At 34.8% G+C, this 144,179-nt stretch overlaps 10 protein-coding genes and 3 long non-coding RNA genes across 16 annotated transcripts; 5 read left to right on the top strand and 8 right to left on the bottom strand.

The window, feature by feature from the left end:
- Window positions 1-15,269: 15,269 nt before the first annotated feature.
- LOC143909688 (uncharacterized) lies at window positions 15,270-17,700 on the top strand. Its single transcript, XR_013260366.1, has 3 exons — window positions 15,270-15,490; window positions 15,570-15,705; window positions 15,780-17,700. It is a non-coding gene; the product is annotated as an uncharacterized LOC143909688 (long non-coding RNA).
- LOC143909687 (uncharacterized) lies at window positions 17,064-17,711 on the top strand. The gene is made up of 2 exons (XR_013260365.1): window positions 17,064-17,343; window positions 17,425-17,711. It is a non-coding gene; the product is annotated as an uncharacterized LOC143909687 (long non-coding RNA).
- Window positions 17,712-19,059: 1,348 nt separating this feature from the next.
- LOC143909216 (uncharacterized) lies at window positions 19,060-27,530 on the bottom strand. The gene is made up of 6 exons (XM_077427118.1): window positions 27,379-27,530; window positions 26,587-26,794; window positions 26,376-26,514; window positions 25,036-26,269; window positions 22,025-22,209; window positions 19,060-21,955 (listed from the first exon to the last, which is right to left on the bottom strand). The coding sequence occupies exons 1-6, from the start codon at window positions 27,463-27,465 to the stop codon at window positions 19,060-19,062; spliced, it is 4,749 nt and encodes a 1,582-aa protein (XP_077283244.1). The 5' UTR covers window positions 27,466-27,530.
- Window positions 27,531-28,851: 1,321 nt separating this feature from the next.
- Window positions 28,852-33,270, bottom strand: LOC143909215 (uncharacterized). Its single transcript, XM_077427117.1, has 4 exons — window positions 32,968-33,270; window positions 31,458-31,649; window positions 31,092-31,376; window positions 28,852-31,020 (listed from the first exon to the last, which is right to left on the bottom strand). The coding sequence occupies exons 1-4, from the start codon at window positions 33,268-33,270 to the stop codon at window positions 29,206-29,208; spliced, it is 2,595 nt and encodes an 864-aa protein (XP_077283243.1). The 3' UTR covers window positions 28,852-29,205.
- Window positions 33,271-34,706: 1,436 nt separating this feature from the next.
- Window positions 34,707-37,374, bottom strand: LOC143909214 (uncharacterized). Its single transcript, XM_077427116.1, has 5 exons — window positions 37,369-37,374; window positions 36,667-36,858; window positions 36,295-36,585; window positions 34,967-36,224; window positions 34,707-34,785 (listed from the first exon to the last, which is right to left on the bottom strand). The coding sequence occupies exons 1-4, from the start codon at window positions 37,372-37,374 to the stop codon at window positions 34,995-34,997; spliced, it is 1,719 nt and encodes a 572-aa protein (XP_077283242.1). The 3' UTR covers window positions 34,707-34,785; window positions 34,967-34,994.
- Window positions 37,375-40,157: 2,783 nt separating this feature from the next.
- LOC143909213 (uncharacterized) lies at window positions 40,158-42,301 on the bottom strand. Its single transcript, XM_077427115.1, has 3 exons — window positions 42,213-42,301; window positions 41,712-42,048; window positions 40,158-41,640 (listed from the first exon to the last, which is right to left on the bottom strand). Exons 1-3 carry the CDS (start codon window positions 42,299-42,301, stop codon window positions 40,642-40,644), a joined length of 1,425 nt encoding a protein of 474 aa, XP_077283241.1. The 3' UTR covers window positions 40,158-40,641.
- Window positions 42,174-46,166, bottom strand: LOC143909284 (uncharacterized). The gene is made up of 3 exons (XM_077427199.1): window positions 45,972-46,166; window positions 45,600-45,890; window positions 42,174-45,528 (listed from the first exon to the last, which is right to left on the bottom strand). The coding sequence occupies exons 1-3, from the start codon at window positions 46,077-46,079 to the stop codon at window positions 44,020-44,022; spliced, it is 1,908 nt and encodes a 635-aa protein (XP_077283325.1). The 5' UTR covers window positions 46,080-46,166; the 3' UTR covers window positions 42,174-44,019.
- A 2,482-nt stretch (window positions 46,167-48,648) lies between these two features.
- Window positions 48,649-50,590, bottom strand: LOC143909556 (uncharacterized). The gene is made up of 3 exons (XM_077427598.1): window positions 50,402-50,590; window positions 50,030-50,320; window positions 48,649-49,958 (listed from the first exon to the last, which is right to left on the bottom strand). Exons 1-3 carry the CDS (start codon window positions 50,507-50,509, stop codon window positions 49,242-49,244), a joined length of 1,116 nt encoding a protein of 371 aa, XP_077283724.1. The 5' UTR covers window positions 50,510-50,590; the 3' UTR covers window positions 48,649-49,241.
- A 13,651-nt stretch (window positions 50,591-64,241) lies between these two features.
- LOC143909286 (uncharacterized) lies at window positions 64,242-90,010 on the top strand. 4 transcript variants are annotated; one of them, XM_077427202.1, is made up of 13 exons: window positions 64,242-64,523; window positions 78,040-78,077; window positions 85,792-85,930; window positions 86,579-86,716; window positions 86,806-86,943; window positions 87,192-87,326; window positions 87,403-87,540; window positions 87,610-87,747; window positions 87,837-87,974; window positions 88,852-88,986; window positions 89,064-89,201; window positions 89,278-89,409; window positions 89,532-90,010. In XM_077427202.1, the coding sequence occupies exons 1-13, from the start codon at window positions 64,460-64,462 to the stop codon at window positions 89,654-89,656; spliced, it is 1,596 nt and encodes a 531-aa protein (XP_077283328.1). In that variant the 5' UTR covers window positions 64,242-64,459; the 3' UTR covers window positions 89,657-90,010. The 4 variants fall into 4 exon arrangements, with proteins under 4 accessions (XP_077283328.1, XP_077283327.1, XP_077283329.1 ...); XM_077427201.1 differs by having other exon boundaries at window positions 89,278-89,421; window positions 89,532-89,910; XM_077427203.1 differs by lacking the exon at window positions 89,064-89,201 and having other exon boundaries at window positions 89,278-89,421; window positions 89,532-89,883.
- A 2,139-nt stretch (window positions 90,011-92,149) lies between these two features.
- LOC143910030 (uncharacterized) lies at window positions 92,150-141,854 on the bottom strand. Its single transcript, XM_077428368.1, has 6 exons — window positions 141,797-141,854; window positions 141,544-141,682; window positions 140,239-140,308; window positions 135,460-135,545; window positions 127,047-135,388; window positions 92,150-100,025 (listed from the first exon to the last, which is right to left on the bottom strand). Exons 5-6 carry the CDS (start codon window positions 135,290-135,292, stop codon window positions 92,150-92,152), a joined length of 16,122 nt encoding a protein of 5,373 aa, XP_077284494.1. The 5' UTR covers window positions 135,293-135,388; window positions 135,460-135,545; window positions 140,239-140,308; window positions 141,544-141,682; window positions 141,797-141,854.
- LOC143909288 (uncharacterized) lies at window positions 111,545-117,681 on the bottom strand. The gene is made up of 2 exons (XR_013260326.1): window positions 117,353-117,681; window positions 111,545-111,610 (listed from the first exon to the last, which is right to left on the bottom strand). It is a non-coding gene; the product is annotated as an uncharacterized LOC143909288 (long non-coding RNA).
- LOC143910033 (uncharacterized) lies at window positions 117,720-120,849 on the top strand. Its single transcript, XM_077428372.1, has 2 exons — window positions 117,720-117,773; window positions 119,609-120,849. The coding sequence occupies exons 1-2, from the start codon at window positions 117,720-117,722 to the stop codon at window positions 119,915-119,917; spliced, it is 363 nt and encodes a 120-aa protein (XP_077284498.1). The 3' UTR covers window positions 119,918-120,849.
- On the top strand, window positions 121,991-124,261 carry LOC143910032 (uncharacterized). Its single transcript, XM_077428371.1, has 7 exons — window positions 121,991-122,021; window positions 122,098-122,235; window positions 122,305-122,442; window positions 122,532-122,669; window positions 123,539-123,673; window positions 123,751-123,894; window positions 124,005-124,261. The coding sequence occupies exons 1-7, from the start codon at window positions 121,991-121,993 to the stop codon at window positions 124,127-124,129; spliced, it is 849 nt and encodes a 282-aa protein (XP_077284497.1). The 3' UTR covers window positions 124,130-124,261.
- Window positions 141,855-144,179: the final 2,325 nt, after the last annotated feature.

Below are 144,179 nucleotides of genomic sequence, written 5' to 3'. Positions count from 1 at the left end.
ACCAATAAGAATCGAGGTGTACAATTCAACTGATGCGATTTTTCTGCCCTCATAGGTCCTGTTACCAGGTCCTTGCAGAGCTGCTGAGAATACACAGCAAATATTAACATCATCGAATTGTTGGTTTATAATTATGATGATTTTCAACAAATTTTTGACGCACCGAAAACACCGAAATCTCCAGCTTCTAATTAATGTCATGAAACATTGTTTTTAAAAACAAATTATATTGTTAGTTCATCCGCTGTAGGAAGACGTTTATGCAAAACGTACACGCTGTCCCTTTCAATAGTATTTTGTACGTACAATGTTCTGTTGTCTATTAAATGCCGTTGGTGGAGAGACGGTGAAGGGGACAGCATGTACGTTTTTCCCCAAGTGGCTTTCTACAGTGGAGCTACTATTGCAGTTGGTATATTCATTCGTCAGTTGGTTTTGACTGGACTTGCTCTTCTGTAGTCGGTCGAGTTTTGGCGGTCACGTCTAATAAATAAGTGCACCCTCGAGCAACTTTAAGGCCGCGGACGTTGGTGGTTGATTTTAATCAAAATCGTCATCAACGGGTCGTTGATTAGCCGCCGAATGCAGCCGCCGGGGTGTGTTGAAGATCTTCAGGAGATGAGAATCACCACTTCGTTGTTTTTAAAAATTATGCCGTGGACGGGTTGGCAATAATCTCCCGGGCCCGGTGTTTCAGGTGGAAGCTTGGTGGTCCATCTCATTGACGAGCCTCCTTATGATCTCGACTGTTGGAACTATGAAGAGTAGGTTTGTCATCCACAACGAGTTATTTATATCTTCTATCTATTTGTTGTAGAAATACAAGAATATGTATTCGTGTTTCAATTATTGTAGTAAAATGATCATTCTTCTGCGCGCGGTGCTTCAAAAATAATTGAATTTTACATTTTAATTTTTTTGTAATAAAGATAAAAAGAATTTTATCTGTTCCAGGACTGTTTGCACAGGATGAATAGTCGCATCTTGATTCCTATTATTTTTTTATAATTTATTATTATAATAAACCTCGTGCACATTTCAAATACAATTCGTCTATTGGTATCCTTAAATAATAAGGGTTAGTGGCAAAAAAAATTAAATGTGAAAATAGTTATTTGAAATTACGTTATCTATCCATTTAACTGATAGTGTTTTTTTTTATCAAAACACGGTGCGCGCTCTTTCATATTTAAGACTATGATTCGAAATTGATTTTGGATACTTAGCAGCGATACGTCAATATCCTGTGATACTAATGAAATTGAAAAAAGTCTATATTTTTCCTTAGTTATGTAGATTTATTATATACATAATTATACGGTCGAGGTACAAGAAAACACGCAGGCAGGTTCCAGGTCTTTATTGCTGCTCGTCCGGTGGAGGTCAGGATCCGAATGCCACCGTTCGAGAGCGCACCATACTTATAAATATTCAGCGCTCAGCGCATACACGTTATGACACGTAAACAAGTATAGTCATTGGTCAAGGAGTCGGGTGCAGCCTTTGGCCGCAACGCCCGACTCCACCATTGGTCGGCGTCACCATGACGTCACCGGTCTACGGGGCGTCTCTCTATGTAACGTTACAATATAATAATTCAATAAATATACTCTTTTTCAAAACGGGACATTTCGACGTCCCGAAGCTGTGCTTGAGGACAACGGGACACGCTTCCTAAAAACGGGGATGTATGGCCACTTTGGTTATAACTAGAAGTAGGATAGTCACAGTGCCATTGTTCGGCAAACCTTTAACAATGCATTTACAACCTTTGAACAATACACGGCCCCTTCAGGCTCCGTTGACTAGTTATAACCTGTATTGTCTACTGTGTCGACCAATGAGTAGTCCGCACTATTCGTCCAATCAGCGAGCTGCGTTCAACAGCCAGAAGGCAATTAATTGTCTTGCATCCACGCAGCGTTGTTTCTAACTTTTGTTTTAGTTTCAATCTGAAGCTTATGTACTATGATCGGTGATCACCGAAACTCTTAAGTGTCCTAGTATGGTTTTTAATAATACTGTCATCCACTAGATACTTTGTTAGTAGTGGTTTATGACTACGGAATATTATATCTGGCCTAGTTTTTTCAGGTTAGTATGTATGGGTGTATTTTTAGGACTGTTTTCGTTTTATTTGAAGATTGAAACGGTCAGTATGAAGGCTTTATTCCACAGAAATAACCCACATGATTTGTGATACCTCATTTGTCTCCACAGGCGCATATAGCGAGAATATCGCCCGTCGGAATAAAAGCTCAAGATAAGCGCAAAAGTTCGCTCGTTTGTGATTATTATTAATTTCCAGGCTTCATTTTGCGCCACAAACACTGCCCGAAATGGAATAGAAAGTAGCCTCTATTATCTACTCCCCACTTTGGGAAGCGATTTCCGAAAATCATCTCTAATTGAGTAGGTATCGGAGTTTTATATAACTTAAGGTGGTTAAGAGTACGATTGACATGTTACGTCGATCGACAACCACTGGGAGGATAATACTCTAGTGCTGGATAAATATCTACTGCTTGTTTCCAACAAAAACAGGGGTTTTAATTATTGAAGGGAGGGGTTGTTATGTTTCGTGATTCTGGAGGCACGTCTGATTATGAGGATGTTCGTTACAAATGCAGCTGAAAGGACTTCCCTAATATGTTTTTATGGGAGTGTCCTTTGTCGCAAAAGTAATTAATTCCCCAGATGATCAAAATTTTATGATCCAGGTATATTCCGTATTAACACTTTGCTGGCCGCTAATATGATTTTTTTTAGGAATTAAATTAAAATTTCATATACATCATTCATAATTAATACATGTTAACAAATTGGCGACACCTTTCAACAAAAAAAAGATGATCAATTATCTTCCTCTATTTGGCCAGAGGGTGAGTGAGCGGGAGTTTCTTCCCCTCTTCGTCGCTTGTGTTCTTGACAGTAAACAACCAAGTTTGACATCCACGTTTTATACTTGGCGAGGATTTTCACTTAATAAAAATTGTCAATTTCGTCAATCATATTTTCAGTCAAATAGTTGGTTTTGCTGACGTGCGTATCTTTAAGATTTTAAAGTTCAATATATTTGAATCAGGGTTTTAATAGATCTCTATTGATGTACAGATCAATGAAACAACAATGTCCTTATTCTGACCTGAACTTTGTACTGATTTCAACAAAAATTATTTGTTTGATTACCGCGTATTTGATGGTCGCGAAAGGTCATGCACTAGCTTTTTCTGCGTTTCCAATAATTTAATAAATATTAGTGCCAGTTAGGGTATTTTCGCGTCAACTCATTCTCGATTGCTAGTACAAATGCTCTTGATGCTTCGGTGATTTTCGTGATGGATAAATTGCTTTGTTATAAATACATACATATGTAGAATTCCTGAAAATTTGAGATATTAGCGGCTTACAGATGGATGAACATCTGGGCTTACTGTTGGAAGCTGGATTTCCAGTTTGACTGCCGTTTGAAGTTGACGATGATGGCGGTTGATGCTGTGGCAGACACGTCCATTGGTCTCGTTCACTCAGCGAATGGTTCTGGGACTGTTCCCAGAGAAGAACGGTTGGAATCAGGATGTTGATGGTCCTCATCTCAGGTCTCCGATGTTGTTGGTTGGAAAGATTTCTCTCATTTCTGACACCGATTATTTTTACTCTGTTTTATCGGGAGCAGTATTGGTGATCCAAACCGTCAAAAACAAAGATGGTTTTAGACATCGTTAATGTTACAAAGTACGGCCGACGTGGGTCTTATATCGGATTATAATCAGCTTCCAATTGGTTTTAGTAATTTTTTTATTAGAGGGGAGGAGGTGGCTTCCTTTGAATTCCGATGCATCAGGACAGTTGTAAGGACATCCCTAACAATGTGTGGTGTTTTGTATTCAAATGACAATGTTTCCTCGGGTATGATGCAATATCAGGTGTATTTCTTTATGCGTATAACAATGTTTTCGGAAATTGAAAATGTGTATTTGCCCTTGAATATTATTTGTAAGGAGCATTGATTTGATAATAGGAAGATGCGTTGATTTCTAAGGTTTATAATTTATTTATTTATAAATTTATATGCCCTCCTGTCCTTCACAGAGGTGTCTCCTTGCACCTCGCAAGAATGTTTCCACAGTCTTGGATGACCTGACGCACTCAGGAAGGGCATTGTACATGAGCACACCCCTGTGAAAATCGCCACCAGCTGTTTTATTTTCTCTTACTCTACCTACAACTAGATTGTTCTTATTTCTAGTATAATAACTATGCATATCTTATTGTATAATCCAATAATGGTAGGGGATTTCAATATATAACGACCGTTATACAATTTATATCCTTGCAAAACGATGTCTTTGAAAATCTTTACAGTAATTTACTTGAAATGTGAATTTACATAAATGCCGTGAACTGGCAGTAATACTGCACGTGAAAACGTGGTTTTGGTTAATATAATATTTTACTATACAGCATACTAATATGTGAAATTCGCATACTTAAAAAAATGTAAAATAAAATTACATATGTATGTACAATACATACACTTTGGAATGATCTACATTCACTATCATCATATATGTATATTATGTATATTAATATAATGCCGTAGTTTTTCCGTAAAATAAGGCAAAATAAAACATTTCACTAAGTCGAATGGTTAGATATAAAAAAATAGAACGTGTCTTCGTCTTAATTCTGATATTCTTCAGATTAAAACCGTCGTAGTTACTCGACGGAGTCCATAGTTTGAACATAATTTGAACTTTAATAATCATCAGCGGTTACGATCTCGGAGGTATATGTATTTAGTATGAGCTCTAGTAACAAATAAGCAAGTTGCCTACTAATGATATTGCTTTGTCTAGAAAAGTATCCTCTTTGGGGCACAACTCTTTGGCTGCCTGTTCCGAATAACTGATCAGAAGTAATTCACTCCAGCTCTTCTTAGTTTTTCCTCTAACATCAGTGGATCTTATCACCACTTTTGCCAGAGCATTTAAGAAGTAACTGAACCGATCTGAGATATCAACGCCTTTGACAGGCGACATGTTCTCATGCCGCGGCCAAATTTGCTGCAATAATCAAAAAAATTTCACCATTTAACGTGGCCCTAAGAGAAGGTAATCCGTAATTATCGGATATCCTCGCCTACAATGCAAGGTCTTCATTGATGGTAATTATGGAAGCCATCACTTGAATCTCGTGAAGTTTCTTCCCGTTTTATGAATATCTCCATGTACAATAAGCAGGGCTAAATCGGACAACATGAACACTTTCAATTCTATTATTAATATTGTCCATGTCTGACTGACACTGCTCATACTTTTGCTATATTTAATAGCTGCTATGGGCTTGATTTTCCTGGTTGGAACAAGTTCTGGCTTGTGGATCCCTTTTGTCACGCCAAAAATGGACCATCAGTGTTTGTGTATGAAACCCCTTGGCATCTGTTAGCTTAATTTTTGTCAATACCTTGGGCAATCCAATCATGCATTTTTAGTGGAAAGTTTAAACAATTGGCTTGAGTATCAATTGTCAACGTATGAGGTATTTTTGTCCTCAGAATCCCGAAAAAATAATCGAAATCGTGAATTCATCGAAACTGACTAAAATTGACAAATTTTTCAAAGCCTCTAGTGACATATTGGAATGGAGTCCTTCAGCAGTTTCATCAGAAAAATAACCTAGTTTTTCAAGCAATGCTGATGTAATCAAACCTGCAGTTACGTATAATAAAGTGAACTTAATGCAAGCTGTCGCGGAAATTCAATCGACTGATACTGACCTAGCCCTTCTTCCTCAGTCATTTCTCAAATACACCTCAAATATCCTATTTTACGTACGATTTGCGGAAAAATTCAGAGACTATTGAAAGTTTGGTATCTTATAACAATCCTGGAAATTTTCTAACTTATTGGACTAGTAACTTGTGTAGAGTTCGAAGATATAGGGAGGATTGCGGGAGAGATAATCAAAGACGATGTTGGTCCATCAATGTACGTTTATTGTACATTAAGTATACACACGTGCGCGTACGCACCTACCGGTGGCCGTCCGGCCAGTAGCTCGACTACTGTCAGTTGGCGTCACACTTCTGCCAACTCACAAACGGTGTACACTCATATGTACCACTGTTTGTACATCACTCATAATTCACTCACACATATAAAATACCACACTTGTGAATTAATCTCGTTTATATTTACTGCTATCTAAAGAATATAATCATTTGACAAAATCTGTGACTATAATATTCTACACCATCTCCTACTCGTCCCCGTAACAATACAGTGGAAAAAAATGGACAAATCAGCACATTTTTCGTGTTGCTATACAACAAAGACCACTGTTGGCCGAGGCGTACAGTAACCTAGGAATCGGCATCACTTTTACAAAGGATGTGAAGCTAAACTCGGTATGTACAAAAATAATACATATAAAAAGTGACAAAAGTCTGCTTAGATCACAATCACACTATCGATAAAGAAAACCTTAAACTTAACCGAAGAAATTCCAAATTTAAAGCAGAAAGTCTAGAATCGATGACGAATTTAATTTCGGGAAATGCGAAAGACTTCATAAATCGCAAAATTATTAGACAAAAAGAGCGGTAGTCGTTTTACTTGAAAGGATATTCAAAACATTTAAAATAAAATTTGTATGGTACTGAAGAGTATTCAGAGGTAAGTGGAGTCAGGTCGAGGTACAAGAAAACACGCAGGCAGGTCTTTATTAGCTGCTCGTCAGGTGGAGGCCAGGATCCGAATGCCACCGTTCGAGAGCGCACCATACTTACAAAGAATCAGCGCTCAGCGCATACACGTATTATCTTAGTCATTGGTCGAGGAGGCTGGCGCAGCCATTGGCCGCAACGCCCGACTCCACCATTGGTCGGAGTCATCATGACGTCACCGGTCTAAGGGCGTCTCTCGTAATAACTTTGCACAACTCCCTTCTTAAGAGAGATAGTCCCGATCGACCCATTAATTATACAAGTTAAAGTTATAGTAAAACAAAATTATAAACAATTACAGTCAATATTCGACGGCCTTATACCTTGCGAGTCTATCAAGGTGCACCACCATTAATCGGTTTGAGCCGTCGAATTCTCTGTGTATACGATACACTACATCACTCAGTTTGGTGTCTATGGTGTACGGTCCTTCCCACAGCGATTGCAGCTTTGGTGAAAGCCCTGGAGTCTTGGCAGGGTTGTACAGCCAGACTCGGTCAGCTGTTTCGTACGCCGGTTCGGATCTGCGGACATCGTATCGCGTCTTCATACGGCTATTCTGCATCCGGAGGTGGGCTCTGGCGAACCGATGTACCTTGGCCATGTCTTCGGTCAACTTCGCGGTATATCGGTGTGGATCCTGAGGTTCGCTGTCTGGTGGAGGGCCCCCATATAATAGGTCCGCCGGCATGCGCAGTTCTCGTCCGTACATCATGGCTGCTGGTGATGCTCGTGTTGGGCCGCTCTATAGGCCATGAGGATGTGCGGAACCAGCGTGTCCCAGTCGTCCTGCTCCTCGTTGACGAACTTCGTCAAGTGCGCCCGCATGGTTCGATTGATTCGCTCGACCATTCCATCGGTCGGTACGGTGTTGTTCTCATTTGTGGACGCCCAGCCGGTCCAGTGCCTGACGGAACAACTGACTCGAAGTTTCGTCCCTGGTCAGAGTGCAGCTCGTTCGGGACGCCTAGCCGCGTGAACACTTGTTCTACTAGGGCGTCTGCTACGGTCTCTGCCTCCTGGTTCGGTAGTGGAATCGCTTCCGGCCACTTTGTGAAGTAGTCCATAGCCACCAGTATGTAACGGTTTTCTCGTTCGGTGGCCGGGAGTGGACCCAGAATGTCGACTTCCATTCGTTGTAGTGGCGTCCCCGAAAGGTACGGTTAAAGTGCTCCGCGATTTCTTCGGTGTGGTCCGTTGTGGACCCCTCATTGTGCGCATCGTTCGCACCACTGGGCTAAGTCGATTCGACACGTCGGCCAGTAATATTTTTGGCGCACGTTTCGGTACGTTTTGTTGATACCAAAGTGGCCCCCTCCCCCGTGGGTGCGTTGTGCATCTCCCACATGATTTCGGGTATCTTTCGTCCTTTATTTGGTCCTTAATTTCGATAATTTTTAACGATATTTTCGTCCCTTAATTTGGTCGATTCAGCTCTACGTGTCCACGTCATTTTACACCCGTCGACGTCCCTGTATAGAATCGACGTGATATATCTGTCAATTTAAAAATTAACATGGTTAATCCGAATCACTAGAATCGTTGATTCTGAGATGACGATAACCTCGCCCTTACAAATCAGTTCTAAGTGGGCCACGTCCGCGTCGACGTCCCTCGACAGGATCGACGAGATCTATTATATCTTGTCCCTTATTTCCTAACAATTTCACCAACTCGATTTGTATTGTTGGATTAAGATAATTTACTGATCCAGATGGCATATTTATTACGTCATCAAGATTCGCAATCAATTGAACTTGGAATAAAAAATTTCCATCCAAAAGTTTATCTAACATTAATGTTAGCCATATCTACAGACGCTCCAAAACCATTTTCCAAAACGAAGCTTCATATCGGATTTGTTTTTCATTTTTACAATTAATGGTTAAATTTTGAGTATTAATATTTGGGCCACTTGTCGAGCATGGGCCACACCGTGCGACTTGCGAACGACTTGGTTTTGGGCGACAGTTGCATGGGGCATGCCTAATGTGACCATTAATTTTTGTCCTCAAAACGTGACACCTATCGATTTTTACGTAATAGTATGTGTATTCAAGAAAACGTGTATTTTTTCATAGTTTTTATCGATCTATATATATATATATGTATAAATGAATGTGTGTCTCGAATAGGCTGCTAAACAACTGAACCAATTACTGTGAAAAAATTAAACGGGAAAAACCGGAATCAGTGTCATTGCAACGCAATTATTTTCATATGTGTTCGTTACCTGTGTTTTTCCGACAAATGGGAACGGGAATTGCATGCGTTATTATGGCATTGCAACGCATGCCGGGGTTCAGCTATTTATTAATAAAAAGAACAGGAATGTTGATAAAGAAAATAAAAGAACGGGAATGAATAATATAAATATAATAAAATTATGTTTTATATTTTTCTGGTGAACAAATTTTCTCAAGTATTAAGGTCTGTTCATACCTATCCAGCACGACCCGTATCCTGCAGGTGTCCTGCAAGTGCGGATAGTATTCTTTGGTACATTATATGGTCGTATTCATACTCCTTTCGCGCATGCGCATTTACACATTCATGCGCGTCCATATAGAATGTTGGGGACAACGGGACAGGCTACTTAAAAACGGGACGGGACGTATGGTCACTTTAGGCATGCCACACCCGTCTTTGTCGCTCACTTATTACATTTTTTCTGGTCGCTCAACTAGTCGGCCGATACACAGTGAGCGACAAAAAAAGTTGCATTTGTATTTCTCTATAAAATTCCATTTTACTTCAGCGATATTTTCAGTACAAAGTTTTATTAAACTATGATAAAGATCATGAGGATATTGAAACAGGACAAACTGATTTTTTTTACTGTGTTTATTGAAATGTATAAAATTGGTGTAAACGTGTTGACCGCATTTTGGTCGTGTTTCATTTGTTATGAAGCAATTTTCAACCTGCTGTTGTATTAATAAACATTAAGAAATATGTAATTATCATATAAACCTTAATGTTTTGTCACTCCACCTTTATTTTTATAAATGCCCCAATTATTCTAGGCATGGAATTATATAAATTTTTTATTAATTTTGGCTTGATTTCTTTCTCCCAAACATTGATTATATTCAGTGGTGTAGTGCTAAATAAAAAAGTACCAGGTCGTTGGTTAATTTTTAGCAACACCCCCCCTGCCCACTATTTTCGTTACTTAAAAAGATGTATCTTAATATTGGAAATTCAAATATTTATAACGATCGGACAGGAAGATTTTTTCATTATCAACATCTCTATCTATGATGTGCAGGTTTAGTTTGTCAGTCTGTTTCCTGGCTAAATGAGGGACTTCATGCCCAAATCTCGTTTATATTTGGTTATCTGAAACATTTAGATGGTATTTACTACATAAATAATATCAGAGACAGCAAAATCGTTACAAATAACTTACAGAGCGAGCTCGATGGCAATGTGCAGAATCGTCCTGAACAATTGGTTCAGCAACGAATTCTGAAAAGCCTTCAATAGTGGGTAAGGCATGTTCCCGTATCGTGTTTTTGTACTGAATGGCATTCATAGAAGTCTAAAGCTCCTATACCGTATATGTATAAGATACAGGGAATGCTTCACGTTCGGTGAAACGCAACTTTCGTGAAAACATTCTCCACTTCTAGGGCGAACTGTGGTCTTCCCATCTGATTCAGTTAGATTGAACTTGGATTCATCTGAGAACACCACCTTGTACCAGTCCTCTGATGTACAATTCTTCTTGTCCATGACCCATTCCAACAGCTTTTTTTTTTAATTGTTAGTGACTCACGGGTATCATCGCTCTAAAGCGTAATTTATTCAGCTTCCTTTGGATCTTACGGATATGTACTGCTGTGGATGTTGAAGCGTAGACCTCCCCGATTTTGGAAGCAGAAATAATTCAGTCAATTTTGACTCCCTTCAGGATCCTCGAGCTTTTGTGATTTGTCCTGTTTCGTTAAATGTTTTTAATAAACTTAACACAAGTCTCATTGAACCCCACTCAACGAGCAATATCCAGAAACGCAATTCCCTCATTCATGATATTCAAAATCACAGTTTTTACCTCGGCCGACTTATGGTTCGAAGACGACATATTTTTACACGGTACTGAGTGGTGCTTTCAATCCCGGAAGGTTACTTTAGCACCGCGATTGCGGTGCTGGGAATTTCCAGTCCCGGGATCCCGGTGCTAGCACCGGGATTTCAAATGTATAAGAATAAAAAGTTCAATTGCATGTTTTCATATTTCAAAAACGTTCAATTGCACTTTGCAAACTCCCGATGTTTCACGCAAAAAATACTCCCATATTGGCGTACTAATTTTGTGAGTTTGGCTACATTCTTTAAATTTTCGGTTCGCAACCATAAATTTCTAAGATTAAATAAAACACATCCGAAAATGTAATTAAATAAAGTAAAAAACATCGCTTTGTTTCAGTGATTTGTTTTTTTCAAATTGTTTGTACCGTCTAGTAATTATTCATCGAAACAATCCACCTAATATAAAAAAAAACTTCAATTACATTTACTTTTTGTAAAAAATTCGGATGTGACCAACCTACAACTTTATCTATGTATTTGAGGAATGTAAGAAGGATAAAAACCAAAATTCGATAATCGAACATATGTACATACATAGACATTCACACATACCGGCTATGAGCATTTTCAATACAAATTGAACACGAATGTAGGAAAACTTAGATAATACAAAAGTTCTACTTCCGGCTTACGAATTCCGACCAAAACCTTTTCAATTCTATGTTAGTACAAAGCGAATAGAATCCCAGTTCGAGGGTTATCTGTTAACGGATTAACTAAGTGCTTGCTCTTACTTCCAGGATTATATCTGGACTCTAAGTGCATTTAGGCTAAACAATGACCGTTATTAGTCCTTTCTCAGAATCGGTACGGGGAGACCCAATGTCGTGGGAATACATATCCGAATACGTGACTATAAACCAGGTAAACAGATTAGACGTCCTGAGAGATCTACCCTTTATAAGTCGGTACGTAGGCGATATCATGTCATTCTGGACTAAGCAGTGACAGTGCGTGTATCTCCTTAATCATCAATAAACGCGGTGAATTGACTTTGGCCTTTTACTAGGATCCTCCGCCCACCCCTACGCAACAATAGTTAAAAAGAAGGTTGGGATAGTTTATTATTTACGCCAGGTAGAGAGGTTTGAGGGAAGTCTAAATGCAGCTTTTTTTTGTCGCTCACTAGTTACGTAGTGTGGCCTTACCTGATAAAAAATCAGTAATATTTTTTTAACTGATTATTTTCACTCGTGGCAGCTGATTAACCACCATTTCGCACAACGAATGAATTTCCATCATAGTGCATTAATGCTGTGCCTTTCCTAAAATTACACAATTCATTTACAAACAAGTCATTTAAAAAATTTTACATTAATGCTTTACGCAAACATTAATTTTTCAGTTATTCTCTGATATGAAACAAAAGATCGTTTTAATTGCTAGATTTATAGCATTCCATATATACAAAATATAAAAAAAAATAAAAATTCAAAATACAAAACTGTTACTAAAAATTCCCTATATTTTTTTGTTGCCGACTTTTTGATAAATCTTTTTCCAAATTTGACACAGGGATTCAATAATTGGAAACGTTACCAATTCACGAAAACAGCATCTCACATGTGAAGTGTTATCAGTAGTGGGTAGATAAAGAGAGTTTACGTTGGCAAAATATTCTCATTTGGAAAGGAAGGCTCGGAAACTTCTGAAATATACATATATTTCTTTAATCAATTAATTTGTTTGTTTGTTAATTAATTAATTGATTAATTTTTAACTCCGCCAGTGGGGTTGGGTAACCATGTTAACCACTTCACTGCCGGTCCCAAGCCCGGATAAAGGAGGAGGGGAAACCTATTTTAAAAATTTTTTCTAGGGGCGCCTTTAGAGGAAAATTGCCCGTGGGTGCCCCACGGGTGTGTAAGGCCGGCACTGGTTAGACAGCATCAACACTCTGGATGATTGGAAAGTGGTTATATAATTTTAATAAATTTATTGCGAAATTAGTTGTTAGTTATATAATTATTGCTAAATTTACTAAATTATTAATATGTGTGCGTTTTTTCAGCTATGTTACTCCGACGAATCTTCCATTCAAATTATTCGGTGGGTGAGAGGTATGTATAATGACTAGAGGTCGGAATCTGATGGGGCCGGAAACGTGCCGCCTATTGTTCAATTGTTGTAAATGCTTTGTATAAAAGGTTCGGCAAACCTTTAACAATGCATTTACAATTTTTGAACCACTAAACAGCCCCTTCGGATTCCGGCCTCTAATAATGACTAGAGGTAGAACCGGAAGCGTGCCGTTCTTTGTTTGTTTGTCGTGCATTGTTCATTTTTATGATGAACCAAGCTTTTCCTCCCGTATTAATGTGCGCGCGCAGAATACGGCAGGAAAAGCCTGTTCCTGTTGTATCCTGCTCGTGTTCCTGTTGTATCCTGCTCGCGCAAATTAAGTGTGTTTGTACGTGAGTATGTACCGTTTACCATGCACCCTTTTTTTTTGATCTTTCGACTTTAGATCTTTCGATTTTCGATCTTTGCCTTCCGATATTTGTGTTTTCTGCAATTTAACATTCTGGCTCGTCACGTAGACCCGTACAATGAGTGACCCATTGTACCCAATGAGTACAATGAGTGACCCAGTCATCCGTGTATCTTCGGTTTTTCCAATGTCATTCAAATTATCTTAAAGAATATATATTTTTGCGTTATTTAATAAGCGAATATTATCTCTTTAGCCTTTAAACATTGGTTCCTTTTGAGTGCAAGCAATGCATGGCGGATTTGCTGTTTTTATTTTAGTAGGAGACGATGGTTTTAATATCGGATGAGTGGTTGTTAATTTTAATGCGGTTTTTCATTATCTTTTTAAACATTAAATATAAATATGGCTCCTAAAAAACGGCCCTCTTCTGTTACTAGTGAACCACAACCAAAAACTAGGAAGAAAGAAACGGATGAGCAAAGAACTCTACGCTTACAAAAACGACGGTCAAAATATTGTAACGTATACTAAACAGAGCCGCCGAGTAATTGCGATCGGATTAGACCGGGTAGCGTCCTGAGAGACCGTGTGACCGGGGTAAGTGGTTTTAAGGATTAGCGACAAGCTAAGTGCATGAAACAATGGTTGCACTTCTCATACCGTGGGAATACATATCCGAATACGTGACTATACAGTAGCTAAACAGATTAGACGTCCTGAGAGATCTATCCCTTATAAGGCGATACTTAGGCGATATCATGTCATTCTGGACTGAACACTGGCAATACGTGTATCTCCTTAATCATCAATAAATGCTGTGAAACGACTGTTGGCCTTTTACTTGGATCCTCCACCCACCCCTACGCAACAATATCAAGAACTTAAAAAGAACTGAATCAGAAGAATAACGCACTCGGCGTTTGACAGAAAGAAAATCAAAATATGCAGTCAAAGACGACGGAATCAGATGGACGAAGAGCTGTGAACGATTACAAATTCAACGTTTGAAAAATGCAGAGCTCAGAATGGCTAAATCAGACGAACAGCGAACAAAAAACCGATTATCTACGTTTGAAAATAGAATGATGGAATCAGACTAATAGCGAAAAAAAAGACTAGAAAATCTACGTTTGAAAAAATATCCGAACTAGACAGGGTTTCACGGTTTGAAATTGAGAATGAAGATGATATAGTCTCGCGTAGACATGCACGTAATATTTGGCAATCGACAGACTTAATAATTGGGTATCATATGAAAGAATAGGGTTCACTTCGACCCATTAGAAAATTAGGAGTGTGGTTTTAACTATGGGAAGAATGGACGTCGTTTGCTAATATTGCGATGCAAAAAGATGGGCTTTAGAAAACGAGTCTGCAGAAAACGAAATTGCAAAGGGTCTCTGAAACGAATCGTTCCTACAACGCTCTTCAATGTCCAATTGTTTTTTTTGTCACGGAGAAGATGGCTACCACTCAAGCAATCAACTTATGTTTTACACAAACAAGAAAGTCTCTGCAATGAAATTTTACGCCTATAGAATAATGGTCAGAGACTCTACATACATCTAATCAAATTTTAGAATGTCGGCGGCTTTTTAATCTTCTATTTTCAACAGTCGGTTGTTTTTTTGTGCGGTTTTTCCACTGTCATTGAGATTATCTTGAAGAAAATACATTTTTCGGTTATCAATCAATTCTTATTGATTGCTTCCTTTGAATTTTGGTAGTAGTATTCCATTTGAGTGCAAAATATGCATGGCAGATTTGAGTAGATTGTCGAATTATATTATCGATGATTTTATTTTTAATTTCAAAATGTGTTTTATCCTATGAGAGGACAAATATCGGATGAGTAGTTATTTTCATTATTATTGTTAACAATATATTGTAAAAACATGTTTTTCTGTGGTATAATGGCACATCCGTGTAAGCAATCAGCAAGCTGGGTTGAGATATTCTTATCTATCGTGATAAAACTGATGAACGACAGTGCTCCAAATCATTCGCTGCTATTCTTTCCAATTGGTAAGTCTAACTTTATAATGCTCGGCACTTACAGTTATATTGTCTAATATTCAATGTTGTTTTTCAGGAGAAATCTAAGAGAAGATCGGAAACAAGATGTTCGTAGTGAAGCCAAAGTTTGATTTTGCTGCAAAACGGGTGGAGTATTTGTATGAGGCCATGCAACAAGATAAGAAATGCGACACCAGTTTTGCCGTTCGAGGCCGAATGTAATCTTGATTCAAATATAAAATTATTTAAAATCCAAATTGTTTCGTCAGTTTAAATTATCATTTTTCATAATTGCAGCTTCCCCGCGCACTTGGTCGTCTTAATGGCGTGCAGCGAACTCTTTGTAAAAAAGGTCTAGTGGAGGGGATCTTTTCAGATTTTGACTACGAAATCATAGAAGCAATCCTGAAGTATTGTTACACTGGAGAAATAAGTGAGAGTTCATGAACATCAAAAGTAATCAATTATTTTGGTCTTCAAATGTAATAATGTGAAATATGATTTTAGGTATGGATTTGAAAAGGCAATGGATTTGACTCTGGAAAATTTCGAGACGGTGAGTGTTGATTATATAAAAAAATATGTCACTTAAATATTTTTCAATTCCACTTCTGTTTCAGCTGCACAAAACTTTTTCACAAAAGATTTTCTCAATCTGCCGGTCTCCAATGTGATCGAAATCTTGAAATGGGACGATTTGTTAGTGCGTTCCGAAGAAAGCGTTTTCAATGCTGTGAAATTGTGGGTAAATCATGATAATGCGAACCGTAAAATAGAATTGGCACAGCTGATGAGATCCGTGAGGTTATCTTTACTCTCGTTGGAGGTATTTGAAATTAACCGTTTACCCGCGGCCGTCTTCTATGGAAGCTTTGCGCGACAAGTCTGTAGCGCGGCTGTCTTCCATAGAATTTCTGAACTTTGCACGGGATTTTGAGCCTTATATGCGCCTATTTCAACTGTTTTAAGGTTCAAAATTGGTTGGATATATTACTGAGAGTCGAAAGCCATCTATTCAATTTGCTGAAAATTCATATATACCAGTCAAAATTAGTTTTTTTTGTGGAACCATACTGAAGCCTCGTTTATGTGACGTCACGTCTGTTGAACAATGGCGACGATACGTCTCAATTGTATGAAGAATGATTATTTGACAATTCAGCCAAAACTACGAGATATATAAGATGTATTTTATTGTTTAAAATAATACTTTATGTTAATTAACATATCTGGTTACTTGAGTAAATATTAAAATCTGTATTTAAGGTCGAAAACTCGATTGCCAAATTCGCGAAAATGTACCGCCGCGTATAGAGCTTGTTCGCTATATTTATTGCCGCGGGCAAAGGTTAATGTTACGGTTTAGTGATAAAAATCATTCGAATAATGTGCTATATTTTTAGTTTATTGTCGACGAAGTAATGACGTTCTGTCATTCGTGTGCAGAATGTATGACCACTATTAGACAGGAAATTAAAAACAAAAATGCCAGATCTTTCATCCCAAGAGCGAGCCCTCATAGAAAAATAGAAGGAAAAAAATGGCACTGATTGGGGGATTCGATGTTGATGTGCGTTTTTTGTATTACAAGTATAATATTTTGATTGGATTTTAATGTAATTGTTTTATTGCATAACGTGTTTTCAGATGGCAAGCACCATCGATATATTTGATGGACTAGAGAAAAGTTGGACCCTATCTAAAAAGATCATCGGCGGCAAGAATTCTTCTAATGAATCAGTGACTTCAGTAACGTTTTCCGGTGTTGCGAAGTACCTGCTTAGAGAAATCGGAATATAACCATTTTATTTGTTTTCAGGTGGAATACATTGATTTGAAAAGCGGTCAGAAACATCCATTGGAGCCGCTAAATCAAGCTCGTTATTTCTCAGCAGTAGCACTTAGTCGTAATTTCACCATTGATTTAGAGCTTCGCATTCAATGGGAAACTCTGTCGCTGGTGGACATGACTATCAAACTTCCACGTATTTAGACAGTGCGGAGAATTACGATCCGAATGCAAATATTTGGACGGCATTCACCAAACTACCGAAACCTGTATACGGAATTGGTCTGTTTCCAATATAAAGTACTTGGCATGGGTGAATTAATTTATAGGTCTTAAATGTCAATTAATAGTTTTGATTTTCAGGTGGAGGTGATGAAAATAATGTTTTCAGTGATGTTTGGGAATACGACGAGACAATCAAATCTTGGAAAGCTTCGACAAGTCTTAGTAGACGAAGAGCTTATGCGGTTGCACTGGTCATCCCATATGATTCGATTATTTGATCGACTTCAGATTTTTGTATTATTTTAAAATAAATTTTGTATGAAATAATCATTAAATGTATTTAAAGTATACTTTTTGTAATATTTCAATTTTAATGTACATATCTAAATGTTTGAATAAATATAAATAATGTGCAACAACTTCTCAAAATACATGTGTTTCATTTTTCTGTGAATATTTAATGTTTATTTACATAAATAAATAATATTTTTATTCTAATTAATATGAGGGTGGCCAAAGTTAAAAACATGCTTATGTATAAATATATTTTATATAAAAAATTAATTCAATCCAGAAAAGTTACATATATTTCATTTCTTATAATTTTTCTAGTTTTAATTATACGGCTTTAAATTCCTTATATTAATTCGAAATTGGCTTTCAATAGTTTTCAATAATAAAAAATAAATTTAGTATATTTAAATTTATTTTTATTATTTAAATAATACTTTTCTATTAATCCGTTATTTTCCATTATTCATTTAGTGATAGTCACTGAATAATATTAATCAACGACTCAAACTTTTCTTAATTATAATTTTTATTTAAAAATGAAGATCAATTCCAAAGAAACAGCGTGAATCAATAACTGGCCTAAACGTAAGTGAAAAGGTTTTTCAAATATTTTTACACGCCTTCCTTGTATACAGTAACGTGCAGAGAAATAGCATCACTTTTAATTGTTCGATAAAATGACCAGACAATAGTCACGAATATTTATAGGCCATTATAAAGCAAAGGGAATAAAAACAACACCCTGGGGCAAATTATGAGTAAGAAAAACTGTTGAAAATGTATGGTTTGAAGAGATTTCGGACGACATACTAAAAAAAGTCGTATTGTCCGTGCGGGCAGGTATGAATCCCGTCATAAAAGCTAGACGATTGTCTAGTAATTATTATATTACTATTTATTGTTGTCATGTCCATTGCCTATGTATTTTAATTCATAGAAAATATATACTGTAATATTATTTTAGCTAGAGACATTTGAAATACATATAAGAAAAGTGCCCTATCGTGCATGTTTTTTTAAAATTCGTATCTCGCCTTAATTTAAAAATATAAATAATCTTTTTTAATCGTAAAACATGTTAAATAGTTGAAATCAAATAATAAAACCAAAAAACTCGTGTATAGCTTCATGTAATTAAAAAAAATCGAAAACATCGAACAATTGAAAGTGATGCGATTTCTCTGCATGTTACTGTACATACATATATCTATGTAAAAAATAAAATAAAATTACAATCAGTATACCAAATATACTAAAGTGAGGTTATATATGTATGTACCAAATTATTAATTGTAGATCAAATATAGGTATATTTAAAATAATTTCAATAGATAAAAATACGTATAATATAGGACAGCACCACATGATAAATTGAGAACAAAATGGATAATTGCATACATATTATACTATAATATAAACACAGCCTTAAAAATAAAATACAAATAATTTAAAAATAGTAAATGCACGTGTGATCACTCGTCACTGCGTATCCGCATTTAGTGTACTGGAATCAAATAGTTTTCCAAATCTAAGACTAACATTCGGAACTGACAATCGGTCATCAGAATTCGAACCATTTTTCACAGACGAGAGATCACTATCGGCATTGAAAAGACAATTAGATCCATTATTAGTGAAGCTATTCCTTGCGTTTGAGCTCATAGAAGATTTGAAATGCACAGGAGTCGATGTTCGGTGCTGGGTCTTATCTTTACCACCAGATTTGGCCACTCGGTCGCTTAAAGTTGGATAGTTTTCTTTATTCGATTCCTTTCCCCTTATTTGTTGAACTTTAAAAACTTCGGCGTTCAAAAGACTGTCTAGCTTTTTATACAAAGACAAATTCGAAATATTTTCAACGATTTTCTTTCCGATAGGCAATTCATCCGAAAGGTTTAAATCATCCTGTAATGTAGCAAGTCCTCGAGTATTATCCGTGCCATCAACCGTTTTTCCTAATAGTTCTAACTTGTCAAAGAAAATCTGCGAGGAAGAATTACTAGAAGATAAAGTTTGAGCCTGTTGCGTCCTCTTCTTCTTCTTCTTCCGGGTGGTTAATTCCCAATCAAGTCCAAAGCTTTGGATCAGTTTTTCCAATTCGGGAGTCAGCGAGTGTGAAGAGATATCACATTTTGGGTTTGATACTTCATTAAAGGAAGATCGCATTTTTTGCAAAAGTAGTGATTTATTTGATACTATTGCTTCCGATATACTAGAATTAGAATTGTCCGAGCTGTAACCAGATTTAAGGCTTTTTTTCAACGAATCGTCCGATGATGAAGAACTCTCCTTACTATTCGACAGAAACTGCCCTAATTTAGTTTCATTACGGCGAATGAAGTCTTTGAAAGAGATAAAGGAATTGAAATTGGCTTCGACTTGAACGCTATCTTCCAATTTAGGAATCGATAAATCTGGCAGATGATCCAGTGTGATTTCTCTCCCGGCAAGTTTGGCCGATACTAGATACGATGGATTTACACTTCGAAAGTGTGAACTGGAGTTTCTTGCAGTGGCAGGTGTGTCTACTTCCATTATGGTGGACAATTCGCGAGGAGTAACATCAAATATATCCCTATTTCTATTCACAACCAGAGCTTTTCGGAACTCGTTCGAGTTAAAATCTCTATCTTGTGAGCTGGAATGTAATTCACCTTCAATCGAGCCATCAATCCGGGTCATTCTGTCAGCGTTATTATTCGGCTTTGGAATGTCAGCAAGCAGAGGTACAAAAGCTACACCTGTAAGTGCTGTTTTATTACATCGAGGAGCAGCGGTAGACTCTTCGCTCGAACTACTGGCGTTTGAAGATACAATTGAATGCTTCTCCCGTCTAACCTGGTCCAATTTCTGCGATAAGTCCAATATTCTTCTGGCACATTCATCGCTGAGTTGATTTAATTCCGCGTTTTCACTTTCTGAACGATCTGCTTCGGCTTCACTCTTTTCGTGGTGTAAGACGACCAACATATCTTTGTCATCCGAACTATCGGTTGAATTTTGATCACACTTTGCATTAACTTCTCTTTTTTTTTTGACTTCATGTTGAATGGGAATGCTGCGAATTCTGTTCGTGTCGATTTTATCCTCGGCAACTGAGAACGAAGAACGATCGTCAATACTTTCTCGAGACGAAGTTTCAACGGCGTCTTCAAGTATACGTTTGTTTTTATTTTTTTTATCAACAACAGCCTCCTTCATATCTGTTTTTAGCAAATTTGAAGGCTTGTCGTCTAATTTTGAGATGGTTTTACTGTGCGTTTCTGATTCGTGTGGAGACAAAATGGATTCTTCCGTTTCGAAGTCTTCTAACAGAGCATAATTTTCTTGTATGAACTTTTTTAAACGTTCAATTTTATCAACATCCCTAGTAAGTGCTTCTTTATTTGCAGGCATGTTGATGATTGTACTGTTCGGAGTGTGAATGTTGCTCAAGTCAATATTTAATTTTTTCACTTCACTTTCCGACATGTCTAACAATTTCATAACATAGTTTCTGAGCCTCGGATCAATTTCAACTTTTGAATGCAAGTCTTTTGAATTGTTAACAAGATCTACTTGAATGCCCTTACTGACACAAGTCAAGCTCTCGGCTGGTTTACGTGAGTGGCTGATCTCCTCTAAAGTGTTTGAATGTGATGTGATTTGAACGTAGTCGTTAAAATCCAAGTCTGTGTTTACTGCTATGTCTTTAGTAATGAATTCACAAGTGTGTAAATCGTTCGAAGTATTCATTTGACTGTCTTTAGCAATTGGAAATCCTCTACTGAACATTTTATCAAATCTTTCTGGAGGACTCATATATGTAGTCGATTCAGACGAATCGCAGTTCACCTTTTCGACGGTAACTTTCCTACTGGATACCATTTTTGATGTTTTAATGGAAACTTCGCTGGACAAGTCGGATCGTTCTACAGTTTGAATCCCCTCATTTTTAGTTTTGGAAGTTTTTATTACGTTTGAAGTTTCCCTCTTGGCGTTTTTAACTTCAATCACAATTTGTAAACCTTCAAATGATACTGTATTAGTCACAGAAGATGCATTATCACCATTAATCAATGAACGCTTATTGGCCGATGAAAGCTTTGCTTTCTTCGAACATTTTTTAGTAGTTTTATTGCGAGTTTCTTCGTCTTCCGTTGAGTTTGAATGTTTATTTACCAATTCTGTAGTTGATTTGGTAATAATCCTGTCCTCATCGTTGGCCGCTACATCTTTTTTATGATTTTGATTGGCTGTGGTGTTGAGTTTTTGAAAGACTATGGATTGCACACTGCTTTCACTTCCTTTCGAAGACACGTCGGTCTTGTTTTTGGAATTTAAACTCTTCGATACATCCCACATAGCCACATTCACAGCCGTGTCATTCTGATCACTGCAAAGTAATACATATATAATAAATTAAATATAAACATTTTTTATAACAGGCAAATATTACAAATACCTTAAAATCAAATTTGAAGCACTGATAGAATTACTTCTCATGCATATGTTTTCGCTACCGTTATTTGTAGCCGAGACTTTTTCATTAGTGTGAAATTCATTAAACATGTGTTTCACAGTCATGTCCATGAAATTTTGATGCTTTATTTCATCGCGAGTTCTAGTAGTATTTTTGAAAATTTTATCCTGAAAATAATTATCATTATATACATACATACATACATATTTTATTTTATTTTATTTTAAAAAATCAATACCACAGAGACTTGACAGGTTGCCCCAAAGCGTCAATGTGATTTTAATACAAATAATAAAAATCATAAAAATTACAAAAAAAACATCATAAAAAAAATAATAAAAATCATAAATAAAAAAAAACATAAGAAAATAATAAAAATCATAAATAAAAAAAAAACATCATAAAAAAATAATAAAAATCAAGTAAAAAATATGTACACAAAATAAAAACAAAGAAATAAGATTGAAAAATTTATATCGTGCTATTTAGGATGTGTTCCACCAACTCAACATAACTGGCATCGAATAGGTCCAAGTAATGTGCCAGTAAGTTAAGGAGTCGAACAGCTCTCGAGAGGGGGGAGTTCATGAGCACGTTTGATTTAGCCCTAATTGGCAAAAATATATCATGTTTTCTTAAAACTCTACGATTTTCCGGGGCCCAGAATTTTAGTTTCTCCAGGATAGTGGGATTGTGAATCTCTCCTCTAAGTAATTTTACGAAATGTTTCCCAAGAAATAAATCTCTTCTCTTTGCCAGGGAGTTGAAACCCAAAGATCCCAAGACAAAGGCACTAGGGAACAGATATGGATAAAATCCAAATGTCTTCAGATATAAAAATCTAAGGAATTTCCTTTGGACTCGTTCCAACATTAGAGAGTAACGAAGTTGATAGGGAGACCATATAATGGAGCCAAACTCGAGCACACTGCGAACTAATGTACAATATAAGAGACGAATGGCAGTGAGCCCTAGTTCGGATGAATTACGGATTACGAATCCAAGGATTTTTGTTGCCCTATCACAGATATTCTCAATGTGAATGTTGAAACTCCAACTATTTTCGAAGACTATTCCCAGATCAGATATAAATAATTCTCTCTGAAGAAGAGAATCATGAAATTTATACGGATATTTAATAGGAGAACGAGAACGAGAGTAAGAAATGACCCGACACTTTAGGATATTGAAGGGAAGTTTATTAACATTAGCCCATTCATAAATAGAATTCAAATCCTCTTGCAAATAAAGAGCGTCAGGTAAATCAATTATTCTCTTATAGATTTTTAAGTCATCCGCATATAATAAAAATTTAGAATGGTGAATAGAAGATTGAATATCGTTGATAAAAATTAGGAATAATAAAGGGCCAAGATTTGATCCTTGGGGAATCCCAGTAGTGGCAACATACTCATAAGAAAAGCAACTCCCAAACTTAACGAATTGACGTCGATCCTGTAAATAAGAAATAAAAAGACCAACAAGATTATGTGCCATTGTAGATAAGATATTGTAACATGGGAACATGAGAGAGAGTATCCACTGTTTAACCGTTTGCCCGCGGCCGTCTTCTATGGAAGCTTTGGGCGACAAGTCTGTAGCGCGGCTGTCTTCCATAGAATTTCTGAACTTTGCACGGGATTTTGAGCCTTATATGCGCCTATTTCAACTGTTTTAAGGTTCAAAATTGGTTGGATATATTACTGAGAGTCGAAAGCCATCTATTCAATTTGCTGAAAATTCATATATACCAGTCAAAATTAGTTTTTTTTGTGGAACCATACTGAAGCCTCGTTTATGTGACGTCACGTCTGTTGAACAATGGCGACGATACGTCTCAATTGTATGAAGAATGATTATTTGCCAATTAAGCCAAAACTACGAGATATATTATGTATTTTATTGTTTTAAATAATACTTTATGTGCTAATTAACATATCTGGTTACTTGAGTAAATATTAAAATCTGTATTTAAGGTCGAAAACTCGATTGCCAAATTCGCGAAAAAGGTGCCACCGCGTACAGGGCTTGTTCGCTATATTTATTGCCGCGGGAAAAGGGTTAAGTGCATTCGTGGGTGAACAAAAGAGACCCCGGATTAAGCCAACGGGACTAAGCAAGTGCCCGAACAAAGGATACGCCGGAGTTCTCCCAGAACAGGCGTTCGGAGAGAACTGAACCGGAGTTCTCCCAAAATAGACTCACCACGGTAGACAATATATACATAAATGGATCGGGGAAGCTGTGGTGTGTAGCTTGTCCTTTATAAGAATGGCTCCTATTCCAAGAGCTATTCGACTTCTTAATGAAATCGTTGCTGCCGAGACTGAATGTGATATTTTTCACCTTAGTGAGCGTAAATTGTCGGAAATTACTCTAACCCATTTATCTGGTAGTCTGCGCTCATCATTGTTTTCATGATTGATTGTGATTTATGAGTGAAATTTTGATTAACTCTCTTCCATCTGGGCCTTACAGGGATGTTTTGTATTTGTAGTTGTTTCTTACATATTTATTGAAACTGGCTGTAGGTGCAAGGCATTCCTTATGCTATATTTTTTTTTATTTGATATTTTTACTTTATCTGTTATTATTAAATGCTATTTTTTATGTTTATGTATGGATGTATTTATGTTTATGTTCAAATGTATTTTTTTATGTATAATTGATGAGTATATTATTTTCGTTATGTATTAATTTATGTTAATTGTTATTTTGTTTTTTTGTGTTATATTTTTTGACCATTGTGGCGCCTTAGGAATTCCTGTTATGCCACAATGGTCTGTTTAGAATAAAATAAATAATAAATATAAATAATAATATTCAACCCATTGAATAAGGAGGTACACACGGTAGATCAGATTATTCTGAAATGAGTGGTATTTATTATCGTGCGGACCTCCCGGATCGTTGAATAAATGCTGTGAAGCGACTTTGGCCTTTCATTTGCATCCCGAACCCACCCCTACGCAACAATATGATAAAAATATTACCGGAAACGCCTTTCCAATGAGTCTCTCCTCCTTAGTTAAAACGTCGAGTTCTTCAAGCAAATTTTTATAGTCATCTTTGGCTCTGACTCTTTCCAACGCCACTGCTCCTCGATTTTTACTCTTGTCATTCATTCTCGCGGCGTGAATTGCGGCTGCAATTGCTTCTTCTTCTTCCGCTTCTCTTCTAGCATTTTCATATGCATTGTGGATTTCTCTCGGTAGCCTTTTAACCAGATACTTATCATTTATGAACAATTTTTTCGAAAATTTATTAACCTGATCATAGCTATTTATTGATCTCTCACTATGACGTGGAAGTGATGTGAATTCCTTATTAGACACGCTTGATTTCAATTTCAGATTTGACGGTTTACCGAGTCTAATATTTCTTGAGGGGATTTTCTCCACATTTAAGGTGGACGGCTTTCGCTTTATATTATGTTTAATCATATCGGTGGTTTTGCTCGTCTTACTGGATCTCAACGTAGAATCTTCCTTACAATCGGGACGTTTTTTACGCTCAACGTGTCCAGCACTGTCTACGAGACTGTCTTTCCTTGAATACTCGACATCAATTTCTCCGATTTTATCATTACTATCACGGGAATCATCTTCGAAACACATGTTTCTACTCTTCAAATAGTCCGATACAATAGTCAAAGGAATGTATTTTGTACTTTCATTAGTATCATCACGTCTGGAAGCATATTCGGATGATTGCTTTTCTTGATTAGCGGTGATTATTCTGGAAGAAACCTTTTCCGTCGATTCAGATGCATTTTTAGTATGTTTATCGTTATGATTATTATTAAACAAATGTTCCACATTTGTTGCAATGCTTTTAAAATGAGGCCGACAGTCACACAGAGCTTTCTGAATGGCAAGTTCTTCGTGGGATTTAGTTTTTGACTCGCTTTCAGGTGATATGAGAGTAGTTTCAATCTCCGAATGTTTATTAGATGTTTCACTTGGATTGTTCTTCATCGCAAGGGAACTGAACTCTCCGGATATTGTTACCCGTTTTTTATTCAATGCGGTATTACTATCGCCCGAATCAGCACCAGGAATGGATAGTGGAAATCGATTGTTGGAATTGATTTCTAAATGGTGTTGAAAATTACTACAGCAATTGTCGGCACCTTCAGATTCTTCATAGAATTGATTGATTTTTTCGTTGGACGATTTCTTCCTAATGTTTGTGTTTCCGGTAGAAATCGTCGGAGATCTGCTCTTCCTTGAAAATGTACATATAAGATTATCAATTTTTAAAAATAAAGCTACTACATACATTATTATCAACTACTGTTGTTTTTTATTTATGGTTTTAAACAAATTTGTACCGAGGTGATTCCCATCGTTTGTATTCTAGTTTTTTTCTTTCGTCTCCTTGTATTCTTCTATTCTTACGCATGATATCGAAAGCAGATTTACCCCTCTCAAGAGCTTTGTTCATGTTGCGTTCTTTTTGTTGCAACCATTCTATAAAATTAACAATTTGATACATTTGATGTAATAAAAGACAGCGAAATCAGTATAGAAATGATGGATTACCCCTCTTTTGATTTTCTTGCATCAATACGGCCGATTTATTAGTGCCTATAGTCAGGTAACGGTTTTCGTTTTCCCTTTTTAAGGTTTGTATAGTATTTTTATTAAAATTTTCAAATTCCATTTGCTTGCTATCAGAAATCAGTTTGTTCTGTTCGTCTTTCCATTTGAGTCTCAAGTTTTTCGCAATCTCTTTGGATTGCTCTCGAACCTAAATCAGTAACGGAGTTGAAATTGTGATGTATTTAATTGATCAGTAATTCATTCAGCTTTTGATCAGTAAAAGTAACTAAATTATCAGTAAATATTTCGAAAATATCATCGAGTATTCTAAATGATCAGTTGTTAAACTAAATAATCAGATATTAAAACAAAACGGTCGATAACTATAAGATGAGAAAAATAAAATTTGACAAAAATAAATACCGACCCTGACAACCTTATCTTAAATGAATAGGGCCAACCCTAAATCAACCTAACCCTTAAATAAATAAATGTTGGCTAATTTACTGATCGTATATTATATTCTACTATTCTACAGATCATTTAGAATAAGTTACTGATCAAGAATTTTTTTTTCATTTTTTTACTGACCGCTTTTGGAATTATAAACTGACAATATAAATCGGCAACAAATAATTTGTTGCCGTTGAAATTTGTTTTTAAACAAAATCTGATTTTTTCACACATATAAATATTTACTATAAACACATATTTTCTATTCATTTATGTATGTATGTATTTTTTTCCATATAAAAAGTATACAAGCAATGGAATTCTAGATATTATAGTGACCTGTCTAAGTCGCAGAAGTCGACGATCCCGTTCTGACAGGACACCGAAGGAGCCCCCAATGGCGCCTCCGCCCCCACTCATACTCATTTTTAAGACTTTTAAATTTGACACTTGCTTTATCTTTGTTTTGACGGTTTCGAGGTGAATGTTTTTTTCCTAGCGAGGTGGTGGCGGGTTTGGCCGTAACGCGTATATTTCTGACTTAATGCACATTCTTAGTTGAAGAGTAGATAATTTGTGATTTACCTTCGAGTACCGATACCAAAAAAATCACACTAGACGCGGGGTCTACCTCACGGGACCGAAATTGAAAAGCCCGAAACGCAAAGATCAAAAATCGAAAGATCTTATGTCGAAAGATAAAAAAAGGGTGCATGGTAAACGGTACTATGTGTATATATGTAATATATATGAGTGGCATGCGGTGAAATTATCTCTCTTTTTGTCATACAGCCTTGTTTAATGTGCGCGCGCAGAATACGGGAGGAAAAGCCTGTTCCTCTTGTTCCTGTATCTTGTATCCTGCTCACACAAATTAAGTGAGGATGTACGACGGGGGGAGAGAGACTTACCACACGCCACTGATATGTATACTAACCGTTGGTAAACGTAATACTACCGCATGAACATTTTCGACTTTTTAGCTTATAAACGAACGTTTTCGATCATACACGAACATTTTCGACTTTTTAACATTTGGTGCGGTGACAAAATAATGAAATTCTCCTTTATGAAATACTAGCTGTATTACCCGGCTTCGCTCAGTATTTATAATATAAACCGCTTAAACATAACTAATCTAATAGTAAACATTTTATTAAAAAAAAAAAAAATTAAAAAAAATCTTATTTTTTTTGCCTTCTAGGGCTTCTCCCTAGGCGCCCCCCTTTGCCTTCTAGTGCTTCGCCCTCGGTGCCCCCCTGAGCCTTTGCCTTCTAGGGCTTCGCCCCTCTGCGCCCCCCTTAGCTATTGCCGTTAAGGGTTTCGCCCCTTTGCGCCCCCCTTAGCTAATGCCTTTTAGGGCTGCGCCGCCTTCGAGGCCCCATGCGGCTGAGCCCCATAAGGCTGCGCCCCCTTCAGGGCGCAGGGGTGCGCAGTATAATATAATTTCTTATAAAATATTTCAATATTTACATTATATTTCAATACTTATAATATAATTTCATTATTAGAAAAGATTATATTGAAATTATATTATAAAGAAACATAAAAAATGCCGACGAAAAAGGTGCCGGGACGCCATTCCGGTTTTGTTGTTATCTTCTTTATCATTATTTTTGGAGATAATATTCAGAACCGCATTTCACATTTTTTGCTCTATTACCATGATAAAATCATCAATACTTCAGAAATCAGGAAGAGGAAATAAAGAAACAAATAAGTGTTATTTGGTGGGGGTATGAATGTAAAAAATGAAAAACAAAAAACGAGGAATAAAATATTTAATATATATATATATATTTTTTTTTTTTTAAATTACAACTTAAATACTTATATAAAATAAGATTTGCAATATAATGCATTTTACATTTTCCAAATATTTTCATATGTTTTTAAATTTAGAATGTTCATATGTTTCAAGATGTAAAATTTATTACAGAATGTCTTCAAATAATTTTCCCATAATAAAAATGAAAATGTCCCACAACACTTTTTAGCAAAATTTGGTTTTTTTCCACTATTAGAATTAATATGCCTAGCAAGGGAAGTTTTAGTAGAAAACGAATTTAAACAAATATCACATTAGTATGGGTTTACCCTCATGTGAAATCTCTTATATACATACATTGAGATTGAACTTTTGTCATTGAATGATTTTAAACATATTTAGCATTTTAATGGTTTTACTGCACTGTGAATTTTAATATGTTTCTCAAGGTAGTGTTTACTGGAAAACGATTTCAGACAAATGCCACATTCGTAACGTTTTTCCCCAGTGTGGCATTTCAGATGTACAATGAAATATCTTTTGGTAGTGAATGATTTTAAACATATTTCGCATTTGAATGGTTTTACTCTACGGTGAATTTTAATGTGAATAGCAAGGGCATATTTAGCACTAAACCAATTTAAACAAATATCACATTGGAACCGTTTTTCCCTCGTGTGAATTTTCTTATGTGCCGTGAGACGACTTTTGACATTGAATGATTTTAAACATATTTCGCATTTGAATTCTTTTACTCTACTGTGAATTTTAATATGCATAGCAAGGGAATATTTATTATGAAACCAATTTAAACAAATATCACATTGGAACCGTTTTTCCCTTGTGTGAATTCTATTATGTACCGTGAGACGACTTTTGACATTGAATGATTTTAAACATATTTCGCATTTGAATGGTCTAACTGTACTATGATTTATAATATGTTTATCAAGGGATTGTTTACCACAAAACGATTTCAGACAAATGCCACATTTGTAACGTTTTCTCCTTGTGTGGCATTTCAGATGTATCAACAAGTAACGTCTGGTAGCGAATGATTTTAAACATATTTCGCATTCATATGGTTTTAGTCCACTGTGAAAATAGATATGTTCCTTAAGACTATATTTGCTAACAAATGTTTTTAAACATATATCACAAGTGTAGGGTTTTATCCCGGTGTGACTTTTTAAATGTCCTGCATGGACATATTTACTAGTAAATGATTTCAAACAAATGTCACATTTGTAACGCTTATCCTCAATGTGAGATTTCAAATGTTGTACAAGTGTAGCTTTCATAGTATATGATTTTAAACAGATTTCGCATTCATATGGTTTTAGTCCACTGTGAGAATTGCCATGTTCTAGAAGCTTATTTTTAGTAGGAAATGTTTTTAAACATATATCACAAGTGTAGGGTTGTATCCCGGTGTGAATTTTTAAATGTGCTGCAAGGACCGATTTACTAATATATGATTTCAAACAAATGTAACACTCGTAACGCTTATCATCAGTGTGAGATTTCGAATGTTCTACAAGGCTACTTTTCGCAGCATATGATTTTAAACAGATTTTGCATTCATATGGTCTTAGCCCACTGTGAGAATTGCCATGTTCTAGAAGCTTATTTCTGGAAGGAAATGTTTTTAAACATATATCACAAGTGTTGGGTTTTATCCCAGTGTGATTTTTTAAATGTCTTTCAAGATAAAATTGACTAGAAAATGATTTTAAACAAATGTCACACTCGTAACGCTTATCTTCAGTGTGATATTTCGAATGTTGTACAAGGCTATGTTTCATATTATATGATTTTAAACAGATTTTGCATTCATATGGTCTTGCCCTTCTGTGAGAATTACCATGTTCTATAAGTTTATTTTTGGTAGTAAATGTTTTTAAACATATATAACAAGTGTAGGGTTTTATCCCAGTGTGAATTTTTAAATGTCCTGCAAGAACAAATTTACTAGTAAATGATTTTAAACAAACGTCACACTCATAACGCTTATGATCACAGTTAATTTTTAGATGTCTGTTATAACTAGATATAGAATTAAATAATTTGGAACAAAGGCGACATTTGTAAAATGTGGATTCATTTATGAGAGGTCTCGACTTGTAAGATTTTATATTACATAAAGCATTCGTCGAAGGAAGTTTTTCACATGAAACATCGTTGTTACTCGAACAAATTTCTTTACCATGCACCTGTAAAATGAAATAATTTAATACATTTTAACACGTACTAAATATTTTCACAATATTAAAACACACCATACCAGTGAATCCGCATTTTCTATTAAGTCCCCTTTTTTTGAAGCATTTGATTTCCATTTACTAGCCTCATTGATTACAGAGGAATTACAAACGTTTGGTAACGAATCAATATCAATCTCATTTTCCCATATCAAGTCATCCAGAATAACTTCTTCATTCTTCATACATTTGGCTAACTTCCGTGTTTTGTCATTATGAATGCAAATGCTTTTAAATTTGATTAATATTTCGAGTTTGATTTCACACGAACGACATATGAAATTTGGTAAATTGTCATCTTTTCGAACCTGTAAAATTATGCATTATAATAATAAAATAATGTAATGTGGAGGAAGATTGAGTAATAGGTTGAAGTACGTATGACAGACTTGCAGCTGACAGCAGTCCAAAATTCGCTGAGCCAGTGGATGAAGACTGTCATGGATGGAGACGGAAGATTCAACTGGAGTAGAACAGAGACAAAGTCTACATTCCATAATATCCCCCCAATGTTTTGAACGTTGAACTGATATGATAAATTCGAACAGCACTGAACTGTCAGATATGTCTCCAAATATGGTCTAAATTAAAAAAATATATAGCCATGCCCTCTTATTGTAAAATTTTACTGATAATGTCACAATCACAGGGTTCGGTGATTACTAGTCCAATGTGAACCGGTCATAGCATAACCGGTCTCTCTAGATCGGTCACACTAAAACTGGTAACACCCTAAAATCGGTCACGAGAAAACTGCACACCTAAAAATTAAAATTGGTCGTATGATAACTGGTCACACAAAAAAGTGTAGGAATCTCGTCATCGTCATCGTCATCGAAACATTCGAGAATATTCCACAACAACAAACCACATTCCTTGCAGAACTCACACGTAAACAACCCGTGCACTTCTTGGAATCAATCGCCAAATCCAACTCGAGCGGAACGAAACCCAGACGACGCACACCTGCAGTCATTATATTAAACTCAAGCGGAACGCCCCTACCAGTCGAGCGGAACCAAAACGGTCGAAACACGCCGCCACCATTAAACTACATCGAGCGGAACGGCGCCAATCGTTCCAGAAAATTCTACCCCTCGACAAAAACAAATTCCTCGCTTACGCATCAACAAACCACCACCATGGGTCAGGTGATTCCAGAAACACTATAAAAGGAGGTACAACCCAAACAACGCCAGTCGACCCACAGCAGTAAGCGTCGACACACAACAGCAGACCAGTCGACATACAGCTCCTGACCAGCCACCACTACACTACGCGGACTTGGAAGATCAACCAGCCGGACGAGCCAGCAACACACTGCCGTATCCAGAGACCTTCCGAACATAGCCGAACAACGAGCCAGCAACACACTACCGCATCCAGAGACCTTCTGAACATAGCTGAATGCCGAGCCAGCGACACTACCATATCCAGAGACCGCTGAACGACATACTTTTGCCCACAAATATACCTTTGTACAACCATAGGCAAACAATAAAACTTTATAAAACTAGCACAACAGTGTTTCGTTAGGCTGGGATACGGTCAACACTTACCTACCCCGCCTACAAAAGTTATTCGCAAATACTTTTTATTTACGAAATTTTTATTATTATCAACTAGACATATGTTCGAGCCAAAAGCCCTCGCGGCCGTTGGTTGTGGTCTTTAGGAGATCGCGGGCATCTCATCAGAGTCAGCTCATCTGACGCTCTCTAGCCTCTAGACTCTAGAGAAGGTTGGCAATTGCTTTTGCGTTCATTTCACTTTGACAAGTTCGAATGTCAAATCACAGTTTAATCTTAAGGGCGCGAACACACAGCGAGGGATGCGGTATGTTGTAAATGGGATATTTTTAAACATACAAAAAAAACATGTTAGATTGCGGTCGTATACGCGGTATCGTGCGGTATATCTGTAAGGACGCCAGAGGGCTCTCAATCGAGAGCCAACTGATGTCGGTTTGTGAGATAGCTCGTGATAAGCGTGGGCGGTGCTGGTTTCCTCACTTGTGCTCAGGTGCCTTCCTTCGTCGTCGGTGGTCTGGTCTCTGCTGATGATGGCTGCTCTCCTCTGTCCCTTTCTCTTTCGTAGTGTGCGTGGGATGCGTGATGTGGAAAAAGGGCGGGAGATTATATAACAATGAAAACAGGTCGTAAGTCTGATCACAATGATTATATTTTCACGTTGAATGTACATAGAGCAAACAGGGGGAAAGAGGGGGGGGGGGAGTCAACAAAGAAACCACGCGTGATTTTGAGGCTAGCCACGCGTAGCTGAGTTGTCTGCCTTTGGTACGAAGACAGACCAGGCTTCCTCTGGTGCACACCGGACGGATACTGGAGCTGGTCTCCAAGTATCGTCAAACATCACCAGCCTCTAGCTGGTGATTTCGGTGGCGAGGAGCTAACCACGGTAACACACCCAATGTTTACGCGAAGACCGTTATCGAAAGACTACTGTGTGTGCTAGCCGAGGGAAGCCAGCACCAAAAAACATCGGCCAAATCGTGGGTCGTAAGGCCACGAAAGCCGACCATCAGACAAGTAGTCTGAACAATATCCATGGGATCGTCTATTCATTGGAGCGGTCTCGTTGAAATTCTATAGAATTGTTTATACTAACTTGACGGTGATATATACTAATTCGACCTTTCGGACGGAGCTTGACAGTAGTCAAATGGGACGTTGCCAGAGATTAATTCTGCATGTTTGTATAAGAGCGATGATTATGCCATCGTAAGACTTGGCTATTGTTGTGAAATATGTATATGATATCACTGGCTTTGATTCGGAATAACGTTTGATTTAAATGTTGACAAAAAAAAAAAAAACCTGTAAGAACATCGATGACAATAGTGGCTAATATATTATAATTGTATGATATATGTACTTTCAAATAAATTCTAAAATATTTACCTAAATCTAAATTACAAGGACAAAAAAAAAAAAAACCTTTTATACACAGTAAATACAATGATTTATTATGTTTTCAACACATTATACATACACATATTCTTGAATATATATTATAATATATAGATGACATATAGAAAATGTTATACAATGTAACAAAGATAAACAAATAATGTCACCGACGATTTATTTATGTAGATGAGATGTAACAAGTTCATAATAAAATGACGAATTCACTTTTAGATACCGTCCATATTAAAGATGATTATTCATAATGTTTCTTAGATCTGTCCGTAACGCGATATATTTAATAACGACAAGGATTTCTTTAATACATAATTTAATACAAATGATCGGTATTAGTATGTCTGTTTGTGACTTTCCATGGCAAAGTCAACATTTAAATGAAACGTTATTCCGAATCAAAGCCAGTGATATCATATACATATTTCACAACAATACCCAAGTCTTACGATGACATAATCATCGCTGTTGTACAAACATGCAGAATTAATCTCTGGCAACGTCCCATTTGACTATTCCAGAAGAAAGAATTCATCACTCCGAAGGTGAGAAATGAGCTTCTTTGTACATATAATTACTATTGTAACAAGTGAACATAAATAAAGAATTCTCTTACTAACACAATCAGTGTTAGTGTTTTCATAGACCGAGATACTTTGATACACGGTACATTCTCGTGGTACGGTTTTTTTTTACGTGGAACGAAAGTTGGTATTGAAATGATTTTGAATAAAATCACATCTTTACGGTTTTCTCAATGTGAGATATCATATGTCTACAGATGTTGTACCGGTGAGCAAATTATTTAAAACACACATTGCATTTGTGGGGTTTTTTTCCACAATGAGAATTAATATGCCTAGCAAGGGAAGGTTTAGTGGTAAACGAGTTTAAACAAATATCACATTAGTATGGGTTTACCCTCATGTGAAATCTCTTATGTACCTTGAGATAACTTTTGTGATTGAATGATTTTAAACATATTTAGCATTTTAATAGTTTTACTGCACTGTGAATTTTAATATGTTTCTCAAGGTGGTGTTTACTAGAAAACGATTTCAGACAAATGCCACATTCGTAACAATTTTCCCCAGTGTGGCATTTCATATGTACCATGAAATAACTTTTGGTAGCGAATGATTTTAAACATGTTTCGCATTTGAATGGTTTTACTCTACGGTGAATTTTAATATGAATAGCAAGGGCATATTTAGCACTAAACCAATTTAAACAAATATCACATTGGAACCGTTTTTCCCTCGTGTGAATTCTCTTATGTACCGTGAGACGACTTTTGACATTGAATGATTCTAAACATATTTCGCATTTGAATGGTCTTACTCCACTGTGATTTATAATATGTTTATCAAGGGATTGTTTACCACGAAACGATTTCAGACAAATGCCACATTCGTAACGTTTTCCCCTAGTGTGGCATTTCATATGTTTCAACAAATAACGTCTGGTAGCGAATGATTTTAAACATATTTCGCATTCATGTGGTTTAAGTACACTGTGAGAATTGATATGTTCCGTAAGACTATATTTGCTAACAAATGTTTTCAAACATATATCACAAGTGTAGGGTTTTATCCCGGTGTGATTTTTTAAATGTCTTGCAAGGATCGATTTACTAGTATATGGTTTCAAACAAATGTCACACTCGTAACGCTTATTCTGAGTGTGAGATTTCAAATGTTGTACAAGTTTAGCTTTCATGGTATATGATTTTAAACAGATTTCGCATTTATATGGTCTTAGTCCACTGTGAGAATTGCCATGTTCTAGAAGCTTATTTTTAGTAGGAAATGTTTTTAAACATATATCACAAGTGTAGGGTTTTATCCCGTTGTGAATTTTTAAATGTACTGCAAGGATGGATTTACTAATATATGATTTCAAACAAATGTAACACTCGTAACGCTTATCATCAGTGTGAGATTTCGAATGTTCTACAAGGCTACTTTTCGCAGCATATGATTTTAAACAAATTTTGCATTCATATGGTCTTAGCCCACTGTGAGAATTGCCATGTTGTAAAAGCTTATTTCTGAAAGGAAATGTTTTTAAACATATATCACAAGTGTAGGGTTTTATGAGAGGTCTCGACTTGCATTCCGTATTGTTAGATTTTATATTATATAAAGTATTCGTCAAAGGAAGTTTTTCGAGTGAAATATCGTTGTTACTCGAACAAATTTCTTTACCATGCACCTGAAAATGAAATAATTTAATACATTTTAACACGTACTAAATATTTTCACAATATTAAAACACACCATACCAGTGAATCCGCATTTTCTATTAAGTCTCCTTTTTTTGAAGCATTTGATTTCCATTTACTAGCCTCATTGATTACAGAGGAATTACAAACGTTTGGTAACGAATCAATATCAATCTCATTTTCCCATATCAAGTCATCCAGAATAACTTCTTCCGATTTGATGACCATACATTTGGCTAACTTCCGCGTTTTGTCATTACGAATGCAAATGCTTTTAAATTTAATTAATATTTCGAGTTTGCTTTCACACGAACGACATACGAAATTTGGCAAATTGTCATCTTTTCGAACCTGTAAAATTATGCATTATAATAATAAAATAATGTAATGTGGAGGAAGATTGAGTAATAGGTTGAAGTACGTATGACAGACTTGCAGCTGACAGCAGTCCAAAATTCGCTGAGCCAGTGGATGAAGACTGTCATGGATGGAGACGGAAGACTCAATTGGAGTAGAACAGAGACAAAGTCTACATTCCATAATAGCCCCCCAATGTTTTGAACGTCGAACTGATATGATAAATTCGAACAGCACTGAACTGTCAGATATGTCTCCAAATATGGTCTAAATTAAAAAATATATATAGCCATGCCCTCTTATTGTAAAATTTTGGTTCGGTGATTACTAGTCAAATGTGAACCGGTCACAGGACAATCGATCACGAGTGACCGGTTGTCCTGTGACCGGCTCACATTTGACTAGTAACAACCGAACCCACCGTGCGTGTGAGTCGAAATGTGAGTGTGTATGTTTTGGACGTTCGAGTTCGCTCCTCGCGGCGTCCCCCGTGTTTTTTCCCGCGACGAAGGGACCCGGTCAAGTCGGCTACGAGTCGGCTAAGTGGACGCCAAGCTTACGTAAACTCTGCCTTTTTGCAAGGAACGATCGCGACCGTCCCCGGTATAGAAAAATGCACTGAAAAATATGATGCACTGAAAAATATTCTACCTACATATGCTTTACACCACTTAATTTTTCATTTCAACAAAAAATAATTGTCAGATTGTAGGAATCCCAATCCCCAATCGGATAATAACATTAATATAAAACAGCGTAAACATCACGCGAGCAAACCGCCATCTTCATCCTTAAAATCAACCTCCAGACACCCTTACCAGAAACGTAAACAACGCGTGTCCGACACGTGAATCAACCTTGCGTTGTATGCACACACACATTGGCCTCGCGCTGAACACGTGAACCCCAGATGGAACACGCACAAATACCCTGCGCGAGATCACGTGCACCCCATAAGGAACACGTGCACACCACAAGCGGATATCAACTTCCGTTAGACGAACACGTGCACATGCAGGTGTTCGAACATCTGCCAGGAAATCGCATCCAGCCAAACGCATATAAAAGGAAGTCCAACTCAGTTAACTTCAGTTTAATTGGATTTGGCGTGATGCACGTGACCATTAGCTCAATTTAGACCCATATTCAGGCTATTTGGGGTGATCGGTTCGAGTCGCGACAAAGTCGTCTCGTCGAAAAATTAATTTATCGATTTTTGCGAGCAGCCGCAGCCCGCACTACAAACATCACCGAGAGTCCGATCCCATATAACACGTTAGATAGATAGGTTAAGGGAGTGTCACTACCCTATAAACTATCGATAAAACGCAGCCACAAAGAAGTTAACTTCAGTCAAACTTCAGCATCCGACCTGCCACCACCTACTACGCTAACATGGAGGATCAACCATCGACCCTGCCTACGACACAGCTGAATTCAGAGACCTCTCAAGACACCAGTGGGGTGCGATGAAATTCTCTCTTTATTTGTCGTACAGCCTAACGTAATGTGCGCGAGCAGGATATCAGGGGAACAGCCTTTATATCCTGTTCGTGCACATGTTGGACTTTACGACAAAAAGAGAAAGGATTTCACCGCACGCCACTGCTATACACATATGTATAAGCTAAGCTGCGTATAAAGTTACAAGGTCAGGCGTGTTGCCGCTTGAGTACGAAAATATTGCAGAAACGAGATCTTACTTTAGAGTTTAGACGAAGCCACTATGGTAACATAATAAATGGGCAAATGGATAGGAAGACCCTTCTAAATTGTCTATTAATTTTATAAATTTTATGCAAAATTCACTTATTTTGTTATTTTATCATCTATTCGCATATTTTACGAATATGCTTATTATAAAGTATTAACTTTGCGGGTCGAAATAAATATTTTTTTCGTCAACCACTGCTTCATAATGTCTCTTTTGGAATTTGAAGTCGGCGCTGGGTCAAGAATCTTATTGTGATAAGACGCATTATCTATCACCACAATAGAATTCGGTTCCAAATTTGGAATCAATTTCACGGTTAGCCATTTCATAAAATTGTCGAAGTTCATGTCGTGGTGATAGTCTCCGGTTCTTTGGTGAGCCTTATACATGGATGATAAGGGCATTTAGAATAAAGCCTCGTTCTGTACCGGCTTTATGTAGGTTTCATCGGTATACACGATTGGTTTACCTTCTGCTCTAAATCGAGCTATCGACCTTAAAAATGTGACCTTTTTATAAACAACGAACAATTTCCTGTTATTGAACATTTTTTTCAAAAGCTTATGAAGAGTAGTGCGCTTGCCTGTAAACTCTATGCATTTTTTTTTTAATTTTTCTAATATTTGAGAAAGCGTTGACAAAATTTTTTCGGTCACATGAAAGATGTGGATGAAATGATGTCTTCCTCAAAACCATCTACATAGGATTTTCTCTAAATTTTTTTTCTGTTGGAGAAGATAGACATATGTTATCTTTGATAATTTTTCTTAAAGAAGATTTGGAAACTTTTAGGGTTTCCGCAGCTATATCATGGACAGGAATCGTCGAAGAATGTTTGTGTAATGGCACTCCACATGTAAACATTTAATATTAATTGTTTTGCTTGGCTATTGAACGCAGCCAAACTGAAGATCTGTGTGCATATGAGCACACATACTGAACCAATTTTTCTTTCTCGGCGAACGAACTCTACCTGGGAAAAAAGCCCCGAGTCTACCCCTGTCAAAAATTAAGTTAGTTGCTTCTGTTTTGTTGTTATCTTCTATATCATTATTTTTGGAGATAATATTCAGAACCGAATTTCACATTTTTTGCTCTATTACCATTATAAAATCACCAATACCTCCAGAAATTAGGAAGAGGAAATAAAGAAACAAAAAAGTATTATTTGGGGTATGAATGTAAAAAATGAGAAACGAAAAATAAAATATTTAATATTATTTTTTTTTAATGTACAACTTAAATCTTCTTCTTCTAATGCCGAATCCGAATTCGGACTTAGGCGACTACCATGGACAGACATCGTTTATGGTCCGTGCGAATTCTTCCCTATCATGGGCAAGTCGAAATAACTTTTCGAGACCAAGTCCCATTCATAACCCGATGTTCTGGAGCCAAGAGAGCTTCTTTCTCCCAAGCCACCGTTTTCCTTCTATTTTCCCTTCAATGATTGTTTGTAGAAGGCGATATTTGGGGCCGCGAATAATGTGGCCAAAATATTCCATCTTACGGCGCTTCACCGTGTCGAGAAGCTCTCTCTTTTATGAAGAAGCTGGAGGACTGTTTTGTTTCTTACATGCTCCACAACTTCAATATTTACTAACTTTTTTTTCTTCATAGTTTTGGACCATTGTGGCATTACAGGAAGAACCTAATGCGCTACAATGGCCTACATTTGATTATGAAAAACAGAAAAAAAAAATACATAAAACAAAAAGCAAAAATGTAAAAGCAGAAAACATGATAAAATGAAAAAATTAAAAAAAAAAACAGAAAACAAAAAAAAAATAATACATAAGAAAAAGAATAAATGTACAAAGGTGTAAGAATCAAAAATAAAATACAAATATCACATTCTTAGTTTCATATTGAACAAAAGAGAAATAGTACATAAAATGTACATTAAGAGAAAGAAAAGGAAAAGTAAAATAAAATGAAACAAAATATAAATAAAAATAAAATCACAGCGAGTCCCAAATGGAATACTTATATATATTTACAACTTAAATACTTATATAAACAAGATTTGCAATATAAAGCATTTTACATTTTCCAAATATTGTCATGTTTTTAAATTTAAAATAAAAATATGTCTTAAGATGTAAAATTTATTACAAATAATTTTCCCGTAATAAGAATTAAAATGTCCCACAATAATTTTTTACATTTTAAATACAAGATTTGTTTGACTTTTTTTCGATGTGAAACAAAAGATGATATTGAAATGATTTTGAAAAAAATCACATTTTTACGGTTTTCTCAATGTGAGATATCATATGTCTACTTTGAATGATTTTAAACATTTTAATGGTTTTTATGCACTGTGAATTTAAAATTCACAGTGCATTAAACCATTTTAATGGTTTTAATGCACTGTGAATTTTAATATGTTTCACAAGGCAGTCTTTACTAGATAACGATTTCAGACAAATGCCACATTCGTAACGTTTTTCCCCAGTCTGGCATTTCAGATGTACCATGAAATAACTTTTGGTAGCGAATGATTTTAAACATATTTCGCATTTGAATGGTCTTACTTCACTGTGATTTATAATATGTTTATCAAGGGATTGTTTACTACAAAACGATTTCAGACAAATGCCACATTCGTAACGTTTTTCCCCAGTGTGGCATTTCAGATGTATCAACAAATAACGTCTGGTAGTGAATGATTTTAAACATATTTCGCATTCATGTGGTTTTAGTCCACTGTGAGAAATGGTATGTTCCGTAAGACTATATTTGCTAACAAATGTTTTTAAACATATATAACAAGCGTAGGGTTTTATCCCGGTGTGATTATTTAAATGTCTTGTAAGGGCCGATTTACTAGTATATGATTTAAAACAAATGTCACACTCATAACGCTTATCCTCAGTGTGAGATTTCAAATGTTGTACAAGTTTAGCTTTCATGTTATATGATTTTAAACAGATTTCGCATTCATATGGTTTTAGTCCACTGTGAGAATTGCTATGTTCCGTAAGCCTACAGTTGTTAACAAATGTTTTTAAACATATATCACAAGTGTAGGGTTTTATCCCAGTGTGATTTTTTAAATGTTCTGCAAGAACAAATTTACTAGTAAATGATTTCAAACTAATGTCACACTCGTCACGCTTATGATCACAGTCAATTTTTAGATGTCTGTTATAACTAGATATAGAATTAAATAATTTCGAACAAGGGCGACATTTGTAAAATGTGGATTCATTTATGAAAGGTCTCGACTTGCATTCCGTATTGTAAGATTTTATATTATATAAAGTATTCGTCGACGGAAGCTTTTCAAATGAAATATCGTTATTACTCGAACAAATTTCGTTACCATGCACCTGTAAAATGAAATAATTTAATATATTTTAACACGTACTAAATATTTTCACAATATTAAAACACGCCATACCAGTGAATCTGCATTTTCTATTAAGTCGCCTTGTTTTGAAGCATTTGATTTCCATTTACTAGCCTCATTGATTGCTGAGGAATTACAAACGTTTGGTAACGAATCAATATCAATCTCATTTTCCCATATCAAGTCATCCAGAATAACTAATTTTTTTTCATTTCCCCGGGGATTCGGAGTAGCCGGGGGCGCTGGTCCCAGGGGGTCGGAGGCGCCGGGGGCGTCGGGAGGGCTGGGAGCGAAGGCCTCGGTGCGTCGGAGGCGCTGGGGGCGAAGGCCCCGGGGCGTCGAGGGCGCTAGGGGCGAAGGCCCCGGGGTGCCGAAGGCATCGGGGGCGCTGGTTGCAAAGGCGTCAGGGCGTCGGCGATGCACAAAACGTAATTCGTAGTTCGTAATTTCTAATTCGTGCATCAATTTCTTTTCGAAACCAGTCGTTTCTATTTCTTTAACTTTATTTTTATTCGTTTAAATTCCTTTTCGAAACCATCCGTTGAAATCAACGGGCACAACACTAGTTTATGATATTGACAGAAGGGAGGATTCAGCGATTCAACAATTTCCTTGCAAATTTTAGATTTGGAACTTAACATGTATTTAATGTTCGAATAATGTTGAGTTGTATAAATGAGTTTCAACACAAAAAATGATTAAGGAGAAATTACATGTCTGCCGAATTTTAAAGTTTAATATTAAAAACTACATGGTATTATTAGGAAACTTATGCGTTTTCAATGGAGTTACATGTTATTTTTCGATATATACATATGTACAGCGATATTCAGTGCCATAGTGAGGCTATAGAAAATGAGCGAGTGAGAAGAACCCGGATCCGTCGGTTTTTGAAAACCCGGGTTTTCAGAAACCCTAGTGTGAACGTGTATGTACGTTTAATTATCAAATTTTGTTTTGTGACCTTATATTCCTCAAATACACAAAGTCATGGGTTGGTCACATCCGAATTTTTTTCAATGTGAAACGAAACAGGTATTTAAATGATTTTGAATAAAATCACATTTTTACAGTTCTCTCAATATGAGATTTTATATGTCTAAGGATGTAGTGCTGGTGATCAAATGATTTTAAACAAATGTCACATTTTATTTATTTATTTTACATAGATATATACCAGGAAGGCTTGACAAGAAGACCCCAATGCGCCTGCCAAGACAATTAATTACAAATAATGCAGCATTTTTATTACATAAATCACTGTATTCCGAAAAGCTGAATTAATTAACTACTCCACTGAGACATGTATAGATTTAGACTTGTACATACATACATTTTTAGAAATTGTTCATACAATAAATACAGAAGATTTGTGACAGCAGGTAAGATGATTTTTGAGGAACCGTTTCAATAATGATCAGATAAAATTGAAAACACTCTGGTAAGAAACGATCGACATGGACTCACAAATATTCTAAATCTAACCCGGGATCGAACCATAGATATAGAATAACCTAGATAAGCCATTACGAACACTTTTGGTCGGAGATGTTGTCGCCACCAACTGAGAGGTGCGGGGGGTTTAACTAGCGGGGAAGTGGTGAAATAAAAGGTCGACGCAGCGATCGTCAGTGGTCAGCAACCAGTTTATGTCCATACATATGTACATGCACTGAAGTTTTATTTTATTTATAACTTTATTTTATTGGACACTCCGCGTGACAGTAAACCAAACTAATAAAGCCATATTAAGAAAAAAATATTTAGCTTTACACCCTATATTAAACTACAAATGTATGTTACTATAATAAAACCATAATTAACTATTACAATATTTAAACATTAGTAACTTCCACAAGGATCAATTTTAAAGCTGACACTTTAATATTTAGTTCATTGTTTGTAGTTTTAAACTTAATGTCGATTTCTGAATTTCCTTCAGTGCCAACAAGATATACGTGTGCATTTAGAGACATCTGTGGCAGAGGTTGTCGACCGCTGTTCAATCACTGCATACAACACTACATACATCGCGCCGATATTTCATTATATGTTAAAATACTACTATAATTGAAGACATTATATATTTATTCTTACTTATGATATGTGATGCCATCCGCCTTTTTATGTTTTCTTGAGTAATTGTAACACAATTTCACTGAATACGTTGGCATTTTCGAAAAACGTCAATCGACCTTCCGACTTGGAAGCTAACTAGCTACCGAGAGAGAGTATGCATGCATCAAAAGGGTGATCGGCTTAGAGCGTCAGGGCGTATCTATGTATTCTATATCTATGGATCGAACCCAATAATCTCTTGGTGCTAAACATAAAAGCAACCAATGAGCCATACTGCTGGCTAATCCTTTTCAATGGCTAATTTGTACGATTTTTCGTCACTGTGAGATTTCATGTGACTTGAAAGATGAGATCGGTGTTTAAACGACTGCAAACATGTTTCGCATTTGAATGGTTTTTCCCTATTGTGATTTTTTACATGCTTCAGCATATAGTATTTAGACGTAAAAGACTTTAAACACACAATGCATTTGTTGGGTTTTTTCCCACTATGAGAAGTAATATGTATAGCAAGGGCAGATTTAGTGATGAACGATTTTAAACAGATATCACATTGGTAGTGTTTTTCCTCCGTGTGTAATTTCATATGACTCGGCAGATACGATCGATTAGCGAACGATTTTAAACACACATTGCATTTGTGGCGTTTTATCCCACTATGAGAATCAATATGTATAGCAAGGGCAGCTTTAGTAATGAACGATTTTAAACAAATGTCACATCGGTACGGTTTTTCCCTCGTGTGAAATCTCTTATGTATCAAAATCTGTGAACGACTTCTGAACGATTTCAAGCATACGCCGCATTTGAATGGTTTTACCCCACTGTGAATTTTAACATGTTCCCGAAGGGAACGATTAGTAGCAAACGATTTCAGACAGATGCCACATTCGTGATGTTTTTCCCCAGTGTGGCATTTCAGATGCACCGTGAGATAACCTTTGGAATTGAATGATTTCAAACATATTTCGCATTCGTGTGGTTTTATCCCAGTGTGAGAATTAATATGTTCTACAAGGTTGAGTTTAGTAAGATATGATTTTGAACAAATATCACATTGGTAAGGTCTTTCCCTTACGGTGTGAGATTTCGAATGTAGTACAAAGCTGCGTTTCCTAGAATATGATTTTAAACAGATTTTGCATTCATATGGTTTTACGCCACTGTGAGAATTGGTGTGTTCTATGAGCATATATTTGCTGACAAATGTTTTTAAACATACATCACAAGTGTAGGGTTTTATCCCGGTGTGACTTTTTAAATGTCTTGCATGGACATATTTACTAGTAAATGATTTCAAACAAATGTCACACTCGTAACGCTTATTCTCAGTGTGACATTTTGAATGTTGTACAAGGCTACGTTTCATAGTATATGATCTTAAACAGATTTCGCATTCGTATGGTCTTAGTCCACTGTGAGAATTGCCATGTTCTATAAGCTTATTTTTGGTAGTAAATGTTTTTGAACATACATCACAATTGTAGGGTTTTATCCCTGCGTGAATTTCTAAATGTCTTGCATGGACAAATTTATCAGTAAATGATTTCAAACAAATGTCACACTTGTACGGTTTATGCTTAAGGTGGGTTTTTCGATGGCTGTTATAACTAGATTTAGAACTAAGTGATTTTGAACAAATGCTACATTCGTATACTGTGGACTCTTTTACGAGAGGTCTTGATTTGCATTCAGAATTATAAGATTTAATATTATATAAAGTATTCGTGGACGGAAGTTCTACGAGTGAAATATCGTTGTTACTTGAACAAATTTCTCTCTCATGCACCTGTAAAATGAAATAATTTTATACATTTTAACACGTACTAAATATTTTCACAATATGAAAATACACTATACCAGTGAAGCTCCATTTTCTATTAAGTCGCCTTGTTTTGAAGCATTCGATTTCCATTTACTAGCCTCATTGATTGCAGAGGAATTACAAACATTTGGTAATGAATCATTATCAATCTCATTTTCCCACATCAAGTCTTCCAGAATAACTTCTTCCGATTTGATGACCAAACATTTGGCTAACTTCCGCGTTTCGTCATTATGAATGCAAATGCTTTTAAAGTTGTTTAACATTTCGAGTTTGCTTTCACACGAACGACATATGAAATTTGGCAAATTGTCATCATTTCGAACCTGTAAAATAATGCATTATAATAATAAAATAATGTAATGCGGAGGAAGTTTGAGTAATAGGTTGAAGTAAGTGTGACGAACTTGCAGTTGACAGCAGTCCCAAATTCGATGAACCAGTGGATGAAGACTGTGATGGATGGAGACGGAGGACTCAACTGGAGTAGAACAGAGACAAAGTCTACATTCCATAATAACCCCAAATGTTCTAAACACGGAACTGATAAAGTAAATTCGAACAACACTGAACTGTCAGATGATGTCTCAAAATTATGGTCTAAATTTAAAAAAAATTATAACCATGCCGTTGTATTGTCAAATTTTAGTAATAATGTCATATTTATTTATGATATTGGCAGAAGGGAGGAATAAGCTTTTCAACATATTAGTTTCAAATTTTAGATTTGATACTAAATATGTGTAGTACGCGGGACAGATGTGTTAACCTTACCTAACCTAATCCCAGTCTAAGAAAATACTGTTTGTGTTTGTAAGAGGATCTTTTATTAATGTCCAGTTGTTACAATAGTAATAGTATGTACGAAGAAGCAAGTTGTGCAGTTTCGGAGATTTTATTTTATTGTTACAATCAATATACACTCGTCATTACAGATCGCTCCAATGCGACGAGTGTACGATAATGGTCAGAAATACATTAATATATATATATATATATATATATATATATATATATATATATATATATATATATATATATATATATACAATCAGAATACATAGCATATAACAATTAATCATTACAGAAATAATAATCATAGAGACATATATGGATTATTTATAGATTTTTGTGTACAATTCTTATATATATGTATAATAAACACGAAATTATAGAGATGTCTATAGAGCAGTGGCGTGCGCTGAAATTCTCTCTCTTTTTGTCGTACAGTCTTACTTAATGTGCACGAGAAGGATACAAGAGGAACAGGCTGTTCCTCTTGTATCCCCCACTGCTATAGAGATATCTATATATTTCAGATTACTGTGCATAATTTTTACAAATTATACACACAGATTTTGTGACAACAAGAAATGATCTAATACCAATTTTCAGGAACCGTTTCAAAACCCCCAAACCTAACTAGCAGTTTGACGAGGACTCGAACTTTCGACCTCAGTGGTGCTAAATATATACGCTACCATTAAGCCAAACTGCTGAGATGTAAGCTGGCTGAACTCCAGATATTCACACGGGCGTCTGAACCGGGTGCGTCAGTTTAAATACTTTGTTGATTGTGCAACGCGTAGCTCGGCTGGTGAGATCACGTTCTGGAAGATTCCTACGGGGTCGAGGTCTTCAGGTCAAGTGTCGTAGTTGCATGATGACATCACGTCTGGATTTCGTTCGTTTTACGATCAAGCGATGAACTCTTTCTTCTGGAATAGTCAAAGTGGACGTTGCCCTAGAGTAGCGAAGATAATTCCAGGCGAGATTAGTTCTGCTGGGTCGTTGCCCTCGAGTAGTATAGATCGAGATTAGTTCTGCATTTTTGTACAGGAGCGATGATGATGCCATCGTAAGACTTGTGTATTGTTGTGAAATATATGAGATCACTGGTTTTGATTCGGAGTAGCACAAGTTGTGCTATATTCATACATATATACGTATGTATTTATTTCGAATAATATTGAGTTGTATAAATGAGTTTCAAGACAAAAAATAATTAAGGAAAAATGGCATGTTCGCTGAATTTTAAAGTTTAATATTAAAAACTACATGATATTATCCAGAAATTTTTGCGTTTACAATTGTACTCCTGTTGGCCATATATTATTTTGACATCGATTATTATTTTATATCAAGAATATCAACTGCTACTAGCCTATTGTAATGTCCATCTTGAGAGAGAGTATCCACTGTCTAAGTGGATTCGTCGGTGAACAATAGAGACCCCAGATTACTGCCCGAACAAAGGATACGCTGGAGTTCCCACAGACCTGAGCGAGTTCTTGCGTAAACATTAGATTCGCCCGGGTAGATCTTTTTGTGCCTAGACAATAAACACACAAACGGATCGGCGAAGCTGTGCTGTGCAACTTGTCCTTTATAATGAGGTACACACGGTAGACCAGCTATTCTGGAGTCAGCGGTGGTTCCGTGTGGACTTCCCAAATTGTTGAATAAATGCTGTGAAGTGATTTTGGCCTTTCATTTGGATCCTGAACTCACCCCTACGCAACAATACCAATGTTTCGAAAGTAGATTATCAGAATGAACATTTTTTGTTTAAAAAAATTATGATATAATGATTGAAAACGCAATTCCGTGTTAGATTGTAAGAAAATTTGGAGCCGAGTCTGCAGCTCTATTATGGAAAATGTTGATTGTTTTAGAGAAAGTTTTTTTTCTTCAAATAACATTAATATGTCAACTAAAAATTTTCATAAAGTCAACTTATTTAATGTAATTTAAGAAAAAAAGTTTTGTTTATGCTGATATTTTAAAATGATACATTTTCAAATGTTTATAAATATAATAGAGCTTTCTTTTAGATAGTATTCACTACGGACAATGAACTTCTAACTAATTTTATAAGAAAAAAATACAACTGAGGTAAAAAATATATAGAAAAATAAAAAATTGGTTTTGTCACAAATAAAAACAAGCCTAGTATAAGTATACATCGCAAAAAAATAATTTTAATTAGAAAAATGGAAGCAGACTTAGTGTGATTCAATGATTTTAAAGTGTAAAAAATTAATTCTAGTGATAATAAAATATCTCATGTGCAATATATTTGTTGAATGTTGGAATAATTTATTTAATATTGAATACATTTAATTAAAGTTGAATAATTTCTTTTTGTGCCATATATTTGTGGTAAACGGACTAGTCATATGTGAACCAGTCACAAGACAACCGGTCGCTCTAGATCGGTCACACGTGATCACCCGTCACACTAAAACTGGTCACACCCGAAAATTAGTCACTCAAAAATTCGACCAATTTTTAATTTTTGGGTGTTACCAGTTTTTTCGTGACCAATTTTCGGGTGTGTCCAGTTTTCTCGTGACCAGTTTTAGTGTGACGGGTTATCACGTGTGACTGATCTAGAGCGATCGGTTGTTCTGTGACCGGTTCACATTTGACTAGTAATCACCGAACCATATTTGTTATGAATGTACATTATTATTTTTATAAAAGTGAATATATTAAATACATAAAATTACAAAAATATTATTTCTAATGTATTAAAAATAATTTAGAATTTATTGCTATCAACAAAAATGGGCATTTAATACGAATTAACCACATCCAGACCTTATTAACTAAATTTATTTTTTATAAATTAATCTGTAAGTAGGATAATGCTTTCATATTGATTTTATTCTAATTTAAGTATGATTGAGTTTCACATGTGTCCTAAAGCTAGATTGAGAATGAAACGTTTTCAAACAGATTTCGCATTCGTGCGGTTTTATACCGTTGTGAAAATTCACATGAGCTATCAGGGTATATTTACGGGCAAACGATTTCGAGCAAATTGTGCACTGGTGCGGTTTTATTCCATTGTGAGAATTCATGTGTTCCGTGAACGAAGTTTTAGAATTAACCGACTTCGAACAAATTTCACACTTGTACAGTTTTATCCCCGTGTGAATTTTTAAATGTCTTGTATAGACAAATTTACGAGAAAATGTTTTCAAACAAAGCTCACACTTGTAACGTTTACCCTCAGTGTGAGTTTTTAGATGTTTGTTATAACTAGATTTAGAATTGAATGATTTTGAGCACGTATCACATTTGTGGGGTTTTATCTCACTATGACAATTAATATGTTCCACAAGATTGCGCTTAGAAATAAATGATTTTAAACATATGTCGCATTTGTAAGATTTTTTCCTTGTGTGAGACTTAAAATGTCTTGTGTGGGCATTTTTACAAGCAAATGATTTTGAACAAATGTTACATTTGAATAATGTGGATTCTTTTATGAGAGGTCTCGACTTGCATTCCGTATTGTAAGATTTTATATTATATAAAGTATTCATCGACGGAAGTTTTTCGAGTGAAATATCGTTGTTACTTGAACAAATTTCTTTCCCATGCACCTGTAAAATGAAATAATTTTATACATTTTAACACGTACTTAATATTTTCACAATATTAAAACACACCATACCAGTGAATCTGCATTTTCTATTAAGTCGCCTTGTTTTGAAGCATTCGATTCCCATTTACTAGCCTCATTGATTACAGAGGTGTTGCAAACATTTGGTAACGAATCAATATCATTCTCATTTTCCCACATCAAGTCATCCAGAATAACTTCTTCTGATTTGATGACCAAACATTTGGTTAACTTCCGCGTTTCGTTATTATGAATGCAAATGTTTTTAAAGTTGATTAACATTTCGAGTTTGCTTTCACACGAACGACATATGAAATTTGGCAAATTGTCATCTTTTCGAACCTGTAAAATAATGCATTATAATAATAAAATAATGTCATGTGGAGGAAGATTGAGTAATAGGTTGAAGTAAGTGTGACGGACTTGCAGTCGACAGCAGTCCCAAATTCGTTGAGCCAGTGGATGAAGACTGTCGTGGATGGAGACGGAAGACTCAACTGGAGTAGAACAGAGACAAAGTCTACATTCCATAATAACCCCAAATGTTTTAAACACGGAACTGAAAAGGTAAATTCGAACAACACTGAACTGTCAGATGATGTCTCAAAATATGGTCGAAATTAAAAAAATTATAACCATGCCGTTTTATTGTCAAATTTTAGTAATAATGTCATAATAATTTATGATATTGACCGAAAAGAGGATTCCGAGGATAAGCATTCCAAAAATTTAGTTTAAATTTAAGATTTTCATGAATCTGTAAAATAGATTTAAGACAGTTATATTATTTAGCATAAGGAAACACTACAGTCGTTGGCAATTCTAAAGTTGATGATTTAGTTTTTAAAGTTAAACAAATTATGCTCTGTTTACTATTAACTGATGGTAATATATTAATGTACCCCCAATATTTTAATCCGAATGGGCTAACTACTTTTGTGTTTCTATCATGTATTATTTTTATAATATGAAATCAAAACTTTACTAGTGAATTGTCCCCAATTTAATTTTTATCCTCCCATACTCAATCTTCCAGTATGATTTCTTCCCTTTTGACATTCAAACTCTCAGTTACATACCTTCAGTTTCTGAATTTCCCCACTTTGAATACATATGTTTCTGAAACAACTGAGAAATTTCAGATTGTTTTCGCATGAAATGCATCTGGCAAATCGTTGTCTTTTTGAACCTGCAAAATGAATTCAGATGAATTTAGATTAACAAGAATTGATGTTAATGTTGATGGGTTTATGTTAGTATGGCCGACTTGTAGCTGACAACAGGTCCAAATGCGTTGAACCAGTGAATGAGAACTGTCAGAAATGGATACAGAAGACTCTGCTGGAGTATATCGGAGACAAAGTCTACACTCCATAGAAACAGAACTGTCAAACTGTCAAAATTAGCTTACTGCCATATGCTCTTATTGTCAAGGAATGATAATATTAATTTTCAATAACTAACAAAAGTATTAATTGCTGTGAAATTTATAGTTTTATCATAAATTGATATTGGTAGTATCATAAATAAGAATGAAAGCTAAATTTCGAATTAACGAGGTTTGATTCAATAAGTTTGGTTGGTAGTTCGGTCGCTATAGAAAACCACTTCCAATGACTACGTCCACACTACCGATATCTACACCCGATATTTACGAAATTTGCCATAACCAGTTCCTAAATAGCAACCACAGGTTTCAATATGGGAACTGGAAATGGAAAATTTCGTAAATATCGGGTGTATTTACGATATTTGCGAATTTTTCCATAACTAGTTCCTAAATAGCAACTACAAGTTGCAATATGGGAACTGGATATGGAAAATTCGAGAATATCGGGTGTAGAATCGGTAGTGTGGACATAGCCAATGGGTCAATCCTTGAACGTTGAATGGGCAGATAACATTGTTTTTTTTTTGTATTTTTCAGGATCAGTGGCGTCCCAAGGCACGTGTGGGGAGTATGTAGCGCACTGGGTGTCTACATCCAGATGACACCAAATGAAAAATACATATAACTATTATTTATCTACATATATATGTATATTAAAATGAATGTCCGTGTCTCGAATAGGCTCCTAAGCCACTGAACCGATTACGATGGAACTTTCAAGATTTGTTGTATGCATGTCCGGGAAGATTAATATGAAAAAAATCGCCCAAAAACGGGAACGGAAACGGGAAAAACGGGAATGAGTCTCATTGCAACGATATAAATTCAAATGTTTTCGCGTCGCGACCAACGTGTTCGCTGCCTGCGTTTTACCGACAAATGGGAACGGGAACGAAAACGGGAACGAGAACGGGAACGGGAAAGGGAACGGGAATTGCATGCGTTATTGTGGCATTGCAACGCATGTCGGGTTCAGCTAGTTTATTTATATTTATATAATTTTAGTCAGTTAGCTAATTTAATACATACTTTATACGTTTATATTTATCTTAATTACATAACTAAGCATAGGCGCTTGGGTTCTATTTTCCAGGAAAGAGGGGTTGCTTATTGTCAATGTCTTTTGTCAACCATTGTTTTGACAAGAAGATTTAAGATTGAAGATTTATTTTTTATTATTTTTCCGACAAATTATCATTACTGTGATTTAATTTGATTATTAAGTATTAATTTGAAACTGAAACATTCACTTATCGAAACCCGTCGAGAATCGGGAACGGGAACGGGAATTGAATACGTTATTGGCATTATTGTGGTATTGCAACGCATGCCGGGTTCAGCTAGTATCTCATACAATTTCATACAAACAACATTTGGCCGCGTTGCGCAGCTGCAGTCTAAGCTGTAGAGCTGCTATTTTACAAAAAATCATTTATTTCACCATGTATGGATGTAGTTTTACGTCAAAAAAAGCAAAACACCTATACGTTTGTAATGGAGATCATTTGTCGCAGCGGCATTAGACCATTTCCAAGTGCATAAATAAATAAAGCCATAATTTTACCTACCAATGCGACGAATGCGATAATTTTTGATACGCGATTAATTTTTGACGTAATAAGTATTACGAGCTGTTTTTTATGGTTCGGTGATTAGTGGTCACAAATTACTCGTCACAAAGTCACTAAAATCTCTATAACGGAACATCTGGCAGCCGAAAAGTCCATCATACTAACGATAACTATCATAGTAACGAGAACTTGAGTGCCAAATATTGTGTATTCGCGATTTTCATGGCAAAAATTGTCTTTGTGACCACCCCAATGTGACGAATAGTCCAATTACCGTTTTTTATATAACTTTTTAATTTTTCATTTTGAATCGGAGTCGTTCAAAATTAAGTCTCTCATAAAATTCTGTATACATTGGGTATTGGTGAGTCACTCTCGTCAAAAACATGTGCCCTACACGTTCGTTAGTAATGCAACATTATTAAGTAAATTTAAATAAATGTTATTTAAATGTGAAATCTGAATTGGAATCACTCGATTTTTATTATTACATACCTCCTTTACGTTTCACTTACGATTACAATTCAGGAAAAAAGTTTGCCTCTTATCCGATCGTTTTCATACTTTGCCATATTGCTCATTTTGGTCATCAATATAAGTAAATGGATCCTCCGCCATTAGGATGGTGCAAAAATATCGTGGAAGACGCGTTTGAAATTTGAATTTATGAAAAGTGCCTGACGTATATCCAGTTTTTAGTTTTAAACATAGATGGCGGTAGTAAAATAAAATTATTGGTATTTTATTCAAAATAATAATTTTATATACAAATTATAGAAGAGATACGTTTTTTTTAAACGTGTTGTTATTATTTCTATATTATATAATAAACGTAGCAAGTTATTCAATATCCTAGAGAACCATTACACGATCATTTTGAATAATTTAATCCGTAGAGCACATTCAATTTATGAATCTCTGCAGATTTTAAATGTTTTATAAATACTATATATATAGATATTTCAGATGAGTGTCAATTTGTAATAATTAAAAAGAATTACATAAGAGAAAAGAATATTTAAATGTCGGTGCTGTTGAAATAAGATTTTAGAGCGTATTAAAAAAAACAAACGATGATGTAAATCGATCGAGCAAATATGAATAGGTAATATGTACCCGTCACAAAATAAAATGAATATGCTGTAATATTTGCACAAATAACGCTAATATTGACGGGCATGTACCAATTCAAATAGTACATATATTTACCTCTTGGAGACTGAGAATGTATATAATTAATAATACCATCTGAAATGATGGGTGACTAAACCTTTTCATCATCATCGTCGCCATGTTTAATTGTCAATCTATTTATGGATAAATTAACTTAAGTATAATTTTATTATTTAATATAAATAAAATAAATCGATTTAAATAAAAATAAATGGATAAATATAATTGTTAAATCTGTTGATGGATATTTAACCATTGATCTATGGATGGATAAAACAGGGCTTTTTTGTCATGTTATGCCGTGGAACGGCGTTCCGGCACCTTTATTCACGGTATTTTCAAAAAGCATTTAGACAATTTTATATTTTAAAAGCAATTCATCGAAACAATGTTCAGGCGTACATAATGACAATGCATATCATTATTTATTTATTTATAGTTACTTTTGGACCATTGTGGCATTACAGGAAGAACTTAATGCGCCACAATCGCCTACATTTGATAAAGAAAAACAAAAATAAAATACATAAAATAAAAAGTGAAAATGTAAAGGCAGTAAAACATGATAAAATGAAAAAATAAAAATAAAAAAAAAAACAAAAGAAAAATAATACATAAGAAAAAGAATAAATAAACAAAGGTGTAAAAATCAAATAAATAAAATCCTCAAATCCTATTCTTAGTTTCACAATGAACAAAATAAAAAAATAGTACCTAAAAATATACATAAGGAGAAAGAAAAAGGAAAAGTAAAATAAAATAAAAATAAAAAATAAAATCACAGCGGGGCCCAAATGGAAGAGAGTAGATTAAGATTTCATACATACATCACATTCAAATTAAGAAAATAATGATGAGCGCAGGTTACCTACGTTAATCTACGTTAACTTAGGTGGAAAATATCGCATTCAGGCACGCCAGCAACGATTTCATTGATAAGTCGAATAGCTCTTGGAATAGGAGCCATTCGAAAAAGAACTATGCGAGCAGGAGGTACAACCATCAAATGATGATGTCTACCACGCACATAGTTTTTAGGGACATAGAGTCCCAACTGTTCCAGCAACAACGGGCATGACGTATTACCACGCAGTAGTTGGAGAACGAAACGAATTAATGTGAAATTTCTCCGAAGTTCAAGGGAATTATACCCAAGCATGCCCAAAGGGAAAGGAGTAGGGTAGAGATATGGGTAGTATCCACACTCTTTCTTATAGAGAAAACGAAGAAATGCTTTTTCCACTTTTTCGATCATAAGAGAGTAATTTGCTTCATGTGGATTACACACAATCGCATTATACTCTAGCTTACTTCTAACAAGCGAGTTGAAGAGCAAGCGAGAAGACAAGGGGTTGGACAATCTTATATAACCCGTTAAAATAATGAAATAAAACTTTGAAAATCACTATAAACTAATATTAAACTAGTATGCACTTATGTACATATATGATGTATTTATAGCGTTATTTCACATTTAGACTTAAGACATTATACTTGACATTGGAAATGTCTAAAATGTTTTTTTATTTTTATTTTATTACAACCATTATATCATACTAATGGTTTTACCCGGCTTCGCTCGGTATTTGTAATATAAACCGCTTAAACATGACTAATCTAATAGTAAACATTTTATTAAATTTATTTGAATAGTTTTATTTTATTTAAATTTATTTGAATACTCATTTGTTTTTTTTTTATTAAATTGACTGTCACAAACAAACAAACATATATACTAAGTCTCTTTCAAAATTATATGTATACCAGAATCTGGCGCCTGCGCCCCCGGTGACTTCGTCCCCGGGGACTTCGTATCCTTTGAATCGAAAAAAATCGAATCGGCGCCTATGAATCGAAAAAAAAAATCGAATGTGTCGTCTACGAATCAACGAACGAAGGTTACATACATATATGCAAAGTCTCTTTCGAAATTATATATTAGATATACCCAATGGCGACACATATAATTAAATTATAGTTTGCACATAAGTACCAACAATTTTTCAAGCCATCTATGGACAATCAAAAATATTTTTGATAAACAGACACTTTGCGAGGAATACTTATATAGGTAGCATTTATAAGTTTCAACAAATTCGAGATGCTAATAACTGGAAGTTGCGAGAAATCGACGAAGAAGATACCGATTTATTGGATCCGTCACAAGAATTAAGCTAGAAAAATCGGAAAATTCTAATACGAAACGGCCGATCTGTGTCCAGCCAGCAGCGTATTTGGCCGGGACTTGATCCCACGACCTCTCTACTGGTATTCAATAGCTCTACAAGTGCACTACGCTGAGGTTGATAAATTTATGTTTATATTTTACGAAGCTCTTTTTAGTTTTTGATGCCCTTCGTGGTATACGAAAAGCTGCTTTAAATTATATTTGAATATAATTTTCTTTCGTAAAAAGCTCGATAACAATTGAGTTCGGCCCCTTTTACATACTTTCTTTACGTTTCACTTACGATTATTACAAACCTCCTTTACGTGTCATTTACGATTATAATTCAGGAAAAAATTTGCCTCTTATCCGATCGTTTTCATACTTTGCCATATTGCTCATTTTGGTCATCAATATATGTAAGTAAATGGATCCTCCGCCATTACGATAGAGATAAAAATATCATTTAACACATTCAGCCCGGCGCATGATTTCATACATTTGCCCATGTGGCGGCACTGTCACGCGTATCGGCACCCAATTACGCGTGACGGCATTAAATCACTTTATATAATGAGTTGTCCCTAAATCTTTAGAATTTTAGTGTTGGGGTGCTCAATGAAGTGGAACCGTAAAATTATAGACGCGTTTGAAGTTTGCAAATTTGAAATCTGGGTGACGTCTATGTAGTCTTTAGTTTTATACATAGATGGCGGTAGTAATTACTTTATCTATGTTTTTTGTATGTACGTATTGTTTTTCAAAGCCCCGAATACAAGTATTTCAAACCTTCAATCGTGGCCATAAGCTCTCTCTTGTCGAACATATGTTTTAATAAAAGTTTTTAATTTCAGGGAATAAAACGTTATTTAAGATTGCGAACGGTCCCCTGAAAACGCTTAAAAATAATGAGATTTTACGAAAGTGCAAAAATTCACTTGGCGAATGTGCTAAAGCTCACGTCGCCGGGGAAATCAAAAATAACGAGGGGGAAATGACCCTCCCCCCTGGGGAAGTATCGAAGTCGATTTATTTGCGCACTTATTTATTTATATACATCGTAGTGCTGATAATAATTAGCTCTAAAATAGAAACAACGTTCTATTTTAAGTAATTTACATATGTATAATACTTACTCATCAATGTTTTAATCTCGTTGTATCCTGTTTAGGACATATCGTAACCTTGCACGGTTCAATGAAACTATGTTTGTATATATGTATATTAGCGACATTTATTATAAGAACGCGGTTTTTGGTTGGTTCATAATTAATCAATATTCTAATAAGTAAGATTCTTTTATTTTATTAAAAAAATTTTCAACATTTTCAGCAGGAATGCAAAGGTAAAGATGGTGGGAATTGACTGTGTACTTTTTAAAGTATCTTAAAATTGTTTGTCCATCTTTAGTTTTTAATGAATTGAGAACGAATGAAATTATCCACAATTTGAATTCATTATTTTTACAATAGAGTTTCACAATTCACTTAGTGAATTGATGGTTAGGAGCTGTTCTTGGGAATTAAAATGTTGTGTAATAAGAACGCTTGCTGATACATTTGGTGCAATTGAAAAAATTAGTACTCATTAACGGATGACCCTTTTTTATTGACAGTTTTCGATCAGCGCAATGACGTCATTAGGAAATATAATGGATTCCACGATTAATTTGTCAATAAGCATGTCAAATATTTGCGTTGATGATTGGCGAAGGTCGCTCGATAGTTCTCTCGACCTATTTTTCTTAGAAGATTATTTTTCTAAACAAAAATCATGCGATAAACGTGATTTTGACTCTTTACGTTTGTTTGCTTTTATGTCAGTGGCTTTTCGTTTTTTTTTTATTGAGCTCTTTTTGAAGTATTTTCACTACTTCGTGCAATGAAATATCTTCAAGATCTGAACGGCATTTCTGTGTTTTTAAATTTAATTATGTTGATTGTCGAATTAGAGAGACATTTTGGAAATGGACTGCCAAGGAGTAAAATGTTGGGAGCCGCTTCTATAAGCATATTATCGGATCAATGGATCTTTTGTTATTATTAAATATTATTAAAAATTAGTTCTTTTAAGCAGTCAAAAAAGCTAAAAAGTCTTTAAAGCTCTCAACATGAAGACACCACCTCACAAAGCGAATAAGTATAATCGGAGAACTATTCAAATTACTTTTTTAGTAGACAGGTGGGGGGGGGGGGGTCTATGGGCCCCCTAAATTTAAAAAATAGTATATTTCTTCTTTTTCAATATCTTTTCTGTATTTTTGTTTTCTTTTAGTTATTATGTTACCGTTCTAGATATTTTTATTTTTATTTTTATATATTTTGGTATTTTCTCTTATTTCGTATTTTTTTCATGTTTAAATTTTTATTTTATCTTATTATTGTTATGAATATTTTTGGTTTTATTTTATTACTAGTTGTTTTACCCGGCTTCGCTCAGTGTTGGTAATATAAACAGCTTAAACATGGCGAATCTAATGGTAAATACTCATTTATTTTTTTATTAAATTTATTTGAATCGAAAAAAGTATAATATTCAACCAATTCAATTGTCGTCATAGAAACTTTGTTTTGTTTTCGAAGTTCCCAACCAAAGATACTTACATATATACATAATTCCATACAAAGTCTCTTTCGAAATTATATATTAGATTTAGATAAGTGTAAACCCCATGGGTTTATCGGCTTTACCGACTTCCCCATGTATTTTTAAATAAATAAATGTTTTAAATATGAAAATTATGTCAATGTACGTATATCACGCGATCATGAATTAATTCGTTGCGCCTAGAATTTAACACGCATATATTTTTTATTTTATTGAATAAACAAGAAAGCCTCATTAAGAAGGCTGGACACCAGCGCCTTGTCCATACAAACGTATTATTTTGTAATATGAAATTAAATAATAAGAAATTATTTTGTAAAATGCTATGGATATCCACCATAGGCGTGTTTCTGTGGTTTTATTTTTTTGATTAGTCATTTTTATAGGAGCTAGGAGCCGCCAAACATCTATAAAATCGCCTCTTTTTTACACCCACGAAAAGAGTTCAGGGTGCTTATTTAACGGTCGATTTAAAAAAAAAATACGCACACAGATGCATAGAAAATATCTTTCTCATACCGATGATGAAATTTTTTTAAAAATTGGTCCAGTTTCGGAGGAGAAAATTGGAGAATACGTAACCTCGATTTTGTCGATTTAAAATACGTATTATCTGGTCGAAGCGCAACTGTCGCATTCACTCAATATATATATTGATATATATTGTCACATTCACTCAATATATACATTCACTCAATATATAGGTATATCGAAGAAAGGAACGGCAACAAAATTAAGGTTTCGGGTGTACAGCCCTCTTAAGAGGCCGTAGACGTATTTTTTTCGAAAAATAAGATAAATAGGAAAATTCATTTGATCCGAAAAAGTCATTAATATAACGAAGAATCGATTATTCTATTCAACTCGTATGAATTCCCTAGATAAATATTTCTTTTAAATGAGCCAAAGAATATGTCCTTACGTTAACCCTAATAATAATGGGCGAGGGGTACCTATACTTGTGTTTCAGCCCCCCCCCCTGTGCTAGATATATTATATTATATGATATTGAACTGGTTTTCTTACTAGTATAGAATGCATATTTTAAAAATAATCACGCTAAGTGTGTAATGAAGTGATGAAGTTTTATTTGTGTCCAAATCATATTAAATATACTGTATAGTTTGTTTGCTGAGTATGACATTTTAGTGATGTATATGATCCGGGTTTTCCAAAGAATTGCTTGTTGTTTAAATGCAAATAGTATTATGTTAGAAAACGCACATACATATATATGTACATATATATGCATGTATGTAGTATATATGTACATATGTACTTAATTTTTTTGACTCATGTCTAATTAGAATGTAAATATTGATTTTTTTCGTATTCTTGCAAATAAACACTGAAAGGTTATAAAAATCGACTCAATAATGTCAGACTGCGCATTTTCGAATAATGAATATATTTTTGAATGCGAAAATTTATAGACAGTGAATATAAATCAAATAAAAATCTCACAAATTGGCACATGAAAATACTGAGAATTTATTTTCTCGGAAATTTGTACGATTATATTGCGTAAACAAACGGAGACAAACAAAGACTCGCTTTCGAAATATTATATATGTATATATGTACATATGTATATAATGAAAACCGCGTCGTTCGCGCATAACGAGTGACGCGTATAACGAAGTCCTTCTCGCAGTGATCGAGCATACATATATGTACATGCAACATCATAAAATTTGAGTGTTGAAGTAGCGGTCAATGCGTTACTGGACTTCCATATCAGTCTATATACCGGAAGGAAAAGTTCAGAGGTTAGTCTTCCATCGGTGACCAACATTTGGCTTGTGAAGCGAACATGATTGGCTTTTGAAATGGCAAAAAGCTGTAAAAACACACCAAATTTGTAACCTTTTATTATATATAGAGTATATATGTAATTTTTTGAAAGTATCAATTTAGGTTCGAAATGTTATTTTATATATTTTATTGCTATTAAGATATTTAAAACTTTTTCAAGAGTCGGATAAAAGAAAAGAAAAAAAACAACAAAGGAAGTTGAACAAAAGAATTATATAAACAAACTAGTTGAACTCGGCATACGTTGCAATGCCACAATAGCGCATGCAATTCCCGTTCCCGTTTTAAGGCGATTTTTTTTACAGAAACCATCGCGGGCTTGCACACAATAACTCATGTAAGTTTCATCGCAATCGGTTGAATGGTTGCCACAATAACGCATGCAATTCTCGTTCCCGTGATTAATTTTTAATTTAATTAAATTTTTTATTTTACATATATACCAGGAAGGCCTTACAGGTAAATCCCAATGCGCCTTCCTGGCCAATTACAAATACAAATACAGCATTTTTATTATAAGTCGTTGAATTGCGAGACACTGAAAAAACTCGCAAATTAACGAGACATCTATGAATTGTACATAAATTTTTATTGTACATCAATCAAATTTTTCAAATAGTGGTGACATAGTAGGTAGGAAGGATTTTTAGCCAATTTTTTTTCCGGGAACCGTTTCAACAATGAAATCAGAGAAAATTGGCAAACTCTGATAGGAAACGATCAACCTGGAGTCACAAATCCAGGTCTGACCAGCAGCATACTCTGAAAAATTCATTTTCATTCAGGGATAGAACCCGGCACCTTCTTGACGGTAAGCAGAAGCTTAACGTCCAAGCTATGCTGCTGGCTAGACAGAAAGACAGACAAACATTGATTTTTTACATACCTCCTTTACGTTTCACTTACGATTACAATTCAGGAAAAAGTTTGCCTCTTATCCGATCGTTTTCATACTTTGCCATGTTGCTCATTTTGGTCATCAATATAAGTAAATGGATCCTCCGCCATTACGATAGAGATAAAATATCGTTTAAGAAGCTTTTCAAGTCCGAACATTTTTAATCTCGGTGACAGTTGGTAGTCATTCATTTTATACATAGATGGCGGTAGTAAAAAAAAAATATTGGTGTTTTATTCAAAATAATAATTTTATTATATATGTATATAGACTAAATGCTTTGAAAATATAACTTTTTCAGACATTTTTTTAGATTATGGTAAGGTGACCATTTTACATGTTTTAAGGTTATGTGACAAATCAGTATATTTTTTTTCAAAAGAATTTTTACTTGAATTATTAAAAACATTTATGGACTTAAAAATTATAGATGTACATTTATGAAAATAAAAAAATCTATTTCATCCCAAGGATTCTGGCAGAACAGATAACCAAATTCCAATACTGTACTGGTAAAACCAATACGAATGGTCACCATAGATTATAGTCCAAGTGTGAATATCATGATACAGAAGTACCAAATTTGGCGATTCTGAATTAAAAACTGTAGATTTGCGTAGCGGACCGACAAACAAACAAATATTCATATAAGTAGATGAATACTGACTGTATTTCTTGTGATTGGTCAACATGCTTTTTACTGATAATAACTTTTGTTGCGTAGGGGTGGGTTTAGGATCCAAATGAAAGGCCAAAGTCGCTTCACAGCATTTATTCGACGATTCAGGAGGTCCACACGGAACCACTACTCACTCCAGAATATTTGATCCACGTGTAAAAGATTAGTTGCACAACACATGTTACACTTTATAGCTATTTAAAAAATATTAACCAATTTTTTATTGGGATATCAAATTTATAAATGTGAGAGGCTAAATTTGTGGAATCTGGAATTTGGAAATACCCTTTAATGTACATATACGATGCAATTCAATTTTTTAAGACATAATAAGAGAGTAAAAAAGCACGCGTCTTGTAATCGAGAAAAAAATGGGGTGATTCTATTTATCTCCTCTGAAAGGAAAAATTAAATTATTATAAATGCATTTTTAATCTATAATCATTTTGAATATGAGAATTTAATATCTAATTCATTTCTTTATATTTGTATGTGACCTTTTTTCATTTCGAGAAATAACTCGCAAAACATTAAATATAATACTTTGCATTTTACAATATTTAAAAATACAACTGGCTTATAATAAGTTTATTCTGCTTTTACAAGATTCTGGACATATCGAATTAAAAGCAGTGATAGCAACTTGTGAGTTAAGCCAAATTGAAATAGTGTTTTTGGAACTAAAAATTGAACTCTCGCCACTTTAAAATATAGCGGCTCATATATACATACATATATACTTTCAGCCAGCAGCGTGGCTCGGTGGTTACGTTGATACTAAGCACCGAGAGGTCACCGAGTTCAATCCGGTGAGCTGACCTCGATTGAAAAGAGTTTGTTTTGAATGTATTCTTAAATGCTGCTGGCCAGACTTGGATATTTGTGACTCCAAGTCAATCGTTTCCTATCAGAGTTATCAGAGAAGCGGTTTCTCCATTGGCAAAAACCATCCTACCTACCATGTCACTACTATTTGAACATGATTTCAAAATAAAAAAAATACTTATAACATAGATATCCTGTCAATTCTTATATATAGGATTTGTATTATGCTTTATATATGTATAATACATATATGTGTATTTTTATATGTAGTATGCTTATATATCTGGTCACAGTGACGTGTTATTCTGTAATGTCACTGTGACAAAAATATGTAAATAAATAAATAAATAAATAATACTTTTCTTGTGATTCAGATCAGACATTTTTTTTTTTATAGTAATTGTACTCGATTGTTCTTAACTACATTGAGAATGCATTCGAATTTTGTTAACACGTTTTCCAAATACAACTTACATTTATTATAATACTAGCTGAATCCGGCATGCGTTGCAATGCCAGAATAAGGCATGCAATTCCCGTTTCAAGTGATGCAGTTCAACTAACGTCTCTTCAACGCCGTGTCGTCATAAACCAACTGGTAACGTGGTTACCAACAAAAACATTTTCTTGACTACACAATGGCGCTTCAAACTTTCGCGTCGGTAAAATCGTAATTACAAATAGTATTATTGAGAGGTTTTTTCCCGATTTTTTTCACAACAATCTTCCCGGACATGCATACAACAAATCCTGAAAGTTCCATCGTATTTGTTTGAGTGGTTTAGGAGCCTATACGAGACATACAGACAAATCAACATACATTCAATTTTATATATGTACATATATAGATAAAATGTTGTTAACTTATTACGATTACGTAAAAAAGAATTAATTTCATTTTAGAAAATTGCATACTAGTCGCGAGAATTAAGCGATTGTCCAAAACCATGCTATTGGTTTTTCTCGATAGTCTGAACAAACATTGACACGATAAGAATCCTAGAGCTAATCAGTTCCAGGTAGTTGTAATGAAATATATGGATGAGCTGTGCAGTGGACGATAAAAGCACTTCGCCGAATTGAAAATTCACCGTTGTGCGGAAAGTTGACATCGATTGTGAAAAGGCTGACGATCGCTGGTTCGTAAATTGCACCGTATAAAATAGTCGCGAGCGATGTGGGCGCGAACAGTACGCGCGCCATCGCGACCAAACTTTGACGATTTTTTTCGCGCACTAAACAAACATAAAACACGACGAAAAAAATACGGTGGGGTGCACCAAAGGCTGGTTATAATTTTAGAATAGAAAAACAGTGGGATTTTTTTTGCCAAACCTACGAAAAAAAAAACCGACAATGAGAAGAATCGCCCTGTCGACGTTCCTCTTCGCAGCTTTGCTGTCGCTCGCCGAATTGAAAGGTAAATAAATAATTTAAATATTAAACACAAATACTCACGTAATGTCTAAGAATAATCTGATGTGATTGTTAAAGCAATAAAAGGCACATTTACGACTTTCACACATACATACATTCACATGCTAATAATAAATTGACACAAAAAAAGGATTGTGTCGAACATAAATGAATCGAATAAAAATATATTTATTTGAAAAATAAAGGAAACGTTGCATTTATTTAACATGCTTGTATGTCGCAGTTGTTTAAAATATGTTGTTATTGTTTTTATAAAAAAATATTAGAAATACATCAAACGATGCACAATCTAAAGAGGAACATATATATGTATATTTTTTAAATATATTTAATTTGGAACTTCAAGGCTACTGTTGTATTTTTTAAATAGTTAAAAATAATATATTTAAGAATATTTTCGATATCTCGTTTAGTGACCTATTAGATTGTTCGTGCTGAGCGGTGTCATTGTCGTATGCACGACAAAAAGAATCAACATCTTGTGAATAGGATTTGGTAAATAAATAAATGATTGTTAAGTAATACATATAATCGGAGGGGTGTTTACGACGGCATATGTGTGGAAATTTGATTGGTGTTATAATAATGTTGACTTCGAATATGTATTCTAGAATAACCGATCGAAGTTAGATAAACCGTGTGTTGTTTCAATATCGCAACCGATAAAATGAGTGTAATAATAACCAATATGGCAAATAAAAGGATTTGTGATCTAGTTTCGGTTGATCGAGTGGGCAAAAGTCGAAAAATAAAGTATAATAAGAATCTTTCTAGAGAATGTTGTAGTAGAAGTACCATGAATGTACGTTAAAATTGGTGATTCTCAATTTAAACTATAGATTTGCAAACTGACAAACAAATAATAATTTTTATATTCACCATATATGCTATTATCTATTTCCAACATTGCAAAATTATCTATAGCATTGATTAAGATGAAATACATTCTAATGTATTAATATATTTAAATGTAGTTAATTTCATCGTATAAACTCTGAATCGTTGGTAACTAATTTCATTAATATCTTACATACATATATACAATATATAATATACTAGTTGTTTTACCCGGCTTCGCTCAGTATTTGTAATATAAACAGCTTAAACATGGCGAATCTATATATCTAGTAATATCTAGTAAATATTACTAAATATATAGTAAATATTCATTTGTTTTTTTTTTTGTTAAATTTATTTGAATTGAAAAATAAAAAAAATCGAAATGTCGTCATAGAAACTTTCCATACTTACATAAATACATACAAAGTCTCTTTCGAAATTATATATTACACTAGTGGTTTTACCCGGCTTCGCTCGGTATTTGTAATATAATTTGTAAACCGCTTAAACGTGGTTAATTTAATTGTAAACATTCATTTGTTTTTTTTATTACATTTATTTGAAACGAAAAAAAATAATATTCAACCATCGTAATAGAAACTTTGATTTTTTTTTTTGAAGCTGCCAACTAAACCTTACAACCTTACAAAGTCTCTTTCGAAATTATATATTAGACATACCAGTAAAGCCTAACAGGTAAACCCCAATGCCAATTTCAAACATTGATGTACAATTTAGAATAATTTTAATAAAGCATCAAGCTGTGCATCCATCCATGGATAAATTTTGATAAACTTACATTTTCGGATCATTTTTTTATATATACATACATACATACGTAAATAAATCGTTAAATTTCGTGATACTAAAATACTCGAAATTTTCGATACATTTATTTCTCGAAAATTGATAGAAATGGGTAAAGGCTGCCAATTTGTTGGAACCGTTTCCAAGATAAAGTCAGATAAATTAGCAAACTTTGATAGGAAACGATCGACCTGGAGTTATAAACCATGGTTTGGCCAGCAGCAACCAGTTGGACTCGAACCCTTGAACACCTTGTTTGAAAGCATATGTATATGCTAAACACTAGTCCACGCTGCTGGTTTAAACTAAGGGCCGGGCCGCACCGCTCAACTCGCGAACACTTGGTTGATGGCGATCAGACCAATGCATGCAGGTAGATGAGACATGCCACATTCGTCAACTTGTTTGTTGCACACATTTTCATACATTTTTTCGTGTCGCGCAACAAGTCGGCCGACAAAGTTGCACGGTGCGGCCCGGCCCTAAGGCACTGTAGAGATATGTACGGTTTCGCCATTGATATTAATATTATATTTGCGACACGACGTAACTTTCAAGTATTAGATGTGATTTAATAAGAGAGTATACAAAATTTGGAAGCTTTGGGGAAAAAAATGGTAGTTTTGCATAGGAGTTTTGGAGAAACAGACAAACTATTTTCTTCATATAAGAGAAGACTTGGATTAACTTCTACTTACTTCCATCGTTTTGAGATATTTGTACGTATAACTCAATAAAGTTATAAAAAATGATATTGATCTTAGCAAAATTTAGTCTCTATGATTGTGTTTTTAAGGAATTAGGGCGATTAGTTATTATTTGTCAATTTTTAGCATAATATAATATAATGTTAAAAGTTTTCATTTTCGATATATAAACCCCTCTCTCCTTAACTGAAATAGAATGTCGTAGATTTGAATAGAGAGCTATTCTTAAAAGGCAATATCTAATCAAAAGTTTATTACAACGTCTAATATATGTACATTTTAATTGATACTTCCGATAACGTATGTACATATATGTATATACATATGTATTTTATTTACACAAATGAAAAAAAAAGTACACTGAAATTTATTTAAAATTCGATATCAATATTAAAACTAGGTCACGATATCAATTAGGTTCAACCTAAATTATACGAGTTATTTGATGAAAAAAAAAAAAAATTGTATCACCAATTTGAACCGAACTGCTGAATCGGCTTGGAAAATTTGTATGCGCGTGAATTCAAAAATTGTATATGTAGGTGTGAATTTAAAAATTGAACGTGTTAGGAAGATAATTTATTTGAATTTAGTTAATGATAATGTTATATTCAATGAGCGATGATATCATTAAATGTTTTCGTGTTATCGAAAACGATGTGCACGCGCACGCTCGCCAATAAATTGTTTATAAAATAAGAATAATAAATAATCTTGCCGATTTCTAAATTGTTAACAATTAGCAATTACGTTAATTTAATAGCTGTGACAGCATCCGTCACGAGTGATAAACGGTGACGTTGGAGTGTGATTGTCTATGACACGATTGACTATCGCAATGTTGTCAGCAATGAATTCCCAATTTTACATAAACTTGATAAGGGTCACTATTGAGGCATTTTTTAAAAAGTCAATTCCCTCTTTTACTAGGCTTTTCTCACTTCGCTTTCGATTTTTTCGTCTGACGAAATTTGGATTCTTATCCGATCGTTTTCAAACTTTACCATTTTGCTCGGTTTGGTCATCAATATATGTATGCGATCCGGTATGGAGTCCGCCATTACGATGATGAAAAATAATCGTAATAGACACGTTTGAAAATACTCCATTATTAAGTATATTGTTGCGTAGGGGTGGGTGGAGGATCCAAGTAAAAGGCCAAAGACGTGTCACAGCATTTATTGATGATTAAGGAGATACAAAAACTGGCAGTGCTCAGTCCAGAATGTCTTGATATCGCCGAAGTACCGCCTTATAAGGGGTAGATCTCTCAGGACATCTTCGACGTCTAATTTGTTTACTTATTGTTATGGTCACGTACTCGGATATGTATTCTCACGACATTCAGTCCCACGGTACCACGGTCACTTCTGAGAACTCGACGGGAATGCGACCGAGTGCCGCTACTACGCCATTGTTTAGCTTACTTGCACTTAGTTTGCAGATAATCCTCGAAACCAATTATAACGGTCGTATGGTGTCAGAGATGCGCCTCGGCTTAATCCGATTGCACTTAACTGGCGGCTCTTTACTAACCTCTTATTTTAGTATACGTAACAATATTCTTCTCTGTGAGATACCGTTGAGATTCCGAATTTTCTAAATTTCTCATATTAATTGGGGGGCGGGGGGGGGGGGGGGGAGACATACAGCCATATAGAGTCTAGGGGAAGACTACAATTAGTGCTAATGTATGGTTATTGGTAGGTATTTTTCGTAAATATTGATCGTCCCGTTTTTTACTAACCTCTTCTTAGTTCAGAATCGATTTTTTCGTCTGACGAAGTTTTGGTTCTTATCCGATCGTTTTCAAACTTTGCCATTTTGCTCAGTTTGGTCATCAATATAAGTGGAAATGACGTCCTCCATTACCATGGCGAAAAATAATCGTAATAGACACGTTTGAAAATACTTCATTATTAAGTACTAGTGTTGGACCCGTTGATTTCAACGGGTGGTTTCGAAAAGGAATTGAAACTCGAATAAAAATAAAGTTAAAGATATTGAATCGACTGGTTTCGGAAAGAAATTGATGCACGAATTACGAATGACAAATTACGAAGTGATTACGAATTACGAATTACATTTTGTGCATCGCCGACGCCTCCGGCACCCCGGGGCCTTCGCCCCCGGCGCTTCCGTCGCTCGGGGCCTTCGGCCCCAGCGCCGCCGGCGCCTCCGGCGGCCGCACCGCCCCCAGCGCTTTCGGCACCCCGGGGGCTTCGCCCCCAGCGCCCCCGATGCCTCCGGCACCCCGGGGGCTTCGCCCTCAGCGCCGCCGGCGCCTCCGGCGCCCCCAATGCTTTCGGCACCCCGGGGGCTTTGCCCCCAGCGCCGCCGACGCCTCCGGCGCCCCCAGCGCCCCCGATGCCTTCTGCACCCCTGGGCCTGAAAAAACTGGGAAACTGAAAAACTGAAAAAATGAAAAAACTGAAAAAATGAAAAAATGAAAAAAATGAAAAAACTGAAAAAATGAAAAAAATGAAAAAATGAAAAAAATGAAAAAACTGAAAAAATGAAAAAACTGAAAAAATTAAAAAAATGAAAAAACTGAAAAAAATGAAAAAACTGAAAAAATGAAAAAACTGAAAAAATGAAAAAATGAAAAAAATGAAAAAACTGAAAAAATGAAAAAAATTAAAAAAATGAAAAAATGAAAAAACTGAAAAAATTAAAAAAATGAAAAAACTGAAAAAATGAAAAAAATGAAAAAACTGAAAAAATGAAAAAAATGAAAACTGAAAAACTGAAAAAACTGAAAAAATGAAAAAAATGAAAAAACTGAAAAAATGAAAAAAATGAAAAAACTGAAAAAATGAAAAAAATGAAAAAACTGAAAAAATGAAAAAAATGAAAAAAACTGAAAAAATGAACAAAATGAAAAAACTGAAAAAATGAAAAAACTGAAAAAATGAAAAAACTGAAAAAATGTAAAAAATGAAAAAACTGAAAAAATGAAAAAAATGAAAAAACTGAAAAAATGAAAAAAACTGAAAAACTGAAAAAAATGAAAAAACTGAAAAAATGAAAAAAATGAAAAAACTGAAAAAATGAAAAAAATGAAGAAAAAAAAAATTTGTTCCCCATACTGGTTGATTCATCATGTTCGGCGAGAGTTAGGACACACACACACACCCACACACACACACACAGATTACCGTCTTTATATATATATATATATGATATTCTTCTCTTTGAGATACCGTTGAGATTTAGAATTTTCTAGATTTCTCATATTAATTGGGGGGCGGGGAGGGGGGGGGGGGAGACATACAGCCGTCTAGGGTCTAGGGGAAGACTATAATTAGTGCTAATGTATGGTTATTGGTAGGTATTTTTCGTAAATATTGATAGAAAAAACTAAAGACGAATTTTGCGTAAATTTGGCGTTAGCAAAGTCTGTTATTATATTATAAAAATTTATATTACTTGTTAATTCACTTTATATTGATAATATACTTGGATTTGATAATCGCTCTTGACTAAAACCTTTAATCGACGTTTACTAAAGCTCCTTTCTGTCGAAGCCACTGTCGCTTCTATAAGATTCTGGTAAATTCCATCTACCCAGTATATTTTTAAAATATCAATGTGATACATTCTCCGGGGATCTTTAAGAAGTTCATAATTGTTAAAAAATAAATTAAACCAGTTAAAAAATAAAATTCTTTTGCCAGTTGTTGAATACATTGAAATCTGGTATCAGTGATATTTTAACATGAATTTTGTATTAACTTTAAAGTTTGTGATTCGTCTTCGGCCAATTCATCTGACATCTTTTTATGTTTAGATTTAATTTTATTTTGATACGAAAGAATAATAAAGAAAAAAATCGTTCGGACAATTTCTCAGAACTCAGAAGTATTCAAAGTAAAACAAGCATAACGCTGCCTCGAATAAAATACTATGGATGTACGTATGTACATATATACAAATGGATATTTTAAAAACACATCGAATTCATCTGAAATGTTTTATTAAAAAAATAAAAATGAAATAGGCAAAGGCGCCTTTGGTGCCCCTCGCTTCGAGCGCCCTTGGCATTCGCTCATTTGCCACAGCCTCGCTACGGCACTGGTTGAGAATTATGATTGATTATCGTGTAAAGCTTCCCAACTAGGGTTGAGGCGGATGTAGTTTCGTCAATGTTGCAAATATTGTGCACATTGACGCAACGTGACACGACACACTTTTTTGTTTTCCGCCATATCACACTGTGTCGTGTCTGCAGTATTACTTAATTTAAATTGATACACAAAATTACATTTAGCATCGAAAAAAATAATTTGTGTGTACAAATTCCAGTCTTCAAAAAAAAAAAATAAGACTGCAAGTAAGGTAGTTATCAATTTTATTATCTTATATTTTTTGCCGACCTCAGAGTGAATGGCCGTAAATTGAGATGCGCTTACGACAGCTGTCAGGTCACATCGATTTAAATGCTACCAACGTAATCATTCTAATTGACAATTATTCTCTTATCTATTACCAACGTGCTAAAGTGTTGTAAATTTGAATGGAAATTTAGCCTCTTTTACATTTTATAAACTGTCACAAAATGCACGTTTTTTACGAGCTTTTTTTTACTGCATCCGTTCAGACATGCAAATTATTATTGTTCGACGGATTTCTAATCGTACTATTAAAACTAGTGCATACGATAAACAAAATTTAATAGCCTCGAATGGACCTCGAACGATACTGAAAAAATAACATGGAATATAATAGAAGTTTCGACATTAATTTGAATATCCGGTTTACCCGTAATCGTGTGTGAAGTGCGTTTTCATCAACGGTTCTCAGTAATTGCGATATCGCGTACGGTCAGGGATTTCTAATGGGCAATTTATGTTTTTTTTTTTTTTTTAGAAAATCAGGTTGGCACTTTAGGTTTCAATAATTGCTAGGTTATTTGCGTTTATTCATACATCCAATCGGTAAGCATTATTCAAGTGCATTGTGGGTGACATTATGATGACAAAATTAGAGCCAGTTATATATCGAGATATAATGGTAGGTTTATAGATACAGATCCTAATTTATATACTCATGTATTCTAACACATGCGTCATATTTTTCAAGGTATGTAGTGTATATATTTTTATTTATGATCTATTTACTGTTAAGTTAGTAACTACATACAGTGCCGGTTTTAGGGGGGGGCTGGGTCGGTCGGCGCCCGAGGGCGCCGGGCATTTTGGGGGCCACTCCATGCACCGAAGGCGCTTTAAAATTTAAAATTAGGGCGCCAAAGACCCTAAAATTTTGTAGATTAGAGTGCCAAAGGCGACACTTAAATTGATTATTTGAAATTGAAACTTATCTCCGGTCTACAATGTCACAAAATAATTTGTCACAATTTTCTAGGGGCCCGAGGGCGCCATAGGGTGTAAGGCCGACACTAACTACATACCTATAAATACATAGCAGTGGTGTGACATCTATACACAGGGCCTCTCTAAGGGTAGTTGGGGCCCGGGTACAAATCCAAAATTTGCGCCCCCCCCCCAAAAAATAAAAATAATAATAAAATAAAAAAATCACACATTGTTTTTCACCTCGCTTATCATCAGAATATATACGTATGTATGTATATATATTTTTTTTTATGGGAATATTTTAACCTTATTATTCAAAATTGAAAGCCTTTCATAGTTATATTTATATTATATCTTAAAGTAATATACATATTAGCTGATACTAATAAACTCAATAAAGACTTTTTTATTGATAATTTAATTTTACTTTCGATCCAATCTGATATTAGTTATTGAATGTGCATATGTACATACATATCAATGTGCATTACATTTCTGCCATAGATGCTTTTTTTCCACACTTTTACTCATGAAACGTAGACTTTGGAGACGTTGCAAATTTATTTCAATTTTTGTTTAACGGAAGCTGTCGATATATTTTTTATATATATTTTTGTTGGTAATTGGACTATTCGTCACATTGGGGTGGTCACAAAGACAATTCTTGCCATGAAAATCGCGAATACACAATATTTGGCACTCAAGTTCTCGTTACTATGATAGTTATCGTTAGTATGATGGACTTTTCGGCTGCCAGATGTTCCGTTTTTAGTGACTTTGTGACGAGTAATTTGTGACCAGTAATCACCGAACCATTTTTGTTGTTATGGAGCTTGGCGCCTTTTGGAGCGTTGGCGCCCGGGTGTTCTGCACCCTCAAATCACCCTTTAGAGTGGCCCTGTCTATAGAATATGGACATGGTGTTCACCCAGAGCTAGAGCCGAATATATACATATCTATCTACCAGTACCGGTTTTAGGGGGGGGCTGGGGCGGGTAGTGCCCGAGGGTGCCAAATAAGTTAGGGCGCCGCTCAATACGCCAAAAGCGCTTTAAAATTAAAATTAGAGCGCCAAAGGCCCTACATTTCTATTCGGCAAATTCTGGTCAAACAATCTACTGGAAAAAGCCAATCTTCATATTAAGCTCACCGCGAGTATTATTAGCAACGAACTTATCAATTTAAAAGCCTTTCATTCATTGTATTAAATTTTATAAAACAGCACAATTTACAAGAATTATATCCAAACATTTGGGTTTTGATGCTTTTGCTGACACTGTCTGAAAATGTAGCAAGGTCCCGGGAAAAAGGAGGATGGTAATCCAGTTTTATATAATTTTTTTCTAAGGGTGTTTAGAAAAAATTGCCCGAGGGCGCCATTGGGTGTAATCTACATAGGTATATCAGGAAGAAAAATTCGACCATAGTTTATAGTGCGTTAGTAAATACTATGAATGTGTAAAAAAATAATTCTCAAAACACCCACCGATTTCGTTCGAATATCCGCCCAGCTGCCGTACCATGAATGAAACATGGAACGTTATCTACAATGATTGACAACAGCCTAAAAAGTAAAAAAAAAATCAATGATTTGATTGGTGTGCCTAATCAATGACAACTTTTGACAACTTCTGGCTCTGACAGAGTTACTTTGTCGGCGAGTATCACAAAGTTATCGCTTTCTGTCGAAATGCGTGAACACAATGACCAATACAAATCAGTATTGTGAATGAATCAGTCGCAGTGATATTGTGCACGTACTCCAATTGCACGAACAATAATTGATTTCGTTACACAAGTAAAAAAAATATACAGTTAATCACCGTGGAACGAATCTCAAACTTTTTAATTGACAATGGCGTCGTTATCGTCAACTGACCTTGACCGTGACGACGCGTGCGCCTCCTATCGGCGGGAATAGCGAAGTAATGCTAGCCGATGCATGGCACTGATTTTGATTTTTATCATTTTGAGGGTTTTCGATGTGTGAATTGGGGATTAAATAATGGAACGGAGTTTCCGTCGACCCATTTCTAACCACACCGCTATCTGCGACCGCCGACCGGGTGACCCCTCAGCCGCCATCTTGAGTTGGTCGGTGCCGCAGACACGCAGGCACCGACCCGTGACCCTGGATATCGTCATTCGATATCTCGGCTAAGCACGTTTTTAAATTTTGTCAAAATTGCAATACTTCAAGTCAGTGGCGTGCCGTCATTGGAACAGAGGGAACAGGCTGTTGGTAAACGGACTACTAGTCAAATGTGAACCAGTCACAGGACAACCGGTCGCTCTTGATCGGTCACACGTGATCACCCGTCACACTAAAACTGGTCACGAGAAAACTGGTCACACCCTAAAATCGGTCACGAGAAAACTGATTGACCGATTTTAGGGTGTGGCCAGTTTTCTCGTGACCAGTTTTAGTGTGACGGGTGATCACGTGTGACCGATCTAGAGCGACCGGTTGTCCTGTGACCGGTTCACATTTGACTAGTAATCACCGAACCCAGGCTGTTCCCTTAAATTTTTGGTAATAATTATAAAAATTGATGTATATAAATGAGTAACAAAAAAGTGATATGTATTTGTAAATATAATTGGCGAATGACTTTGTTCGGGGAGTTAGCGAAATTCGGAAACCGGTTTATACGTCTGTGTGCATGTATTGGTCAGATGATATGTTTTCTGGATTCGCTTCCCATGCCTGCACGGAAAACGATACCGGCAGTCGCAATGGACAGGCGTTGCGTCTAAGACAAATCATATTCCGATTAACTCGTTTCTTTGAACATTTACGGAAATCTAAGTAAGTTTATTATCGTTAATAATCATCACGTATTATTCTGGAAAAATATTGTGTTTAAATAACGTTTATTTACACAGAAATTCTTCATTTCAAATATGGGAATGGAACAGCTTGGCGAAACATATCGTTGCGTAGGGGTGGGTGGAGGATCCAAGTAAAAGGCCAACAGTCGTCTCACAGCATTTATTGATGATTAAGGAGATACACGCACTGGCAGTGCTCAGTCCAGAATGCCATGATATCGCCTACGTACCGCCTTATAAAGGGTAGATCTCTCAGGACGTCTAATCTGTTTACCTGTTGTATAGTCACGTATTCGGATATGTATTTCCACGACATTGGGTCTCCCCGTACCGATTCTGAGAAAGGACTAATAACGGTCGTTGTTTAGCCTAAATGCACTTAGAGTCCAGATATAATCCTGGAAGTAAGTGCAAGCACTTAGTTAATCCGATAACAGATATCCGTTGGTCTAAGTGCAAGCACTTAGTTAATCCGTTAACAGATAACCCTTGAACGGTAACATAGTCTCTGGGATTCTATTCGCTTAATCCGCGGCGTACGTAACAATATGTATGTATGTATGTACGAGACCAACTCACGGTGGAGCGGGCTGAAAGTCACAGAACGATAATGCACAGAATGTTGCACTATCGACCGATTGCTAGAAAAATCATTTGAAAGATTGAGTTTTCAAGATAAACAAGATGTTATTAATAAAGGAAGACTTACCCCAAACATTTCTATTAGCACGAAAACAAAAAATTATATTTGTCACATTCAATTCAATAAATATTCAATAAACATTCAATAATTAATCAGCTCAGTATGGATATTATAAAACACATCGCCGAAGTTGATTCGAACAGATATATTATGAAAAGGCTGATTGACGTTTTTTAGCTCGACAAGAGGCGTTTGTTAGCTAGTACGTCAACAGTTTAACGCACTTTTCCATCTTTAAACGACATAAAAACTTTAATTCGCAATGCTCAGGGTGAAAGTAGACTTTAGATGCTTTCAATGATATCAATAAAAAAAATATGAAGACATACAAAATTTCTATGATATGGTAGTTCAAAAACTTGTACAAAAAGGCGATAGAAAGATTGCTCTCATATACAAATGAAACAAATTTGAAAAATCATTGTGAAATTTCATTATATATAATATAATTTTGTACCTACTTGTAATTAAAAATGTTTTTTATATACATACATACATATATGTATTTTTTTATTTTTATTTTTCCTGTTCCTTTGATTTAAAAGTCACGGCACGCCACTGCTCCAAGTGTACATTTGATGCAGGCGATTAGCGCACACCAGCAGGAATCATAATAAACGCATTTTGGGGCATCATAGTCTAAAAGGAGCCCCAAAATTATACGTGTCTAAGATTGAGGATAAGTTACTTACTGTAAATAGTATAAGTAGGGTTGCCATAATTGTCAAGCATTGATACGGGACATTTAAGTGCTACATAAATAAAACATGGAAAAGTAGGTAGGTAATAGTTTATTTTAAAAAATTAGTCTTTTTTAGCCCAATCGTTTTCCCAAATCGTTTTCCTCTTTTAAATAATGATAAATTTGGGCGCAAGTCAATTTAAAATTATACTGGCACACCAAAATTGCCTCAACTGTCTCAACTGCCAGCTTATTTCTTTCATCCGACCATTGTGTTGACATCGCGGAAAATATTCTCTCCACATTGGCATTGTGGGCTGGAATGGCAAATATATACTCACATAGTTTTATTAAACATGACTTCTGTTCAATATGCTTGGTATCTCTAAAAAACTTCAGCCATTTCTCTTCCATACTCAATTTCAGCGTTGTCTCCCACTTTTCGTTGGTATTATTTTTATTTAAATAATCTTTTCAATATACGAACTGGTTGAAAAGAAGCTCATTGTTTCCAACATCGATGTTCCTTACTTGCAAATATTCAACGGTTCGTTCTATTTCCCCCCATTCAGGAACTTAATGCATTAAAGCATTAAATTTTTTGAATGATTGGGAACACTTATAAATGTATTCAGCAGCAGTGTTAAATAAATCGACAGTCTGTTTTTGAATGTGCGCACGCAGAATACGGGAGGAAAAAGCATGTTCCTCTTGTTCCTGTTGTAGTATGTACCGTTTACCATGCACCATTTTTTTTTGATCTTTCGACTTAAGATCTTTCGATTTTCGATCATTGCCTTTTGATATTTGCGTTTTCTGTCATTTAACATTCTGTCTCGTCACGTATACCCATATTAAATATATGGGGAAAGTTTTGTATCTGATATTCCAATCTTAAAAGTATGATAATACTATTCTACATATTTTTTACATAAGCTTAGGAGTTTCACAACGTTTCTTCTTTTCATATGATTACAAACTAAGAACACACAAATATTAACTAACAAAGTGAGTCAACATATGTTTCAAAATTATGCAAATTTACTTGATCTTTGCAAACTTTTTAACATAGATAATATATTCTGCGAAGTGTCATATCTTCACATGTTTTCTTATTGCGTTTTGAAGGCGAACCTTTACCCAGTTTACATACATATGTACGTTCACAAATACAACAATGCAGAACACTTTATGATGTTGAGATTTCAGAAACCTTATAAGAATGTTTGACTATGTTTGAGTGTAATAATCTCTGACGTCATTCAGAGCGATACTTCTTATCGAGTTTAAAAATTAACTTATATTGAAACACTCATCTGAGGTCGATAGTGAGAGACATGTGTATTTATGTGAATGACATAATTGTTTTGGTCGTGGTGTTGACATGGCCTACTTATCTTGGGAAAGTCGGTGCACATTCTCGGATGCCAGATCAGCATGTCGAAGAAAGCAAATAAACAACACATGCACATCATAATCACTGCAGCATATGATCGGTTACAAAGTCATGTCAAGTATGACATCATACACAACATACATACATAGGAATTACAAAAACAGACACAGTATACAATGGGTCAATGATTTATTTTTATTTATTTTACTTTCAGGTGTCGCTGATGATACTTCATTGTTCGACACACCTCAGGTATGTTTTAATTTATGATACAGACTATTAAAGATCTATTATTACGCCTACGTCTTTACTATTAATCTTCTTGTACTCGGTTCAACTTTTAAAATATCATACATATATCTTACTGCGTTTCTGAGTTATGCGATAAATTAACGGAGTAATTAATCGGTTGAAGGTTATATGTATTCATTTAAAATAGGGTTAAGGTTACGTTATCTCGTGTAAACAAATTTATTTAAACTATGACAGATTGGCTATTGATTTTGGACGCAATAGCATTTTATTTACGTATTGTAGAGATGAAATGAAAATTTATCGTATTTTACTACTATCTTTTCTTGTTAAACGCTATTTTTCTTCTTTTTTTACTATTCCATTTGTGTGTGTGTGTGTTTTGGATAAAACCTTCTGTGCAAAAAGTAAGTAAACTATGTATGTATTTTTCATATATTCTTCTTTCATTTTTTTATAATATATCTTTCTATATATGTTCTATACTTCTTCTATATGTTTTCAGAAGTACAAAATATTTTCAATGATTTCCTTTTTTGACTAAAATGCTAAAGACAATTTCACTTTCTTTAAAATATTAACAAAGGTAAGTTTCATAATATGTAATTACTAATATTCAAAATAGTATTAGTACATTTTTTATAGTTTTAATCGGGGCTTTTTATCCATGTAACGAGGTGGAACGGCGTTCTGGCACCTTTTTTACGTTTCAAGCATAGATGTAGAATAACCTAGATATGCCATTACATACAAATTTCGTTGGAGATCTTGTCGCCACTAACTGAGGGGTGCGGGGGGTTTAACTAGCGGGGAAGTGGTAAAAAAAGGAAGAAACGCAGCGGTCGGCAGTGCTCAGCAACCAGTTTATGTATATGTACATGCACTGAAGTTTTATTTTATTTATAACTTTATTTTATTGATAATAAAGCCATATTAAGAAAAAAATATTTAGCTATACACACTATATTAAACTACAAATGTATGTTACTATAATAAAACCATCATTAACTATTACAATATTTAAACATTAGTAACTTCCACAAGGATCAATTTTAAAGCTGATACTTTAATATTTAGTTCATTGTTTGTAGTTTTAAACTTAATGTCGATTTCTGAATTTCCTTCAGTGCCAACAAGATATACGCGTGCATTTCGTGACACCCAGGTTGTCGACCGCTGTTCCATCAGTACATACATCGCGCCGATATTTCATTATATGTTAAAATACTACTATAATTGAAGACAATATATATTAAATCTTACTTATGATATGTGATGCCATCCGCCTTTTTATGTTTTCTTGAGTAATTGTAACACAATTTCACTGAACACGTTGGCATTTTCGAAAAATGTCAATAGACCTTCCTACTTAGAAGCTAACTAGCTACTGAGAGAGAGTGTGCATGATCTGTACTTTTTTTTGTGTTTACATGGTCCAACAAGGTGATCGGCTTAGAGCGTCAGGGCGTATCTATGGTTTCAAACGAATATTCTATATAATATAATTTGAATACAATCGTTTCTAATAAAAAAACTTGACAAGAAATGAGCTCTGCCATCCTTTTATTCAAAGAAAGCCCAGGTTTTAATTATATTAGTGAACTTTTAATGATCAAAAAAACTAATGGGTCCATCGGCTATACTGCTTCCCCCAAGTATTTTAAATAAATAAATATTAATTTCATTCACCTAGATAATATGGAAATGAAATATATCATTACAAATTGAAATTAAATTACTGTCCAAATTCAATTTCAAGCCACCTTGTTTTTGATTTTTTGCAAAATTAAAGAATAAAGCTCTGTGGTGTCTTCGTATAAAGAATAAATATGATGTTCTTATAAATATGTTATGAACTGAACGCCTAATGACTTGATAAGATTATTGAGGCTATATTGAACGTCACTAAGAATTTTGTGGCGGCAAGTAAAAAAAAAAAATTTAGTATCATATGTTTAGTTAAATTTAAAACTTTGAAATATCATATAGTTAAATTTAAAACTTTAAAATAACATATAGTTAATTAAATATTAAACTTCTTAATATTTACACAATTATTTTAAATCAATTTATCATTTTATTTTTCAATTTGAAACTCCAGTTTATTTGGCCTTCCTTTAGAGTTAATTATTTGTGAAAACATGAAATAGTTTTTTGAGATCTTCTTCAACAGCTGCGTTAGACCCCACACTCACATGCGATTTTCTGTGCGAAACTCATCATCATCATTTACAGCCATACACTATCCACTGCTGGATGAAGGCCTGTCCAACACGCTTCCAATCGTCTCTGTTTTGCGCAACTCTCATCCATCTCACCCCGCACATTTTCCTAATTTCATCTACCCATCTTCCCTGCGGTCTTCCTTTTACCCTTTTGCATTCTCTCGCGTACCATTCAATCACTTCTTTTGTCCACCTTTCGTCCATTCTCCTAGCCACGTGGCCCGCCCATTGCCGTTTCAATCTCTTTACTCTATCCACTATGTCTACTACCCTTGTCATGCTTCTCACCCACGTTGTCCGCTTCCTGTCTTTCCTCGTTATGCCAAGCATACATCGTTCCATACTTCTTTGAGTGCATTGGTTTTTTTGTAGCATCTTGGCGTTCAGTGTCCAATTTTCACATCTATAGCGAAACTATAGCCCAAAAATATTACGGTGCGCGCACTTGCGACTAACCAGTCGGAACTTTGTCAATTTAAAAATAGATTTTACAGCAATGAGTTGTGTTGTTGCGCTTAAAAGCAAAATAAAATCGTAAACAACAATATTGGGTACATCCATTTATTAGTTAGGGGCTTTTAAAAAGACAATTTCATAAAATTCATCTCGATTTGATAAGTCATTCCAAGAAATTTTTCAAATTAATGGTTCGAAACTGCATGTTCTATTTTTGTGACCAAAGGTCTGACCGTACTATGCGACAACCGAACGATCCGACACTCCACAACAGTACGCGACCAAATATTGTTTGTATGAAATTGTATGAGACATAACGCACTGCGCGACAGTCGCATGACGTAGGACGACACCGTGCGTCAAAGTTGACATTGACGCAAGGTGTCGTTCGTGACGTGCGCAAGTGTCGTTGAGTGGGGGTTGCCTTGCGGCAATTATTCTCCTTCTTCATATCGTGACTTTGAAATAGCATGTAGCCATAATCTTTTGGTTTTTATCGATTGTTCTTCTTCCTCGCATATCAAAGATACTATAATAGCGTCCGTTTCATCCATCTTGCTCCGAGGCACCGAACGAATGATTGACATAATTTACTACGTAGGTCGCACACTGTTGTGAAGTGTCGGATCGTTCGTTTGACGCATAGTGCGGTCAGACCTTATGTGATCGCGCGACAGAAAAACGCAAGTGCGTATTTGATTTTTAAATGCTTTTAATTATTACTAAATTATGTTCACAATACATGTTATATCTATTTTAAAGGGGTCTACCCCAAAGGAACGAATTAGAAATGCACGAAAAACCAAATATCGGAAGGCAAAGATCGAAAATCGAAAGATCAAAAAAAAAAGAGTGCATGGTAAACGATACATACTCACTTAATTTGCGCCAGCAGGATACAACAGGAACAAGAGGAACAGGCTTTTCCTCCTGTATTCTGCGCGTGCACATTATACGGGAGAAAAAGCCTGTTCCTCTTGTTCCTGTTGTATCCTGCTCTCGAAAATTAAGTGAGGATGTACGTGTGTATGTACCGTTTACCATGCACCCTTTTTTTTGATCTTTCGATTTTCGATCTTTGCCTTCCGATATTTGGTTTTTCGTGCATTTTTTATTCGATCCCGTGAGGTGCACCCATTTTAAAGCTACTAATATACTGATCATTTTCTATTTTACAATTTTAATTAAATTTTATCAGTATTATATTATTGTAATGTTAATGTACAGCATAATTTGAAAAAGAGATCAAAAACCTATTTACAATCAGTGCGTATGGGGCCTTATGATCAATTGAAAACACTCTAGTCGGGAAATACATGGAGAGGTATCGAAGAACCTTTAATATTTCTTTGGTTAATGATAACATTTTATTTTAAGGACAGATAAACTGTATTTGTGTGACACAATTCTAGAAATTTATTTTTAAGTCTTGTATTACTTTAACAATGATAATGAATGTCTAAAGACTTAACATAATACATGTTACAGGCTCACAGAAGAGTGATTAGGAAAACCCGCAAATGCGAGCCGGGATCAACATTCAACAAAGAATGCAATACTTGCACTTGCAACTCTAGAGGAACAGAATACCATTGTACCAAGCAGAAGTGTTCAGGCTTCGATGCCAATGGAGACGGTGGAGCTTTGACAAGAGTCTGTGAACCCTCCCACAGCTACCGGCAAGAATGTAATACTTGCCGCTGCAGTTTGGACGGCTCCGGATACACTTGCACCAAACAAAAGTGCAGTGGATTCGATGCCACCGGAGACGGCGGTGCACTGACAAAAGTATGCACACCTGGACAAAAGTTCAAAAAGGAATGTAACGATTGTCGATGCAGCGCCGATGGTACCGAATTCTCTTGCACGAGGAAGGTGTGTCCACCAAAAAGAAATGTAAGTACATGTGTACATATGTATGTTTTATTATATACATATATAATATTGTTGCGTAAGGGTGGGTGGAGGATCCAAATAAAAGGCCAACAGTCGTATCACAGCATTTATTGATGATTAAGGAGATACACGCACTGTCACTGCTTAGTCCAGATTGACATGATATCGCCTACGTACCGCCTTATAGGGGGTAGATCTCTCAGGACGTCTAATCTGTTTACCTACTGTATAGTCACGTATTCGGATATGTATTCCCACGGTATGAGAAGTGCAATCATTGTTTAGCTCCCATGCACTTAGCTTGTCGCTAATCCTTAAAACCACTTACCCCGGTCACACGGTCTCTCAGGACGCTACCCGGCCTAATCCGATCGAAATTACTCGGCGGCTCTGTTTAGTATACGTAACAATATCGTTAATCTGTGTGTGTGTGTGTGTCTGTGTGAGATAACGCTCGCCGTACTCTAACCGTTTGCCCGCGGCCGTCTTCTATGGAAGCTTTGGGCGACAAGTCTGTAGCGCGGCTGTCTTCCATAGAATTTATGAACTTTGCACGGGATTTTGAGCTTTATATGCGCCTATTTCAACTGTTTTAAGGCTCAAAATTGGTTGAATATATTACTGAGAGTTGAATGCCATCTATTCAATTTGCTTAAAATGAATATATACCAGTCAAAATTAGTTTTTTGTGGAACCATACTGAAACCTAGTTTATGTGACGTCACGTCTGTTGAACAATGGCGACGATACGTCCCAATTGTATGAAGAATGCTTATTTGACAATTAAGCCAAAACTACGAGATATATTATGTATTTTATTGTTTAAAATAATACTTTATGTGTTAATTAACATATCTGGTTACTTGAGTAAATATTAAAATCTGTATTTAAGGTCGAAAACGCGATTGCCAAATTCGCGAAAAAGGTGCCGCGTACAGGGCTTGTTCGCTTTATTTATTGCCGTGGGCAAAGGGCTAAGGGTGAAATCACACAGAGAAGAACGGCACGTCGTGTGCTTGGCTCTCCCTATGGGGGTTCTCCTACATTTCTTCAAATATGGGATATACCTTTATCGATCACTGTCAAGCGAGGATATATACAAGGATACAATTTTAATGAAAATACTCCAGGGGGGTGATTTTGGGACGGTGTGTGTTGGGCGTGCCATGAATATGTGCTGGGCATGCCACATTTTTTCCGCATGTTTAAAGTATTTAAGAAATATTATGTGCCGCGTTCCTTCCTGTGTGATTTTGCCCTTAATTTCCTTTCCATTTGTATTGCATGCATATTATATTGCACTAGTGTTTTGCCCGATGAAATAACATCACATAGGTTATGGCATATCAAGTTAAATAATAAAATAAAAAAAATTGTGTACGTCCTATAAGTTTAAAACGAAAAACGTTAAAATAGAAATATTGGATTATAATATATAAAAGGAACACTACATATGTTAGCCAGTGTACAGTTAATGACTGTTCGATTTGTATAAAAATAAAAAAAAATACATTTTTTAGTATTATACAAAGAAATCATTTCGAATTTGATTGAATTTTAATGTCACAATGTTCTTATATTTCAACTTGAAAATTCAAGTGGCCAATCACTATATGTAATGTATCCTGGTCAATAACTGCAGCATTTCTCCTATTGATAGATCTTTCTGAACAAATTTTCAACTTTATTTTTAATTTTTGAACATGAATCAGTATTGATTTTCAAACTTCGAACATCTAACTAATTATTGACATAAGATTTAACAGTCGATATAACTTCCAGGGTCGTCACGTGAGAGTGTCTAGAAGAGCTGTGCCACCAAAGTTTGATCCGTCCGGAGACGGTGGAGCACTGAGCCGGGTATGTGATCCAGAGAAGACTTTCCGCATGGAGTGCAACACTTGCGTGTGCAGCTTGGACGGCACAGGTTACTCGTGCACCAAGAACAAGTGTCCAGAGTTTGATGCTACCGGAGATGGTGGTGCTCTAACCAAGGTTTGCACGCCGGAGCACAAGTTCAAGCAGGGTTGCAACAACTGTGAGTGCAACTTGGACGGCACAGATTATGTGTGCACCAAGAGGAAGTGTTAAAAATATATATATGCACCGGTAATGATGATATATCGAGAGTACTTGTGGTTAAATTATGCTGTTGGAATGTACAGGGATAAAATATCGCCATACACTTTCTTAAAAATTCATTTATTCCGTATGATTTAAATAGTTTAATAACTATTTGCTTCAAAGATAATTTAATTTAATAAAGAAGACTATTTTTATAGAATATTCAATGATTTCATATAAGTTTCATGTTGATTTCATATAAGTTCATGTTCTTCTTTTAACCTTGATATGATGTTGTTTTTATACTGCTTTTATCAATTTTAAAACCTACTGTATATTTTGAAAATCACACGAAAAATGAGATCAAACTCAAGATGGATCACACTAAAACAAATCTATTGTCAAAAGTTATAAACCAGATCCAAAGACTGCTTGCATGGTCCAAAAACATTTATTGAAAATTGAAAATATCACAGTAAATATAAATGTTTTTGTTTGTTTTCTTCAGTTTAAAAAAGCTATTGTAATATATCTAAATCACATAAAAATAAGGATCATATACATATAAACAAATTCATTATCTAAAGTTCTAATCCACATCTACATAAAAGCTATATGTAGATATAGCTTTTATAATTCAAAATAAAAAGTAGTGCAATTTATGTATGCTTCATATGAACATACATACATATATCAAAATTTACATTGTTTAATTGAAATTATCTGGTTTTTATTTAATTTCTGTATTAAAATGTATTTTATCCCACTTTCATTTCAATGGCATCAATTATTGAAATTATAATATTACATTTAATTTTTAGGTTATGGGAACAAACAAAATATGGCAAACAATATATTGATATTTGATTTGATTAATATTATAATACACATTATTATTCGAAAATGTATTGTATGTAGATGATATAAGACATGTAATTTTGGAAATATATATATTCATAATAAAAGTGTTTTAAAAATAAATGATTAAGTTTGTTAATTTCTGAAAATATGCACAGACTCTATGAACTTATATGTTTTGTTTTGCATTTAAATGTTTCAATTGAATTTTAAAGGGGGATCAGCCTCTCGCTAAAAAATGTCAACCAGGAGAAGAGTTCAGGATAGACTGCAACACTTGCTTGTGTACAAACGATGGTTTAGATTTCACATGTACCAGGACAGAGTGTGGGAAAGCTGCGACGAGAAAAAGAGGTTAGTTTATATTAATAAAAAAGAACACTATATACAATGTATGTATGTAGGTTGTTCAATTTTCATTATTAAACAATTATGGTATAAATATGAGTATACATAAATGTACATATATTAGAGTTATTCATTGTTCATAATTGAAAAGATTTTATTGAGAAATGCAATCGATGCATACGTAACAGACAGAGTGCAATTTGCAGTAGAAAAACGTGCTCTTTGAATAATGAAGCTCATGAAAAGAGAGATCAGTAGACAGTGTTTTATCTGAGTGCATTACTTCTGCATATTGCCGATATTGAAGATGCTTTAGTTTTATAACATGAACATCATTTTATAATGGCTTGTTATTGTATTTTAATAATAACATTAAGATGTTGTAACCCTTTGAACATTTTCTATTTTATTTGTTCTTTAATTTCAGATGTCTTCTCACCGGACTTCACATGTGAGCCAGGATCAGTTTTCAAGAACGATTGCAATCGTTGTACCTGTGATGCAAGTGGAAAACGAGCTGCTTGTACGAGGAGAGCGTGTCTTCCACGTGAAAAACGATCAATTGGTAAATACATTTAATTGTACTTTATTAAGAACATTAAGATGTGTTAACGATTTGAACCTTTAACTATTTTATTAATTTTTTAACTTCAGATGTCGACTCACCGGACTTCACATGTGAGCCAGGATCAGTTTTCAAGAACGATTGCAATCGTTGTACCTGTGATGCAAGTGGAAAACGAGCTGCTTGTACGAGGAGAGCGTGTCTTCCACGTGAAAAACGATCAATTGGTAAATACATTTAATTGTACTTTATTAAGAACATTAAGATGTGTTAACGATTTGAACCTTTAACTATTTTATTAATTTTTTAACTTCAGATGTCGACTCACCGGATTTCACATGTGAGCCAGGATCTGTCTTTATGAACGATTGCAATCGTTGCACTTGTCATATAAGTGGAAAACGTGCTGCTTGCACTAGAAAGTTATGTCTTCCCCGCGAAAAACGTGAAACTGGTAATTACATATTGTTTTTATTATATATTTCCATCTGGGATCAGGTCTGGTATTGGAAATGAAAGTTTATTTTATCAAGACGGTCTCCATAACAGCTAATAAGAAATAATTGGTATTTAAATAAATATGAAAAGAGTACACACGTATACATACATATGATAAAAATTATTATAAATGGTTATTCTTCCCAAATAATTTCTTTTTTATATTTACATATTTTTTTATAACGACAAATGTTTATATTTTAGCTGTTAACACACCTGGTTTCACTTGTGAGCCCGGAAAATCCTTCAAAAGCGACTGCAATACATGTAGATGTCATGAAAGTGGAAAATTTGCCGCATGTACGTTGATGGCTTGTCCACCTAAAAATCAAGCAATAGGTGATTATAATTAGCCTTTATGTTAAATACTGCGATTATTCAAACATTTACTATCATATTTTTTATAAAATTACAGATGTCTTCTCTCCGGACTTCACTTGCGAGCCGGGATCAGTTTTCCTGAACGATTGTAATCGTTGCGTTTGTGATTTAAATGGAAAACAAGCTGCTTGTACGAGAAGAGCATGTCTTCCAATAGAGAAGAGAGCAATAGGTTTTTATAATCAGACCATATGGACAAATTATTTAAACATTTGCAATTACATTTTTCATGAAATTTCAGATGTCTTCTCACCGGACTTCACATGTGAGCCAGGATCAGTTTTCAAGAACGATTGCAATCGTTGTACCTGTGATGCAAGTGGAAAACGAGCTGCTTGTACGAGGAGAGCGTGTCTTCCACGTGAAAAACGATCAATTGGTAAATACATTTAATTGTACTTTATTAAGAACATTAAGATGTGTTAACGATTTGAACCTTTAACTATTTTATTAATTCTTTAACTTCAGATGTCGACTCACCGGATTTCACATGTGAGCCAGGATCTGTCTTTATGAACGATTGCAATCGTTGCACTTGTCATATAAGTGGAAAACTTGCTGCTTGCACTAGAAAGTTTTGTCTCCCCCGCGAAAAACGTGAAACTGGTAATTACATATACTTTTTATCATATATTTCCATCCGAGATGAGACCTGGTATTGGAAATTAGAGTGTACAGACGCCAGGCGCTCTCAATCGAGAAGCCACCTGGACGTGATGTTCGTAGAGCTCGTAGTAAAGCGTGGCGTGGCTTCCCTCATGGTGCCCGCGGATCGTCGTCTGTGGTCTGATCTCTGCTGATGGCTCGGCTCTCTGTCTCCCTCTCTCGTACAGTGTGCGTATGTGTGAATGTGATGCAGGGAGACGGAAAATGGTGCGAGATTTATATAATGAAAACAGGTTGTAAATCTGTATGTGAGCAACTGTATTTTGAGTTTAAACGTATAGAGAGCAAGCAAGGGGGGGAAGGAGGGGGGGGGGAGTTCGTATACAAAGAACACGTGTCTGAGTTGCCTGTCTTCGGGACGAAGACAGACCAGGCTTCCTCAATTCACCCCGGACGAATACTGGAGCTGGTCTCCAAGTATCGTCAAACATCACCAGTCTCGAACTGGTGATTCGGGATCAAGGAAGCGAGCCGCTTAGAAGCAGTGTTCAAGCGGCGACGGTTGGAGCGGAAGTGTCAGTGGCGGCTGACCAGTGCGGTCAGTACCAAAAAACATAGGACAGCTCGTGGGTCGTAAGGCCACGAAAGCCAACCATACGGCAATTGGTCTGAACATAGAGTTTATTTTATCGAAAGTTTCCAAAACAACCAGTAAGAAAGAGTTCTCATTTAAATATAAAAAAAACAATAAACATATGTTGCAAATCATCTCGAGTGATTTTGATAAAGAGTTTCCAAAAAATTTTATTATAAGTATTCCTAATATTTTCAACATTATATATGTACATATGTATAAATGACAAATGTGTATATTTAGCTGTTAACGCTCCTGATTTCACTTGTGAGCCTGGAAAATCTTTCAAAAGCGACTGCAATACATGCATATGTCATGAAAGTGGAAAATTTGCCGCATGTACGTTGAAAGGTTGTCCACGTGAAAAGCGAGCAATAGGTGATTTAAATTAGACCAAATTTTAGAATAGCCCGATTGTTTAAACATTTACTATTGTATTTTTTAAAAACTTTAAGATGTCTTCTCACCGGACTTTACTTGCGAGCCGGGATCAGTTTTCATGAACGATTGCAATCGTTGTACTTGTGATGCAAATGGAAAACGAGCTGCTTGTACGAGAAGAGCATGTCCTCCAAGAGAGAGGAGATCAATAGGTGATTATAATTAGACTATATCTCAAGACACATCAATTATTTAAACATTGAAAATACATTTTAAATAAAATTTCAGATGTCTTCTCCCCGGATTTCACTTGTGAGCCAGGATCAGTTTTCAACAACGATTGCAATTTCTGCACTTGTTTGGCAAATGGAAAACGAGCTGTTTGTACGAGAAGAGCGTGCCCTCCCAGAGAGAAGAGAGGTACTTTTGAATGTAATATTAATATTCTTGTACATAATATCTAATATATTATTGAATTTTACATATAAAACACGTAAGGGAACGTAGATGTAAGTTTCAAAAGACGTTTTACACTGTTTCAGCTGTTAACGGGCCGGGATACCGTTGCACTCCCGGTGATCAATTCAAAGACGAATGCAACGATTGCACGTGCTCTGCAGACGGCAAAAGTGCGTTTTGCTCGTTAAACTTGTGTACGAATTCATAGTATGCAAAAAAGCAACCACAATAAGTTAAACATTTAAACTCTTTAGCAAAAAGAAAAAAAATGTCCAAGATCAAGAAATCTCTTTGGTATTAAAACTAATTAATGTAAATTATATTTAGATTATATCTACTATAATTAAAGTTCTGTAATGTGTAAGAGATATAAGTAAATAATAATAAACAAAAACCATGTCTGGTTTCAAAAGTGCGAGCTTTACAAACTATACCAAACGACAACTTCTTATTTATTCGTATAAAATAATGTATGTAGATAAAATACAATGTACGCCCGCTGAATTTTGTTCTCCACATACGATATCGTTGTAAATTAAGAATACATTTATATGTTAGATGTAATAAATATAAATATATAAATACTATTTTGTTTCTATCCCAACACTTACATAAATACACGAAGTATAAGATTTAGAATTAATTTTTTTAAAACATGTAGAGATTGGGATTGAATTAAATATGCTGCAAATCAATCCATTGTACATATATCATTAGTCGACCTAAAATAATAAATAATCAAACTGTTAATGTTCAAAATTGAAAAGTAAGAAATGGGGAGTGATGTTAATTAAACTATTATTATATTGAAGGTCAAACTTGGCATAAAAATAAATAATAACACATTACATAACATAAAAAACGCATTTTATTTAATTAAAATACAAAAATATTTAACAAAATAAACAAAGTAGAACTTAAAAGTAGTATTTAATATTTATTTCATATCGTTCTTCGATATCTAAATATAATCATTACGATTCCTCTTTCATTTTGATCCGTGGATGAAAACCACTACAATTTATAGTTCAGGTGCTATCAAAATATATGTATGTATATCAAAAAACATTTTCGTTGTTAACTTTTTGCCGGTAGACAATATAAATAAATAATTAAAAATATCAATTTCCCTCAGCTCCGATTTAACTTATACATACGTACTTATACATATGAATATACTATATATTTTATTTTACATACATAGATATGTATACCGGGAAGGCTTGACAGGAAGACTGGGACGAAAACAAATTAAACCCCTAAGCAAAAAATGTATAAAAAATTAAATAAACCCCAGCTTGAACCCGTTCTGGTTGTATTCCTCAACCAATAATTAATAATAATACAGGATCTATACTTCTTTCAAAACATAAATAAAAATAAGATATATGTATTCTAGAAAATTAATTTTAAAAAATACAGCACTTTTATTACATAAATCAATGTTTTTCGAGAAGCTGCCAATTTTGAGGTACCGTTTCAACAATAGTCAGATAAAATTGGCAAACTCTGATAAGAAACGATCGACTTGGAGTCACAAATATCCAAGTCTAACGAGCAGTATAGCGGGATCGAACCCAATAATCATTTGGTGTAAACATACACGCTACCACTGAGCCATACTGCTGGCAAATACATTCACTTACAATAAAAAAGATTTGCATTTTTTTACATGCATAGTATTATACATACGTACATAAGTGTAAGTATGTATAATACTACGTTTTTTATATGTTACATAATATAAAAAAACATTGTAAATTAAAAATATATTCGTTCCATTAAATCAAAATCAAACTTAAAATCCGATAAACATATAATAAAAATTTGTACAATTAAAAAAAATAGTACAGTAGAAAACTAAATGTTATAATAATATGGATCGATTATTTAAATTTTCCACTAGCAAATTCATTCAAACAATTCAAATAAATTCATCCACTAGCAAAAAATAACAATTCAAACCAACAGAAACATTATTAATGTTGTGTTCTTAATCAGGTATGAGCTGAAAATTAATAATAAATATTTCGAAGTTGATATGTACATATGTCATTTTTCAAGCACGCAATATTTAGATTTTATATTGCTTTAGATTCTTTATTATATTTAAAAAGCAGTAAAATACAATTAATCATAAAGAATAAAATGGAGAATATTCAGATAAATCTTATTCAAATCAATTTGATTGAGATGAATCCGATTCAAATAAATTTGATCCACATTTTTCATGTCCATTATTTTTATCTAAATGGGAATCTTTTTCTACAAAAATCTTGATGATTTCCTCATTTCCATAGTCATTAGCAAGGTCAAGTGGTGATTTTCCTTGGCAATTGATGGCATTAATGTCGCCCCCATGGCGTAAAAGTGACTCTACAAAAAAAGGCGAACCACATTGAACAGCGAAATGTAGAGGGATTTGGCCATCGCTATCCGACACATTAGGATAGCCCCGTTTTCTAATAAGATTCTGATAGATTTCTTACAATCAAAATACGGACCAGATAAGTTATATAAGCTCAAACACAAGCAGATTTCTCTCAAACTAGTATAATATATATGTACGAGCTAATGAACCGTTGGTTATAAATGTTTTTCGATCAAAATTTTCCCATTTTTTTTAATTCAATAAACGCTTGTTCAATCTGTAAGTAATTCTTCAAAGTAAAAATCAGTGGTGTGCATCCTTCGTTATCTCTCAAGTTCGCGTCGATTTTTGAAGAATAATGAGGGATAGATTTTTCTTCATTCTTTCATCGGCAAAGTTGACATTTGCACCCTCTTCTAGAAGTATACGACAGATGTTTTCATTTCCATTCCCCACTGCCCAATGAAGTGGAGTATTTCCATCGCCATCGGCAACGTTGACATTTGCACCCTTTTCTATAAGCATACGACAGACCATTTCATTTCCATTCCTCACTGCCCAATGAAGTGGAGTATTTCCTTCGCCATCGGCAACGTTGACATTTGCACCCTTTTCTATAAGTATACGACAGATGTTTTCATTTTTATTCTTCGTTGCCCAGTGAAGTGGAGTATTTCCTTTGCCATCGGCAACGTTGAAATTTGCACCATTTTCTATAAGTATACGACAGATGTTTTCATTTCCAGTCAACACTGCATCATGAAGTGGAGTTCTTCCATCGCCATCGGCAACGTTGACATTTGCACTCTTTTCTACAAGTATACGACAGATGTTTTCATTTTTATTCTTCGTTGCCCAATGAAGTGGAGTACTTCCTTTGCCATCGGCAACGTCGAAATTTGCACCATTTTCTATAAGTATACGACAGATGCTTTCATTTCCAGTCGACACTGCATCATGAAGTGGAGCTCTTCCATCGCCATCGGCAACGTTGACATTTGCACCCTTTTCTATAAGCATACGACAGACCATTTCATTTCCATTCCCCACTGCCCAATGAAGTGGAGTATTTCCTTCGCCATCGGCAACGTTGACATTTGCACCCTTTTCTATAAGCATACGACAGACCATTTCATTTCCATTCCCCACTGCCCAATGAAGTGGAGTATTTCCTTCGCCATCGGCAACGTTGACATTTGCACCCTTTTCTTTAAGTATACGACAGATGTTTTCATTTTTATTCTTCGTTGCCCAATGAAGTGGAGTATTTCCTTTGCCATCCGCAACGTCGAAATTTGCACCATTTTCTATAAGTATACGACAGATGCTTTCATTTCCATTCCCCACTGCATCATGAAGTGGATTTCTTCCATCGCCATCGGCAACGTTGACATTTGCACCCTTTTCTATAAGCATACGACAGACCATTTCATTTCCATTCCCCACTGCCCAATGAAGTGGAGTATTTCCTTCGCCATCGGCAACGTTGACATTTGCACCCTTTTCTATAAGCATACGACAGACCATTTCATTTCCATTCCCCACTGCCCAATGAAGTAGAGTATTTCCTTCGCCATCGGCAACGTTGACATTTGCACCCTTTTCTATAAGTATACGACAGATGTTTTCATTTTTATTCTTCGTTGCCCAATGAAGTGGAGTATTTCCTTTGCCATCGGCAACGTCGAAATTTGCATCATTTTCTATAAGTATACGACAGATGTTTTCATTTCCAGTCAACACTGCATCATGAAGTGGAGTTCTTCCATCGCCATCGGCAACGTTGACATTTGCACTCTTTTCTACAAGTATACGACAGACCATTTCATTTCCATTCCCCACTGCCCAATGAAGTGGAGTATTTCCTTCGCCATCGGCAACGTTGACATTTGCACCCTTTTCTTTAAGTATACGACAGATGTTTTCATTTTTATTCTTCGTTGCCCAATGAAGTGGAGTATTTCCTTTGCCATCCGCAACGTCGAAATTTGCACCATTTTCTATAAGTATACGACAGATGCTTTCATTTCCATTCCCCACTGCATCATGAAGTGGATTTCTTCCATCGCCATCGGCAACGTTGACATTTGCACCCTTTTCTATAAGCATACGACAGACCATTTCATTTCCATTCCCCACTGCCCAATGAAGTGGAGTATTTCCTTCGCCATCGGCAACGTTGACATTTGCACCCTTTTCTATAAGTATACGACAGATGTTTTCATTTTTATTCTTCGTTGCCCAATGAAGTGGAGTATTTCCTTTGCCATCGGCAACGTCGAAATTTGCATCATTTTCTATAAGTATACGACAGATGTTTTCATTTCCAGTCAACACTGCATCATGAAGTGGAGTTCTTCCATCGCCATCGGCAACGTTGACATTTGCACCCTTTTCTATAAGCATACGACAGACCATTTCATTTCCATTCCCCACTGCCCAATGAAGTGGAGTATTTCCTTCGCCATCGGCAACGTTGACATTTGCACCCTTTTCTATAAGCATACGACAGACCATTTCATTTCCATTCCCCACTGCCCAATGAAGTAGAGTATTTCCTTCGCCATCGGCAACGTTGACATTTGCACCCTTTTCTATAAGTATACGACAGATGTTTTCATTTTTATTCTTCGTTGCCCAATGAAGTGGAGTATTTCCTTTGCCATCCGCAACGTCGAAATTTGCACCATTTTCTATAAGTATACGACAGATGCTTTCATTTCCATTCCCCACTGCATCATGAAGTGGATTTCTTCCATCGCCATCGGCAACGTTGACATTTGCACCCTTTTCTATAAGCATACGACAGACCATTTCATTTCCATTCCCCACTGCCCAATGAAGTGGAGTATTTCCTTCGCCATCGGCAACGTTGACATTTGCACCCTTTTCTATAAGCATACGACAGACCATTTCATTTCCATTCCCCACTGCCCAATGAAGTAGAGTATTTCCTTCGCCATCGGCAACGTTGACATTTGCACCCTTTTCTATAAGTATACGACAGATGTTTTCATTTTTATTCTTCGTTGCCCAATGAAGTGGAGTATTTCCTTTGCCATCGGCAACGTCGAAATTTGCATCATTTTCTATAAGTATACGACAGATGTTTTCATTTCCAGTCAACACTGCATCATGAAGTGGAGTTCTTCCATCGCCATCGGCAACGTTGACATTTGCACTCTTTTCTACAAGTATACGACAGATGTTTTCATTTTTATTCTTCGTTGCCCAATGAAGTGGAGTATTTCCTTTGCCATCGGCAACGTCGAAATTTGCACCATTTTCTATAAGTATACGACAGATGCTTTCATTTCCAGTCAACACTGCATCATGAAGTGGAGTTCTTCCATCGCCATCGGCAACGTTGACATTTGCACCCTTTTCTATAAGCATACGACAGACCATTTCATTTCCATTCCCCACTGCCCAATGAAGTAGAGTATTTCCTTCGCCATCGGCAACGTTGACATTTGCACCCTTTTCTATAAGTATACGACAGATGTTTTCATTTTTATTCTTCGTTGCCCAATGAAGTGGAGTATTTACTTTGCCACCGGCAACGTCGAAATTTGCACCATTTTCTATAAGTATACGACATATGTTTTCATTTCCAGTCAAAACTGCATCATGAAGTGGAGTTCTTCCATCGCCATCGGCAACGTTGACATTTGCACTCTTTTCTACAAGTATACGACAGATGTTTTCATTTTTATTCTTCGTTGCCCAATGAAGTGGAGTATTTCCTTTGCCATCGGCAACGTCGAAATTTGCATCATTTTCTATAAGTATACGACAGATGCTTTCATTTCCAGTCAACACTGCATCATGAAGTGGAGTCCTTCCATCGCCATCGGCAACGTTGACATTTGCTCCATTTTCTATAAGCATACGACAGACCATTTCATTTCCATTCCCCACTGCCCAATGAAGTGGAGTATTTCCTTCGCCATCGGCAACGTTGACATTTGCACCCTTTTCTATAAGTATACGACAGATGTTTTCATTTTTATTCTTCGTTGCCCAATGAAGTGGAGTATTTCCTTTGCCATCGGCAACGTCGAAATTTGCATCATTTTCTATAAGTATACGACAGATGTTTTCATTTCCAGTCAACACTGCATCATGAAGTGGAGTTCTTCCATCGCCATCGGCAACGTTGACATTTGCACCCTTTTCTATAAGTATACGACTGATTTTTTCATTTTTATTCTTCGTTGCCCAATGAAGTGGAGTATTTCCTTTGCCATCGGCAACGTCGAAATTTGCACCATTTTCTATAAGTATACGACAGATGCTTTCATTTCCAGTCAACACTGCATCATGAAGTGGAGTTCTTCCATCGCCATCGGCAACGTTGACATTTGCACCCTTTTCTATAAGCATACGACAGACCATTTCATTTCCATTCCCCACTGCCCAATGAAGTGGAGTATTTCCTTCGCCATCGGCAACGTTGACATTTGCACCCTTTTCTATAAGCATACGACAGACCATTTCATTTCTATTCCCCACTGCCCAATGAAGTGGAGTATTTCCTTCGCCATCGACAACGTTGACATTTGCACCCTTTTCTATTAGTATACGACAGATGTTTTCATTTTTATTCTTCGTTGCCCAATGAAGTGGAGTATTTCCTTTGCCATCGGCAACGTCGAAATTTGCACCATTTTCTATAAGTATACAACATATGTTTTCATTTCCAGTCAAAACTGCATCATGAAGTGGAGTTCTTCCATCGCCATCGGCAACGTTGACATTTGCACTCTTTTCTACAAGTATACGACAGATGTTTTCATTTTTATTCTTCGTTGCCCTATGAAGTGGAGTATTTCCTTTGCCATCGGCAACGTCGAAATTTGCACCATTTTCTATAAGTATACGACAAATGTTTTCATTTCCAGTCAACACTGCATCATGAAGTGGAGTTCTTCCATCGCCATCGGCAACGTTGACATTTGCACTCTTTTCTACAAGTATACGACAGATGTTTTCATTTTCATTCCACACTGCCCAATGAAGTGGAGTTTTTCCTTTGCCATCGGCAACGTTGACATTTGCACCCTTTTCTATAAGTATAAGAAAGATGTTTTCATTTGTATTCCTCACTGCCCAATGAAGTGGAGTATTTCCTTCGCCATCGACAACGTTGACATTTGCACTCTTTTCTATAAGTATACGACAGATGTTTTCATTTTTATACTTCGTTGCCCAATGAAGTGGAGTATTTCCTTCGCCATCGACAACGTTGACATTTGCACCCTCTTCTAGAAGTATACGACAGATGTTTTTATTTTCATTCCTCACTGCCCAATGAAGTGGAGTATTTCCTTCGCCATCGACAACGTTGACATTTGCACTCTTTTCTATAAGTATACGACAGATGTTTTCATTTTCCTTCGCCACTGCATCATGAAGTGGAGTTTTTCCTTCGCCATCGGCAACGTTGACATTTGCACCCTTTTCTATAAGTATACGACAGATGTTTTCATTTTCCTTCGCCACTGCATCATGAAGTGGAGTATTTCCTTCGCCATCGGCAACGTTGACATTTGCACCCTTTTCTATAAGTATACGACAGATGTTTTCATTTGCATTCCTCACTGCCCAATGAAGTGGAGTTTTTCCTTCGCCATCGGCAACGTTGACATTTGCACTCTTTTCTATAAGTATACGACAGATGTTTTCATTTCCATTCCTCATTGCCCAATGAAAGGGAGTTTTTCCTTCGCCATCGGCAACGTTGACATTTGCACCCTTTTCTATAAGTATACGACAGATGTTTACATTTTTATTCTTCGTTGCCCAATGAAGTGGAGTTTTTCCTTCGCCATCGGCAACGTTGACATTTGCACCCTTTTTTATAAGTATAAGAAAGATGTTTTTATTTGTATTCCTCACTGCCCAATGAAGTGGAGTATTTGCTTCGCCATCGGCAACGTTGACATTTGCACCCTTTTTTATAAGTATAAGAAAGATGTTTTTATTTGTATTCCTCACTGCCCAATGAAGTGGAGTTTTTCCTTCGCCATCGGCAACGTTGACATTTGCACCCTTTTCTATAAGTATACGACAGATGTTTACATTTTTATTCTTCGTTGCCCAATGAAGTGGAGTTTTTCCTTCGCCATCGGCAACGTTGACATTTGCACCCTTTTTTATAAGTATAAGAAAGATGTTTTTATTTGTATTCCTCACTGCCCAATGAAGTGGAGTATTTGCTTCGCCATCGGCAACGTTGACATTTGCACCCTTTTTTATAAGTATAAGAAAGATGTTTTTATTTGTATTCCTCACTGCCCAATGAAGTGGAGTTTTTCCTTCGCCATCGGCAACGTTGACATTTGCACCCTTTTCTATAAGTATACGACAGATGTTTACATTTTTATTCTTCGTTGCCCAATGAAGTGGAGTTTTTCCTTCGCCATCGGCAACGTTGACATTTGCACCCTTTTTTATAAGTATAAGAAAGATGTTTTTATTTGTATTCCTCACTGCCCAATGAAGTGGAGTATTTGCTTCGCCATCGGCAACGTTGACATTTGCACTCTTTTCTATAAGTATACGACAGATGTTTTCATTTTTATTCTTCGTTGCCCAATGAAGTGGAGTATTTCCTTCGCCATCGACAACGTTGACATTTGCACTCTTTTCTATAAGTATACGACAGATGTTTTCATTTTTATACTTCGTTGCCCAATGAAGTGGAGTATTTCCTTCGCCATCGACAACGTTGACATTTGCACCCTCTTCTAGAAGTATACGACAGATGTTTTTATTTTCATTCCTCACTGCCCAATGAAGTGGAGTATTTCCTTCGCCATCGACAACGTTGACATTTGCACTCTTTTCTATAAGTATACGACAGATGTTTTCATTTTCCTTCGCCACTGCATCATGAAGTGGAGTTTTTCCTTCGCCATCGGCAACGTTGACATTTGCACCCTTTTCTATAAGTATACGACAGATGTTTTCATTTTCCTTCGCCACTGCATCATGAAGTGGAGTATTTCCTTCGCCATCGGCAACGTTGACATTTGCACCCTTTTCTATAAGTATACGACAGATGTTTTCATTTGCATTCCTCACTGCCCAATGAAGTGGAGTTTTTCCTTCGCCATCGGCAACGTTGACATTTGCACTCTTTTCTATAAGTATACGACAGATGTTTTCATTTCCATTCCTCATTGCCCAATGAAAGGGAGTTTTTCCTTCGCCATCGGCAACGTTGACATTTGCACCCTTTTCTATAAGTATACGACAGATGTTTACATTTTTATTCTTCGTTGCCCAATGAAGTGGAGTTTTTCCTTCGCCATCGGCAACGTTGACATTTGCACCCTTTTTTATAAGTATAAGAAAGATGTTTTTATTTGTATTCCTCACTGCCCAATGAAGTGGAGTATTTGCTTCGCCATCGGCAACGTTGACATTTGCACCCTTTTTTATAAGTATAAGAAAGATGTTTTTATTTGTATTCCTCACTGCCCAATGAAGTGGAGTTTTTCCTTCGCCATCGGCAACGTTGACATTTGCACCCTTTTCTATAAGTATACGACAGATGTTTACATTTTTATTCTTCGTTGCCCAATGAAGTGGAGTTTTTCCTTCGCCATCGGCAACGTTGACATTTGCACCCTTTTTTATAAGTATAAGAAAGATGTTTTTATTTGTATTCCTCACTGCCCAATGAAGTGGAGTATTTGCTTCGCCATCGGCAACGTTGACATTTGCACCCTTTTTTATAAGTATAAGAAAGATGTTTTTATTTGTATTCCTCACTGCCCAATGAAGTGGAGTTTTTCCTTCGCCATCGGCAACGTTGACATTTGCACCCTTTTCTATAAGTATACGACAGATGTTTACATTTTTATTCTTCGTTGCCCAATGAAGTGGAGTTTTTCCTTCGCCATCGGCAACGTTGACATTTGCACCCTTTTTTATAAGTATAAGAAAGATGTTTTTATTTGTATTCCTCACTGCCCAATGAAGTGGAGTATTTGCTTCGCCATCGGCAACGTTGACATTTGCACTCTTTTCTATAAGTATACGACAGATGTTTTCATTTTTATTCTTCGTTGCCCAATGAAGTGGAGTATTTCCTTCGCCATCGACAACGTTGACATTTGCACCCTCTTCTAGAAGTATACGACAGACCATTTCATTTCCATTCTCCACTGCGTAATGAAGTGGAGTTTTTCCATACCTGTCAATGGTTCTTACACTTTTATTTATTAAAAACTTAATAGCATTTACTTTTCCTGCAATTATAGCATAATAAAAAGGTGTCTGGTTATTTTTGTTACAAATATCTATATCGACTTTAGACTTTATCAGCAGTTCCATGACTTCAACATTGTCGTTTGCAGCAGCGAAGTGTAAAATACTTTCTTCTTCGTTACCTAATTTCAATTCCAAATATCGGGGATTATTTTCACTTACAGCTTTTATAAGCTCTTCACACGATGTCATGTCTTTCTGGATAATCGCTTGTCTCAGTTTTGCGTGAAACATTAATTCGTCGTTGATATTTGGCATTAATGTAGTGACAACTTTTAGGTGGCCTTTTAGAACAGCAACATCTAATGCTGTTGCATTATAATAAGCTCTATAATCAGCAAGCCGCTTGTCTTTACTGAGAAGGAATTTAACTACTTCGTCATGACCATTGGATGCTGCAATATATAGTGAGTCCTTTCTTAAATTAGCTCCCTTCTCAAGAAGATACTCGACAGTTTTCCTATTGCCGTTTTGGATTGCTAAAGAAAGAGGTTTGTCAGCCCGCCAATTTGTTTGATTAACATCAATATTTTTTTTATGTTTCCATATTTTTTCTATCGTTGTGCAGTCATCGCGATACGCTGCCAATAAATTCAATGGGCTGTTTCTTAATCTGCCATATTGTGATTTATCATAATAGTCCTTAATTAGCTGAGGATATTCACTCGAATATTCCCAGACACACACCGCGTGCTCCTCAAACCGTGTGTTATTTAATAAATCTAATGCAATTCTCAATACGTTTTCTTCTTCGTTTTTATTCTTTAAATTTAGTCTTGTCACTTTCTGAACGAGGCGATGAACGTATATTTTTCCGTCAGTCAGATTGATTAATGAGTAGTCGTCCAAAATTTCTGTTGCTTTTCTTATTTTAATATCCTCCTCTATTCTTGAAAACATTTCTTCAATTTGAATGTCTTCAGGCGAGAGGTAGGCTATAATATAAAATATTTTCAAAGCAAGATCTCCGAAATGAGGATCCTTTTGTATTTGATCCAGAGACAATTCCCACGTTACCCGTATTTTTTTATCATAAGAATGATCGGTTTGATCGTGGTCCGGTTCTATCAATAATTGTTGTTTATTCCGGAATAAACGTAAGTATTCTGCAATCGTAAATTTTGTCATTTTACTCCATTTGCCAGCTTCCTTATTTCTTATCTTTATATAACCAACACTCTGCTTGAGAGCCAACGGTAGTCTCCCCAATTCCTCCGTCAATTTCTTTACATCTTCTAAATTTTCCTGTTCTAAATTTTTGTTCACGTAATCAATAGCATCTTTTTCAGAAAACACTTCCAATGAAATCACTATAAAGTCTCCACTCTCTCCGCCGTCCCAATCTCTCCATCGGGATGTTATTAACGTGTATATATTTCTACTTCTTATGTTTCCTTGGAAAATGAAATCTTTCACGTCATTGTAATTCTCAACGTTGTCCAATATAATTAATGATTTTCGTTCATCGTTTTCTAGATAGCTATATACATCCTGAACTATTTCGTTAATATCTCTTTCTCGCTTCTCTCGTTCCTTTTCATCTTTAGAATTTTCTTTTCTAATCTCTATTTCTGTTTCTATTTTCAACTTTTTAGCCAACGATATGAAAGATTTAACGATATTTTCTGCTTTTTCACATTTTATCATCACAATAATATGATAAAATTCGGATTGAAGCTCTGCATATTTCACAGCTAGTGAGGTTTTCCCAATTCCTCCGAGTCCAGTGATTGCGGCTGATTGAGAAATGATCGTTGTCTTTCCGTTTTCTGTTAAGGCAGTGTGTAATTTTTGAAATTCTTCCGTTCGTCCAGTGAATGTTTTCACAGCACCAAATAACCCGAATGTTATTTGTTTTAATTGGACTTTTTCAATTTGTTTCAATGAGTTTATTTCTTTTAAAATTTTATTTGAACTGTCTTGAACTGTATTTATAATAATATCTTTGTTAGTAGTAGTTTCATTTTTTATTGTATCAGTTTTGGAATCCATTTTTTCACTTAAACTTTTAATTCTATTTTTAAAATCACCTCTAGTTTTTTCGCCTTCCTCTGTAATGCATTTTTTCAACTCGCTTTGAATCGATTTGATACGTTCTTCCACATCACCGATAATCATATCATAGTGTATTTTGTTTTCACTCTTTGTGAATTCCCTATTGTTTTCGAATTCTTTCTTCAAATCTTCAAGTATCTCTAATTGTCTTCTTCGGCCGAAAGCTTCATCATCGTCATTAATTTTTACTAATATCATTTCTTCCTGTTCCATATATGTTGAATCAGCAGTATATTGGAAGATGAATTCGGGTGCACTTACAAATTCATATTCCTTTTCTAAAATTTCACCATCTAGAAGTCGACGATAAAAGTACCTCTTACAATCCGATTGCTTACGTTCGTAATATTGAAATCCACCGTCATTTTCTTTGACGACTCCAGATCTTTCGTAGATGTTTTCGATGTTCCAATCCATCTTTAAATTATCTTTTTTGTATTTTATATCAAACCTAGTTGTTATTCTTAACTTTCCAACTCCGGTCGGAACCTTGTCGATTAATCCTTTCTTTGATTTTCCAAATATGTCATTAAATGCTTTTAAATTTTTATCGGGCAATTCCTTTTCTTTTCCACTTTCTTTGACGAAATTCATGAATCTGTGAGCCGCGTCCTTTCCAAGTCTTTTCATGGCTGGACGAGATCCGTGTTTAGTGGTGGCTCCCATGAATTGGTGCTCAAAGCTTCTGAAAACTTCTGTCCCAATTTTGACGAACAAAACCCTCCCTTCCTGTTTGTATTTCCGAAGACTGTAAACGAGATCAGCATACGAGTAGCTTTTCATTTTGTAGTATTTTTCAAACGGAATGCTAAGAGGTTCTTTGAAAAGTTTTGCTACGCCATTTATACCGGTAAAATACGTAGCACTTAATCCAATAGCCTCGGCAATCACGGTTGGATATTTGCCAGATTTTCTTTTATTATTCTCTAAAATATCGTAGTGGAGTTCCAGTGTAGTTTCAACCTCACTTACAAAATAATTCACGAAATTAAATAAGCGATCCTCAAATGATCCTCCATCATTAATTTCGATGCCACCAATCGTCTTGGTAGTGTTCGAAGTGGAAGCCATTATAAGTTGGACGAATTAGAACGAAGATATGCTTAGTTTTAAATTTTAATTCTTATATGGCACTGAGGCGGGGCAAATATCAAAGAAACAGTAGACCTGGAATAAAAAAAGAGTTTGTAAACTTTCACTTGGCGCTATTCTTAATTTAAAATTGGAAATCTGCTTACTTTTGAAATTAGCACAGATGAATGATGATGTCTTCGAGAGGAGTGGCAATGAATGAGGTGGGGCAAATATTGACGGAAAATTAGACCTGGAATAAAAAAGAGCTTTGTGATTCATTCGAACGGAGTTTTTTACGAAAATACAAACATATTTAATTAATTAAACTTGTTGTAATAATGTGATTTTCTTACAATAGCGCATTTTACAAATAAATTATTTATATTTTACATCGTACATATGTATGTATGTACATACATGCATAACTATATGAATAATTCGATATACATTGAATTTCGAAAGTTTTCGTAAGACGTGTTACACTTACCAATGCTAACATTTTCAGTCACCAAATTTTATGATTTATATTCTTTATCATATTATATAAAGATAAAGATAAACCAGTTGCTCTTTGCTCATGGCAAAAATGTTCTGCTGTATATATGTACATTCGTACAATGTAAATGTTTTAATAGAAAAAAATTCGGATATAACCAACCCATGAAAAGCCCTGGTTTTAATTATATCAGTGAACATTTTAATGATCTAAAAAAATAATGGGTTCATCGGCTATACTGCTTCCCCCAAGTATTTTAAATATATAAATATTAATTTCATTTACCGAGATAATATGGAAATTAAATATTTCATCGCAAATTGAAATTAAATTCATGTCTAAATTCAATTTCAGGCCACTTTTTTTATTTTTTGCGAAATAAAAAAATTAACCTCTGGTTCCTCTAAATTGTTTTTATCTTTTTGAAATTTAATATTTATAATATGCATAATTTTGTCTTGTATAAATTTCCATAGATTTGCGCTCAATTTGTATCGAAAATGCTCTCATAACCGGTATGTGTGTTAACTATCGAATTTCGTTTTCTATACTTTCGTTTTATATTCCTCAAATATATAGATAATGTCGTGGGTTTATCACATCCGAATTTTTTATCGTTACCCCTTTCTGTGGCGTTACGCGTTTCACAGTCTAATATATAATTTCGAAAGATGTTTTGTATGTATGTTTGTTTGGTTCGTAAAATCCGTGACATTCAATTTAACAAAAAAACAAATGAATATTCAAATAAATTTAAATAAAATAAAACTATTCCAATAAATTTAATCAAATGTTTACTATTAGATTATCCATGTTTAAGCGGTTTATATTACAAATACCGAGTGAAGCCGGGTAAAACCACTAGTATGCGTTAAAATAAAGTCATTTGTATAATTATAATAACAAACAACAACAATTGTCGTCGTAATCGTAATTGTAACTGAAGTCGGAACCGAAGTTGCTACCAAAGTCGGAACCGAAGTGAAACCGGAACTGAAATAGGAATTTGGAACCGGTACTGAATTATGAATCTGAAACCGAAACTAAAAAAGGGATCCGGAATTAGATCTGAAATAAGAATCGGGAATCGGAAGTGAAATAAGAATCTGGAACTGGAACTAAAATAGGAATCGAGATTCGAAAATGAAATGGAAATCCGGAAATGGAACTGAAATACGAATCCGCAACCGGAACTGAAACTGGAAACAAAACCAGAAACGTAATACGAGGGATAAGTACTCTTTTAGTTTCTGGCCTAATAATGAAAAAACAAATATTTGGTTTCATTGTTAAGTGTAAAAAAAATTTGTAGCATAAACGTCTTCAGAACGCTTTGCTTACAATAACTTATTCTTTTGTTTACGTGGACTTCATAGCTGTCATAAAATAAATTCATAGCTGTCATAAAATGGAATTAATACGTGAACATTCTCGTGCGACTATTTTTCATAACTTTCGACGTGGATTATCAAGGCAAGAATGCATCGATGTACTAAATCGTGGGCGTAGTTCGCTATTCTTCAAAAATTCTATTGATAACTGGCTTACCTCGATAAAATAAACGAATTTTTGTTATTAATCCACAAGAATAGTCGAAATATGATTTTTCTAAGTGGAATTTTATTTAATTCTCATATAAATACAATTTAATATATTATCCCCATAAATTCAATTCAGATTCGTGTGAATACGAGTAAATAATAGTACTAGACGTTAACTCGCAATTTTAACGATTTAAAATTCAGCACACTTCCAATTAACCCTTTTAAACAAAAACAAAAAATAATGTGGCTAGAACACTATCCCAATAAATATGTTTCAACAGAAAATACTCAATATAAAATAGTATTAACAGTGGGAAAAAATCCCAAGTGAAAATACGTACTTTTGACTTTTGATTTGAACTGGACGACTACTTTGAGAGATTTGAATGCTGAAAAGTACTACAAATGAAAGATAAAATACCCGACTATAGATTACAATATTCATTTTGAAAAGAAAATTGATAGATTTTGATTTTCGACCGAACAACACCAAGATATAGAAAAATCGCGCGATTTAAAAAACACATATATCTACGAATCTCGAGCCAATCGACATTTTTTATTACCAGATTCGTGTTCACTGGGCATAGATCTATAAGAAAAGTCATATCTCGTGTATGAACCAAAAAAAAAGTCGTCATTTGTCGAACAGTGTAATTCAAGATCGTCATGTAAAATACCGGGAGATTGAAACATCCTTGAACATTAGTTTGACACCAATCAAATGGATATTGCATGATTGCAAAAAACATTTGTTCGCGTTGGATCCCGCATAATTTGACAATCGCGCAAACGAAAGAGGCTTGTGTCGATTGGTGCAAGGAAATGTTGCAAAAATACAATCACGGTGCATCAAATGCTGTATATAACATCTGCACAGGTGACGAATCATGGATCTACACATACATATAATAAACATAAATAATCGTTCGTCGTCGCGTTCGGTCGTGTCGCCAAAGTGTGTTTTTGCTACTCCTTCATTGTTATTATTATAAAATGGCCAAGTACGTACAAAGCGTCTCCAAAATATTAGAGAGTATGGTCCAAATCCTCATGGACCCTGCCAATAAATTTAACAAGGACCAAATGGCCAAATTGATGCCTTTCACCTCTGATATCTCGCAAACTGTAGGCGAAATGTCCTGTAATATTGCAATGCTGGAAGGGAGCTGTCAGCTACCAAAATGTATATGTCTAAGGATTCACCCACCACGATTGAATCGACATTGGAACTTGTTAGCGAAATGGAAGAAAGAAAAAATAGAAAAAACAATGTTATCATATTTGACATTACTGAAACAGCTAATAATAATGACGACAATAATGTAATCGCAAATTTATTGTCAAAAGCCGAGCTACCTAACCACAAATTCACCGCTCATAGAATCGGATTAAAGCAAGGAATGAAGCCAAGGCCCCTAAAGGTTAAACTCGATGAACAGCAAACAGCAATATCATTACTTGGAAAAGGACCCAAACTAGGAATTAAAATAAAAAATGACCTAACGTACATGCAAAGACTACATATAAACAAATTGTGGAACGAAATGAATAATAGAAAAGACAAAGGTGAAAGTGACCTAATAATAAAATATTTTAACGGAGTGCATAAAATAATAAATAAAAATAGTACAAAAAACTAACAATATATTACCAAAATGTCAGAAGCATTATATCTAAAATACAATTCCTTAAAAATGCTATAGCTGCTTCCGCATATGACATCATATTATTAACAGACACGTGGCTAAACAACCTTATAAATGACTCCGAACTAAACTTTCATACATACAATATGTATAGATATGATAGAAACATAAACACCGTGGCGTGGCAATTCTTATTAAAAAAGTTCATTCATCATCTGTCATCATCAACACAGACGATTCCATCGAACAAATATTTATATCAACCAAAATTTTCAATGTAAAGGTGTATATAACAATTTTATAAATAATATTGAAACAATCAGATTAAAATATCCTGATTCAAAATTCTTAATAACTGGTGATTTTAATCTACCAAATTTGGACTGGCAAAACCTTGAAATGAATGAAAATTCTCCAATTCATCAAGAAATTATAAATTTATCTTTAAATTTAGGTCTCAATTTAATACTATTTCCAACTTGAATGATCATGTCTTAGATTTAGTTTTTTCCAATTTCAAAAACACTAACGTTATGAAATCTCATGATGTTCTATCTCCAGTGGATGGCCATCATCCACCCCTAGATATTAATATTACTGTATATAAATCTACTAATCTACCTTTAATTCAGCAAAATATTTTTGATTTTCACAGAGCTGATTATAACGAAATCATGAACCAATTAAATGTCACTAATTGGTCGTTCTTAAACGATAACATTAACTTTGAATCAAAAGTCATTATACTGAATGAATTATTAATCTCTTGTATATACAACCATGTTCCTCAATATAAAAATAAATTGCATTTTTTTCCAAAATGGTTTAGTCCCGAATTAAAAAACCTAATACATAAAAAAAGTGTGCACAAATTATTCAAAATTTATAACTCTACACACTTATATATTGAATTCAAAAAACTAAGAGCTTTGTGTAAACTACATACATATATCCAAATGTTTTAAACTTTATATTAAAAAAACATAATCATTTATTGATTCAAATTCCAAATATTTTTGGTCATTTACTAAAGAATTAAACAATAATAAAACATATATACCAGAAAACATTCAACTTAACGGTAAATTTGTTGACAATACTAATGATTCAGTCAATCAATCTATTTCCTTTAATCAATCTATTTCCACTGGTATATTTCCCAATTCTTGGAAGTCTGGCTATTTAATGCCTCTTCATAAAAATGGGGATAAACATAATGTAATGAACTATGGAGCCATCTGTCAATTATCGACTATTCCAAAACTTTTTGAAAGTTTAGTATTAGACGAATTTATTCCTTTCATTAATAACATCATTATTCCACAACAACATGGTTTTACTTCTGATAGATCTACCTTATCCAATTTATTATTATATGAAAATTTTATTTCTAATGCCTTATCTGTTAAATTGCAAGTTGACTCAATTTACACTGATTTCAGTAACGCATTTGACAAAGTTGATATTGAGATTTTATTATATAAACTAAACAGTATCGGAATCAGCGGTGTATTACTAAACTGGTTTCGGAGCTATTTGTCCAATAGATCATTATTAGTTAAAATCGGTCATTCTAAATCTTACTCCTTTAATCCAACTAGTGGCGTTCCCCAAGGATCTCACATGGGACCAGTGCTATTCAATATTTTTATAAATGATATTATAAATAAATTTAATGATGTTAAAGTGCTCTTATTTGCAGACGATTTAAAAATATTTAAATGTATAAAAGACACTAATGATTGTGCTACTTTACAAACTAATTTAAACTCATTAAACGATTAGTGTTCTTTTAATAAATTATATTTAAACATTAAGAAGTGTTCTGTTGTCAGGTTCAGTAGGTCAAATAACAAAATTATTTATAATTATCATATAAATAATGAATCATTACCATCATCATCGCTAATTAAAGATCTAGGAGTTATTTTTGACGACAAATTAACTTTTAATTCTCATATAAATTTTATCAAAAAAAAATGCCATCAAAACACCACTCTGGTTAGAAACCAATTAGAGTACAATTCTACCATTTGGTCTCCTTATTTAATGAAACAAATCAACATAATAGAGTCAGTGCAATTAAAGTTCATTAGATTCATCAAATTTTAATTTTTTAAAAGTCATAATCATCATATCAGTAATGTTATTATTTACAGGAAAATTCATTTGCTAAAATTATATGACAGAAGGAAAATTAATGATATTTCAATTCTGTGTGGTCTTCTTAACGGCACTATTAACTGCTCTGAGTTGGTGAGTTTAGTGTGCTTCCATGTGCCGGGTAGATCAATTAGATGTAACCATCTTTTTGATATGCCCAGGTTTACCACTAATTACTCATTGATCCCAGCTATGTTGAGACTGCACAGAGTTGGAAACGAATTGTCCATGGTCGATTTATTCATTGTTAGTAAATGTAACATGAAATCTATTCTATTTAAATATTTTTTTAATATAATCTAATTTCTTTTGTAATATATGAATGTATGTGTACGTGTATATATTTATGTATGCATATGCCTATACGTTAGGGTTGCCATACGTCCCAGTTTACGGGGACATGTCCCCGTTTTGAGGCTTGCGTCCCAGTGTCCCCTTCAGAAGGATATTTGTCCCAGATATTATTTAAAAATAATACTTTCCGATAATATATAATTAAGTGGGTTTGCACTAGAAGCAGATGGTTATCACTCCTTCCATCAATTACAAGAATACTAAGCATGTGGGAGGCGTTGAAAGACTTTTTCTCAAATGAAGAAAATGCTCCAAAAGCGATAATTGATTTCTTTAAAAATCATTTGTCAGAACTTAACACCATGTTAGTACACAGTCAAATGTTTTTATTTGAAAAGCAAATTAAAAAGCCTGAAAAGGCTATAACTACAATAGAAGTAAAACATATTTTAGAAGATACAAAAAAAAAACAATTAATGGAAAGATTAACTAGTAAATACAAGCAAAACAAACCTACAACAAACTGAAAGAATGCAAAGAAGTTACGATAACACAATTAAAAGTGTTTGATGAAGAAGTGGATAATTTCTTCAAAGTTGAAATTAAATATTTGGAACAGTGGTCTGTTCCAATCGCGAAATATGATGTTTTTTCATGGATGCTTCTCAATGATGTACTCAAATGGGAACGAGTTGAAGAATCTATTGCATATTTAAGTAATATCAATATATTTTTCACGGATTCAATTCACGAGGAAGTAATTATTGTACATGAAATCATTTATTGAAAATGAAACACATGAAGAATGGGATACCAAAGATGTACATGATAAATGGTTATGCTTTTTTAAAAATACTAAAGAAACAGAAAGAAAAACTAACCTACTGAAATTGTGCCAAAACCTGTACGCTGTCCCAGCACATAATGCACACGTTGAGCGTGTATTTTCATTAATTAATACTCAGTGGACAGATGAACGAAACAAGCTTTCAATTGACACAGTAGAAAGCATAATTCAGTGCGTTTTCAATTATAAAATGTCATGCATCGAATTTTATAATTATGTAAAAGCGAAAAAGGAACTCCTTCAAAAAGTAAAAAAGTCAGAAAAATATGATTGGGCAAAGAAGAGCATTGAAGATCGAGTTCAAGAAGTTGGGGAAGAGTGAAGACAAGAGAGAATGAGTAAAATAAAATCAAATTAAACATGATTCAATTTATTTTAATTAAACTATCAAAAAATATAATAAATTATTTTTATTGGGGGGGGGGGGGTGTCCCGGTCTATGGCAACCCTACTATACGTGCATGTATATATGCGTTTGTTTATAATTGCATGCGTGTGTGTGCACAAATGTGTATGTAATTGAGCTTATGTGTAGGTATATGCATGCATGTATGCATTATTCTAATTATTGATTTTTCTTTTATATTTTATATTTCATTGTAATTTATTTCATATTTTTTTTCTTTCTCCATTTCCATCATGTAAAATGGTCAATTTTTTCTTGACCGTAAAAATAAAATAAAATAAATATAATATGAGCCAGAAATAAATCAGGAGTCCAAGATGAATCAAACCCTACAAAAGTTGTTCGCGCACGAAAGACTTCGAAGCAAATGGTCGTCCGTTTCTTCGGAAAAACTGGACAGGTCGCAACTGTACCATTGGTAGAACGTAGACCGGTCAAATCCGAATGGTACACAACCATTTATTTTCCAGAAGTCTTCGGAGAAATAAGGAAAACCAACCGCCAAAGACGAATCATTCTCCATCATGACAATGCGAGCTCGCACACATCAGCTCAAACAACCGCCTATTTGAGCACTCATCCACCGTACAGCCCTGATTTGGCACCAAATGACTTCTTTTTATTCCCGCAGATCAAAAATAAATTACGTGGTCAACGATTTTGACGCCCGAAGAAGCGGTTGATGTGTTCAAAACAAATAAATGTATGCGCATTTCAATACAGTAATTATAATATAGAAAACGTATTTAAAACTTTATGAAAAAAATGATTATGCGCTGAATAGTCCATGCGCTAAGTTGTCGGGCGTCCCATACACACATAAATACATACATACATCCTTCCGTTATATTATATTACATATTTTTATTGTACATATGTATATCATATGAAAATTTGTACTATAGATTGGTACATACCTCGATGTGAAGCTCCTACGTTCCTAGACAAGATTGCAAATGCGTTGCGTTTGTTGACGTTCGAATCTAAAACAAATATAAATAAAATGTATTTTTCGAAGATAGTTGGTTCTTCAGCACATACAAATATACCAAATAAAATTTAAATTTTATTTGGTACAAATACATATGTATGTATGTAAGCATATGTATTTTAAGTTATAATATAATACATACATATCTCAGTGATTTATTCAACGTAGACTGAATGTTCACTCTTCAAAGCTATCTATGTATATCACTGATTAAATTTGAATGTAGTTGCGTAGGTATAATACAACATTGATAAGTACAATCTGAATCTAATATTAACACTTTACTGTCCGCTCACGCGTATATGCGTGGATAAAAACTTTGCGTTAACGTCCGCTCACGCGTATATACGTGAATAAAATTAGCTTGCGCTTTGTGTACATACACGCACACAAAAGCAAATTTCCATACATATATGTATGTATACATATCTATATGTGTGTACATATGTATATCTGTATGTATTTATTTTAACGCTGAGATGATCTCATCATCGGTTAAAGGTCATCTGAAAATCTTGATTTACTTTTTTTATATAATAAAATTTTTGAATTGAGAAAATTTTTTTTAAATATTCTTATCATCTTAACGATATAATGAATTGCAAAATTTAAAATGCAATAATTTTTTGGACCAGGGTAACCATCCTTTTTTAATAGAAAAAAATTTTTGTAGTGGGAAAAAAAATCTAAAAATATACCATCGTCTTAAAGCTATAAATAATTGTAAAAATTAAAATAAAATAATTTTTTGGACTGGGGTGACCAAACTTTTTTTATACTACAAAATCAGATGAAGTCAGAAAAAAAAAGAAATAATATTAACATTATTTTTGGGCTATAAATGATTGCAAAATTTCAAATATGATAATATTGTTACGTAGGGGTGGGTGGAGGATCCAAGTAAAAGCCAACAGTCGTTTCACAGCATTTATTGATGATTAAGGAGTTACACACACTGTCACTGCTCCGCCCAGAATGAATTATATCGCCTACGTACCGCCTTATAAAGGGTAGATCTCTCAGGACGCCTAATCTGTTTTCCTGTTGTATAGTCACGTATTCGGATATGTATTTCCAAGAGATTGGGTCTTCCCATACCGATTCTGAGAAATAACTAATAACGGTCATTGTTTAGCCTAAATGCACTTAGAGTCCAGATATAATCTTTGGAAGTAAGTGCATGCATTTAGTTAACCGATAACAGATATCCGTTGGTCTAAGTACAATTCGCTCAATCCCCGGCGTACGTAACAATATTTTGACTATGGTAACCAGCCTTTTTTTATTCAAAAAATTCTTCAAGTTGAAAATAAAATTTAAAAATATTCCTATAGTTTTTATGCTATAAATGATGACAAAATTTAAAATAAAAAAAAATTTTGGAGTAGGGTAACCAAACTTGTTATACAACATTTTTTTTAAAGCTCGAAATCATCTAAAAATATAACCATCATCTCTGTGATATAAATTATTGCAAAATTAAAAATATGTTAATTTTTTGACTAGGGTAACTAGGCTTTTTATACAAAAATTTTTTTCGAGTTGGAAATAAAATTTAAAAGCCTTAATGCAATAAATATTGCAAGCTTAAAATATTATTTTTGAGACAGGGCTTTCCAATCTTTTCATACAACAATTTTTAAAGTGAAAAAACAATCAATATAATATGTAAGTAATGTTTAATGACATGTATCTTTAAATTTAAGTGAGAAAAAATCCAAAAATATTCCCATCGTTTAAATGCTTTCAATTATTCTAAAATTTAAAATAAAATACTATAATATTTTGACTACAGTAACCAGCCTTTTTTATACAACAAAAAATATACCCACCGTTCTTATACAAAATTTAAAATAAAATAGATTTTCAAAATAAATTAGATTATTTGTCAATTAAAAAAATTCGTTGTATAAAAAAGGCTGGTTACCCTAATAAAATTTAAAGTATTTTAAATTTTAATCATAAAGATGATGGGAATATTTTGAGATGTTTTCTGACTTAAAAAAAAACTGTTGTATAACAAGGTTGGTTGCCCTAGTCAAAAAATCTATTTTATTTTAAACTTTGCATAGGGACGATGGGAATATTTTTCGATTTTAATCTCACTACAAAAATTTTGCTGTATAAAAAAGCCTGGTTACCCTAATCAAAATTTATAGTATTTTAAATTTTAATCATAAAGAAGATGGAAATATTTTTAAATGTTTTCTCGCTTTAAAAAAAATGTTGTATAAAAAGGATGATTACCTTAGTCCAAAAAATTATTTTATTTTAAATTTTGTCATCATTCATAGGCCATAGCATAAAAACCGTGTCACGACATAAGGTCCAAAGCTATAAGATCCAACGACAAGGGCACCACGAAAGAAGATCCACCCGTTACTTCAGTATAACTATAAAAATGAAAATGTATATAGAAATAAACACAAAACTTCATGTATCGATACTTTTATGATTTTTGACAGTTGAGTGATATATTTATTTAACATATTAGCCACAGTGACATTACAGAAAGCTCCAACGCGTCACTGTGGCCAGTCATTCAATAATAATAACATGATAACAATAATAATAACAATACTAACACAACATCATTATAATCATAAAATCATAACACTTAACTTAACAAAAAAAAAGAGTGTTTATACTTTACCCGACGATAAAAAAAAAGTTTTTTAAAAACAAACCTCTTCTATAATTTATATATAAAATTATTATTTTGAATAAAAACACCAATTTTTTTTTTTACTACCGCCATCTATGTATAAAATTAATGACTACCAAACGTCACCGAGATTAAAAATTTTCGGGCTAGAAAAGCTTCTTAAACGATATTTTATCTCTATCGCAATGACGGAGGATCCATTTACTTATATTGATGACCAAAATGAGCAATATGGCAAAGTATGAAAACGATCGGATAAGAGGCAAACTTTTTCCTGAATTGTAATCGTAAGTGAAACGTAAAGGAGGTATATAAAAATAACAATCATTCACATTTATAATTGGCAAAATCAACCACTCAACCAGATTAGCATAGTTTATATTGAAGAGGTCAATTTCACCAGCAATCCGGTTGAGCAGATATATCGCCCTCTACATATATACATATATAGGAGCCGTTGCCAACATATTTGTGCGAGTCACAGGAGGAACAAACAAATCACGATTCCTCAGGTCCCTGAATTTACAAGGTGCATAAAACCTAAATTGATTAAGAGCTCTTTTTCCTAAGAATTCATTAAGAAGAAGAATAATTCATTAAGAACCTGAGGATTGTGTATTATCCCATTCAACAGCTTAAAAAAGTGCCTTCCCAGTAACATATCCCGAGGAGACACCAATGAGTTGAAACCCAACGCCCCTAATAGGAATGAACTACATAGGATATAGCCAAGGATAATTACCGTGTTTGGATTCTCTCAATTTTCAATGAATCAGTTATATTGGTAGGATTCCATATAATGGAAGAAAATTCTAGGTTGCTACGTGCTAGAGATTCATAAAGAATTTTAGGCACCAACGCACTCTGAAAAGGTTTTCTAACTCGTAGTAAGAATCCCAGCATTTTTGTAGCTCGCAAACCTTAATTGTCTATAAATTTAGAATTAATAAGTGACCAGAAAGCAGACGGCTCCTTAGATAGTGCAATTTCACAATTTGAAATATATTTTTTACGGCAATCATCCATAGTTGATTTTACTAATTTACGCAGATATACAAAATCAACACGTGCTATGCAACATTTCGTTGTTTTCCAAATTTTATGGACGTAAATTTTTCTTTGAATAATCTTAATTAAATCTTTTGAAAACCATTTAGGATACTTATAATCGTTGGATAACTGAGCAATTTTTTTTTATCAAAAATGCCATTACATTCACTATATATAGTCACCGGACCCAGAAGGTGCCGCGTATTGTTCAAAGGTTGTAAATGCATTGTTAAAGGTTTGCCGAACCTTTTTTACAGAGGATTTACAACAATGGAACAATGGATAGCAATTTATATACATACACTTATACAACTCATTCCAATCACAATTGGCCAGATTATTTCCTAATTTAACCAGTTTATCACCATATTCAAATTCCTATCCAGGCATCATTTTTCCGTCAGAACACAACAGATTATTAATATTAACATTAGCTAAATTAAAAATAATATCAACATCAAGCGCTGGATGATAAATATCCTCTGCAACTAAAGGATTATACGCTCTTGATACAGATATATTAACACAATCAATATTAGTAAAGATTAAATCTAAAATGGAACCATTATAATCGGTTTTTAAAAAATTGATTTGACTCAAATCTAACAAAGATGAAACAAAATTAAGATCCTCACTCGTACAGTTCGAGGAGATTAAATTAAAATCCCTATAAATGAATTTGTGGATACTAAGTAGTATTTGTAGATCTTATGTCTAATTGAAATTTACGAGTTGATTAAGATACAGATTCACTGTAACATATGTATGTACATACATATACTAGGGCTCCCATTCGAATATTCGAATTATTAGTTCGATTTTTAACTATTCGTTATTTGAATAATCAACTTTTCGAAAACTAAGACTACGGTGGTTGACATAGTGAAAAAGTAAAAAGATTGAAAGGGCAATTAGTGGGTCATGCAGCTGGAATAATGGACGACAGAAGTGCTTGAACGTTACCCGTGAGAATTTTAAAGGGTGCAAGGAAAGCCACAGGGGAGATGGTTAAACAAAACAAATAAAATAATCATTCATATCGATATTTTCCATATCGCGAAGAGACTAAATCGAGATATTTATGATATTTGCCACGTTACAAAAATCGAAGAAAATAAATTTATTACATACATACATATATAAAATAAAATAATTAATTTAACCTAATCTTAAATATGTCCGTATTCATATTTTTAATTCGTTTATTGAATGAAAAAGTTGAATTCACTGCTTGCTAAAGGTGTACTTTTTATCATAGATCGGTGTTCGAAGGATGCTATTCGCACAAAAAATGCTTCACTATAGTTAATTTCTTAGAAAAACCATTATTTTTTGCTCTCTTGCATTCAACACCAATGGAGTGGTCTATTGTTATTTGAAAAGCATCTACAAATATTTAACTAATAATAATAATAATATTTTGATAAGCTTAAGGATTATATAATAAGAAACAGTGATATCCATAGTAATTATACTAGAAATATGCCCTTCCTGAAAGCATTAGAAGTGCTAATAACATTGATGCTTTCTTGAAGGGTGTTAATGGATACCTTTGTGGAAGATGATTTATAATTTTAGTTGTTATTTAATGTTATATGCATTAGCAGTTTGCTATATAAATAAATAAGGACAATTTTTGTGGATTTTCGACACTGCGCCACTATTCGGTGCAATTCAGTGCATTCTTCCGGGAACCTCTTCAGGATGATCGGATAAATGCACTCGAGAGAGCCGCACGATCAAAACAACCAAACTTTTAAAGATTCTCAGGAAGAATTAACGCAATAGAAATCCACGAAAAAGCGTCAAAGGATATTTTCATGTTATCCGAGGGTGATAACCTTTTTTGTTATCACCCTCTTGATCAACTCTTGTACCGAATATTAAAATAAATTGTTTTTTTATTCAAACCGTTCGTCTGCAATTTTTTATTCGCGCTTATCTAATCTTACGATTTGTGTGCAGAAGGCGTTGTCTCCGTTTTTTTTTCGGTCGGGTTATATGGAAACGTGGACTAACCTTGGGATACAGTTATATATAGTCGGGGAGGTTCCTGACTTTAAATCGTCTCGTTGATAACAGCTTCCTCGTGGTTGGGAGTTGGCTCTGCGCTCGTCTCACGGCTGGATGTTTCTCCAGAAACGGCGTCAGGAATACAGGGGACGTTGTGCTGGAACTCAGGGGAGGGAGTGATGCTGCACTCGACCTCACAGCGGTTCTTCAGCACTGATGGTGGATCTCTAAGCCCCGTCTCCCCCTGGAGACGTGCACAGAAGAGATCTTTCCCGGATGACGGCTGGCGGTAGAGAGGGTCGCTTTCCATGCGCGCGCGCCTGTAAGGCATTTTCCTGTGTGGCCACTCGAAATAAAGGGCTAGTGTTGCCCTATGGGACGATGGGGAGAACGTTGCGTTACACGTAGAATATATTTTTACAATTGTGTGATTAGGATAAATATATATTAGAATAGTATGTATCAAATTAGCTAACTAGCTTAGATTATATAAAAAAAAAATGGTACAGATAGACAGACACACAGAATAGCGATATTATGCATATATATGATGTGATTATTTATTTTATTTTATCAGGGGTGCCGAAGGCATCGGGGGCGTTGGGGGCGCCGGAGGCGTCAGCGGCGCTGAGGCCGAAGGCATCGGGGGCGCTGGGGGCACCAAAGGCGTCGGCGGTGCTGGGGGCGAAGGCCCCGGAGCGACGGAAGCGCCGGGGGCGAAGGCCCCGGGGTGCCGGAGGCGTCGGCGATGCACAAAACGTAATTCGTAATTTGTCATTCGTAATTCGTGCATCAATTTCTTTCCGAAACCAGTCGATTCAATATCTTTAACTTTATTTTTATTCGAGTTTCAATTCCTTTTCGAAACCACCCGTTGAAATCAACGGCTCCAACACTAGTCTAATATATAATTTGGAAAGAGACTTTGTATGTATCCTTCGTTCGTTCGTTGGTTCGTCGTCCGTAGATCGGTGACGTCATCGATCACGCGATTCGTTTTATTACTTTATCTATGTACGTAGTAACAATAGATGAAGTTTTGTGATCATGCGAAAATTCGAACTCGAGATTTTGACTGATTCAAACTCAGAATCGATCACTGATCACGTTTTCATGATCTAGAAAAAATGTGTGTGTGTGTGTATTTCGGGGATATTTTTAACACCGTTAGTCCTATCGAACTGAAACTTAGTATCGGTTAATGAAATTCTTATCGACACGTCGTAATTTTTTTTCAAATTTTTAAGTTGACCGGAAATGGTACCTCCCCTTATAGGTGTCCTCTTTTTTTTAAGTTTTTGAATTCAATTATCTCCCAAACCACTAACTGAATCAGACTGAATTTTTTTTAAATATGATAGAAATAATAATTTTTATAACCTTATATTTTTTAAATATTTCTATCTGAACCGGAAGTAGTACTTTTACTCTAGAGAATCGAGGTTTTTTATGTTTTTCTCAGAAACCTTTTGGTTTATTGAACTGAAATTTCATATCTAAAAGTTTAAGCTTAATACCAAGTTATATATAAAAAATTTTCGATTCAATAGTTTCATGGGGCCCCGCCAGGGGCACCACAAGGGGCGCAGCATCATGGGGCCCCGAAGAAGCCGCTGCCTTATGGAGCTCAGCCACATGGGGCCCCGAAGGGGGCGCAGTCTTATGGGGCTCAGCCGCATGGGGCCCCGAAGGGGGCGCATTATTATGGGGCTCAGCCGCATGGGGCTCCGAAGGAGGCGCAGGGGGGCGCAGCCTCATGGGGCGCAGCCTTATGGGGCGCAGTCTTATGGGGCGCAGCCTTATTTTGCCCAAAAGGGGTGCACAGTTGATGATTATTTAGAATTTTGTAAAAGAAGATGCTATCTAAGAATGTACGTCTTGCATGCAAAAAATGTAGTTTATGTCTTGTCGTTCTCTCTTCATAATCTTTGCACAGGTAATCTGTACGATAGTCCAATGAATTAAGAAATCGAATTGAATGATCCTAGCAATTATTAGAAGTAAATGGCAGCGTCATTGGGGATATAAAAGGTTCTCTGTAATGTCACAATGTTCTTATATTTCAACTTGAAAATTCAAGTGGCTAATAACTATATGTGATGTATCCTGATTAATAACTGCAGCATTTCTCCTATTGATAGATCTTTCTGAACAAATTTTCAACTTTATTTTTAATTTTTGAACATGAATCAGTATTGATTTTCAAACTTCGAACATCATCTGATTATTGACATAAGATTTAAAAGTCGATATAACTTTCAGGGTCGTCACATCAGTGTGTCTAGAAGAGTTGTGCCACCAAAGTTTGATCCGTCCGGAGACGGTGGAGCACTGAGCCGGGTATGTGATACAGAAAAGACTTTCCGCATGGAGTGCAACACTTGCGTGTACAGCTTGGACGTCACAGGTTACTCGTGCACCAAGAACAAGTGTCCAGAGTTTGATGCTACCGGAGATGGTGGTGCTCTAACCAAGGTTTGCACGCCGGAGCACAAGTTCAAGCGGGGTTGCAACAACTGTGAGTGCAACTTGGACGGCACAGATTATGTGTGCACCAAGAGGAAGTGTTAAAAATATATATATGCAGCGGTGTTGATGATATATCGAGAGTACTTGTGGTTAAATTATGCTGTTGGAATGTACAGGGATAAAATATCGCCATACACTTTCTTAAAAATTCATTTATTCAGTATGATTTACATAAATTATCCAATAACTAATTGCTTCAAAGATAATTAAATTTAATAAAGAAGCATATTTTTATAGAATATTCAATGATTTCATATAAGTTTAATGTTGATTTCATATAAGTTCATGTTTATTTTTCTTTTAACCTTGATATGATGTTGTTTTTATACTGCTTTTATCAATTTTAAAACCTACTGTATATTTTGAAAATCACACAAAAAATGAGATCAAACTCAAGATAAGGATCACACTAAGACAAATCTATTGTCAAAAGTTATAAACCAGATCCAAAGACTGCTTGCATGGTCCAAAAACATTTATTGAAAATTGAAAATATCACAGTAAATATAAATGTTTTTGTTTGTTTTCTTCAGTTTAAAAAAGCTATTGTAATATATCTAAATCACATAAAAATAAGGATCATATACATATAAACAAATTCATTATCTAAAGTTCTAATCCACATCTAGATATAGCTTTTATAATTCAAAATAAAAAGTAGTGCAATTTATGTATGCTTTATATGAACATACATACATATATCAAAATTTACATTGTTTAATTGAAATTATCTGGTTTTTATTTAATTTCTGTATTAAAATGTATTTTATCCCACTTTCATTTCAATGGCATCAATTATTGAAATTATAATATTACATTTAATTTTTAGGTTATGGGAACAAACAAAATATGGCAAACAATATATTGATATTTGATTTGATTAATATTATAATACACATTGTTATTCGAAAATGTATTGTATGTAGATAATATAAGACATGAAATTTTGGAAATATAAATATACATAGTAAAAGTGTTTTAAAAATATATGATTAAGTTTGTTAATTTCTTAAAATATGCACAGACTCTATGAACTTATATGTACATACATATGTTGTGTTTTGCATTTAAATGTTTCAATTGAATTTTAAAGGGGGATCAGCCTCTCGCTAAAAAATGTCAACCAGGAGAAGAGTTCAGGATAGACTGCAACACTTGCTTGTGTACAAACGATGGTTTAGATTTCACATGTACCAGGACAGAGTGTGGGAAAGCTGCGACGAGAAAAAGAGGTTAGTTTATATTAATAAAATAGAACGCTATATACAATGTATGCATGTAGGTTGTTCAATTTTCATTATTAAACAATTATGGTATAAATATGAGTATACATAAATGTACATATATTAGAGTTATTCATTGTTTAAATTGAAAAGATTTTATTGAGAAATGCAATCGATGCATACGTAACAAACAGAGTGCAATTTGCAGTAGAAAAACGTGCTCTTTGAATAATGAAGCTCATGAAAAGAGAGATCAGTAGACAGTGCTTTATCTGAGTGCATCACTTCTGCATATTGCCGATATTGAAGATGCTTTAGTTTTATAACATGAACATCATTTTATAATGGTTCATATTAATTTATAACCCTTTGAACATTTTCTATTTTATTTGTTCTTTAATTTCAGATGTTGATTCACCGGACTTCACATGTGAGCCAGGATCTGTCTTTATAAACGATTGTAATCGTTGCACTTGTCATATAAGTGGAAAACGTGCTGCATGCACTAGAAAGTTATGTCTTCCCCGCGAAAAACGTGAAACTGGTAATTACATATTGTTTTTATCATATATTTCCATCTGGGATCAGGTCTGGTATTGGAAATGAAAGTTTATTTTATCAAGAAGGTCTCCATTACAGCTAATAAGAAATAATTGCTATTTAAATAAATATGAAAAGAGTACACACATATACATATTATAAAAATTTTTATAAATGGTTATTCTTCCCAAATAATTTCTTTTTTATATTCACATATTTTTTTATATCGACAAATGTTTATATTTTAGCAGTTAACACACCTGGTTTCAATTGTGAGCCCGGAAAATCTTTCAAAAGCGACTGCAATACATGTAAATGTCATGAAAGTGGAAAATTTGCCGCATGTACGTTGATGGCTTGTCCACCTAAAAATCAAGCAATAGGTGATTATAATTAGCCTATATGTTAAATACTGCGATTATTCAAACATTTACTATCATATTTTTTATAAAATTACAGATGTCTTCTCTCCGGACTTCACTTCCGAGCCGGGAACAGTTTTCCTGAACGATTGTAATCGTTGCGTTTGTGATTTAAATGGAAAACAAGCTGCTTGTACGAGAAGAGCATGTCTTCCAAGAGAGAGGAGAGCAATAGGTTTTTATAATCAGACGATATGCACAAATTATTTAAACATTTGCAATTACATTTTTCATGAAATTTCAGATGTCTTCTCACCGGACTTCACATGTGAGCCAGGATCAGTTTTCAATAACGATTGCAATCGTTGTACCTGTGATGCAAGTGGAAAACGAGCTGCTTGTACGAGGAGAGCGTGTCTTCCACGTGAAAAACGATCAATTGGTAAATACATTTAATTGTACTTTATTAAGAACATTAAGATGTGTTAACGATTTGAACCTTTAACTATTTTATTAATTCTTTAACTTCAGATGTCGACTCACCGGATTTCACATGTGAGCCAGGATCTGTCTTTATGAACGATTGCAATCGTTGCACTTGTCATATAAGTGGAAAACTTGCTGCTTGCACTAGAAAGTTATGTCTTCCCCGCGAAAAACGTGAAACTGGTAATTACATATACTTTTTATCATATATTTCCATCGGAGATGAGACTTGGTATTGGAAATTAGAGTGTACAGACGCCAGGCGTTCTCAATCGAGAAGCCACCTGGACGTGATGTTCGTAGAGCTCGTAGTAAAGCGTGGCGTGGCTTCCCTCATGGTGCCCGCGGATCGTCATCTGTGGTCTGGTCTCTGCTGATGGCTCGGCTCTCTGTCTCTCTCTCTCGTACAGTGTGCGTATGTGTGAGTGTGATGCGGGGAGACGGAAAATGGTGCGAGATTTATATAATGAAAACAGGTTGTAAATCTGTATGTGAGCAACTGTATTTTAAGTTTAAACGTATAGAGAGCAAGCAGGGGGGAAGGAGGGGGGGGGGAGTTCGTATACAAAGAACACGTGTCTGAGTTGTCTGCCTTCGTGACGAAGACAGACCAGGCTTCCTCAATTCACCCGGGACGAATAATGGAGCTGGTCTCCAAGTATCATCAAACATCACCAGTCTCGAATTGGTGATTCGGGATCAAGGAAGCGAGCCGCTTAGAAGCAGTGTTCAAGCGGCGACGGTTGGAGCGGAAGTGTCAGTGGCGGCTGACCAGTGCGGTCAGCACCAAAAAACATAGGACAACTCGTGGGTCGTAAGGCCACGAAAGCCAACCATACGGCAATTGGTCTGAACATAGAGTTTATTTTATCGAAAGTTTCCAAAACAACCAGTAAGAAAGAGTTCTCATTTTAATGTAAAAAAACAATAAACATATGTTGCAAATCATCTCGAGTGATTTTGATAAGAGTTTCCATAAAATTTTATTATAAGTATTCCTAATGTTTTTATCATTATATATGTATGTATAAATGACAAATGTGTATATTTAGCTGTAAACGCTCCTGATTTCACTTGTGAGCCTGGAAAATCTTTCAAAAGCGACTGCAATACATGCACATGTCATGAAAGTGGAAAATTTGCCGCATGTACGTTGAAAGCTTGTCCACGTGAAAAGCGAGCAATAGGTGATTTAAATTAGACCAAATTTTAGAATACCCCGATTGTTTAAACATTTACTATTGTATTTTTTAAAAACTTTAAGATGTCTTCTCAACGGACTTTACTTGCGAGCCGGGATCAGTTTTCATGAACGATTGCAATCGTTGTACTTGTGATGCAAATGGAAAACGAGCAGCTTGTATGAGAAGAGCGTGCCCTCCCAGAGAGAAGAGAGGTACTTCTGAATGTAATATTAATATTCTTGTACATAATATCTAATATATTATTGAATTTTACATATAAAACACGTAAGGGAACGTAGATGTAAGTTTCAAAAGACGTTTTACATTGTTTCAGCTGTTAACGGGCCGGGATACCGTTGCACTCCCGGTGATCAATTCAAAGACGAATGCAACGATTGCACGTGCTCTGCAGACGGCAAAAGTGCTTTTTGCTCGTTAAACTTGTGTACGAATTCATAGTATGCAAAAAAGCAACCACAATAAGTTAAACATTTAAACTCTTTAGCAAAAAGAAAAAAAATGTCCAAGATCAAGAAATCTCTTTGGTATTAAAACTAATTAATGTAAATTATATTTAGATTATATCTACTATAATTAAAGTTCTGTAATGTGTAAGAGATATAAGTAAATAATAATAAACAAAAACCATGTCTGGTTTCAAAAGTGCGAGCTTTACAAACTATACCAAACGACAACTTCTTATTTATTCGTATAAAATAATGTATGTAGATAAAATACAATGTACGCCCGCTGAATTTTGTTCTCCACATACGATTTCGTTGTAAATTAAGAATACATTTATATGTTAGATGTAATAAATATAAATATATAAATACTATTTTGTTTCTATCCCAACACTTACATAAATACACAAAGTATAAGATTTAGAATTAATTGTTTACAACAAGTAGACATTAGAATTGAATTAAATATGCTGCAAATCAATCCATTGTACATATATCATTAGTCGACATAAAATAATAAATAATCAAACTGATAATGTTCAAAATTGAAAAGTAAGACATGGTGAGTGATGTTAATTAAACTATTATTATATTGAAGGTCAAACTTGGCATAAAAATAAATAATAACACATTACATAACATAAAAAACGCATTTTATTTAATTAAAATACAAAAATATTTAACAAAATAAACAAAGTAGAACTTAAAAGTAGTATTTAATATTTATTTCATATCGTTCTTCGATATCTAAATATAATCATTACGATTCCTCTTTCATTTTGATCCGTGGATGAAAACCACTACAATTTATGATTCAGGTGCTATCAAAATATATGTATGTATATCAAAAAACATTTTCGTTGGTAACTTTTTGCCGGTAGACAATATAAATAAAAAATTACAAATATCATTTTCCCTCAGCTCCGATTTAACTTATACATACGTACTTATACATATGAATATACTATATATTTTATTTTACATACATAGATATGTATACCGGGAAGGCTTGACAGGAAGACTGGGACGAAAACAAATTAAACCCCTAAGCAAAAAATGTATAAAAAATTAAATAAACCCCAGCTTGAACCCGTTCTGGTTGTATTCCTCAACCAATAATTAATAATAATACAGGATCTATAGTTCTTTCAAAACATAAATAAAAATGAGATTAATCAATTCTAGAAAATTAATTTTAAAAAATACAGCATTTTTATTACATAAATCAATGTTTTTCGAGAAGCTGAAGAATATGAAACAATTAATTAGTTAATTAATCCATTGAGGCATCTATGAATTTTAGATTTGTACATATTTTTTACAATAATTTACAATATATTTCATTTTATGTTATTTTACATATATACATATATACCAGGAAGGCTTGACAGGAAGACCTCAATGCGCCTTCCTAGACAATAAACTACAAACAATGCAGCATTTTTATTACATAAATCACTGTATTACAAACAACTGAACAACATGAAATTAACAATTAATTAATTAATCCATTTTAAAATCTATGGATTTTATACTTCTACATATTTTTTACAAATTGTAAATACAATAAATACAGAAGATTTTGTGACAGCAGGTAGGATGATTTTTTTGCCAATTTTGAGGTACCGTTTCAACAGTGATCAGATAAAATTGGCAAACTCTGATAAGAAACGATCGACTTGGAGTCACAAATATCCAAGTCTAACGAGCAGTATAGCGGGATCGAAAACAATAATCATTTGGTGTAAACATACACGTTACCACTGAGCCATATTGCTGACTAATACATTCACTTACAATAAAATAGATTTGTATTTTTTTACATGCATAGTATTATACATACGTACATTAGTGTAAGTATGTATAATACAGCGTTTTTTATTTGTTACATAATATAAAAAACATTATAAATTAAAAATATATTCGTTCCATTAAAACAAAATCAAAGTTAAAATCCGATAAACATATAATAAAAATTCGTACAATTAAAAAAAATAGTACAATGGAAAACTAAATGTTATAATATGGATCGATTATTTAAATTTTCCAATAGCAAATTCATTCACACAATTCAAATAAATTCATCCACTAGCAAAAAATAACAATTCAAACCAACAGAAACATTATTAATGCTGTGTTCTTAATCAGGTATGAGCTGAAAATTGATAATAAATATTTCGAAGTTGATATGTACATATGTCATTTTTCAAGCACGCAATATTTAGATTTTATATTGCTTTAGATTCTTTATTATATTTAATAAGCAGTAAAATACAATTAATCATAAAGAATAAAATGGAGAATATTCAGATAAATCTTATTCAAATCAATTTGATTGAGATGAATCTGATTCAGATGAATCCGATTCAAATAAATTTGATCCACATTTTTCATGTCCATTATTTTTATCTAAATGGGAATCTTTTTCTACAAAAATCTTGATGATTTCCTCATTTCCATAGTCATTAGCAAGGTCAAGTGGTGATTTTCCTTGGCAATTGATGGCATTAATGTCGCCCCCATGGCGTAAAAGTGACTCTACAAAAAAAGGCGAACCACATTGAACTGCGAAATGTAGAGGGGTTTGGCCATCGCTATCCGACACATTAGGATAGCCCCGTTTTCTAATAAGATTCCAATAGATTTCTTACAATCAAAATACGGACCAGATAAGTCATATAAGCTCAAACACAAGCAGATTTCTCTCAAACTAGTATAATATATATGTACGAGCTAATGAACCGTTGGTTATAAATGTTTTTCGATCAAAATTTTCCCATTTTTTTTAATTCAATAAACGCTTGTTCAATCTGTGCGTAATTCTTCAAAGTAAAAATCAGTCGTGTGCATCCTTCGTTATCTCTCAAGTTCACGTCGATTTCTGAAGAATAATGAGGGATAGTTTTTTCTACATTCCTTTATCAGCAAAGTTGACATTTGCACCCTCTTCTAGAAGTATACTACAGATGTTTTTATTGTTATTCCTCATTGCCCAATAAAGTGGAGTTTTTCCTTTGCCATCGGCAACGTTGACATTTGCACCCTCTTCTAGAAGTATACGACAGATGTTTTCATTTCCATTCCCCACTGCCCAATGAAGTGGAGTTTTTCCTTTGCCATCGGCAACGTTGACATTTGCACCCTCTTCTAGAAGTATACGACAGATGTTTTCATTTCCATTCCCCACTGCCCAATGAAGTGGAGTTTTTCCTTTGCCATCGGCAACGTTGACATTTGCACCCTCTTCTAGAAGTATACGACAGATGTTTTCATTTCCATTCCTCATTGCCCAAAGAAGTGGAGTATTTCCTTCGCCATCGGCAACGTTGACATTTGCACCCTTTTCTATAAGTATACGACAGATGTTTTCATTTCCATTCCTCATTGCCCAAAGAAGTGGAGTTTTTCCTTCGCCATCGGCAACGTTGACATTTGCACCCTTTTCTATAAGTATAAGAAAGATGTTTTCATTTGTATTCCTCACTGCCCAATGAAGTGGAGTATTTGCTTCGCCATCGGCAACGTTGACATTTGCACTCTTTTCTATAAGTATACGACAGATGTTTTCATTTCCATTCCTCATTGCCCAATGAAGTGGAGTTTTTCCTTCGCCATCGGCAACGTTGACATTTGCACCCTTTTCTATAAGTATAAGAAAGATGTTTTCATTTGTATTCCTCACTGCCCAATGAAGTGGAGTATTTGCTTCGCCATCGGCAACGTTGACATTTGCACTCTTTTCTATAAGTATACGACAGATGTTTGCATTTTTATTCCTCGTTGCCCAATGAAGTGGAGTATTTCCTTCGCCATCGGCAACGTTGACATTTGCACTCTTTTCTATAAGTATACGACAGATGTTTTCATTTTTATTCCTCGTTGCCCAATGAAGTGGAGTATTTCCTTTGCCATCGGCAACGTTGACATTTGCACTCTTTTCTATAAGTATACGACAGATGTTTTCATTTCCATTCCTCATTGCCCAATGAAGTGGAGTTTTTCCTTTGCCATCGGCAACGTTGACATTTGCACCCTTTTCTATAAGTATAAGAAAGATGTTTTCATTTGTATTCCTCACTGCCCAATGAAGTGGAGTATTTGCTTCGCCATCGGCAACGTTGACATTTGCACTCTTTTCTATAAGTATACGACAGATGTTTTCATTTCCATTCCTGATTGCCCAATGAAAGGGAGTTTTTCCTTCGCCATCGGCAACGTTGACATTTGCACCCTTTTCTATAAGTATAAGAAAGATGTTTTCATTTGTATTCCTCACTGCCCAATGAAGTGGAGTATTTCCTTCGCCATCGACAACGTTGACATTTGCACTCTTTTCTATAAGTATACGACAGATGTTTTCATTTTTATTCTTCGTTGCCCAATGAAGTGGAGTATTTCCTTCGCCATCGGCAACGTTGACATTTGCACCCTTTTCTATAAGTATACGACAGATGTTTTCATTTTCCTTCGCCACTGCATCATGAAGTGGAGTATTTCCTTCGCCATCGGCAACGTTGACATTTGCACCCTTTACTATAAGTATACGACAGATGTTTTCATTTCCATTCCTCATTGCCCAATGAAAGGGAGTTTTTCCTTCGCCATCGGCAACGTTGACATTTGCACCCTTTTCTATAAGTATAAGAAAGATGTTTTCATTTGTATTCCTCATTGCCCAATGAAGTGGAGTATTTCCTTCGCCATCGGCAACGTTGACATTTGCACTCTTTTCTATAAGTATACGACAGATGTTTTCATTTCCATTCCTGATTGCCCAATGAAAGGGAGTTTTTCCTTCGCCATCGGCAACGTTGACATTTGCACCCTTTTCTATAAGTATAAGAAAGATGTTTTCATTTGTATTCCTCACTGCCCAATGAAGTGGAGTATTTCCTTCGCCATCGACAACGTTGACATTTGCACTCTTTTCTATAAGTATACGACAGATGTTTTCATTTTTATTCTTCGTTGCCCAATGAAGTGGAGTATTTCCTTCGCCATCGACAACGTTGACATTTGCACCCTCTTCTAGAAGTATACGACAGATGTTTTTATTTTCATTCCACACTGCCCAATGAAGTGGAGTTTTTCCTTTGCCATCGGCAACGTTGACATTTGCACCCTTTTCTATAAGTATACGACAGATGTTTACATTTTTATTCTTCGTTGCCCAATGAAGTGGAGTTTTTCCTTTGCCATCGGCAACGTTGACATTTGCACCCTTTTCTATAAGTATACGACAGATGTTTACATTTTTATTCTTCGTTGCCCAATGAAGTGGAGTTTTTCCTTTGCCATCGGCAACGTTGACATTTGCACCCTTTTCTATAAGTATACGACAGATGTTTACATTTTTATTCTTCGTTGCCCAATGAAGTGGAGTTTTTCCTTTGCCATCGGCAACGTTGACATTTGCACCCTTTTCTATAAGTATACGACAGATGTTTACATTTTTATTCTTCGTTGCCCAATGAAGTGGAGTTTTTCCTTCGCCATCGGCAACGTTGACATTTGCACCCTTTTCTATAAGTATAAGAAAGATGTTTTCATTTGTATTCCTCACTGCCCAATGAAGTGGAGTATTTCCTTCGCCATCGACAACGTTGACATTTGCACCCTCTTCTAGAAGTATACGACAGATGTTTTTATTTTCATTCCATACTACCCAATGAAGTGGAGTTTTTCCTTTGCCATCGGCAACGTTGACATTTGCACCCTTTTCTATAAGTATAAGAAAGATGTTTTCATTTGTATTCCTCACTGCCCAATGAAGTGGAGTATTTCCTTCGCCATCGACAACGTTGACATTTGCACTCTTTTCTATAAGTATACGACAGATGTTTTCATTTTTATTCTTCGTTGCCCAATGAAGTGGAGTATTTCCTTCGCCATCGACAACGTTGACATTTGCACCCTCTTCTAGAAGTATACGACAGATGTTTTTATTTTCATTCCATACTACCCAATGAAGTGGAGTTTTTCCTTTGCCATCGGCAACGTTGACATTTGCACCCTTTTCTATAAGTATAAGAAAGATGTTTTCATTTGTATTCCTCACTGCCCAATGAAGTGGAGTATTTCCTTCGCCATCGACAACGTTGACATTTGCACTCTTTTCTATAAGTATACGACAGATGTTTTCATTTTTATTCTTCGTTGCCCAATGAAGTGGAGTATTTCCTTCGCCATCGACAACGTTGACATTTGCACCCTCTTCTAGAAGTATACGACAGATGTTTTTATTTTCATTCCATACTACCCAATGAAGTGGAGTTTTTCCTTTGCCATCGGCAACGTTGACATTTGCACCCTTTTCTATAAGTATAAGAAAGATGTTTTCATTTGTATTCCTCACTGCCCAATGAAGTGGAGTATTTCCTTCGCCATCGACAACGTTGACATTTGCACTCTTTTCTATAAGTATACGACAGATGTTTTCATTTTTATTCCTCGTTGCCCAATGAAGTGGAGTATTTCCTTTGCCATCGGCAACGTTGACATTTGCACTCTTTTCTATAAGTATACGACAGATGTTTTCATTTCCATTCCTCATTGCCCAATGAAGTGGAGTTTTTCCTTCGCCATCGGCAACGTTGACATTTGCACCCTTTTCTATAAGTATAAGAAAGATGTTTTCATTTGTATTCCTCACTGCCCAATGAAGTGGAGTATTTGCTTCGCCATCGGCAACGTTGACATTTGCACTCTTTTCTATAAGTATACGACAGATGTTTGCATTTTTATTCCCCGCTGCCCAATGAAGTGGAGTATTTCCTTTGCCATCGGCAACGTCGACATTTGCACCATTTTCTATAAGTATACGACAGATGTTTTCATTTTTATTCTTCGTTGCCCAATGAAGTGGAGTTTTTCCTTCGCCATCGGCAACGTTGACATTTGCACCCTTTTCTATAAGTATACGACAGATGTTTTCATTTTCCTTCGCCACTGCATCATGAAGTGGAGTTTTTCCTTCGCCATCGGCAACGTTGACATTTGCACCCTTTTCTATAAGTATACGACAGATGTTTTCATTTTCCTTCGCCACTGCATCATGAAGTGGAGTATTTCCTTCGCCATCGGCAACGTTGACATTTGCACCCTTTTCTATAAGTATACGACAGATGTTTTCATTTTCCTTCGCCACTGCATCATGAAGTGGAGTATTTCCTTCGCCATCGACAACGTTGACATTTGCACTCTTTTCTATAAGTATACGACAGATGTTTTCATTTTTATTCTTCGTTGCCCAATGAAGTGGAGTATTTCCTTCGCCATCGGCAACGTTGACATTTGCACCCTTTTCTATAAGTATAAGAAAGATGTTTTCATTTGTATTCCTCACTGCCCAATGAAGTGGAGTATTTCCTTCGCCATCGGCAACGTTGACATTTGCACCCTCTTCTAGAAGTATACGACAGATGTTTTTATTTTCATACCACACTGCCCAATGAAGTGGAGTTTTTCCTTTGCCATCGGCAACGTTGACATTTGCACCCTTTTCTATAAGTATAAGAAAGATGTTTTCATTTGTATTCCTCACTGCCCAATGAAGTGGAGTATTTCCTTCGCCATCGGCAACGTTGACATTTGCACCATTTTCTATAAGTATACGACAGATGTTTTCATTTTTATTCTTCGTTGCCCTATGAAGTGGAGTATTTCCTTCGCCATCGGCAACGTTGACATTTGCACTCTTTTCTATAAGTATACGACAGATGTTTGCATTTTTATTCTTCGTTGCCCAATGAAGTGGAGTTTTTCCTTCGCCATCGGCAACGTTGACATTTGCACTCTTTTCTATAAGTATACGACAGATGTTTTCATTTTTATCTTTCGTTGCCCAATGAAGTGGAGTCGTTCCTTTGCCATCGGCAACGTCGACATTTGCACCATTTTCTATAAGCATACGACAGACCATTTCATTTCCATTCTCCACTGCGTAATGAAGTGGAGTTTTTCCATACCTGTCAATGGTTCTTACACTTTTATTTATTAAAAACTTAATAGCATTTACTTTTCCTTCATGTATTGCATAATAAAAAGGTGTCTGGTTTTTTGTGTCACAAATATCTACATCGAATTTAGACTTTATCAGCAGTTCCATGACTTCAACATTGTCGTTTGCAGCAGCGAAGTGTAAAATACTTTCTTCTTCGTTACCTAATTTCAATTCCAAATATCGGGGATTATTTTCACTTACAGCTTTTATAAGCTCTTCACACGATGTCATGTCTTTCTGGATAATCGCTTGTCTCAGTTTTGCGTGAAACATTAATTCGTCGTTGATATTTGGCATTAATGTAGTGACAACTTTTGGGTGGCCTTTTAGAACAGCAACATCTAATGCTGTTTCATTATAATGTCTATAATCAGCAAGCGTCTTGTCTTTACTGAACAGGAATTTAACTACTTCGTCATGACCATTGGATGCTGCAATATATAGTGATTCCTTTTTTAAATTAGCTCCCTTCTCAAGAAGATACTCGACAGATTTCTTATTGCCGTTTTTGATTGCCAAAGAAAGAGGTGAGTCAGACCAAAAATTTGTTTTATTAACACCAATATCTTTTTTATGTTTCCATATGTTTTCCATCGTTGTGCAGTCATCGCGATACGCTGCCAATAAATGCAATGGGCTGTTTCTAAATTCGCCATATTGTGATTCATCATAATAGTCCTCAATTAGCTGAGGATATTCACTCGAATATTCCCAGACACACACCGCGTGCTCCTCAAACCGTGTGTTATTTAATAAATCGAATGCAATTCGCAATACGTTTTCTTCTTCGTTTTTATTCTTTAAATTTAGTCTTGTCACTTTCTGAACGAGGCGATGAACGTATATTTTTCCGTCAGTCAGATTGATTAATGAGTAGTCGTCCAAAATTTCTGTTGCTTTTCTTATTTTAATATCCTCCTCTATTCTTGAAAACATTTCTTCAATTTGAATGTCTTCAGGCGAGAGGTAGGCTATAATATAAAATATTTTCAAAGCAAGATCTCCGAAATGAGGATCCTTTTGTATTTGATCCAGAGACAATTCCCACGTTACCCGTATTTTTTTATCATAAGAATGATCGGTTTGATCGTGGTCCGGTTCTATCAATAATTGTTGTTTATTCCGGAATAAACGTAAGTATTCTGCAATCGTAAATTTTGTCATTTTACTCCATTTGCCAGCTTCCTTATTTCTTATCTTTATATAACCAACACTCTGCTTGAGAGCCAACGGTAGTCTCCCCAATTCCTCCGTCAATTTCTTTACATCTTCTAAATTTTCCTGTTCTAAATTTTTGTTCACGTAATCAATAGCATCTTTTTCAGAAAACACTTCCAATGAAATCACTATAAAGTCTCCACTCTCTCCGCCGTCCCAATCTCTCCATCGGGATGTTATTAACGTGTATATATTTCTACTTCTTATGTTTCCTTGGAAAATGAAATCTTTCACGTCATTGTAATTCTCAACGTTGTCCAATATAATTAATGATTTTCGTTCATCGTTTTCTAGATAGCTATATACATCCTGAACTATTTCGTTAATATCTCTTTCTCGCTTCTCTCGTTCCTTTTCATCTTTAGAATTTTCTTTTCTAATCTCTATTTCTGTTTCTATTTTCAACTTTTTAGCCAACGATATGAAAGATTTAACGATATTTTCTGCTTTTTCACATTTTATCATCACAATAATATGATAAAATTCGGATTGAAGCTCTGCATATTTCACAGCTAGTGAGGTTTTCCCAATTCCTCCGAGTCCAGTGATTGCGGCTGATTGAGAAATGATCGTTGTCTTTCCGTTTTCTGTTAAGGCAGTGTGTAATTTTTGAAATTCTTCCGTTCGTCCAGTGAATGTTTTCACAGCACCAAATAACCCGAATGTTATTTGTTTTAATTGGACTTTTTCAATTTGTTTCAATGAGTTTATTTCTTTTAAAATTTTATTTGAACTGTCTTGAACTGTATTTATAATAATATCTTTGTTAGTAGTAGTTTCATTTTTTATTGTATCAGTTTTGGAATCCATTTTTTCACTTAAACTTTTAATTCTATTTTTAAAATCACCTCTAGTTTTTTCGCCTTCCTCTGTAATGCATTTTTTCAACTCGCTTTGAATCGATTTGATACGTTCTTCCACATCACCGATAATCATATCATAGTGTATTTTGTTTTCACTCTTTGTGAATTCCCTATTGTTTTCGAATTCTTTCTTCAAATCTTCAAGTATCTCTAATTGTCTTCTTCGGCCGAAAGCTTCATCATCGTCATTAATTTTTCCTAATATCGTTTCTTCCTGATGTATATATGTTGAATCAGCAGTATATTGGAAGATGAATTTGGGTGCATCTACAATTCCATATTCCTTTTCTAAAATTTCACCATCTAGAAGTCGACGATAAAAGTAAGTCTTACAATCCGATTGCTTACGTTCGTAATATTGAAATCCACCGTCATTTTCTTTGACGACTCCAGATCGTTCGTACATGTTTTCTATGTTCCAATCCATCTCTAGATTATCTGCTTTGTATTTTATATCAAACCTAGTTGTTATTCCTAACTTTCCAGTCGGAACCTTGTGGATTAATCCTTTCTTTGATTTTCCAAATATGACATTTAATGCTTCTAAATTTTTCTTGGGCAATTCCTTTTCTTTTTTACTTTCTATGACGAAATTCATGAATCTGTGAGCCGCGTCCTTTCCAAGTCTTTTCATGGCTGGACGAGATCCGTGTTTAGTGGTGGCTCCCATGAATTGGCGCTCAAAGCTTCTGAACACTTCTGTCCCAATTTTGACGAACAAAACCCTCAATTCCTGTTTGTATTTCCGAACACTGTAAACGAGATCAGCATACGAGTAGCTTTTCATTTTGTAGTATATTTCAAACGGAATCCTAAGAGGTTCTTTCAAATGTTTTGCTACGCCATCAATACCGGTAAAATACGTAGCACTTAATCCAATAGCCTCGGCAATCACGGTTGGATATTTGCCAGATTTTCTTTTATTATTCTCTAAAATATCGTAGTGGAGTTCCAGTGTAGTTTCAACCTCACTTACAAAATAATTCACGAAATTAAATAAGCGATCCTCAAATGATCCTCCATCATTAATTTCGATGCCACCAATCATCTTGGTAGTGTTCGAAGTGGAAGCCATTATAAGTTGGACGAATTAGAACGAAGATATGCTTAGTTTTAAATTTTAATTCTTATATGGCACTGAGGCGGGGCAAATATCAAAGAAACAGTAGACCTGGAATAAAAAAAGAGTTAGTAAACTGTCACTTGGCGCTATCCTTAATTTGAAATTGGAAATCTGCTTACTTTTGAAATTAGCACAGACGAATGATGATGTCTTCGAGAGGAGTGGCAATGAATGAGGTGGGGCAAATATTGACGGAAAATTAGACCTGGAATAAAAAAGAACTATGTGATTCATTCGATTTTTTTGCGAAAATACAAATATATTTAATCAATTAAACTTCTTTTAATAATGTGATTTCCTTACAATAGCGCATTTTACAAATAAATTATTTATATTTTACATCGTACATATGTATGTATGTACATACATGCATAACTATATGAATAATTCGAAATACATTGAATTTCGAAAGTTTTTCGAAAGTTTTCGTAAGTGTTACACTTACCAATGCTAACATTTTCACTGCCACCAAATTTTATGATTTATATTCTTTATCATATTATATAAAGATAAAGATAAACCAGTTGCTCTTAGCTCATGGCAAAAATGTTCCGCTGTATATATGTACATTCGTACAATGTAAATGTTTTAATAGAAAAAAATTCGGATATAACCAACCCATGAAAAGCCCTGGTTTTAATTATACCAGTGAACATTTTAATGATCTAAAAAAATAATGGGTTCATCGGCTATACTGCTTCCCCCAAGTATTTTAAATATATAAATATTAATTTCATTTACCGAGATAATATGGAAATTAAATATTTCATCGCAAATTGAAATTAAATTCATGTCTAAATTCAATTTCAGGCCACTTTTTTTTATTTTTTGCGAAATAATAAAATAAACCTCTGGTTCCTCTAAATTGTTTCTATCTTTTTGAAATTTAATATTTATAATATGCATAATTTTGTCTTGTATAAATTTCCATAGATTTGCGCTCAATTTGTATCGAAAATGCTCTCATAACCGGTATGTTTTGTTTAACCATCGAATTTCGTTTTCTATACTTTCGTTTTATATTCCTCAAATATATAGATAATGTCGTGGGTTTATCACATCCGAATTTTTTATCGTTACCCCTTTCTGTGGCGTTACCCGTTTCACAGTCTAATATATAATTTCGAAAGATGTTTTGTATGTATGTTTGTTTGGTTCGTAAAATCCGTGACATTCAATTTAACAAAAAAACAAATGAATATTCAAATAAATTTAAATAAAATAAAACTATTCCAATAAGTTTAATCAAATGTTTACTATTAGATTATCCATGTTTAAGCGGTTTATATTACAAATACCGAGTGAAGCCGGGTAAAACCACTAGTATGCGTTAAAATAAAGTCATTTGTATAATTATAATAACAAACAACAACAATTGTCGTCGTAATCGTAATTGTAACTGAAGTCGGAACCGAAGTTGCTACCAAAGTCGGAACCGAAGTGAAACCGGAACTGAAATAGGAATTTGGAACCGGTACTGAATTATGAATCTGAAACCGAAACTAAAATAGGGATCCGGAATTAGATCTGAAATAAGAATCGGGAATCGGAAGTGAAATAAGAATCTGGAACTGGAACTAAAATAGGAATCGAGATTCGAAAATGAAATGGAAATCCGGAAATGGAACTGAAATACGAATCCGGAACCGGAACTGAAACTGGAAACAAAACCAGAAACGTCATACGAGGGATATGTATTCTTTTAGTTTCTGGCCTAATAATGAAAAAACAAATATTTGGTTTCATTGTTAAGTGTAAAAAAAAATTGTAGCATAAACGTCTTCAGAACGCTTTGCTTACAATAACTTATTCTTTTGTTTACATGGACTTCATATAGCTGTCATAAAATAAATTCATAGCTGTCATAAAATAAATTCATAGCTGTCATAAAATAAATTCATAGCTGTCATAAAATGGAATTAATACGTGAAAATTCTCGTGCGACTATTTTTCATAACTTTCGACGTGGATTATCAAGGCAAGAATGCATCGATGAACTCAGTTCTTTATATGGCGATAAAGTACCATCCTACAGTACCGTGAAAAACTGGTTTAACGAATTAAATCGTGGGTGCAGTTCGCTATTCTTCAAAAAATCTATTGATAACTGGCTTGCCTCGATAAAATAAACGAATTTTTGTTATTAATCCACAAGAATAGTCGAAATATAATTTTTCTAAGTGGAATTTTATTTAATTCTCATATAAATACAATTTAATATATTATCCCCATTAATTCAATTCAGATTCGTGTAAATACGAGTAAATAATAGTACGAGACGTTAACTCGCAATTTTAACGATTTAAAATTCAGCACACTTCCAATTCAGCGCCTCCTTCGGAGCCCCATGCGGCTGCGCTCCATAAAGCTGCGCCCCATGAGGCTGCGCCCCATAAGACTGCGCCCCATAAGGCTGCGCTCCATAGAGCTGCGCCCCATGAGGCTGCGCCCTCCTACGCCCCCTTCGGGGCCCCATGGGGCTGCGCCCCCCTGCACCCCCTTCGGGGCCTCATGCGGCTGGGCTCCATAAGGCGGGCGCCCCATAAGGCAGCGCCCCATAAGGCTGCGGCCCCTTCGGGGCCCCAGCCTTATGGGATCCATTGTTATCCATTGAATCGAAAAAAATCAAATCGGCGCCTATGGATCGAAAAAAAAAAAAAATCGAATCACGTGTTCGATGACGTCACCGATCTACGCCGATCATCACCATAGCTTTGGAGAACCGTAAGGTGCCTAATAAAGACATTCAAGCTATTCTGAACCAAGAGGGTATCGATATTTCCACGAGGACGATGCAACGTAGATCTCGTGAAGTTAACGTCAAGAGCCGAACTCCCATAAAAAAGCCAAAATTGACACCAACGATGAAAAAAAGCTCAGGAACATCAGCAATGGACTGTTGATGATTAGAAAAAGGTATTGTTTAAATATTAATATTAAACTAAAAAATACTTATAACCTCCTATGTACTAATTTTTCATTCATTTTAGGTTTGTTTCTCTGACGAAACAATTCTAAGGACAATGACAGATGTTGTCCAATACATCAGAAGACGACCTTCCGAGAAGCTGAGCGACGAATGCACCATTCAAACAACAAAATATAATGCATCTGTATGGTGTGGTCCGTTATTAGCGGAAAAGGGGCTGGACCCATAAGGGTCTGGACCCGTACATTGGGGCAGGATCAATACAAAAAAAATTTGTTGAACGTATTTTCGCCTTATTTTGAATCAGAGGGGATGAATGCACATAATTACATTTTTATGCAAGATGTCACACGGCCACAAAAATTAACAACTAGCTGACCACAAAAAATATTCGAATTTTGTTATGGCCAGGTAATTCACCGGATTTAAATCCGATTGAAAATTGTAGGGGGTATTAAAAAGTATTTTTTATAACAGCCCTAATACTACGTTAGATAACTTAAAAGAAAAAATAATAGATACATGGAAAAATAATTCAAAAATCAAAAAAACAATACAGTCATGCATAGAGATCAATTCGGGCTGTTATAACAAATAGGGGAGGGACAACTAAATATTAAGTTAATTACAGTTTTTTTTTTGTAAATATTATTGATGAATATATTATGCGTGTATAATAAAAAGTTTTGTTTCATTTCCTGTTCTAAAATTTAACAAAATCGACAAAAAACGAGTTTTACGCTAGTGGTAAGGACTTCCTGTCGTGGGTCTGTAGAATATTTCGAAAAACAATAAAACCAATTGCGATGGAAGATATTTGTTTTTTCATTATTAGGCCAGAAACTTAAGAGGGCTGTACACCTGAAACCTTAATTTTGTTACCGTTCCTTTCTTCGATATATATATTGAGTGCACGTATATATTGAGTGAATGCGACAATATATATCAATATATATATTAAGTGAATGCGACAGTTGCGCTTTGACCAGATAAAACGTATTTTAAATTGACAAAATCGAGGTTTCGTATTTTACTATTTTCTCCTCCAAAACTGGACCAATTTTTAAAAAAATTTCATCATCGGTATAATAAAAATACTTTCTGTGCATCTATTGGCGTATTTTTTTTAAAATCGACCGTTAAATAAGCACGCTGGACTCGTTTCGTGGGTGTAAAAAAGAGGCGATTTTATAGATGTTTGGCGGCTCCTAGCTCATATAAAAAATAATTAATCAAAAAAATAAAACGATAGATGCACCTCAATGGTGGATATCCATAGCATATTAAAAAATAATTTCTCTAGTGCCATAATTGAGGAAGGGAGTAGTATAGTACGTTTGTATGGACAAGGCACTGCTGTCCAGCCCTCTTAAAGAGCAACCCTGGATAATCGATATAATTAATCTGATAATTCTAAAATTAGTTTTTTTGAATGTCTGAATATTTGTCGATGCATTCGCAAATAAATACACATGGCACGCCGAAAACTCGCACGTCAATTTAGAGCACGACAATTCAGCGCATGGACTATTCAGTGCACGGAAAATTCAGCGCAAAATCATTTTTTTCATAAAAACTGAATGATTGGCCGCAAAAACTTATAATAGTGTAACGTGGGGGTGAAGTGGGTGGCTTTGACTGAACATAGTCCGCCACTGGATATAATCAATTTAAAATAGATACATATGTATGTATGTATGTATCTGTGGGGGGGGGGGGGAATTTTTAGCCAGCGTAGCGTTGTCATGAACAAATAAAGTAATCATTCATATCGATATTTTTTAATTGTAGCTTATCGCGAAGAAACTTTAAATTGAGATATGAACTCGTATTATATTCGCCATGTTACAAAAATCGAATAAAAATAATTCATTACATATATATGTACACACATAAATACACACATACATACATCCCTTGCGTTATATTACATTACATATGATAATTTGTAATATAGATTGGTACATACCTCGATGTGAAGCTCCTACATACGTTCCTAGACAAGATTTCAAATGCGTTGTATTTGTTGAAGTTTGAATCTAAAACAAATATAAATAAAATGTATTTTTCGAAAGTAGTTCTTCAGCACATACAAATATACCAAATAAAATTTTAATTGATCATCATATTTACAAACATACAAATACGTTGAGAAGCATATACATATACATATATTTAAAGTTATAATATATATAATATAATACATACTTCAATGAATTATTTAACGTTGACTGAATGTTCACTTTTCAAAGCTTTTTATCATTGATTAATTGCGATTTGTACTTGAGTGTATCTTAATATTATATACAAAAATAAAGGGAAGTTTGTTTTTAAAAAACTATTTTTTAGCAGTTTTTATTTTCTAATTTTTAGTTTACAAATTAATTTAATTGTTAATTGATTTGAAATTTATGAAATATATGACTGACGTCTAATTATTACCTAGAAGTGTCAAATGTGTGCCGAGAGTTTTGGCCGTAAAAGCAATATGGATCCATATTTCGATCGACAAGGATATCGATAACATTATGAACACTTTGAGTGAACTAATTAGTTTTTTTATATAATATAACTATATATAAATTATTATTTTGAATAAAAATACCAATAATTTTATTTTATTACCATCATCTATGTTTTTACTACCGCCATCTATGTATAAAATCAATGACTACAGCAGCAGTTTCCAAACTGGGAGGCGCAGACTGTTGCCAGGGGAGGCGCCATAACTTTTTAATAAAAAAATAATTTTCATACCATAATATCTACAAATAAATAAAACTTCATATCGTAGCTTAACAGTAAAAAAGTGTTTGTAAAGCTGTGTACTGATATGGAAGCTAATTATACCTCAATTTTGTATTATTGTGAAATTCGCTCGTGAAATCTCGTGCAAAAATGATTCAAGGGGTGTTTGAACTCAAAGAAGAAATAGCAACCTTTCTCGAAGAAAACCAACTTGAAGAGTCACTGACATATTACATATTTAATTTTCTTCACAATCGTCGGCTTCTTCGTCATTACTCTTTTCATATTGATTTTGTGTATTTATTTTATAAAAAAATATGTACACGAATAATATTCGAATAGTTGATGAAATATTCGAATAACGAATGGCTCAAAGTTGTCGGGCCCGCTAAGTTGCTAAGCCCGCTAAGTTGCTAAGCCCGCTAAGTTGTCGGGCGTCATCCCTTCCATTATATTATATACCATATTTTTACTGTACATATGTACATATATCATATGAAAATTTGTACTATAGATAGGTACATACCTTGATGTGAAGCTCCTACGTTGAGCTGTCCGCTGAGTTGTCGTGCGCTGAGTTGACCGCTGAGTTGTCTGCGCCGAAAGATCAACAAGGTCAGTCAGGTCAGAAAGTTGACGTGCGCTGAGTTGTCGGGTGCCCAATTCTTCAGCACATACAAATATACCAAATGAAATTTTAATTGATCATCATATTTACAAAAATACAAATACGTTTAGAAGCATATGTATTTTAAGTTATAATATAATATAATACATACCTCAGTGAGTTATTTAACATACACTGAATGTTCACTCTTCAAAGCTATCTTTATCACTGATTAAATTTTAAAGTAGTTGCGTAAGTATAATACACCATAGATAAGTACAATCTGTATCTAATATTAAGATTAAATTCAGTATAACTATAAAAATAAATGTAAAATGAAAATGTATATAAAACTAGACACAAAACTTTATGTATTGATACTTTTATGACTTTTGACAGTTGAGTGATATATACGTAAATGAATTTGTGAATACTAAGTAGTATTTGTAGATTTTATAGTAATTGAAATTTACTAGTTGATTATTTATTTATTTATTTATATAGCAAACTGCTAATGCATATAACACAAAATAACAACTAAAATTATAAATCATCTTCCACTAAGGTATCCATTAACACCCTTCAAGAAAGCATCAATGTTCTTAGCATTTCTAATGCCTTCAGGAAGGGCATTATACATTTGAACACCTCTGTGAAAAACACCTACTGCAGTTTTAGCTTTCTTAACTCTACCTATGTTCACCGATAACAGACGGTCTGTGAAAGAGATGGCTGCATACGTAATGGCATAGTAAACGAGATCTTGGTGAACAGACGGGGTGAGAAAGAGATGGCCGTATACGTAATGCCTGGAGCGCATCCTCGGTTTACGGAAAATCTGTGAACGAGTTGTCAGGTAACCGTACAATGCGTGTGTCATGAGTAAAGTCCGGACCCAGAAGATGCCGCGTATTGTTCAAATGTTGTAAATGCATTGTTAAAGGTTTGCCGAACCTTTTTTACACAGGATTTACAACAATGGAACAATGAGCGGCCCCTTGGCTATCCTACCTCTAGTCATGAGCACACATACGAGGAGACACCTCTGTGAGGGGAATACATATACGCTTAGAATATTTTTAGAGTTGTGTAATTAGGATAAATATCTTACAGTAGTATGTATTAAATTAGCTAACTAGCTTAAATTATATAAATAAAATGGTACAGATAGACAGACACACAGAATAGTGATATTATATGTATATACATATGTATGATGTGATTATTTATTTTTGTCTTTATTGTATTTGAAATGCAAACAAAAAAAAAACAGATCGATTTTATTAAATTCATGTGACTGGTTTTCTAGATATCTATTGTTCGGCGAAAGTTCTATAGAAGTCATTTGCAAAAAAATTTGACAAACGTTGATGAGAGAAAGTCTTCGCTGAGCTGGAGGGTATTGTATATATGTGAGAATATAGACATATTATTATGCATTAACTTAAAATTATATAAACATTAAAATGAGGATTCAATGACATTTAATTCTGATTAAACTGTCATGTCATAGTCTGCTCATGTGGCACTCTGAAAACTTTCAGTTACTTTTAAGGCTAGTTTATTTTTTTATGTTAGATGGCTTGAAAGGTTCGCCGTGTACAGGTCTGTTACTGAGAGTTGGCGCGTTCTCCTACTCACACAGGAGCGCGCAAAATTGACAGAGCGTCTTTATATGAATGTGATGAATGAGTGGAATCTTAATCTACTCTCTTCCATTTGGGCCTCGCTGTGATTTTATTTTTATTTATATTTTGTTTTATTTTATTTTACTTTTTCTTTCTCCTTTGTATATTTTTATATACTATTTTAATTTTGTTCAGTGTAAACAAAGAATTGGATTTATGGATTTTATTTTTAATTTTCTACATATTTGCTATTTTTTTTCTCTCTGAATGATATATTATTTTCCTTTTGTTACTTTTTTTTTATTATTTTATTTTACCATGTTTTCTGCTTTTGCTTTTTTTTTTTATTTACAGTTTACTTGTTTTTATATCATTTTTTTATATCTTTTTGAAATTTAGGCCATTGTGGCGCATTAGGTTCTTCCTGTAATGCCACAATGGTCCAAAACTATTAAATAAATAAATATTTGTCTGGTAATCTGCGCTCATCATTATTTTCCTAATTTGAATGTGATGTATGGGGGAATTTTAATCTACTCTCTTCCATTTGGGCTTCGCAGGGATGTTTTGTATTTGTAGCTTGTTCTTATTTATCGGAACAGTCTGCAGGTGCAAGACATTCCATTCTTTGTATTATTACTTCTTATTAAATTATCTTTGTATTTTATTACTCATATAAATTTTCATTTATCCGCTATTTTATTACTTTACTGTTTTTTTTCATGATTGTTTAAATGTTGTTTTTTTTTATCTTTTCTTTTTTTAATCTAATTTTTTGCTTTTGCTTTTTGTTTATTTTTTGTTTTTCTCCCTCTTGTTTTATTATCTAGGCCATTGTGGCGTATTAGGTTCTTCCTGTAATGCCACAATGGTCCAAAACTTTTAAATAAATAAATAAATCCGATGAAATATCATCGCATGGGTTAT

Source organism: Arctopsyche grandis, chromosome 3 (assembly GCF_051622035.1).
Source record: "Arctopsyche grandis isolate Sample6627 chromosome 3, ASM5162203v2, whole genome shotgun sequence".
In the NCBI taxonomy this organism is placed as follows: Eukaryota; Metazoa; Arthropoda; class Insecta; order Trichoptera; family Hydropsychidae; genus Arctopsyche; species Arctopsyche grandis.
This window is presented reverse-complemented; position numbering and strand designations above follow the sequence as displayed.

Coding starts and splice junctions, on each gene's coding strand:
- LOC143909214 (XM_077427116.1), bottom strand. Junction 36,586..36,666: donor TGGACTGCTGTCAGCTGCAA/GTCTGTCATACG, acceptor ATAATTTTACAG/GTTCGAAAAGATGACAATTT. Junction 36,225..36,294: donor TAGAAAATGCGGATTCACTG/GTATGGTGTGTT, acceptor TTTCATTTTCAG/GTGCATGGTAAAGAAATTTG.
- LOC143910032 (XM_077428371.1), top strand. CDS start 121,991: ATGGCTTGTCCACCTAAAAATCAAGCAATAG. Junction 122,443..122,531: donor ACGTGAAAAACGATCAATTG/GTAAATACATTT, acceptor CTTTAACTTCAG/ATGTCGACTCACCGGATTTC. Junction 123,895..124,004: donor GAAGAGAGGTACTTCTGAAT/GTAATATTAATA, acceptor ACATTGTTTCAG/CTGTTAACGGGCCGGGATAC.
- LOC143910030 (XM_077428368.1), bottom strand. CDS start 135,292: ATGGCTTCCACTTCGAACACTACCAAGATGATTGGTGGCATCGAAATT. Junction 100,026..127,046: donor AACTTTGCTGATAAAGGAAT/GTAGAAAAAACT, acceptor AACCATTGACAG/GTATGGAAAAACTCCACTTC.
- LOC143909284 (XM_077427199.1), bottom strand. CDS start 46,079: ATGGAATGTAGACTTTGTCTCTGTTCTACTCCAGTTGAGTCCTCCGTC. Junction 45,891..45,971: donor GGGACTGCTGTCAACTGCAA/GTTCGTCACACT, acceptor ATTATTTTACAG/GTTCGAAATGATGACAATTT. Junction 45,529..45,599: donor TAGAAAATGGAGCTTCACTG/GTATAGTGTATT, acceptor TTCATTTTACAG/GTGCATGAGAGAGAAATTTG.
- LOC143909286 (XM_077427201.1), top strand. CDS start 64,460: ATGAGAAGAATCGCCCTGTCGACGTTCCTCTTCGCAGCTTTGCTGTCG. Junction 87,975..88,851: donor CCGCGAAAAACGTGAAACTG/GTAATTACATAT, acceptor GTGTATATTTAG/CTGTTAACGCTCCTGATTTC. Junction 88,987..89,063: donor ACGTGAAAAGCGAGCAATAG/GTGATTTAAATT, acceptor AAAAACTTTAAG/ATGTCTTCTCACCGGACTTT.
- LOC143909215 (XM_077427117.1), bottom strand. CDS start 33,270: ATGTACATTCAACGTGAAAATATAATCATTGTGATCAGACTTACGACC. Junction 31,650..32,967: donor GATATACCGCACGATACCGC/GTATACGACCGC, acceptor TTTTTAATTTAG/ACCATATTTGGAGACATATC. Junction 31,021..31,091: donor TAGAAAATGCGGATTCACTG/GTATGGTGTGTT, acceptor TTCATTTTACAG/GTGCATGGTAAAGAAATTTG.
- LOC143909216 (XM_077427118.1), bottom strand. CDS start 27,465: ATGAGTATGAGTGGGGGCGGAGGCGCCATTGGGGGCTCCTTCGGTGTC. Junction 22,210..25,035: donor TCATTGGAAAGGCGTTTCCG/GTAATATTTTTA, acceptor AATTATTTTCAG/GATAAAATTTTCAAAAATAC. Junction 21,956..22,024: donor GCTTCAAATTTGATTTTAAG/GTATTTGTAATA, acceptor ATTACTTTGCAG/TGATCAGAATGACACGGCTG.
- LOC143909213 (XM_077427115.1), bottom strand. CDS start 42,301: ATGTTAAGTTCCAAATCTAAAATTTGCAAGGAAATTGTTGAATCGCTG. Junction 42,049..42,212: donor CATAAACTAGTGTTGTGCCC/GTTGATTTCAAC, acceptor CTTTGCAACCAG/CGCCCCCGATGCCTTCGGCA. Junction 41,641..41,711: donor TAGAAAATGCAGATTCACTG/GTATGGCGTGTT, acceptor TTCATTTTACAG/GTGCATGGTAACGAAATTTG.
- LOC143909556 (XM_077427598.1), bottom strand. CDS start 50,509: ATGGAATGTAGACTTTGTCTCTGTTCTACTCCAGTTGAGTCTTCCGTC. Junction 50,321..50,401: donor GGGACTGCTGTCGACTGCAA/GTCCGTCACACT, acceptor ATTATTTTACAG/GTTCGAAAAGATGACAATTT. Junction 49,959..50,029: donor TAGAAAATGCAGATTCACTG/GTATGGTGTGTT, acceptor TTCATTTTACAG/GTGCATGGGAAAGAAATTTG.
- LOC143910033 (XM_077428372.1), top strand. CDS start 117,720: ATGGGACGATGGGGAGAACGTTGCGTTACACGTAGAATATATTTTTAC. Junction 117,774..119,608: donor GAATATATTTTTACAATTGT/GTGATTAGGATA, acceptor TATAACTTTCAG/GGTCGTCACATCAGTGTGTC.